The sequence below is a fragment of the Epinephelus fuscoguttatus genome, linkage group LG5 (genome assembly GCF_011397635.1).
Source record: "Epinephelus fuscoguttatus linkage group LG5, E.fuscoguttatus.final_Chr_v1".
In the NCBI taxonomy this organism is placed as follows: domain Eukaryota; kingdom Metazoa; phylum Chordata; class Actinopteri; order Perciformes; family Serranidae; genus Epinephelus; species Epinephelus fuscoguttatus.
In genome coordinates, this window is record NC_064756.1 from 862,732 (window position 1) to 987,164 (window position 124,433).

At 44.6% G+C, this 124,433-nt stretch overlaps 5 protein-coding genes across 14 annotated transcripts; all 5 read left to right on the forward strand.

The window, feature by feature from the left end:
* Nucleotides 1-345: 345 nt before the first annotated feature.
* eif4h (eukaryotic translation initiation factor 4h) lies at nt 346-20,624 on the forward strand. Of its 4 annotated transcripts, XM_049575547.1 has the most exons (8): nt 346-501; nt 8,924-9,117; nt 12,261-12,325; nt 14,063-14,159; nt 15,161-15,268; nt 15,913-16,083; nt 17,312-17,427; nt 19,936-20,624. In XM_049575547.1, exons 1-8 carry the CDS (start codon nt 437-439, stop codon nt 19,939-19,941), a joined length of 822 nt encoding a protein of 273 aa, XP_049431504.1. In that variant the 5' UTR covers nt 346-436; the 3' UTR covers nt 19,942-20,624. The 4 variants fall into 4 exon arrangements, with proteins under 4 accessions (XP_049431504.1, XP_049431503.1, XP_049431505.1 ...); XM_049575546.1 differs by having other exon boundaries at nt 17,312-19,989; XM_049575548.1 differs by having other exon boundaries at nt 15,161-15,241; nt 17,312-19,989.
* Nucleotides 20,625-25,542: 4,918 nt separating this feature from the next.
* On the forward strand, nt 25,543-36,106 carry rffl (ring finger and FYVE-like domain containing E3 ubiquitin protein ligase). 2 transcript variants are annotated; one of them, XM_049575544.1, is made up of 8 exons: nt 25,543-25,817; nt 28,436-28,620; nt 28,713-28,910; nt 29,111-29,341; nt 29,484-29,688; nt 29,855-29,878; nt 30,038-30,237; nt 30,480-36,106. In XM_049575544.1, exons 2-7 carry the CDS (start codon nt 28,438-28,440, stop codon nt 30,229-30,231), a joined length of 1,035 nt encoding a protein of 344 aa, XP_049431501.1. In that variant the 5' UTR covers nt 25,543-25,817; nt 28,436-28,437; the 3' UTR covers nt 30,232-30,237; nt 30,480-36,106. The 2 variants fall into 2 exon arrangements, with proteins under 2 accessions (XP_049431501.1, XP_049431502.1); XM_049575545.1 differs by lacking the exon at nt 30,480-36,106 and having other exon boundaries at nt 29,484-29,729; nt 30,038-30,174.
* Nucleotides 36,107-38,978: 2,872 nt separating this feature from the next.
* wdr62 (WD repeat domain 62) lies at nt 38,979-60,872 on the forward strand. Of its 3 annotated transcripts, none has more exons than XM_049577581.1 (30): nt 38,979-39,273; nt 41,489-41,580; nt 41,666-41,728; nt 41,842-41,899; nt 42,022-42,189; nt 42,308-42,445; nt 42,526-42,708; nt 44,379-44,539; nt 44,619-44,790; nt 44,962-45,093; nt 45,207-45,370; nt 45,515-45,606; nt 46,531-46,656; nt 48,491-48,561; nt 48,687-48,808; nt 48,887-48,962; nt 49,100-49,211; nt 51,388-51,451; nt 53,742-53,855; nt 53,936-54,111; nt 54,207-54,259; nt 54,370-54,591; nt 54,970-55,061; nt 55,132-55,283; nt 56,398-56,511; nt 56,600-56,750; nt 59,119-59,197; nt 59,318-59,375; nt 59,586-59,686; nt 60,436-60,872. In XM_049577581.1, the coding sequence occupies exons 1-30, from the start codon at nt 39,184-39,186 to the stop codon at nt 60,574-60,576; spliced, it is 3,537 nt and encodes a 1,178-aa protein (XP_049433538.1). In that variant the 5' UTR covers nt 38,979-39,183; the 3' UTR covers nt 60,577-60,872. The 3 variants fall into 3 exon arrangements, with proteins under 3 accessions (XP_049433538.1, XP_049433539.1, XP_049433540.1); XM_049577582.1 differs by having other exon boundaries at nt 54,373-54,591; XM_049577583.1 differs by having other exon boundaries at nt 53,936-54,048.
* Nucleotides 60,873-61,585: 713 nt separating this feature from the next.
* LOC125889529 (protein Atg16l2) lies at nt 61,586-87,645 on the forward strand. 4 transcript variants are annotated; one of them, XR_007449460.1, is made up of 18 exons: nt 61,586-62,080; nt 64,007-64,064; nt 64,192-64,267; nt 64,360-64,433; nt 66,077-66,328; nt 67,290-67,355; nt 67,751-67,840; nt 67,969-68,022; nt 68,111-68,216; nt 76,890-76,995; nt 77,094-77,164; nt 77,239-77,310; nt 77,427-77,547; nt 77,670-77,775; nt 78,991-79,143; nt 79,235-79,282; nt 79,358-81,836; nt 83,830-83,876. XR_007449460.1 is itself a non-coding variant. In XM_049577599.1 (18 exons), the coding sequence occupies exons 1-18, from the start codon at nt 61,906-61,908 to the stop codon at nt 83,921-83,923; spliced, it is 1,824 nt and encodes a 607-aa protein (XP_049433556.1). In that variant the 5' UTR covers nt 61,586-61,905; the 3' UTR covers nt 83,924-87,645. The 4 variants fall into 4 exon arrangements, 2 of the variants coding, with proteins under 2 accessions (XP_049433556.1, XP_049433558.1); XR_007449459.1 differs by having other exon boundaries at nt 79,363-81,836; XM_049577599.1 differs by having other exon boundaries at nt 81,735-81,836; nt 83,830-87,645.
* Nucleotides 87,646-91,021: 3,376 nt separating this feature from the next.
* Nucleotides 91,022-117,966, forward strand: arrb1 (arrestin, beta 1). The gene is made up of 16 exons (XM_049577608.1): nt 91,022-91,358; nt 101,795-101,825; nt 103,536-103,596; nt 103,776-103,820; nt 108,438-108,634; nt 109,706-109,765; nt 109,888-109,955; nt 110,165-110,300; nt 111,873-111,957; nt 112,046-112,118; nt 113,675-113,812; nt 114,753-114,836; nt 115,625-115,648; nt 115,824-115,894; nt 117,112-117,160; nt 117,855-117,966. Exons 1-16 carry the CDS (start codon nt 91,339-91,341, stop codon nt 117,964-117,966), a joined length of 1,254 nt encoding a protein of 417 aa, XP_049433565.1. The 5' UTR covers nt 91,022-91,338.
* The last annotated feature ends 6,467 nt before the right edge of the window (nt 117,967-124,433 follow it).

A 124,433-nucleotide genomic window follows, 5' to 3' on the forward strand; every position in this document is an offset into this window, starting at 1 on the left:
TTACCTATTATGTTGAAATGTTTACATTTGTTATAAATTTACACAAATGTCTGAAAATATGTTTTTACTTTGTCATTATGGGATATTTTATGTAGATTTCTTTAAAGAAAACTAAACTAATCAGTTTTAGAATAAGTCTGTAACATAACCAAATGTGGATAAAGTGAAGGGGTGTGAATACTTTCTGGTGGCACTGTATAAATGTTTTTCTTTGTCTTCCATCACTGGCTCTTTTCACACAGATAATACTGAGACACATCAGTCACCATCAGCTTCAGTAAAAGCAGCTGTAAACAGTGTGGATCAAAGTTTTCTGATGAAATGAATAAAAAATAAAATGGCGGTGTGTCGGTGTTCCCGGTCAGGCGCTCTGTGGACTGCTAAACCCGCTCGGTGTGACGTGTAGGACCTCCTCCTCCGACACACAGCAGCAGTAATGGCGGACTACGACACCTACGATGATCGGGACCGGCCCTACGGCAGCTTCGGCGGCAGCAGAGGGTGAGTGTCCGCCCCGCACCGCGGCATTGCCCGGTGGCTCAAACACAAACCGCGGCCGGACCGTCGCCGTGTTTCCCGCTGCTGTCCGCCCCGAGCCTCGGCGCAGGGTGACCAGGCCGCGGAGCTCGTCCCGCCCGGCGCTTGCTGAGCGGGACGGAGAGGAGCGAGCGAAGGCCCGGGACAGCAGCTGGGAAACACCGCGGTCCCGGAGCTAACAGGCTAACTGTTAGCAGGAGGCTAGCGCCACTGTCCGATCCATGTGGTGGGGCTCAGCCCGGAGCTCCGCGGTGAAATAACGGTTATCTGTGACGATGAGACGGCCCCGGGGAGAGGGGAGAGGCCGGTGGAGCGGGACAGGAGGCCGCAGCAGGTGGAGGTGGTGGCGGAGCTGCAGCTGCAGGCTGCCCGCATGGCTGCATCATGTGTCCGCAGCTGCAGATCCATCCACGTAGTTAGCAAACATGACGCTGGATGTCGATCAGGACTATTGGTTATTGATCAGTAATGGTGTGTGTGTGGCTGATACCAGATCAGGCTGCTCTGCTGTTTTACCTGTTTTCAGCTGAAGCAGAATGTGATGTGTTTTTTCAGGATGTCTGCAGCTGCTGTGGGAACTCTGGTTTCACCCACACTCACTTTAATTATTCACAAACACACACGAGTTGTGATCAATAACCTGAAACAGATTCACTGACCTGCAGGGATCAAACTATCAGTGTTGTATCAACGATCGATCATTGAATGATCTGATTTGTTAAACAGCAGGAAGCTGTAAAACTTGTTTATGGTGATGTCATCAGATTTGTCCAAAACCCAAACATCCAGTCTGTTGATTAACAACAGGAAAGATCACGATCATCAATATGTTATTGTTTCTAGTCTGTATTTGGCCCTGTATGAAGTAAACACATTAATTAAATAGATTAATCTCTGTTTATCAGGTGACATGAAAATATATCGAGGGTGTCACAGAGTTTAATAATTATGAGACATTATAGTATTAAAATGTCTGTCATAAGGAAACACAAATAAGTGTTAAACATGAAATAAAACCTGAAGTCTGAGGCCGAACTGTACGAGTGTTCCCAACGATATCTGTAAATATATGACGTCCAGTTTATTCAATGTTCCAAACTGGTCGTCAGCCGCCGTCATCACAGACAATGTTTTATTAATATACAGCCTTGTTTTTAAAAACAAATGATGTGTTAATTTGTAATCTGTAAACATGCAACACTTTCCACAAATACCAAAAAAAACAAACAATACAGCAAGTACACAAAATAATTACAAAAATAAATAAAATTATTTAGTGTGTGTAAAATATAAACACACAAGTGCAAGGAAAATCTACTCACTTTTTATTATCAATTTATTCAGTTTTATTGAATATTATAATCCATAATATTCCTCATTGTTATTAGTTGTCCGTATTCTTGACACTTTTATTGATATTTTCATGTTATGCTCATGTTTTATTTCTATATTCTATTTAACAAAAGAGTATGGAGATAAATTTGTCTCAGTGTGAACTGTGTGAGATCAACAGTCCTTCCACAAATACCAAAAGAAAAATATTTTTAAATATTTTGCAAGTATAAAACAAATCTGTAAATACACAAACACATCCCAAAAATAAAAAAAGAAAATTATAAAGTGTGCGTAAAATGAAAATCTGCAGCCGTAGAACTGAGATTGAAAAATAAAAGCTGTATTTACAGAGACCTAAGTTGTAAATGTCAGGAAAATATTCACAAACATTTTCATTTGTTTGTAAATTAATTAAATGTATTTACACATAAATTTTCATTCATTCATTCATTCATCTTCTAACCGCTTCATCCTCTTGAGGGTCGCGGGGGGGTGGAGCCTATCCCAGCTGACACTGGGTGAGAGGCAGGGTTCACCCTGGACAGGTCACCAGACTATCACAGGGCTGACACATAGAGACAGACAACCATTCACACTCACATTCACACCTACGGACAATTTAGAGTCACCAATTAACCTGCATGTCTTTGGACTGTGGGAGGAAGCCGGAGCACCTGGAGGAAACCCACGCTGACACAGGGAGAACATGTGGGAGCACCTGGAGGAAACCCACGCTGACACAGGGAGAACATGTCAGAGCACCTGGAGGAAACCCACGCTGACACGGGGAGAACATGTCAGAACACCTGGAGGAAACCCACGCTGACACGGGGAGAACATGTCAGAGCACCTGGAGGAAACCCACGCTGACACAGGGAGAACATGTGGGAGCACCTGGAGGAAACCCACGCTGACACAGGGAGAACATGTCAGAGCACCTGGAGGAAACCCACGCTGACACGGGGAGAACATGTCAGAACACCTGGAGGAAACCCACGCTGACACGGGGAGAACATGTCAGAGCACCTGGAGGAAACCCACGCTGACACGGGGAGAACATGTCAGAGCACCTGGAGGAAACCCACACTGACACAGGGAGAACATGTCAGAACACCTGGAGGAAACCCACGCTGACACGGGGAGAACATGTCAGAACACCTGGAGGAAACCCACGCTGACATGGGGAGAACATGTCAGAGCACCTGGAGGAAACCCACGCTGACACAGGGAGAACATGTGGGAGCACCTGGAGGAAACCCACGCTGACACGGGGAGAACATGTCAGAGCACCTGGAGGAAACCCACGCTGACACGGGGAGAACATGTCAGAGCACCTGGAGGAAACCCACGCTGACACGGGGAGAACATGTCAGAGCACCTGGAGGAAACCCACACTGACACAGGGAGAACATGCAAACTCCGCACAGAAGGGCTCCCACACCCGGGATCGAACCGGGAACCCTCTTGCTGTGAGGCGAGAGTGCTAACCACCACACCACCGTGCCGCCCCACATAAATTTTAATTTGTGTAATTAGTGTCTATCTGTTTTATATTTGCAAACATTTTTTTGAGGTTTATATTTCTATGATTCAAACAGAGCTGCGATTAAATCCAGTGGTGGAAAGTAAAAAACATTTACTCAACTAATTAAGTATGAATCTGAGGTACTTTTACTTTACTTGAGTATTTTAATCTCATGCCACTTTCTACTTTTACTCCACTGCAGTTATTTGACAGAAAACACTTTTACAAACATCTGCAAATACAGAAAAGCACAGAAAAGCATCTGAAACAATTAGTTGATTGATTTGGAAACTAAACTTAAAATAGCTTATTAAATTAAATTTAATTAATTAAATTAGATTTTGATTTATTAAGTTGATCAAAACATTTTCACATTGAGTACTTTTGCTTTTAATACTTGAATACATTCTCCTGATTTGTTCTTTGCTGCAGTCACATTTTCAAAGCAGGTCTTTCACTGGAGTATTTTCACAGTGTGGTATTAGTACTTTTACTGCAGTGAAGGATCCGAATACTTCCTGCAGCACCGACTGAATAATATTCTGAACAGAGACGATTCTTTTCATTATTGATCGATCTGTTGATTATTGAACGGTTTGGTTTCTCAGCTGTTAAAGATTAATGAAGGTGATGTCTGCACATATCTTGTTTTGTCTGACCCATCAGTCCAAAGATACTTTTACGTTCATCCATGACGAGTCAGAGGCCTGAACTGGAGAAGATTTGGCTTTTTGTTTTTGTCATTTCAGATATTGAAACTTATTTGCACACAACCAAAGCAGATGTTTCAGCTCAGGTCACAACATGGCCGACAGAGCGCTGCCTCCAACTGAACGTCTCTGAAACAGTCGGCATGTTTTTCAGACCTGTTACTGATCCTCATGAACCTGTGACAAGTGAACAACTGCAGCTCAGGAGTAAAATCACACGTCTTTCTAACCTTTAGTTTAAGTCACATTTAAAAAGAAACTGTAAAAAGGTCGATTCAGTCCTGCAAAATGTTTAGAAATCACACGTCTACAGAGGCCGCCAATATGGAACGCCGAATGGACCCAAACGTCTAATTTGTCATCCGTCTTAAAACATCAAATTTGTACCTCAGAAGACGACAGAAAATGGCGCGTTAAAACGTCAATTTTTAAAGTCTTAAGATGTTTGGTCCGTTGCTATTGGTTGGCATCAACATATCCACCCCCTTTTGATGTAAGGCTTCCATGCTCCGCCCCCTTTTGATGTGAGCTCCACCCCCTTTTGATGTAAGGCTTCCATGCTCCACCCCCTTTTGATGTGAGCTCCACCTCCTTTTGATGTGAGGCTTCCATGCTCCACCCCCTTTTGATGTGAGCTCCACCTCCTTTTGATGTAAGGCTTCCATGCTCCACCCCCTTTTGATGTGAGCTCCACCCCCTTTTGATGTGAGGCTTCCATGCTCCACCCCCTTTTGATGTAAGGCTTCCATGCTCCACCCCCTTTTGATGTGAGCTCCACCTCCTTTTGATGTGAGGCTTCCATGCTCCACCCCCTTTTGATGTGAGCTCCACCTCCTTTTGATGTAAGGCTTCCATGCTCCACCCCCTTTTGATGTGAGCTCCACCCCCTTTTAATGTGAGGCTTCCATGCTCCACCCCCTTTTGATGTGAGCTCCACCTCCTTTTGATGTGAGGCTTCCATGCTCCACCCCCTTTTGATGTAAGGCTTCCATACTCCACACCCTTTTGATGTGAGCTCCACCTCCTTTTGATGTGAGGCTTCCATGCTCCACCCCCTTTTGATGTAAGGCTTCCATGCTCCACCCCCTTTTGATGTGAGCTCCACCCCCTTTTGATGTGAGGCTTCCATGCTCCACCCCCTTTTGATATGAGGCTTCCATGCTCCACCCCCTTTTGATGTGAGCTCCACCTCCTTTTGATGTGAGGCTTCCATGCTCCACCCCCTTTTGATGTGAGCTCCACCTCCTTTTGATGTGAGGCTTCCATGCTCCACCTCCTTTTGATGTGAGGCTTCCATACTCCACCCCCTTTTGATGTAAGGCTTCCATACTCCACCCCCTTTTGATGTAAGGCTTCCATACTCCACCCCCTTTTGATGTGAGGCTTCCATACTCCACCCCCTTTTGATGTGAGCTCCACCCCCTTTTGATGTGAGGCTTCCATGCTCCACCCCCTTTTGATGTGAGCTCCACCTCCTTTTGATGTGAGGCTTCCATGCTCCACCTCCTTTTGATGTGAGGCTTCCATACTCCACCCCCTTTTGATGTAAGGCTTCCATACTCCACCCCCTTTTGATGTGAGGCTTCCATACTCCACCCCCTTTTGATGTGAGGCTTCCATACTCCACCCCCTTTTGATGTGAGCTCCACCCCCTTTTGATGTAAGGCTTCCATGCTCCACCCCCTTTTGATGTGAGCTCCACCTCCTTTTGATGTGAGGCTTCCATGCTCCACCCCCTTTTGATGTGAGCTCCACCTCCTTTTGATGTGAGGCTTCCATGCTCCACCCCCTTTTGACGTAAGGCTTCCATGCTCCACCCCCTTTTGACGTAAGGCTTCCATGCTCCACCCCCTTTTGACGTAAGGCTTCCATGCTCCACCCCCTTTTGATGTGAGCTCCACACCCTTTTGACGTAAGGCTTCATGCTCCACCTCCTTTTGACGTAGCGGCTGCGTTGGGCTGCACGTATGCCTTCGTTGTGGTCATGTGGTCTCTAGGTAGAGGGTACGTTTTGCCTATGTACCTGTGACGTGTCTTATGATCAGTATTTGGGACAGTCCATTTCTATGAAGGGGGTGTGCTGGTAATTTTGAACTCTGGTGGCTGAGGAGAGCGAGGAATGGCGTTCAGAAACTTTGCGTCCAGTTTTAAAATTAGGAGAAGAGAATGGGAGGATGATGCTGGCAGAGTGAACTGTCACTGTAGCCTAAACGCTGATAAGTAGGCCTAATATTATTTCTTATCAACCTCAGTTCAAAGGCTGCAAGGTAGGTTGAGAGGGAATTGTTTTCTCCGTTGCAAAGATTCTTGTATTTAGGCCCTCAGAAATAGACGAGGTGTTAGCACCTAGGGAAGAGCAAACGATCAAAATTCATTATCATCAAAAAAATTAACGATCAGTTATTGATTAATTGATAAGCAAGTATTTCAAAAGAGAGAAAACAGAAGAGTTCAGTGCAGACTGTCATTGCAAGACAGCGCAGCTGTTCCAGTTTTGAGCTTCAACCCCCCCCCAGGCCAAAGAGGAAGAATGACGCACATGCACAGTTCACCCCTGCGTGTTTACAACCGTTGCCAGCCAGAGTTACAGGCTTCAGTTTTCAGCAAAACCTCCGTCTGTCAATGGCGTAGTGTTTTCAGAGGCCTCAAGGGAAGCTGCCCAGGCTTTGGAGAGCGATGAGAGCCTCCGTCTGTTTCTGATTTTCTGCCTGGTATAGGTCCGGCGGGGGGTCTCAGCATTGTAGGGGAAACACTGCGACTATCGAGCACAATTATTTGTGATCGATCAAAATCCTTAACAATCGATCATTGATGATCGAAAATTGATGCCCATCTCTAGTAGCACCCAATTAAATTGACGTGTTAACACGACATTTTCTGTAGTCTAAAGAAGTACAAATTTGACGTCTTAAGACGGACGTTGAATTAGAAGTTTTGGTCCATTTGGTGTTCCATACGCCAACATGTTTCTACACTCATCTGAATTACTGTGTAACGAGCTGGTCACAGGCCGACAGCTGCCTGACCACAGCGGGCTGAAACCACTGGAGTCATTACAGTCAGGCACAACTCTAAAAACCAAAGCTCCTCCATCACGTTAAAGATGATCAGATTTTAAGTTGAGACGACTTCATGCTAGGGCTGCTCGATTAATCAAATTAGAATCTAGATTACGATTTGGGCTTCCAATGATTATGAAAACAAAATAATCGGCATAAAACGATTATGCACTTCTTGTCAGTTTAGTCGGAAGCAGCGCATGCGCAATACTTCCCCCTCCCCTCCTCTCCTCTGTTCACTCCAAGAGCCAGTGACGTAGGTGAACTACGAATAACATGAGGGACAGGTGATCGCCGAAGATTTCAACAACAGCGTGCTAAAATGGCAGAGCAAGAGAGGTTGGTTTGTGTGTGTGTGTGTGTGTGTGTGTGTGTGTGTATGCATGCGCGCATCGGGGCCGAACTCCGCCATGTGCAATACAGAGAGCAGAGGAGAATTGTAAACGCGTGACCATGTAGAGACGGAAATGACATGCCGTCGTGTAAACAATAAAGTCATCACGTGCGCGGCACAGGAGTGTAAATCACCAGCTTCATCACGATACGATATTATATTGATTTGTTTGGATGACCATAGGATGTTTGCCAATATCACAAAGTCTGTCACGATACGATTTTGATACGATTCGATTCAGGAGCCTGCGATCGATGTGACGTGATATCATATGCCCATCTAACACAATCATTTACATCAGCTCACAAAAACAACTAGAACATGATTTGACCATTTTATTTCTGAGCTCTGTTTGTTGTTTGAGTGGAGGCGCACTTGTAAATGTGTGTCTTTAAGATGACGATATGCATCGATATCATCGGATCGTTAATCAATGAATCGATGCATCGTTACACCCCTTGTAAATAACAAATTCAAGCACTTGAATAGGCCGTTTATTCTTTATTCCACTGAGTTAGACACATTTTGTTGGTCAGTCGTTAAAGCGGGAGCAAGTTTTACACACATCACACGTGTGCATCCCAATGACGATGCTTTAAAGATTTATCGTTAAGGCCGAGTTCCGTCTTTCTGCTTCGTAAAATATTTTAGATCAAACACATTTGTTTTCCTCACACTGACTTCACAGTCTCAAACAAACTCACACAATGTTTGGTGTCAAAAGATAAAACTCTCCACGTCCACACGCTCAAATGAAGTCAAACTGTATAAACGTGTCCTCGTCCTGTTCTCGTGACTTTTAAAGAAATATAATTCCATGTTCTCAGGGACAGAAGAAGAAACAAAGCAGTTAATCAGTTTCCACATTACAAATGAGTCTCCACAGTAAAAAGAGGAACGAGGAGGGATGGGAGTTAGAGCCCAGATTAATGAATGAAGTTCATCTATGGATGAGTGAACTGTGAACAAGTTAATGACTGTGATGACGCTGCACTGTCACGCTTATCTGACTTATTCCAGTTTATTTTTCATTGAACTCATTTTAATTCATATTTGAATATTTCTTGCTCCTCTTATCCTGAGAGACAGGACAGCGGCGCAAGCAAAGCGTCTGTCGGTATCCATGGTTACACCTGCTTCCTTCCTCCTGTAGCGTGGCGAGGGCGTCCCATGCTTTGCCTTCTCTTCCAGACACTTAATCAGGAGTGCCCTCCGCAGCTGCCAGTTTAACTTGACTTGGAGTGACACTCGGTAGTGAAGTGGTGGTGGGCAGGGACTGGTTTGGGATTGGGCCCTGGAGTCTGAGGTGTTATCTACCCTGTGTATCAGTGTCCCATGATCCTCTCTGTCTCCTCCCCCTCAGGCCCCGTGGAGGTGGCGGCGGCGGCTCCGGAGGCCCCCGGAGGCAGAAAGAGCTGCCGACAGAGCCGCCGTTCACGGCGTATGTGGGAAACCTGCCGTTCAACACGGTGCAGGGCGACATCGACATCATCTTCAAAGAGCTCAACATCCGCAGCATCCGATTGGTCCGAGACAAAGACACAGACAAGTTCAAAGGTCAGCAGCCCATTGGAGGATGTCCCACTGTGTGTCCTCACTGTGTCTCCTCACTGTGTGTCCTCACAGTGTGTCCTCACAGTGTCCCCACACTTTGTCTCCTCACTGTGTGTCCTCACTGTGTGTCCTCACAGTGTGTCCTCACAGTGTCCCCACACTTTGTCTCCTCACTGTGTCTCCTCACTGTGTCTCCTCACTGTGTGTCCTCACAGTGTCCCCACACTTTGTCTCCTCACTGTGTGTCCTCACAGTGTCCCCACACTTTGTCTCCTCACTGTGTGTCCTCACAGTGTCCCCACACTTTGTCTCCTCACTGTGTGTCCTCACAGTGTCCCCACACTTTGTCTCCTCACTGTGTGTCCTCACTGTGTCTCCTCACTGTGTCTCCTCACTGTGTGTCCTCACAGTGTCCCCACACTTTGTCTCCTCACTGTGTGTCCTCACTGTGTGTCCTCACTGTGTCTCCTCACTGTGTCTCCTCACTGTGTGTCCTCACTGTGTCTCCTCACTGTGTGTCCTCACTGTGTCTCCTCACTGTGTCTCCTCACTGTGTCTCCTCACTGTGTCTCCTCACTGTGTGTCCTCACTGTGTCTCCTCACTGTGTCTCCTCACTGTGTGTCCTCACTGTGTCTCTTCACTGTGTGTCCTCACTGTGTGTCCTCACTGTGTCTCCTCACTGTGTGTCCTCACAGTGTCCCCTCACTGTGTCTCCTCACTGTGTCTCCTCACTGTGTGTCCTCACTGTGTGTCCTCACTGTGTCTCCTCACTGTGTCTCCTCACTGTGTCTCTTCACTGTGTGTCCTCACTGTGTCTCTTCACTGTGTGTCCTCACTGCGTCTCCTCACTGTGTGTCCTCACAGTGTCTCTTCACTGTGTGTCCTCACTGTGTCTCTTCACTGTGTGTCCTCACTGCGTCTCCTCACTGTCTCTCCTCACTGTGTCCCCTCACTGTGTCTCTTCACTGTGTGTCCTCACTGCGTCTCCTCACTGTGTGTCCTCACTGCGTCTCCTCACTGTGTCTCCTCACTGTGTCTCTTCACTGTGTCTCCTCACTGTGTCTCCTCACTGTGTGTCCTCACTGTGTCTCCTCACTGTGTCTCTTCACTGCGTCCCCTCACTGTGTCCCCTCACTGTGTCTCCTCACTGTGTCTCCTCACTGTGTCCCCTCACTGTGTCTCCTCACTGTGTCTCCTCACTGTGTCTCCTCACTGTGTCTCTTCACTGTGTCTCCTCATTGTGTCTCCTCACTGTGTGTCCTCACTGTGTCTCCTCACTGTGTCTCTTCACTGTGTCCCCTCACTGTGTCCCCTCACTGTGTCTCCTCACTGTGTCTCCTCACTGTGTGCCCTCACAGTGTCTCTTCACTGTGTGTCCTCACTGTGTGTCCTCACTGCGTCTCCTCACTGTGTGTCCTCACTGTGTCTCCTCACTGTGTCTCCTCACTGTGTGCCCTCACAGTGTCTCTTCACTGTGTGTCCTCACTGTGTGTCCTCACTGCGTCTCCTCACTGTGTGTCCTCACTGTGTCTCCTCACTGTGTCCCCTCACTGTGTGCCCTCACAGTGTCTCTTCACTGTGTGCCCTCACAGTGTCTCTTCACTGTGTGTCCTCACTGTGTGTCCTCACTGCGTCTCCTCACTGTGTGTCCTCACTGTGTCTCCTCACTGTGTCTCCTCACTGTGTGTCCTCACTGTGTCTCTTCACTGTGTGTCCTCACTGTGTCTCTTCACTGTGTGTCCTCACTGTGTCTCTTCACTGTGTGTCCTCACTGTGTCTCTTCACTGTGTGTCCTCACTGTGTCTCTTCACTGTGTGTCTTCCCTGCGTCTCCTCACTGTGTGTCCTCATTGTGTCTCCTCACAGTGTCTCTTCACTGTGTGTCCTCACTGTGTGTCCTCACTGTGTGTCCTCACTGCGTCTCCTCACTGTGTCTCCTCATTATGTCTCTTCACTGTGTGTCCTCACTGCGTCTCCTCACTGTGTCTCCTCACTGTGTCTCTTCACTGTGTGTCCTCACAGTGTCTCTTCACTGTGTCTCCTCACTGTGTCTCCTCACTGTGTGTCTTCCCTGTGTCTCTTCCCTGTGTCTCCTCACTGTGTGTCTTCACTGTGTCTCCTCACTGTGTGTCTTCACTGTGTCTCCTCACTGTGTGTCTTCCCTGTTTCTCTTCCCTGTGTCTCCTCACTGTGTCTCTTCACTGTGTGTCTTCACTGTGTCTCCTCACTGTGTCTCTTCACTGTGTGTCTTCCCTGTGTCTCTTCACTGTGTCTCCTCACTGTGTCTCTTCACTGTGTGTCTTCACTGTGTCTCCTCACTGTGTGTCCTCACCGTGTCTCCTCACTGCGTCTTCTCACTGTGTGTCCTCACTGTGTCTCCTCACTGTGTGTCCTCACTGTGTGTCCTCACTGTGTGTCCTCACTGTGTCTCCTCACTGTGTCTCCTCACTGTGTGTCCTCACTGTGTCTCCTCACTGTGTCTCTTCACTGTGTCTCCTCACTGTGTGTCCTCACTGTGTCTCCTCACTGTGTCTCCTCACTGTGTCTCTTCACTGTGTCTCCTCATTGTGTCTCCTCACTGTGTCTCTTCACTGTGTGTCCTCATTGTGTCTCCTCACTGTGTGTCTTCCCTGTGTCTCTTCACTGTGTGTCCTCACTGTGTCTCTTCACTGTGTGTCCTCACTGTGTCTCTTCACTGTGTGTCCTCACTGCGTCTCCTCACTGTGTCTCCTCACTGTGTGTCCTCACTGTGTCTCCTTACTGTGTCTCCTCACTGTGTCTCTTCACTGTGTCTCCTCATTGTGTCTCTTCACTGTGTCTCTTCACTGTGTCTCCTCACTGTGTCTCCTCACTGTGTCTCCTCACTGTGTCTCTTCACTGTGTGTCCTCATTGTGTCTCCTCACTGTGTGTCCTCACTGTGTCTCTTCACTGTGTCTCCTCATTGTGTCTCCTCACTGTGTCTCCTCACTGTGTCTCCTCACTGTGTCTCCTCACTGTGTCTCTTCACTGTGTGTCCTCATTGTGTCTCCTCACTGTGTGTCCTCACTGTGTCTCCTCACTGTGTCTCCTCACTGTGTCTCTTCACTGTGTCTCCTCACTGTGTCTCCTCACTGTGTCTCCTCACTGTCCTCTCTGTCTCTTTCAGGGTTTTGTTATGTGGAGTTTGAAGATTTGGAGTCTCTAAAAGAAGCGTTGACGTATGACGGAGCTGTGAGTATCTGAGTCTTCACTACTTGTGTGACGGCGGTAGCTGTGGTTGGTGACATTCCATTTTTGGGTTGTCACTCAGTCCGTACGTACGTCTTATTCTCATGTGCGTGGTCTCTAAGTGAAGTTCTTCAAATTTGGCACAGCTGTCATTTTGAGTAAAGGATGAACTGATTAGAATTTGGTGGTCAAAGATCACTGTGATGTTTTGTTTGTCTAAGTCTTGTGAACGCAATATCTAAAAAAAAATCCATGAGGGAATTTCTCCAATTTGCATATACAAATATGAGACAAATATGCAAACTGTTTCCTTTGAGTTAACAATGAACTAGGGCTGTCAAAAGTGTTGATACTCTGAAAAGTATTGATGCTCAAACGCTGTATCCGGATACAATACTAATTTACAAAAGTATCGATACTAACAGTGCACGCCACCTCAGCGCCTGTCGGGTGCAGTGACGGGTCCGACGAACATGCGCTGTGCATGGCACAGATCCCTCGCTGCAACCCGGCTTGTTGTCGTCGCTGTGCATGCATGCACACATTTGTGTTGCTGTAATATGGCCAGCGCGGCTGCAGGAGGATCAGAGCAGCCAGTTTTGGTCAAAAATGATAAAGGAAAAAGCGCTCTTTGGAAATATTTAGTGAAGTGAACACAGCACGCTGCAGACGGCAGGTACAGCCCCTCCCCTCACTAGCAGCTGAGCAGCTGGTGTCGCCAGCATCAAACTAAAATATAACTTCTAACGTTAATGTGGGAGCTAAGCAGAAAACTTTATCAATCGTGCCCGTCTGTAACATTAATAGACAGTGTTAGTTTAACAGGACAACATAATTATGTGTGTCTGAAAGTTATGTTAACTGTAAAGTCACAGATTGAAGCTGAAAAAAACGTTTGGTTTCTCCCGTAACGCCTGGTTCTCTGACCACATAGTGAGGTAGAACCAGGAGCATCCTGAGCCTAAACTACCAACTCTGTTTGATCAGCAACGAAAATATGGTGCCAATTCACCAGAAGCACAGAAAATAAACAGAGCTGTAGATAAATACATTTGTATGGACAGATCTTGCTTCCTGTTGTTATTTATTTTGGGGGGATTTTTTGTTGTTATCATTGATGTTACTGTTCTGATCTTTATTTAAAAAATGACATGCCTCTTAATTTTTTGCTGCTGTATCGAAAATGGTATCAAGTATTGAATATTTTCCTGGGTATCGATATCGAGTTTGAAATTTTAGTATCGTGACAGCCCTACAATGAACTGATTAGAAATGGTGGTCAAAAGTCACTGTGATCCTGTTTTGTTTAATTTTGTGAACACGATCACTCAAGAATGCCACCAGGCAAGTTGTGACCTTGCATCTGTCTTATGTACATGAATGCAATATCAAGAACATCATTAGCACAATTCCTATTGTCATGAACGCGGTATCTACAGAACAAGTGAAGTTCTTCTAATTTGGCACAAATGTTCACTTTGAGCAAAGGATGAACTGATTAGAATTTGGTGGTCAAAGGTCACTTTGACCTTGTGTTTGTCTCATTCTCATGAACGCATTATCTCAAGACCTTCAGGGAATTTCCTCCTCTTTGGCACAAAAGTTCACTTTGAGCAAAGGAGGAACTGATTAGATCGTGGTGGTCAAAGGTCACTGTGACCTTGTTTTGTCTAATTTTGTGAACATGATTTCTCAAGAACATCATGACTGTGAGTGCCGTGTGACCTCTGCCCCCTGCAGCTTTTAGATCAGAGGTCACTGAGGGTGGACATCGCAGAGGGACGGAGACAAGAGCGAGGAGGAGGAGGCTTCGGCTTCAGGAAAGATGATGCCAGAGGTAGGAACACCAAAAACACAGCGACAGGATGTAGGTCACTAACCTGGTGCCTGTGTCAGAGAGCAGTTTCAACAAACTAGTCTTACCCTGAACTCTGAGTCCAAACCCTGAACTCTGAGTCTGACCATGTGTGTGTGTGTGTTTTAGTGTAACTGACGTTCTGTTGTTTCTCCTCCAAGTCTGAACGCTCCACACGGTTTACATCATACATTTGATTTAAATAAAGTTTGATTGACTGGATCTATAAATGTAGCTGTTGGTATTTGACTTGGAGGAGGAGGAGGACTCTTATCTTTCACTTTCCATCCTGTCATGTCCTCATCCTCACCTGCACCTCCCTCTGTCTGTAGCTGCTCCTCACACGCAGACAGGTAACACTCACCTCCTTCTCTCTAACGTCTGCTCTCTGATTGGCTGATGGACCACTAACAAGCTCCGCCTCTTCAGTGCTGTTCTTCCAGCTCCTTCCAGAAGGAGACGCCGCCTCGCCCTCCTCTGTTTCCTCCTCTCTCCTCTGTTCCTCCCCCTATTCCTCTTTTTCTCCTCCCCTCTCTCTCTCTCTCTGCTTTTCCTCTCTTCTTCTTCTCCTTCTTCTGTCTTCTTTTTTCCTCCCTTCTCCTCTTCTTCCTTTACCTCCTCTCCTCCTTTTCCTTCTCCTCTCTTTTTCTCCTCCCATATCTTTCCTCCTCTATCCTCTCTCTATTCCCTCTCCTTCCTCCTCTCCCCTCTTTCCTCCTCCACCTACTCCCCTTTCTTCCCCCATCCCCTCTCCTTCCTCCTCCTTTCCTCTGCTCCTCCTCATTTCTCTTTTTCTCCTACCCTCTCTCTTCTCTGCTTTTCTTCTCTTCCTCTCCTCCTCCTCCTCTTTCCTTCTCCTCCTCTCTTTTTCTCCTCCCCTCTCCCTCCTCCTCCCTCTGTCCTTCTTCACCTCCTCTTCCTGTCCTCTTCTCCTCCCCCCTCCCCCCTCTCTGTCGGTGTTAAACTCCCCCTGTCCTCTGCAGGACGAGGAGGTCCTCGAGGAGCGTCCAGAGGAGGACGGGACAGCCGTGAGGACTTCGAACATCAAGGAGGAGGAGGAGGAGGTGCGGTCAGAGAGTTCAGCAGCTCAGGTTGGACAGCGGCAGATCCCAGCCGACCAATCAGACGGCAGGACAGTGTCCCAGAGTCTAATGTTAATAATGGTCCTGCAGGTGGCGCCATTTGTTAAACAATCACCTGAACCAGCTCAGTTAAAGTACAGTGATTGGTTGTCGTTAAACTGCGGCACCACCTGCAGGTGAACCTTCTTCAGGAGTACGACGTCCTTTAAATCTGGTGATGTGTTTCAGTGTTGTGTTCAGGGCCATCGAAATATTTCAGTAAATATCGCATCAGTTTGTAGGACGGTCAAAATATTTAAAATGTCTATGTTACGTATCGATCCAGGACGTCCAATCACAGCGAGGCGTCCAGGTAAGAGCTTAGACGGCTCGTTAGCCTCCACCTCGTTAGCTAAAACAAACCAGACTGACACTAAAGCACAATAGAAACTCATGCTTAGCTAATGTTAGGCGCTGTTGACCTTTGACCCCATAGCCTGGCTCCACCTCCCGAAGCTGCTGGACCACAACCTGTTTGTTTGTTCCCATCATGCCGTTCACCTCAGCCATCTCATACTCACAGGTCACCTTACAGGTTCCAGGCGCTACAGGACACCTGACAGCAACTGTCTGTCGACTCACCTGTCGGTCTGTCCGCCCGTCTGTCTGTGCAGGTTATAGAGATGACGACTACATTGGAGGGCGGAGTCGAGGCGGTGGTGGTGGCAGCGGTCGCCCTGGTGAAAGAAGGGGAGGAGGTGGAGGACCCGGAGGTGCAGGACAGGGTCGATACAGAGAGGGAGCCCCCCGTGGAGGAACGACAGACTTCAGGGAACCGTCTGAAGGTGAAGCAACTTCCTGTCCGTCAGTCAGAGTTTGAGGCGTTAATTTATACATTCATGACGTTATTCTGTTGTATAATTCATGTTTGTTTAGTCGTCGTGTAAATCTAAAATCAGCACTATCATTACATACTATTCATGTGATTCTTGATTTAGTGATTTTGTCACGTGATTGTTAGATCAGTGATTTAGTCAGGTGGTTTTTTAAGTCTGCGATTTGGCCTGGTGATTCCTAAATCAGTTATTCATGTGGCTTTTAAATAGACGATTCTTAGATCAGTGATTTAGTCACACGATTCATAGATCAGTGATTTAGTCACATGGATCTTAGATCAGTGATTTAGTCACACGATTCATAGATCAGTGATTTAGTCACACGATTCATAGATCAGTGATTTAGTCACATGGATCTTAGATCAGTGATTTAGTCACACAATCCTTAGATCAGTGATTTAGTCACACGATTCATAGATCAGTGATTTAGTCACATGGATCTTAGATCAGTGATTTAGTCACACAATCCTTAGATCAGTGATTTAGTCACACAATCCTTAGATCAGTGATTTAGTCACACAATCCTTAGATCAGTGATTTAGTCATACGATTCTTAGATCGGTGATTTAGTCATACGATTCTTAGATCGGTGATTTAGTCACACGATTCTTAGATCGGTGATTTAGTCACACGATTCTTAGATCAGTGATTTAGTCACATGGTTCTTAGATCGGTGATTTAGTCACATGATTCTTAGATCAGTGTTTTCGTCACATGATTCTTAGGTTGGTGATTTAGCCACGTGATTCTTAGATCAGTGATTTAGTCACATGGATCTCAAATCAGTGATTTGGCCAGGTGATTGTTAAATCACAAAGGCAATTGCTAATTTGATGTTTAGGGTGAGAGATTGTTAAATTAGGGAATAAATCACGCAATTCTTTAATAATTGATAACAATAATTTAATAATTGATTCACCTGATTTTTTAATCTGATTTAGTCCAGTTAATTTTTAAATTAGTGATTTCGTCAGGTGAACATGAATTTAGTCTGGCGATTCTCAAACAAATTGGTGATTTTGTTGGGTGAATCTTAAAACAGTGATTTGTGACTCTTGATTTTTATTAGTTAATTTTTGTAAGTCAGCTCAGTTGTTGACAGTTGGGGCTCTTTGGCTAACATGACGACTTTAATCCTTTCAGTGGGTAAAAACTTCTTTTGTTTGTTTGTTTACAGAGGAGCGTGCACAGCGGCCTCGGCTGCAGCTGAAGCCTCGGACCGTAACTGAGCCGCTCAACCAGGTCGCCAACCCAAACTCTGCCATCTTCGGCGGAGCCAGGCCGCGAGAGGAGGTGATCCCCAGAGACAAACCTTAAGAGACTGAAGGCCATGAGGGCCAGAGGGAGGGGGGAGGGGGGGAGGGAGGAGGGGGAGGGATTAGGGAGGAGAGAGGGGGGGCGGGGGGCGGGGGGGTGAACAGATAGAGAACTTTAACAAAGATAAAGAAACGCCAACGGGATGAGTTTAAACGCCACAGTTAGCATTCCTTCCTGACAGACAGCGAGTGGACGCCGCCCTCCTCTTCTTCCCCTTCTTCTTCTTCTTGTTCTTCTTGTTCTTTTTCTTCTTCCTCTTCTTCCTCCTCTTCTTCTTCTTCCTGTTTGAGTTCAGTTTGAGCAGAATATTTATTCTTAGTCGGAATAAAGACGAACACACTCTGACACTGACGAATAATAACCCTGTAAACACAAACACAACGAGCAGCTTGTGAATGCATGTCCGATCTTTGGGTTTCTCTGCCCCCCCCCCCCCAAACATGTCAGCTTACTGTGATGTCATAGCTGCGTTGTCCTGTTGCCCCGCCCTCTGCTCCTCTGCCGCCAGGTCAAAGATCGCACGCCATTTACCCCAAGAGAAAGGCCCAGAGCTTAAAACCTGTCAAGTCATTTTGTTTGTGTTTTGTAGTCATCCAGCTGAAGCCACGCCCCCTCACCCTGATTGGTTAAATTGGACAAACTTTTTTTTTCGTTCTGTCTTTGTCATCGCTTGTTGCTTTGGTGACTCATCAGTCAGATTTTACAGCTTTTGATCAAAAGTCACGTTTCATATTTTTGCCCCGCTTTTTGCCCCGCTTTGTGTTTGTTGGTTTTATTCTGCATGTCCTTGTGTGTGGGCGGGGTTTCATCTGCGTTAGGACAGATTTACAGCTCTCTACAAGCTCCGCCCCCCACCAATACCTGCAGCACCTGATGGAAAAGTTTTTAAAGATAAAAAACGCTGATGTTGAGATTTCTGTTCCCATGATGCACTGCTGCTCGACGCCTCCGTAGGTGAAAACTGCGTTCACTGCGTTCAGGTCACGTGAAGAAAAAGGGAGAAAGTGATTTCCTAACAGAATACTGACTCTGCTGGAAACGATTTATTGTCGATAATCAAACATTTACCAAAAACACAAACAACAGAATCTGTTTTCATCGTTTCTGCTCCTGGAAACAGAAGCAAACTACAATCAGGGAATTGTGTCCCACAACCTGAACGCAACACGAGAGGGGCGTGGCCTACAGTTAAGGCTCCTCTGATTGGTTGTCTTGGGCCAAAGCAGAGTATGTTAGATGTTTCCTGATGATGCGATGGCGCATTTGTCGTTTTCCCACCCAATCAGATTAAAACATAAGACAATATCTGATTGGTCCGTTGATCCACACTGAAAACTTCACCTGAACTAGAGCTCCTTCTTTTCTTTTTCTCTTTCATCTCTGACTTCATTGTCTGTCTTACTCTATAAACTACTTTTTTAAAAAATGTTTCTACGATGAAGACAAATGTTTGATGACCGAACAGAAATTAAAAAATCTAAGAAAGAAAAATTAGCAAAGGAAAAAGAAAATAGGGGATAAAATGGTACTTTTCCTTTTCATCCGTTTCCTTTTTCTTCCTTCTTCTTTAAACTCCTGATTTTATCTGTACGATGAAGACAAGTGTTTGACGACTGAACAGAAATGTTGAGAAAAAAAATTGGGTTTATGGAAGCAAAGAAGAAATGATAAGAAAACAAGGGAAAAAGAAAACAGTAAAAAATGTTATCTTCCATCCCCAATATTATTTTGTTTCTTCTTCTTTCAATTAATGTTTTTGTCTTTTTTACGATAAAGGTAAGTGTTTGACGACCAAACAGAAATTCAAAATAATTTAGGAAAGAAAATCATGCATGGAAGGAAAGAAGAGTAAATACTAATTTAACAAGAAAAAAAGAAAAATCAGGCAAAAATGGTTCTTTTTCTCTTCATTGTAGAGACAAAAACAAGAGTTTAAAGAAGAAGAAAGAAGATGAAATCAGGGATGAAGACAAGTGTTTGATGACCGAACAGAAATTCATAAAACATTTAGGAAAGAAAATCAAGGTTCAAGGGAGGAAAGAAGAAACAGGGACAAAGAAAACAGGGAACCAGCATTTCTTTCTTACATTTTTTGTTTTTTATTCTGAAATAACTTTTCGATCTCTTTTCTTTGCCCTTTTTTTCCATTCTTATATTTCTGATCTCACTAACAGATGGTGGCGCTAACACTTTAGAAACACATTTTAAAGACAACACATGAAAGAGGTGAAGAAACCAGAAATAAAGAAAAGAAAGAAAAACATTTCATTTTCTTTTCTGTGTTTCCCCATCCCGATAGAAAAACAGTGTTCATGGAAGGAAGGAATGAAAGAACGTGGCAGAACAAGTCATAAAATATTAAACGACAAGTCATAGAAATGTTTTCTTTTTCCCTGTTATCCTTAATTTTATTTTTCCCTCCCTTTTGTTCCCTTTTTTCTTCATCTCCCCCCCTTGTTCCTCTTCCTCTGTCTTTGATTGCAGCACTGACTCATTTAACTCAGCAGCCCCATACACCCCCTGCCCCCCTCCCCGACCAGAAGGTGGCGCTAACACGTCGTCACCAGCAGGACAGAAGAAGTTTAAAGGTGTTTCGTGCTGTTGTTGTTGTTTCAGTGTACGTCTCTTGAAGCCGACCGCCACCGATAAAGTTTTGTAAAAAAAAAATAAAAATAAAAAATTGATAAAGTCCAAACGATTAGATCGAGCTTCGGTTTGTAGTTAAAACTTTTTTTTTTTTTTTTTTTTTTTTTTGCATTCCTTAATTTTCCTGTCTCGAAGCTGCTGCCACAGATGGAGGCGGAGACAGCAGACGTGGTCCAGGTGAATGTTTTCAGGTGCGTGTGGATCAGGCTGGATATCAGGTGAACAGGATTTAACCCTTCACTCGGTGGTCGGTTTCCGTCTGCGTCGCTTTGACAAAGTTTGTGTCGCTGATGAAACACTTTGTTTGTTCTCCCTGACATTTGCTTTACTGTATCATAGAATAAAAAACGGCTGTTTAACTTTTTCTTTTTGTTCATTTTTTTTTTCCTACACTGTTTATGGCAATAAAACTCTCATCACCGTACTTCAACTAGAATGTGTTTAATTTCAGGGTGGTGGGGGGGTCGAGTCAAGTCGGTTTGATTTTTATTTTTTCTTCCAAATGAAAAAATAAAGAATAAAGCTCGTTCTGTTTCTGCCTCTTTGTCTGTGTTGAACAAACTTTATGTCTCCTTCAGTATTTAACGTCACTGAATAACTCTGAGAAATGTTCGCTGACAGAACCACAACAAAGAGCTTTTTGTTTAGTTCTTTAAATCACATTTATTCCCTTCTGACAATCACATCTCCGTCCTCAAAGCTTCCCCCGATTCATGTTCTCATAACAAACAGAACCCCCAGATTATTACAGAACAGATTATATTATTATTTTTATTATTATTATTATTACATTATTAGTAGCAGATATCTTGAAAATGTTTGAACAATGGTTAACGTGTTTAAGTTTATGCACAAGAAAGGCAGGAGCTTAAAGCACTATCTTGACAGGAAACGCAGTGATGACATGATTAAAGACAACCACTTGTCGTGACACTATCCCGACAGGAAATGCAGCAACAACGTGATTAAAGACAACCACTTGTCGTGGCACTATCCCGACAGGAAACGCAGCGACAACGTGATTAAAGACAACCACTTGTCGTGGCACTATCCCGACAGGAAATGCAGCGACAACGTGATTAAAAACAACCACTTTCCGTGATACTCGCAAAAGGAAACGCAGCGACAACGTGATTAAAAACAACCACTTTCCATGATACTCGCAAAAGGAAACGCAGCGACAACGTGATTAAAAACAACCACTTTTCGTGACACTCGCAAAAGGAAACGCAGCGACAAGGTGATTAAAAACAACCACTTTTCGTGACACTATCGCGACAGGAAACGCAGCGACAACGTGATTAAAGACAACAATTTTAAGTGACACTATCGCGACAGGAAACGCAGAGACAACGTGATTAAAAACAACCACTTTTCGTGACACTATCGCAACAGGAAACGCAGCGACAACGTGATTAAAGACAACAATTTTAAGTGACACTATCGCGACAGGAAACGCAGCGACAACGTGATTAAAAACAACTACTTTTTGTGACACTATCCCGACAGGAAACGCAGCGACAATGTGATTAAAGACAACCACATGGCGTGGCGCTATCCCGACAGGAAACACAGCGACAACGTGATTAAAGACAACAATTTTAAGTGACACTATCGCGACAGGAAACGCAGCGACAATGTGATTAAAGACAACCACGTGGCGTGACACTATCCCGACAGGAAACGCAGCGACAACGTGATTAAAAACAACCACTTTTCGTGACACTATCGCGACAGGAAACGCAGCGACAATGTGATTAAAGACAACCACGTGGCGTGGCACTATCCCGACAGGAAACACAGCGACAACGTGATTAAAGACAACAATTTTAAGTGACACTATCGCGACAGGAAACGCAGCGACAACGTGATTAAAAACAACCACTTTTCGTGACACTATCGCGACAGGAAACGCAGCGACAACGTGATTAAAAACAACCACTTTTCGTGACACTATCGCGACAGGAAACGCAGAGACAACGTGATTAAAAACAACCACTTTTCGTGACACTATCGCGACAGGAAACGCAGCGACAACGTGATTAAAGACAACAATTTTAAGTGACACTATCGCGACAGGAAACGCAGCGACAACGTGATTAAAAACAACCACTTTTCGTGACACTATCGCGACAGGAAACGCAGCGACAACGTGATTAAAAACAACCACTTTTCGTGACACTATCGCGACAGGAAACGCAGCGACAACGTGATTAAAAACAACCACTTTTCGTGACACTATCGCGACAGGAAACGCAGCGACAATGTGATTAAAGACAACAATTTTAAGTGACACTATCGCGACAGGAAACGCAGCGACAACGTGATTAAAAACAACCACTTTTTAGTGACACTATCGCGACAGGAAACGATGGCGACAATGTGATTAAAAACAACCACTTTTCGTGACACTATCGCAACAGGAAACGCAGCGACAACGTGATTAAAAACAACCACTTTTCGTGACACTATCGCGACAGGAAACGCAGCGACAACGTGATTAAAGACAACAATTTTAAGTGACACTATCGCGACAGGAAACGCAGCGACAATGTGATTAAAGACAACCACGTGGCGTGACACTATCCCGACAGGAAACGCAGCGACAACGTGATTAAAAACAACAACAAAACTAGACACTATCGCGACAGGAAACGCAGCGACAACGTGATTAAAGACAACAATTTTAAGTGACACTATCCCGACAGGAAACACAGCGACAACGTGACTAAAAACAACCACTTTTCGTGACACTATCGCGACAGGAAACGCAGCGACAATGTGATTAAAGACAACCACGTGGCGTGGCACTATCCCGACAGGAAACACAGCGACAACGTGATTAAAGACAACAATTTTAAGTGACACTATCGCGACAGGAAACGCAGAGACAACGTGATTAAAAACAACCACTTTTCGTGACACTATCGCGACAGGAAACGCAGCGACAACGTGATTAAAAACAACCACTTTTCGTGACACTATCGCGACAGGAAACGCAGCGACAATGTGATTAAAGACAACCACGTGGCGTGGCACTATCCCGACAGGAAACGCAGCGACAACGTGACAAAAAACAACCATTTTAAGTGGCGCTATCCCATTATCCTGAACATCTGAGCTGCTGGTGATAATCAACCTCATTGATCGGACTTTTGTTGTTGAAGAAGCTCTGACTGTGAACAAAGTTTATAATTTTAGTTTTGACACTATCGCGACAGGAAACGAGAGACGCGTGATTAAAAACAACCACTTTTCGTGACACTATCGCGACGGGCAGCGACAGCGTGATTAAAAACAACCACTTTGTGACACTATCGCGACAGAGCTGGCGACAACGTGATTAAAAACAACCACTTTTCGTGACACTATCGCGACAGGAAACGCAGCAACAATGTGATTAAAGACAACCACGTGGCGTGGCACTATCCCGACAGGAAACGCAGCGACAATGTGATTAAAGACAACCACGTGGCGTGGCACTATCCCGACAGGAAACGCAGCGACAACGTGACTAAAAACAACCACTTTTCGTGACACTATCGCGACAGGAAACGCAGCGACAACGTGACTAAAAACAACCACTTTTCGTGACACTATCCCGACAGGAAACGCAGCGACAATGTGATTAAAGACAACCACGTGGCGTGGCACTATCCCGACAGGAAACGCAGCGACAACGTGATTAAAAACAACCACTTTTCGTGACACTATCGCGACAGGAAATGCAGCGACAACGTGATTAAAAACAACCACTTTTCGTGACACTATCGCGTTTGAGGACGCTGGGACAGTCTGTGATTAAAGACAACCACGTGGCGTGACACTATCCCGACAGGAATCGCGGCGACGCGTGATTAAAAACAACCACTTTTCGTGACACTATCGCGACAGGACGCAGCGACAATGTGATTGACAACCACGTGGCGTGGCACTATCCCGACAGGAAACACAGCGACAACGTGATTAAAGACAACAATTTTAAGTGACACTATCGCGACAGGAAACGCAGAGACAACGTGATTAAAAACAACCACTTTTCGTGACACTATCGCAACAGGAAACGCAGCGACAACGTGATTAAAAACAACCACTTTTCGTGACACTATCGCGACAGGAAACGTAGCGACAATGTGATTAAAGACAACCACATGGTGTGGCACTATCCCGACAGGAAACACAGCGACAACGTGACTAAAAACAACCATTTTAAGTGGCGCTATCCCGACAGGAAACGCAGCGACAACGTGACGAAAAACAACCATTTTAAGTGGCGTTATCCCATTATCCTGAACATCTGAGCTGCTGGTGATAATCAACCTCATTGATCGGACTTTTGTTGTTGAAGAAGCTCTGACTGTGAACAAAGTTTATAATTTTAGTTTTAAAGAATTCAAATAAGTTTTCAAGGTAAAATATGAAATATGAAGTGTTCAGATATATTTCACACTTTATTTACTCTCCTGTGAGTCCTCATGATGACGTCACATTTTGTGTCTTCTGCTCCCAAAACTTTATTCTGCTTCACTCATACCCGTTGTCCATCATTTGTGCACACTTTCTGTCCCATCCAGTGGCAGTGAGACCACATTACACTGACCATGTAAAAACAAGATGGCCGCTAGCTCAACCAGTCTGCAACTGATCCCGAGACAAAAGTGGACAAAGCCCAAAACCTGATTATACTTTATGGTTCAAAAGTTTTATGGGTAATATTTATTATCGTATCTTGTGAAGACATTAGAACTTTATTATCGTCTGGTCTGAGGACGTTGGGACTTTATTGTCGTCTGGTTTGAGGACGTTGGGACTTTATTGTCGTCTGGTTTGAGGACGTTGGGACTTTATTGTCATCTGGTTTGAGGACGTTGGGACTTTTTCCCATCATATAAAATGCAGTTTGTCCACACTGTAACCTTTGACCCCACGTGTCCTCACATGAGGACTGTAGAGTCTTTCCAATAAAAACGAATATATTCATGAGTCGCTGAGGGGTGAACGGGGACAACTTTCTTGGACATGTGTTCTGGGCAAAAACAATAAACCATTGTCCAATACTGAGTTGTGTTTGAGTGCAGTGACCCATTTATTTGCTCTCTTTTTATGCTGACCTTAGCACAGGTAAAACTCAGGTAAGTTTCATTCATCAATTTGTTTGTTGAGACGCCGCCACTCTGATGCTGACACGGTCAAAAACTGAATGCTTCCCCTTCCACACCTGCTGCTCATCACCTGCAGCCTTTTCTGAGCTAATGCTCCACCCAGTGTTCAAACAGGAAACTACATACAACAATGCAGATGGTCACCTGTGATGTAAACATAAAAAATAAACAAAAAGTACGTTTTTATTTGTAAAAACTACTTCCTGTTTCCTGTTTCCTGTTCAGAGATGTTTATTTTATAGGTTTCATAGGTGACAAACAAAAACTGAGGCGCGCGCGCGCGCGCGCGTGTGTGTGTGTGTGTGTGTGTGGTTGAACTCTTCCTGGTTCAGTTCTCTGTTATTATCTCACTCTTCACTTGTTGTAGTTGTAGTTGTTGTTGTTGTTGTTGTTGTTTATTCCTCCAGTCTGACGTCACAGCAGCCCGCAGATCGTCACCATGTTGACAAACTAACAGCTGGAGCTTTGAAGCAGCTCGTGAGCGTCAGTTTAGCAGCAGCTCGGTCACAACTCGGTCAGTTAGCTTCCTGCTAGCTGTAGCAGCCCCGTCGCTTCCAGGTAAGACGCTTCAGTGAGTCCATAATCCTGCTGGTTAGCTCCTGTTCACACTGTAACCCGGGTTAGTTTAACCCGCTCTGTCTGACGTCATCTCTCTCCCTTTGTGTTTGTTTGACTCGTTAGTTTCTGTAAACTTCACTAACTAGCGTCATGTTAGCCTAGCCGTTAGCCTGTTAGCAGCCGGGGTACTTTCCAGACTCCGTTTACAGTCTGTTGAATTTAACGGAGCCCGACTCACCGGTAACGGATCATCCTGTTAAATCGTTATCTTGTGTTTTGTCCCGTTAAATCAAGAGACATTGAATCATTCGGCTCAGCGTTAGCGCCACAGTTACCTCCATGAAACCGAAACTTCACTTTGTTGTTTGTCTTGAAGTTTGTTTCTATGAGTTTCGTATGGCAACAACGCAGATCTGTCTCACACATCTCTGGACCGGACTATTTGTTAAATAAGAGTTTAACATCACGAAATATGACGCCGGATTTATCAGAAGATTTTCCTCCTGTGCACTGGTTCATTGTGTTGAGTCAGTTACGCCAGTGATGTCTGAAAACTGGAAAGAAACACAAACAAGCTGGTTTTTACTATGTAGTTTGGCTAAAGCTCGTCTGCGTGCGCTCAGTAGTGGTGGAAAAATAATCCAGTCACGTTTTTAGTGGTTGAAGTACTTTAGAGTCAAAATTCTGCGCAATAACGTGGTTAAACATTTTCACATAAAGTCCCGGTAGGTTGACAACGGGTCCTTCGTGTCATGGGGCAAACCTCCATTAACATGTTGCTAAATTTAACGCACCGCTTAAAGTTTGCCTTTGCTGCCCAGTGTATGTATTTTACTAAGTGATTGTTCAGGATGTCAGATTTTACTTCGTGAAATATGACGCCGAACTTATCAGAAAACCTTCCTAAATACGAGTCTGTCTAAAAAGTATTAAAGGATACACGTGTCTGAGGAGGAACACAGAATTAGCAGATATTAATATGTGGTCTGGTCTCAGCTCAGAGGACAGTGGTGGGAAAGTATTCAGATTCCTTACTTAAAGGAGGGTAATTGAACTACAAATCCCAGACCTGGATCAGGGCATCAGTGAACTCCTGGACAGTCTGTGGTAGGACTTGGAGGCATCGGATGCACCAGTACATCAATACAACGTCCCATAGCTGCTGCTGGTTTAGGTCAGGGGAACGAGGCAGCCAGGCAGTGGCATCAATGCCTTCATCATCCAGGAACTGTCTACACTCTGGACACACAGAGGACCAGGAGGAACCCAGGACCCTCTGCACCAGGAGGATCCCAGGGCCCTCTGCACCAGGAGGAACCCAGGGCCCTCTGCACCAGGAGGAACCCAGGGCCCTCTGCACCAGGAGGAACCCAGGGCCCCCTGCACCAGGAGGAACCCAGGGCCCTCTGCACCAGGAGGAACCCAGGGCCCCCTGCACCAGGAGGAACCCAGGGCCCCCTGCACCAGGAGGAACCCAGGGCCCCCTGCACCAGGAGGAACCCAGGGCCCTCTGCACCAGGAGGAACCCAGGGCCCTCTGCACCAGGAGGAACCCAGGGCCCTCTGCACCAGGAGGAACCCAGGGCCCTCTGCACCAGGAGGAACCCAGGGCCCTCTGCACCAGGAGGAACCCAGGGCCCTCTGCACCAGGAGGAACCCAGGGCCCTCTGCACCAGGAGGAACCCAGGGCCCCCTGCACCAGGAGGAACCCAGGGCCCACTGCACCAGGAGGAACCCAGGGCCCTCGGCACCAGGAGGATCCCAGGGCCCTCTGCACCAGGAGGAACCCAGGGCCCTCTGCACCAGGAAGAACCCAGGGCCCTCTGCACCAGGAGGAACCCAGGGCCCACTGCACCAGGAGGAACCCAGGGCCCTCTGCACCAGGAGGAACCCAGGGCCCACTGCACCAGGAGGAACCCAGGGCCCACTGCACCAGGAGGAACCCAGGGCCCTCTGCACCAGGAGGAACCCAGGGCATGACATGCAGTCTGTTTCTGACAGTGTGGTCAGAAACATGCACACCAGTAGCCTGCTGGAGGTCATGTTGTAGGGCTCTGGCAGTGCTCCTCCTGTTCCTCCTCACACAAAGGAGCAGATAGCGGTCCTGCTGCTGGGTTGATGCCCTTCTACGGCCCTGTGCAGCTCTCCTGGTGTAACGGCCAGTACGGTATCAACCTGATTGGGCTGCAGGTACGGCCTCATGCTACCAGTAGTGCCAAGGACACTAGCAGAAGACCAAACTAGAGAAGAATCAGTGAGGAAGGATAAGGAGAGAGCAACTGTCTGTGGAGCAGCTGAAACTGATTCACAATCACTGGATTGATCTCCCTGAAGTTTAACTGACTCCCTGTTAGACTGTGACCTTTAATTGTTCCATTCAGTTCTTTGAACAGTGTTGTTGTTGTTATTGTTGTTTGTATAATGATTTGTCTTGTGTCTTTTGTCTCCTCCATTTGTATTCTATCTGTTTATGTATTCGGGACTACAGATGCAAATTAGCAGCTTTGCTACAATCCGGCATGTTTACAGAGATGTCTGATCAGTGTTCATTAATGTGCACTGTCCCCATCCAGATAAACTAAACTAAACTACAGTGTGTGTCTCTGTGTGTATACGCAGGTATGTTTGCGTCCTGCTGTAACTGGTTGTGCATGGACGCTGGTGATGACACTGAGCAGTCTGCTGGAGCCGAGCGACGTCATCAGTCCTACACTAACTCGGGCTTCAACAGTCAGCCGTCTCCTCCTGCACCTGAACACACCTGTAAGGCATGTGGGGGGCACTTGGACACACCTGCAAAGAAGGTAACCCCGCCCACCTGCTGCAGTCTGTTGGGTCAGAGTCAGTCCACAGTGATGTGTTACAGGGTCTTTCTGTCTGTCCGTCTGTCTGTCAGCATGTGTGCGTGGACTGTAAGAAGGACTACTGCAGCCGCTGCTCCGCACAGCTGGAGCCCCGCCCCCGTCTCTGTCACACCTGTCAGCGTTTCTACGGCAACCTGCTGGAGCGGGCGGAGCTCATGAAGCTGAAAGTGAAGGAGCTCCGGGACTACCTGCACCTGCACGAGGTCTCCACCCACCTGTGCAGAGAGAAGGTGGGAAATGATGTCATAGTTAGTGAATAGATTCATGAGCTATGGTCAAACGCATGTGGCGTGAGGTCACAGTGAACTTTGACCTTCAACCACCAGGCTGTCTCCTGGCGAGCGTAAACAGTTTACTTAAAAACAAATGTCTCCTACCTGTCACTTTTAAGCCCCGCCCCCCAGTTAAACCATTGTTTCCTGTTCTTCAGGAGGAACTGGTGGAGCTGGTCCTCAGTCAGCAGTCTTCACCATCCAGTGACTCCGCCCCTGAGACCTTGACCCCCGACCCTGTGTCCATGACCTTTGACTCACCTGACTTGACCCCTCACAGCTCGACTCCTGCCCCCCCTACCCCGACCCCTGAACCCCCGGCTGCACAGCCTGAAGCCCCACCCACAGAGACCGCCCCCACTGAGCCCGATGTTCAGGACGAAGACCAGGTAAGACCAGACCAGGGATCCTGGACCTGGAACTGATCCTGTAAATGTACAGTACCTTTACAGTCATGGTCTCTTGAGTCGGGACCTTGTCCTTGTGTCTGGGTTCCTGAGACTGATTCAGTCTCTTGTCCTTCTGGTTCAGACCTGGGACCTGGAGGAGGCCCCGGTTTCGGGTCGCAGGGCATCTCTGTCTGACCTGAGCTGTGTGGAAGACATTGAGGCTCTCAGCGTCCGGCAGCTGAAGGAAATCCTCGCCAGGAACTTTGTCAACTACAAAGGCTGCTGTGAGAAGTGGGAGCTGATGGAGAGGGTGACCCGGCTGTACCAGGACCAGCAGAACCTACTGGGTGAGTTGAGGGTCAGTCCCAGGACCAGCAGAACCTACTGGGTGAGTTTAGGGTCAGTCCCAGGACCAGCAGAACATATTATTGGGCATAAAAAGTTGAACATTGAGCAGAAAGTTTGTTTTATCGAAATCAAATGAAAACATGTCACTTCCTGTTTGTCCTCCAGCTGCCAACACTGTGAACGCTGCAGGTGAGTTTCCTGTTTCCTGTTTTTAGTCTTTTCTGACATTCTGAAGTCCAAACGGTTCATTGATGAAACATGTTTTAGATTAATTAGACATAAAGTTAGTTCTTTATGAGCTGTTGTTTCTCACAGTGCCTCCCCGTACGTCTCTGTGTCTCCTTCCAGAGTCTGGCGGCGGCGGTGGCCGTCCTGCAGGTTTGGAGGAGAACCTCTGTAAGATATGTATGGACTCGCCGATCGACTGCGTCCTGTTGGAGTGTGGTCACATGATCACCTGCACCAAGTGCGGCAAGAGGATGAGCGAATGTCCCATCTGCCGCCAGTACGTCGTCCGAGCTGTCCACGTCTTCCGGTCCTGAACCTGGGTAAACCACACCACCGCCACACACCTGTGTCTGATTCCAGTCCAACCAAAACAACTCACTTCCTGTTTTAAATGTTCTTTTGGAGATCAGCTCGTTTTCTTCTGAACTATTCACAGTAAACGAAGTGTTGACTAGGGGGCACGAACTTTTGAATGACACTGTAAATATCAGCGGCTTACAGCTGTGTTAATGCTCTGAATGTCACAGCCATGACTCTTCTTCTTCTTCTTCTTCTTCTGCAGGACCGACTGTCTCCAAAGCAATAAAGTGCAAACTGAAGGGACCTTCTCCACAGATGTGTTTATTTTTCTAGTGTAAATAAGATGAAGAATGTAAGAAGTGACCTTCTGTGAGCGTCGGCCTGCAGAGCTGCTGTTTGAACACAAACACTGAACGTACAGACCGACTCCACATCTCTGAATCATCCACCAGGAATCCTCTGTGCCTTCAGCAGCTCGTCCCCTGGACGCCGCCTCAGCGGTGAAACACTGAAGGGGCGGGGGGCGGGAACCTACCAAAGAGAAACGTTACCTCGACAGGTGAGGCGGGTCCAAGATCATTACATCACCACGTTGCCTTAAACTCAGTGTAAAGCCCACAGACTGTGTTCTGGTCACAGTCGGCTCTGTTTACAGTCCGCAGTGAGCTCACACTGTAAAAATATCTCAGTGATGTCATAACCTGTGCAGCCGTCTGCGTCCCAGCGGCGTCGCTGTATTAAATCTAAACTAAAGCTGCTTTAGACCAGCAGCCAATCAGAAACAGGACATCAGCATGGTCATTAAACTGCCTTCAGATCAGATTATCAGCAGGATAATAACACACACACACACACACACACACACACACACACACACACACTGAGCCCCGCCCCCAGCCTCAGGTGATTGGTGCTCCACCTGTCAGTCACGCCTTTACCTTAAGATGCCTGATGGATCTGAACGCTGCTGTTTCCCCTCAGATCCTCTGCGTTACACCGACATCCATTAAAAACTCTTCAAATACTGGAGCGACACATTTTACATTTTCCAAACTGTTTCAGATTGTTTCTGTCGTCTCTGCTCCGACTGTGTCCTCAGGAGACGCACACCGTCTCATCAGTCACTGATTCCAGAAAGAAACACAATTTTTAACGAATTTTAATATTTAAAAAAAGCTCAGACAGTCTTCAGATACATTCTCAGATGGATATGAATGGAAACCAAGCGGCCGCCTCAAACAGCAGAATAACCAAACGCCTCTGTCTAACACAAAACGACTCGACGTTTCTTCTTCTTTCTTTTGACCACTTAAGCCCCAAAACCAGCAGCTGAGACGTTGACTGCTGGTTCTGATGTCAAGGACAAAAAGTTTAACACAGTTTGGAAAATGTTGAGTGATAATGTGAAGTACTTTGATTTAGGGATGCACGATAAAATCAGTACGTCATCGGTGACGGCTTTAAAATGAACTACAAGAACCAGGGCTGAGCGATATAACGACTGTGTACAATATATTGATTTGTTATCAAGCAGGGTATTAATTAAGACACTGTTTATATCGACAGAGGGTCAGGCTGCATTACATAACGCATACCAGTGAGCACACTAGTTCTAGAACACATTAAACACACATTAAACACACAGTAAACATACAGTAAACATACAGTAAACACACATTAAACACACAGTAAACATACAGTAAACATACAGTAAACACACATTAAACACACAGTAAACACACAGTAAACACACATTAAACACACAGTAAACGCACATTAAACGCACATTAAACACACATTAAATGCACATTAAACACACAGTAAACACATTAAACACACATTAAATGCACATTAAACACACAGTAAACGCACATTAAACACACATTAAACATACAGTAAACACACATTAAACACACATTAAACATACAGTAAACACACATTAAACACACATTAAATGCACAGTAAACACAGTAAACACACATTAAACACAGTAAACATACAGTAAACACACATTAAACATACAGTAAACGCACATTAAACATACAGTAAACGCACAGTACATGCACAGTAAACGCATATTAAACACACATTAAACACACATTAAACATACAGTAAACACACAGTAAATGCACAGTAAACACACATTAAACACACAGTAAACACACATTAAACATACAGTAAACGCACAGTAAACACACATTAAACATACAGTAAATGCACAGTAAACACACATTAAACATACAGTAAACGCACATTAAACACACATTAAACATGGCTTAATAGAGACAGTCTCAAACACAAATCAGCTTCACTATAACTCGCAGCATTCACAGACAAACACTTGTCTTTATCTGGACACATTTTCCCCACAAATACAACATGCTAACGTTATTAGCACAAGCCTATGGCATTTTACATTGTATAAATTAGCCTAGCAGCTAGCAGACTTTTCCTCTGCTCATATGACCCCAGGGACAACAGCAAACCTCTGCAGCTCCAGTGCTGTGTGCAGAAAGTTAACGTACAGCCCTGCAGTTTATGTGATATAATTTTTCATGAACATGTTGTGCAGCTGTTTATTTTCAAACAGGAAAATAATCCCTGTCTTTGTATTTTATTTTCATCACAATCTGTTTTTATTAAAGTAACTGAAGTCTCAGATGTGGCTCTGACCTGCAGCTAAAAACATGTAGAAAATACAGAGATATATATCATGTGTCGCTGGTCAGCCTAAAAAAATACAGAGATATGAATATTTGTCCGTAGGGCCCAGCCCTGATGAGAATCAGCCAACATTTTTCTTATTATGCACAATGAATGAATATTACATACACTGAGCAGTAGATAAAGAGAGATGACTGGCTGCTCTGTTTATACAAAAATGCATAATCTTGTGTCGGGTGTTTGTGGAGAACAGGAAATATTAAAAAGCCTTTATTATGGTGGCTAAATCATGAAAAGAGCCGACATGTTTGGACCACTGCAGACCTTCATCAGGAGTTTACAAACTGTTTTGGATCGCCTTCCTGCTGATACTTTGAAAAGTATTTCATGTCTCCATCTGCTGGTGGGCCGTCACAATAAGGATCTGCATGTATAATATTTAATTCCAATACAGAAGAAACTTGATCACTAACATTAGGTGGGGAAAAAAGGATTTATCACTTATCACTTAAAAGTCAAATTAGTTGTTATATGTTGGATATCAGCAAAAAACTCCAGTATCGTGCATCCTTACTTTGATTTACACGCCTGTCGTTTCCTGATGAATCTCAAAACGCTTTCCTGATTTAGTCATAATGGTGGTATCACATTTAGACACTCAGATTAATCCATACTAAATAACAAAAATCAGCTCAATGTGAAAAATGTGAAATGTGACTACACACAAACACAGTTTAACCTGTGGAGAATAAAATGTCTGATAGTATTTTTTTTTCCTACAGTTCGCTCAATGGCTGCGGCTGACAGGTCGATTCGTTATCAGTAAATCTGAAGTTTATTTTTTCAGTCAAGTAATTTGGTCTGAAAAAAGAATCTGAGGTGACGCCGTCAAAGTTTAAATTCAAAACCCTGAAAATATTGAGTTTATTACTGGAGAACAAAATCAGCAAGCATGCACAGTTTTGATCCAAAAGTTATTTATCAGAATTAATTTCCTGTTGATCGATTAACTGACTTATCATTTTGAGTTCTAACTGGCACCAGATTACTTCCTGAAAGTCACTGAGAACTTATTTATAAATTACAGGCACACGTATAAAGGATTTAAACTGCCGCTGAGCATCTTAAATTTACAGAGTTTAAGGGTTTAAATCCCATCTCACATATCAAAGATGACATCCTGACACATACCATATTCTAGAGTCAGCTGTCTGCTGGCGCTAACCTCCCCTTGTACGTCAAACTGACTGCCACCAGGGGGCAGCAGAGACAGGAAGTGCTCACCATCATGTACGGCACTGGACCCAAACCTGCTGGACAAGGATCAATGACATGGCAAGGACCAAACAGCCTCAACAACCATACATAGATGTTTTTACTTTGTGCTAAGCTAGGCTAGCATTTTCCCACTGCTCACAGTCTTGATTAGCTAAGCTAACCCGGGACCAGCTTGACTGTAGCTTCCTGTGAGGTAATTTCTTCTCTATTTTCTCTGGGAATTTAAGGTGTTTAGGGACCATGAGGGATTTTATATTTGTAGTTTAAAAGGTAAAAAGGCACTGTTTATCAGAAATGATTCAGGTGTTAGTAGACTCAGCAATGCAACTAAATTTAGGGCAATAAAGTACAAAGGGAGACAAGTTGCATAAAAGCAATGGGTCTGTCACTGCACTGGATCTCTATCTTCTCACCTGAGTCTCGAAAAGACAAAGAACAAGATGTTTTAGTAAACGTTGGATTGTTTTTTTAAAGTAGATTTAATAGAAACAACAGCGGCCCCAGGATACTTCCCTGAGGAACGCTGGATGTCATCAAAGACAAAGAACAAGATGATTAACTAAATGTGGGACTGTCCCTTTAAATCAGATTTAATAGAAACAAAAAAGGCCCCAGGACACGTCCCTGAAGGACTCTTTTATATTATTCCTATTTAAGACAACAGCTGTGTCTCAGTTCAGGGGCTGCAGCCTTCGAAGGCTACATTTGAAGACTGATTGTGTCACATCGGCGCAACCAAGGCCGTCCCATTTCCAAAGCTCCTTCAAGCGTGGCCGAGAAATGCAGCCTTTTTTCCCAGAATTTGGAGGATGCAACGGTTGAATCCTTCGTGGCCCAGCCTATCCCGAGATGCATTGTGTGCTGGTGACAATTACATATTAAGTTAAGCTAACAGTTGTTAACTAGCTAACGGTTAACGGTTGTTAACATTACTGTTAGCTAAAAGCACACAGCTTAAACAATTTGAACTTAATAAGTTAAAACGCTCCATCAGCCTGAAATATATCAGATGTCAGTGTTTCCAGTGGTGAATCATCTCCTCAAGGACTGAATGAAATAATATGTATAATAACAAGATTTAGGGCTAACTAACCTACTAGCTTATTCCTTCTTTCGTCAAGTGCAGCTGGTTGCTAGCTAACAGTAATGCCAATTGGTCGGGACGAGAACAACTGGTGATGCAACCGGGAAATCCTCCGCAGACCAGACTGTCCCATTTCGGAGACTGTTTGGTTTGGCTGATGCGGTCTTCAAAGGACATCCTTCAAAGGTTGCAGTGTCTGAACTGAGACACAGCTATAGAACGAGATGGTTTAGTAGATATTGGATTGTTCCTTTAAATCTTATTTAATAGAAACAACAGAGACCCCAGGACACCTTCCTGAGTAACTCCACATTATTAAAGACAGAAAACAAGATGATTTAAAATGTTTTTTAAATCAGATTTATTAGAAACATCAGAGGCCCCAGGACACGTCCCTGAGGAACTCCACGTTATTGAAGAACAAGTTGATTGATGAATTCTTACCAGCAGACTCTCTGTGTGTTTGTGGTTGAACAGAAGCTTCAGCAGTTGAACTCTTTGGTTTGAAGTTGACTTTGTGTCTTGTTGTTGACTCTGATTGCACTAATCTGTTGACGCTGAAACATTTTGAACTTCGTCTTTAGTTAATTTGTTTTGGTTGAAGAGGAAGTTGTTCTGGAGAGAGAATTGTCCTTCTTTGTTGTTGCTCTCCTGAGGTCATTTAGGATGATTTTTTTTTCTTTGTGAATTTTTTAGATTTTCGAATGATGGTTGGTTTATACAGCCATTCTGGGATCACATTTATTTCATATATAACCATTGCCTTCTGCTCGTACAGCGGCATCATGGCAACTCAGCTGTGGTACATGAAGCTACGCTGCACTTTGATTCCTCTGCTACAATAAAAATGAATGACGTCATAATCACTGCGCTGTCAGAGTTTTATGTGTCTGAACTGATCCTGTTCTCTTCTTCAGGTATCTGTTAGCATTGTTAGCTTCCTCCACTGAGACCAGCTGGAAGCTAACGTGCTAGCATCAGTTGTGTTTGTTTCTGTAGTGCAGTGGTGTTCAGGCTTATTACGAGTTTTAACTTTAATCACAGCTCAGATACTTTGTGAAGTGATTTTTTTTTCAGTATCACATAAACATATCCATAAACCAACGCTCTGTTCACTGATGACGGTGTAATGTACGCAGAAGTGTGGACAGGAGTAACATGACTCGGACTACAGTCAGATTCCTGTCACAAATTTGCCGACTTTAGATCCGACAAAATAAAAAAAAACTCAGCTAGAACTTTAACACCAATGACTCAGTTGGACTTGAGGCTTTTGATTTCCAAACAGTATGTTATTTAAACAGTACGTTATTTAAAAAGTGTGTCACAGATGAAGTGATTTAATTTAATTTCCTGAACCAGCTAACATCAACACAATTGATTTCCATCAAGTCGACACTATTAGATACAGAGAACAAGATTATGTACTAAATGTTGGACTGTTCCTTTAAATCAGATTTATTAGAAACAAAAACGCCCCAGGACGTGTCCCTGAAGAACTCCATGTTTTTTTTTTAAGATATTTTTTTGGGACCATTTTGCCTTTAATGGACAGGACAGGTAAGCGTGAAGGGGGGGAGAGAGAGAGGGAGTGACATGCAGCAAAGGGCCACAGGCTGGATTCGAACCCGATGCGGCAACAGCCTTGTACATGGGGCGCCTGCTCTACCACTAAGCCACCGACGCCCCGAAGAACTCCATGTTATTGAATGATTCTCCATGTTGAACCAATCAGACAGCAGCAGACTGTAAAACGTGCAGGTCGAAGGTTACAGATGGAGACGCAACAAATAAATGTAAGTTTTTAAAATGCCTCATGATTTTTGTAAATTTCATATATTATTATTTGGTTGTGAAAATGTTTTTAAAGCAAGCGAAGAGCGTCATTATGACTTATTAAGGACTTGACACTCTTGACTTGGGACTTGAGTAAAAACGTACTTGTGACTTAGAAGACAATGACTTGGTCTCACCTCTGAACGTACCTGGTGACCTTGGAGTGTTTGCACGTAGCCGCCCAGAGCTCATTCATTCATTCATTCATTCATCTTCTAACCGCTTCATCCTCTTGAGGGTCGCGCGGGGGTGGAGCCTATCCCAGCTGACACTGGGTGAGAGGCAGGGTTCACCCTGGACAGGTCACCAGACTATCACAGGGCTGACACATAGAGACAGACAACCATTCACACTCACATTCACACCTACGGACAATTTAGAGTCACCAATTAACCTGCATGTCTTTGGACTGTGGGAGGAAGCTGGAGCACCTGGAGGAAACCCACGCTGACACAGGGAGAACATGTCAGAGCACCTGGAGGAAACCCACGCTGACACAGGGAGAACATGTCAGAGCACCTGGAGGAAACCCACGCTGACACGGGGAGAACATGACAGAGCACCTGGAGGAAACCCACGCTGACACAGGGAGAACATGTCAGAGCTCCTGGAGGAAACCCACGCTGACACGGGGAGAACATGACAGAGCACCTGGAGGAAACCCACGCTGACACAGGGAGAACATGACAGAGCACCTGGAGGAAACCCACGCTGACACAGGGAGAACATGACAGAGCACCTGGGGGAAACCCACGCTGACACAGGGAGAACATGTCAGAGCACCTGGGGGAAACCCACGCTGACACAGGGAGAACATGCAAACTCCGCACAGAGGGGCTCCCACACCCGGGATCGAACCGGCAACCCTCTTGCTGTGAGGCGAGAGTGCTAACCACCACACACCGTGCCGCCCCCGCCCAGAGCTGTTTGTATTAAACATGCAAATACTTAATATTTAGTGCAGCAGATTTAGTATCTGTCCTAACGTCCACGGTCTCTGCTCAGGAAACTAGACATGATTTTAAAGCCTTCAGTTCATCAAAGAAGACGAGGTGTAAAGCAGGATACAATAAAAGTACATAAGTAAAGTACCTTAAAACTGTTCCTGTCTGTCTGTGTCAGGATAATATCTCTGTCCTGTGACTGCAATTCATCAGTTAACAGTTTAAAATTATTTCCTAGAAGCTGATATTAATGGAGCCACTTCTTTTATTTTTTTTCTAATTTCTTTTCCAGTTGTATCTGTCTTGACTTTTTTCATTGTTTTTATATGGTGTCACTATGATATTACTATGTAACAAATAATAATAATGATATTTATGTTCTTAAAAAGATTTTTTTTTTAAATACAGCATCTATGGTAAATACAGTATTTGAGTAAATGTACTTAGTTACAGTCCATCATTGATTATTGATAATATTTTACATGAGACATTTGTCTGTTATTATTATTATAAATAAAGCTTATATAGTTAATAAGATGAATATTAACTATGTAAGGTTTATTCTTTTAAAGAAATGATATCATTGTTTATTATTATTATTATTATTATTACACAAATACCTTATTTGCCATAAATGATGTATTTTTTTATATTTTTAAGAAATTAATATAAATTATTATGATATTTTTTTAGTTACATTATTGATGTTATATTTTTTATTTTACTAATATCAATAATACAAATACCGTTTGAAACACTGGGTCACAGAGAGTCACTGATACGGAAACTGATTGGTTGGTTAGCGGACAGTGGGCGGGTTATTTTTTCTTCTCGTCTGCTCATTGGTTGTTTTGGGGCAGAGGGCGGGCCCTCGGCTGTTCATTGGTTGGTTGATGAGTAGTAGGCGGGGCTGAGTTTGAACCAGAATCCCGCCGTATATAAGTCAGGTGTCAGGTTTCCTTTAGTTAGTTAACTTAGCATGAAGCTAAGCTAATCGTCCATCATCATCATCATCATCAACAACAACAACAACAGCGGCGGGGAGTTGTTGACCTCAGTGACGGGCTCCTTGTTCACTTCTGCGGGCTCTGATGCGCCCACACCGCGGTGTGTAGCCTGTATCTCTCCGGTGTTACGGTGAAAGTGAGGCGGGTGTCAGCATGGCGGAGGGAGCTGACGCCGCGAAGAGGAAGCCAGCGGCGGGGACGAAGAGCCGACAGAGCCAGCCGAAGAGGAGCTGCAGCAGCCGGGTAACGACAGTCTGAGCTAACCGTGAGCTAACAGTTAGCTTCACGGAGCCGTTAGCTAAAGTTTCGAGACAAGTTTAAAGACGAACTGAGACCAAAGTGTGAGAATGTAAAAACTCAAAGAGTTAATAAAACTCAGCTGTGCAGATGTTTCCATTTTTAAATAAAAACCGTTATGACGTTAGTTTGTGAGCTAACTTTTTATAGCAACGTGCTAACGGTACTGTTGGGACACTGAGGCAGGAGGCCACCGGTGTGTCACCGAAAACTGTTACCGAGCAATTTAATGACACGTTTAAAATCACATCTTCAGTAAAAATATAAAGACACAATAAATGTTTCTGCTCTTTTCTCATCAGTGTGAAGGATCCACAATGATGAGAAAAGCTCGTAGATACACTAAGTTACATCACTTTGTGTTTATTAAATACACGATTATTTAATAAACACTTTAAAATCCTTTTTGTTGATTAATGAAAATGTTATAATGCTGCTCACTCACACTTTGTGAATCAGACATACTTCAGTGATAGTTTGATGATGTAAAGAGTACTGAATCATATGTATGGAAAAAATAAAGTACCCAGAATCTCCCAAAGGTGCTCCGTACCTGTGGTGCTCAAACTTGTCTCCGACGCTCACCTGTATTTATATCTGTGCACAATAACGTGTCATCAGTCTCAGAAAAACATGAGACAATAAAGATAAGACAAAATCAGACAGGTAGCTTCATGACTTTGTCTCCTGACAGTTTGTCTTTGTCTCTCAGAGGGAGCTCATCATCTTGGTGTTTTGCTTCGTACAGTAACTGAATGCACCGTCCTGCTCACGGCTTTCTGCTTTTAAACGAATCATCCCTCACACTGGACACAATCTCATCTACCCGAGTTTGCCTCTTTATTAGGAAATGTGTGCACAACATACTGATACAGTAAATTCACTCATAACTTTGTACAGGCCCAGTCAAATATGGTAATAATAGTAATGTGTGGTTATCACAAAATCCCACGGCACACTGTTTGAGAACCACTGATCTATTGGACTGAGATCTGGTGACTGTGGAGGCTGTTGGAGTACAGTGAACTCATCGTCATGTTTGTAATGTGTCGTATATTCTAACTCTGTACACGTTTTTATATTTCTGTCTTACACACAACACTGTTGTAGCCCAAGGCACATTAAACACGTTTCATATTTTTAATATTTAACACACTACTGTTAACATTGTGGCACATTACACATACATTCACGGGCCACTTTACTAGGTACACCTGTCCAACTGCTCGTTTATACAGATATCTAATCAGCCAATCAGGTGTCAGCAGCTCATTAACATTTAGTCATGTAGACATGATGAAGACGAGCTGCTGAAGTTCAAACAGAGCATCAGAATGATGAAGAAAGGTGATTGAAGTGACTTTGAACGTGGCATGGTTGTTGGTGCCAGACGGGCTGCTCTGAGTATTTACTGGGATGTTCAGCACAACCATCTCTAGGGTTTACAGAGGATGGTCCCAAAAAGAGAAAATATCCAGTGAGCCAAAATGCCTTGTTGATGCCAGAGGTCAGAGGAGAATGGCCAGACTGGTTCAAGATGATAGAAAGGCAACAGGAAGTCAAATAAGCACTGGTTCCAACCAAGGTGTGCAGAAGAGCATCTCTGAAGCAACAACACCTTGTCCAACCTTGAAGCAGATGGGCTACAGCAGCAGAAGACCACACCAGGTGCCACTCCTGTCAGCTAACAACAGGAAACTGAGGCTACAATTCACACGGGTTTTCTCACCAAAACTGGACAATAGAAGATTGGAAAAACCACATTCAGATGGAAGCATGGATCCATCCTGCCTTGTATCAACGCTTCAGGCTGCTGCTGCTGGTGGTGGTGTAATGGTGTGGGGGAGATTTTCTTAGTACCAACTGAGCATGGTTTAAACACCACAGCCTACCTGAGTATTGTTGCTGAGCGTGTCCATCCCTTTATGACCACAGTGTACCCATCTTCTGATGGCTACTTCCAGCAGGATAACGCACCATGTCACAAAGCTCACATCATCTCAAACATGACAATGAGTTCACTGTACTCCAAACAGAAGACTGGACTCTGAACGTCGACGTTTGATGATGTCACCTGTTTGTTGTTGACAGATCTGTCTGATAAATGAACCGTGTCAGTTCAGCGTCTGTTACAGTGTCAGGTCTGTGTCTGATGTTTCAGGTGAGTCTGGAGAAGGTTCTGGGGATCAGCACAGCCAGCAGCAGCGGCCTGACCTCTGACCCCAGGTCTGGGCTCATCGCATATCCTGCAGGGTAAGCCCCGCCCCCTCTGACTCACCTGGACGGAACATAAAGAACGTAACGGTGCTATGACCTGAATGGACTGTTTGTGTCTCAGGTGTGTCATCGTCCTGCTTCACCCGAAGACCAACAAACAGAGACACATCGTCAACACGTCCAGGTGAGTCTGTCAGTAAGGAGACACTGCAGAGGACAGTAAGGAGACACAGTAGACGTACTGGTGTTACTGGGACATGCAGACTGGTCCTCAAACGGTGTCTGTCTGTCTTCCAGGAAGCCCTTCAGCGCTCTGTCCTTCTCTCATGACGGGAAACACCTGGTCACTGGTGAGGTAAGAGACACCTGTGTCTGTTGTGTCTGTGTGGACACCAGGTGATGGACAGGTGAAGGACAGGTGTGTGTGTGTGTGTGTGTGTGTGTGTGTGTGTGTGTGTGTGTGTGTTTGTGTTTCAGAGTGGTCACATGCCCTGTGTGCGGGTGTGGGAGGTGGACGGGGGTCAGGTGGCCGAGGTTCAGTCTCATAAATACGGCGTTTCCTGCGTGGCGTTCTCTGCCAACAGCAGCTACATCGTCTCCGTGGGATACCAACACGACATGACCGTCAGCGTGTGGGACTGGAGGGTGAGGACGCACAGATTTAAAGTGCCTGAACTTGTCCACGTGTCCTCTGGGTAAATAACTAAAACGTCCTGATGGCGTTTTGTCCGTCTTGTCTCTGTGTCTCCGTGTCTTTGAGCAGAAAGGTTCCATCATCGCGTTCAACAAAGTGTCCAGCAGAGTCTTGGCTGTCTCCCTCTCTCAGGACAACAGCTACTTCGTCACCGCAGGAAACAGACATGTCAAGTTCTGGTACCTGGACGCCTCCAAAGAACGACGGGTACCACCCTGACCTCCTATCAGCCAATCACAGCTCAGTTTACTGTTGTCTGAGTTTAATCATTTTCTCCCTGTGTCCAGGTGAACAGCACGGTGCCACTGATTGGACGGTCAGCATTATTAGGCGACTTTAAAGACAACTTGTTCAGCGGGGTGGCGTGTGGGCGTGGCCCCATGGCGTCTAACACCTACTGCATCACCAGCTCAGGTGTGCTGTGTCGGTTCAACAGCCGCCGGGAGCTGGAGGCCTGGGTCGACCTCAAGGTACGTGAGGAACGTACACCTGCACCATGTGAAATACACCTGTACCAAACACACACCTGTACCAAATATACTTCTTTACCAAACACACACCTGTATCAAATGTACACCTGTACAGTTTAAAACACACCTGCACGATCAAAATGCACCCCTGAATAATTAAAATGCACCTGTACGATTTAAAATGCGCCTGCACGATAAAAATGCACCTGTATGATAGAAAATAGATTTGTACTTTTGAAAATACACCTGTATGATTTAAAAATATACCTGTATTTAAATTGTATTGGTACGATTTTTAAGTACTAACGTAAGAAAACAAAAACACCTGCACAGTTAAAGATCACCAGTCCGATATAAATCACATGTAAGGTTAAAGATGCACCTGTATGATTAAAATAGACAGGCAATAAATGAAACATCTGTGACATGTGAAATACATGTATGATTTAAAGCACAACTGTGTGACTAAAATTCAGGTGTAGGGTTAAAAAACACACCAAAAACTGTAAGGTAAGGTAAATACACACGATGTACAGTGAATACAGGATTTTAATTTTCCCTGTTGCTTTTCAAAATAAGAACTGTGTTATTTAATGATGATAATAATAATAATAATAATAATAATAAATTTTTTAATTTGTAACGCACTTTACATAAAACCAAATCTCAAAGCTACAGAGGGCAGTGTAGATGCTATGCTAAGAATTAAAAACAGACAACATGATAAAATACATCAGAAGGCTTTAGTAAGTCTTAAGTTGTGTTTAAAAGCGTCCACAGTCTGCGGTGCTCTCAGGTGGTCAGGGAGAGCATTCCACAGCCTGGGAGCAGCCGAGCAGAAGGCCTGGTCTACCATGGTGTGGAGTCTGGTCCTGGGGAGGGTTGAGGAGGTTGGCAGTGCGGCAGGTGCGTGAGGAAGTCTGAGGAGTGAGGAGCTCTTTAAGGTGGAGTGGAGCATGTCCATGAATGCACTGATGTGTGAGGAGGGAGACCTTGTATTGAATTCTGAGTTCAATGGGCAGCCAGTGGAGTGATTTGAGGATGGGTGTGATATGGTCATGCTTGCGTGCCCTCATCAGGATCCTAGCAGCGCTGTTCTGGACGTATTGAAGCCTCTGATGTTTTTACTAGGGATCCTGATGAGGAGTGCATTACAGTGGTCCGGCCTGGAGGAGACAAAGGCGTGGACGAGCTTTTCAGCATCTGCCAGGTTGAGTGATGGACGGAGTTTTGCAATGATCCTGAGGTGGTAAAAGGAAGTCTTGCACAGGTGTTTGATTTGGATTTTGAATGTAAGGTGGGGGTCCATTTTAATGCCGAGGTTGGTGAGTGATGTAGACGCGGATGTTCTCACCGGAGAAAGAGATGCTGGGGAGGTGGATGATCTGACCTGGTGTAGGGTGCCATCAAGGATGGCTTCGGTCTTGGAGCTGTTAAGTTGTAAGAAATTTAGCTTCATCCACGCCTTTATCTCCTCGAGGCAGGAAGTGAGTGAGGCAGATGGCAGGAGTGCAGAAGGGGTGGGATCTGTCCGGAGGTAGAGTTGTGTGTCGTCAGCATAACAATGGAATGATATGCCATGCCTGCTGGTAACATGGCCAATATATGTTGATCTGTTGATCTAAAACTAACACACCAAATGTTGTTGTTGTTGTTGTTGTTGTTGTCAGACGTCCTCAGCGAGCTGTCTGGCGGTCAGTGAGGACTTGATGTTCTGTGGTTGTGCTGACGGAGCCGTCAGAGTGTTCAGTCCGTCTAAGATGTTGTACATCACCACGCTGTACTGCCCGCACCGCCTGGGCGTCGACCTCACCCAGAGTGTACAGCACAGGTACAGTCCTGCAAACACACTGCTGACAGAACACCTGCTGAGTAATCTGATTACTTACTGTGTCTGTTTCCACCTGCAGTCCAGGTGCTCAGTACCCCAACACGCTGGCTCTGACCTTTGACCCCATCGCCAGACACCTGACCTGTGTGTACAATGACCACAGTTTGTACGTGTGGGACGTCGGAGACGTGAGGAACGCCGGGAAGCTGTACTCTGCTCTGTACCACAGCAGCTGTGTGTGGAGCGTTGAAGTAAGTCCATAATACAAATACTACCAGGAATACTTCTTATACTGCCAGATATATTTTTGATACTACATATTGGTTTATATACTGGAGTATATATAGTAGTGTATATAAAGTGGTGTGTCTGTCTGTGTGTGTGTGTGTGTGTGTGTGTGTGTGTGTGTGTGTTGTGTTCAGGTGTATCCCGAGCTGTCAGATGTCTCTCAGGCCTGTCTGCCTCCATCCTCCTTCCTCACCTGTTCATCTGATAACACCATCAGGATGTGGAACACTGACCCCCCCACTGCACACAGGAACCTCTACAGCAATGTAACACCAGCATGAGTACACAAGAGTACAAGTACGCCAGTAGAGGACAGACAGTGTGTTTTAATGATGTGTGTGTGTGTGTGTGTGTGTGTGTGTGTGTGTGTGTGTTTCAGGACCTGTTGAGGATTCTGTATGTGGAGGAGGACGTGCAGGCCGAGGGGGAGAGGGGGGAGAGGGGGAAGGCAGCAGGGGCTGATGGGAAGTCAGGGATCAGAGTGCTGGGTGTCAGTCCTGATGGACAACACCTGGCAGCTGGAGACCGCTGTGGAAATGTGCGGTAAGAGACACACGGCGCTAGATGACACTGAAACACAACACAGCTCCTCACAAAGTGTCTCACTTGTGTCTCTGTCTCGCCATCTGTCTGTTTGTCATTTGTCCATCCGTCCGTCCCTCTATCTGTCCATCCCTCTGTGTTAAGGATCTTTGGTTTGGAGTTTCTGGATGAGCTGGTGAAGATTGAGGCTCATGACTCTGAGGTGTTGTGTCTTGAGTTCTCCCCGGCATCCACAGGTGAGACAACAGGTCAGAGGTCATCAGCTGGACGCGTCTTTTGTTTTTCCAAGCCACTGTAGATGAAGCCATGTCCATTTCTGCGTGATGAAAGCAGGCTGTTAGACGTAAGGGCCCAGTTGTTGGCTCCCTGCTGACTGCTTACCAGTGTTGTTTAAAGAGATCACTGCTAACTAGCTAGCGCACCCATGGATTTAGCACGTGGCCCCTTTGATTCAGTCCACGCAGAAAGTTAGGTGATCTGGCGAGGAGTCGGAGTCGATCCAAACACTGAAGGTTCGTCTTCGCCAAATTTGACAGAAGCGTGGAAAATACTGACTTGGATAGATAAAGAACAGATTTTCAACCAGCTGTGTGTCATCATAGGGTCGGCAGGCAAAAGTCAAATGGACCTCCAGTGCAAGCTTTTTAATAATGACATAAATACTCTGAATACCACCAGGAACACCATTATATAAATACTGCCAGGAACACTTAACTCATTATATAAATACTGCAAATACTTCTCATTCTACCTTAAATACTTCTTCTGATATTACCAGAAATGCTTTGAATATCAACAGAAATTCTTCTAATACTAGCAGAAATACATCCAGTATTGCCGGAAATACTATTAATACTGCTGAAAAAGGGAAGGCAGGTGGCATTTCTGTGCGCTTTGACACTGTGATGCCACAGAGCTGGTTGAAAATTATCGGCCTTCGATATCTGGCAGTTTTGGTGTTGCACAAGTGGGCATGGTTTCATCTAAAGTGGGCTGGAACAACAACAGACGGTACCTGGACTGAACTCTGACCTCTGACCACAGCCTGTAAATCAGGAGTTGTAAGTGGGCTCAGTCCACTCTTAATGACATCCTGCTCAGTTTGAGGTTTATATGAGTCAGACATGAAATATTTGTTTACCTGGTTTGTGTTCTTTCAGGTGTGAAGCTGTTGGCATCAGCCAGCAAGGATCGACTAATCCACGTCTTCAACCTGGAGAAGAACTACAGTCTGGAACAGACTCTGAACGACCACTCAGCCTCCATCACTGCTGTCAAGTTCACCGGTAAACACACCAGAGCTGTTTGTTCATAACATAAGTCTGAGATCAATATGTGACGATGTCATCTGTGCATTTGTCACCATCTGTCACAGAAGTAGCTGACGCTTCTTTGTTTTTTACTTCATAAAGAAACAACACATGAATAATTGTAGTTGGTGATCAGCAGTAAATTGAATTAAATAAATTAGAAGCTGATATCAAACATTCTTATTATTTCTACACACAGGTTTAAAATATTCTATTAAAAATGCCTCTGCACCGGCGATAGCCGTGGCTCGAGTTATTTGGGTTGTCAGTCCGTCTGTCTGTTCATCCCCTTCTTGAGAACACGATATCTCAAGAACTCTTCAAGGGTATTTCTGCAGATTTCGCACAAATGTCCTCTTGGACTCAACGGTGAACTTAGATTTTGGTGGTCATAGGTTAAAGGTCAAAGTCACTGTGACCTTGTCCATCTCAATTTCTTCAAATTTGGCACAAATGTCCTCTTGGACTGAAGAATAAACTGATAATAATTTTGTGGTTGAAGGTCAAAGGTAAAGGTCATTGTGACCTGGTTCATCACATTGTCATTAATGTGATCCATCAATCAATTTTATTTAGAGAGAGAGAGACAGACAGACAGACAGACAGACGCTTACAACAACATTAATGAAAGTAATAATATTGTAATTCTGGCTGTTGTGGTACAATATGTTGAAAGTATATATTAATATCTGATAGTGTAGTGATAGAGCCTGACCATTTAGAGCTTTATAAGTTAACAGTAGGATTTTAAATTCAATTCTGGATTTTACAGGGAGCCAGTGCAGAGAAGCTAAAACAGGAGAGATATGATCTCGTTTCTTAGTTCCTGTTAGTACACGTGCTGCTGCATTCTGAATTAGCTGGAGAGTTTTTAAGGACTTACTAGAGCTACCTGATAATAGAGAGTTACAGTAATCCAGCCTTGAGGTAACAAAAGCGTGGACCAATTTTTCTGCATCTTTTCGGGTCAGGATAGGCCTAATTTTCACAATATTACGCAGATGAAAAAATGCAGTCCGTGAGGTTTGTTTTAAATGAGAATTAAAAGACAAATCTTGATCAAATATCACTCCGAGGTTTCTTACGGTAGTGCTAGAGGCCAGAGCAATGCCATCTAGAGAAACTATGTCATCAGATAAAGAGTCTCTGAGTTGTTTGGGGCCAAGAACAATAACTTCAGTTTTGTCTGAATTTAACATCAGGAAATTGGTGCTCATCCAAGTTTTTATGTCTTTAAGGCAGTTATGGAGTTTAGTTAATTGATTACTTTCTTCTGGCTTCATCGATAAATACAACTGAGTATCATCCGCATAACAATGGAAATTTATAGAGTGATCACTCAAGAAGTTCCTGGGAGAATTTCCTCAAATTTGGCACAAACCTTTACTTGGACTCGAGGATGAACTGATAACAGTTTGGTGGTCAGAGGTCACTGTGACCTTGTGTCCATCTCATTCTTTAAACGTGATATCTCAAGAAGACCCTGAGGGAAATTGGTTAAATTTGGCACAAACATCCACTTGGATTAACAGTAAGCTTATTAGAAGTCTTATCTTATGAGTCTTAAATAAAGGTGATGAAGAGGAATTTGGGGGTCAAAGGGCACTGTGACCTCTCAAAACATATTTTTGGCCGTAATTCAAGAATTCATACACTGATTACGACAATCTCACACACAAGTCTAACAGCATAAATATAATTCTGGTTTTAAATTTGAAACTCAAATTACTGGTTGGATAACAGACACACGTCATTCTGACAGGGTCTCACCGTCACTTCCTGTAAAGTCTTACCTGTGTGTGTGTTCCAGGTGAGAGTCCAGAGGTCCGAATGGTGAGCTGTGGAGCCGACAAAAGCATCTACTTCCAGACAGCTGAGCAGGTCTGAACACGCTAATATGTACAGTCATATGGACGGCGTTCTGTCGGGGCGTCTCGGGTTGTTTTATTCATTCAGCTACAAACTGCTGATGGTAAAACTCCTCTGTGTTATGATGTCACGTCCAGACGGCGGAGGGTCTGGAGTTCTCCAGGAGTCACCACGTGGTGGAGAAGACGATGCTGTACGACATGGACCTGGACTCATCAAGGACGCACGTCGCCATCGCCTGTCAGGACCGAAATGTCAGGTAAGACATCAGTAAGAAAACAAGACGGAGTAACATCGTGTAACGATGGGCTGAGGACTGAAGCGGATTTGTTTTCAGGGTTTACAGCGTGGAAATGGGGAAACTGAAGAAGTGTTTGAAAGGCTCGTCCAATGACAAAGGAGCTCTGCTGAAGGTCAGGACACGTATTGATTATTGATGTTTATCAACCAGCCTATCAGATGAGTTCTGGTCTCATGTTGCAGAGTTATAACATATGACCCTCTGCCGATGCGTCTTCATTCTGTCATGTGATTGGCCGATGCTCTGCAGCTTCAGATGGATCCGTCAGGGTCGTTCTTCGCCACGAGCTGCTCTGATAAAAGCATCACCATCTTTGACTACGAGTCAGGAGAGTGTGTCTCCACACTGTCTGGACACTCTGGTGAGTAAATCCAACAACATGTTTGTTTTTAAAGCAGCAGACACTGTGTGATGTCCACGGCTGGAGGACGTGTGTTTTCACGTTGTCCGTTTGTCCCTCCATCTCATTCTTGTCAACACGATATCTCAAGAAGGCCCTGAGGGAGTTTCCTCAAATTTGGCGCAAGTGTCCTGTCAGAGTCAAGAACAAACTGATTATAATTTGGTGGTCAGAGGTCAAGGTCATTGTGACCTTGTGTTGGTCTCAGTTGTGTGAATGCAATATTTTAGGACAGACTTGAGGAAACTTCCTCAAATTTTGCAGTGTCCCCTTGGATTCAAGGATTGACTGATTAGAATTTGGTGGTCAGCGGTCACTGTGACCATGTACCCATCTCATTGTTTGAACGTGATATCTCAAAAAGACCTAATGGAAAATTCCTTAAATTTGGCATATTGGTGGTCAAAGGTCACCATCTTTGTGACCTGGTTCATCTCATTCTCGTTAATGCAATGTCTCAAAAAGGTCCCGAGGGAATTTCCTCAAATTTGGCACCAATGTCCGATCTGACTCTATGATAATCTGATCAGATTTTTGGGTCAAAGGTCAAGAATGGCGTCAAGATGGCGCCACGGAAGGCTTCTTCTGTGTTTTGGTGCGTATGGTTTTGCTTTGTTTATAAACCCTGTTTTTTGCGCCAGTTCCCGATTCTCTTTCACCAGAGAAGAGCTTATGAACATCAAGGGAACAACTCCAGCGTTTTCCCCCCACTTTTCTCAAGCTTTCAGTGGATTTATTGGGCTTCTTGGCCCTCACCTTTGCTCGTGCAGTGAAACGCCGGAGGAGGGGAAAACGTGCCGGTGTGCTCGTGTGTCTCTGCCATCGTGGACACCACACATCGCTGCCAGGTATATTTCTTTCCAACGTGCGTTCGCTTGCTAACAAACGGGATGAACTTCAGCTACTGATGGTGAAAAACAGAGACCTCTCTACATCTGCAGTTTTGTGCTTCACGGAGACGTGGCTGTGTGGATCGATACCGGACTCTGTGCTGCAGCTGGCAGGCTTCCAACTCTTAAGAGCGGACCGTAACACGGAACTCTCCGGCTAAACTAAAGGTGGAGGTATCTGTTTTTACACTAACAGCGGCTGGTGTAATGACGTGACAGTGATCCAGCAGCACTGCTCTCCTGATCTGGAATCTTTTTTCATCAACTGCAGACCTTTTCACTCCCCCCGTGAGTTTGCTCCATTCATTCTGGTCGGTGTTTACATCCCATCGCAGGCCAACGTGCAGGAGGCACAGCGCACGCTCGCTGACCAGATTCTGTGTGTGGAGCGGATTTACCCAGACTCCTTAGTTATTGTCCCTGGCGACTTTAACAAAGGTAACCTCACACATGAACTCCCCAAATACAAACAGTTTATAAAACGTCTGACCAGCGAGAAGAATATCCTGGATCACTGTTACACAACTGTTAACAAAGCCTGTCACGCCGTCCCCCACGCCACACTGGGCCACTCTGACCACGCCACCGTCCACCTGATTCCCTCATACAGGCAGAAGTTAAAGCTCTGTAAACCTGTTGTGAGGTCATCTAAGAAGTGGAGCAGTGATGCTGTGGAGGATCTTCAGGCGTGTTTGGGCACCACTGACTGGGATGTTTTCAGGACCGCCACCAGTTGTCTGGATGAGTACACAGAGGCTGTGACATCATACATCAGCTTCTGTGAGGACTGCTGTATACCATCACGCATCATGGTGAGGTATAACAATGACAAACCCTGGTTTAGTCCTAAACTCAGACAGCTGAGGTGGCTGAAGGAAGAGGCGTTCAGGAGTCGGGACAAGGAGAGGTTTAAAGAGTCAAAGCACAGGTTTGGTGTATTATGCAATATCTCAAGAAGGTCATAAAAGATGTCCTTGAAGGAGTTTCCTCAAACGTGGCACAGACGTCCACTTAGAGTCAAGAACAAACTGATTTTAATTTGGAAGTTAAAAGTCAAGGTCACTGTGACCTTGCGGTTGTCTCATGTCTGTGAACACAATATTTCAGTCCCTCAAATTTGGCACAAACATCCACTAGGACTCAACGATAAACTGATAAGGATTTGGTCAAAGATTCTCTCAGGTCCTTCTCTTTCCTCTTCAGATGTTGATTCACCTATTTGTTTGTTTGTTTTTTTGTGTCCTCAGAGATCGTCACCTGCATGAGGTTCACTCAGGACTGCAGACACCTCATCACCGTGTCCGGAGACAGGTAAACTGTACAGGTGTCAGAATTGCAGCTCTTCTTCAGATCAGTCCGTGTTTTACTGCTGCAGAGATAAAGATGGTGTCGTCATCAAACTGTGCAGCACAAAGTGTCACATGACCACAGGAAACAGGAAAAATACTGTGATCGTCACTGTTCCTGAAGAGGTAGAAAACCTACAACTCCCAGAATGCACTGTGTGACACCGAACCAATAAACACACCTATTTTCCCGAATGTGATATTTTAAGGACACCTCAAAAACACCTTTGAGGAAATTTCTTCATATTTAGCACAAATGTCCACTTGGAGTCAAGAATGAACCAATTAAATTGTGGTGGTCAAAGCTCAAGGTCGCTGTGACCTTGCATCCATCTCATGCTCGTCAACTCAATATCTCAAGAACAGCTTGAAGAAATTTCTTCAAATTTGGCACAAATGTCCACCTCAAAGAATAAACATAAGAAATTGATGGTTGAAGGTCAAAGTAAGTAGTTTTTTATGCCTCAGACAATATGTTTTTGGGTTGTCCGTACTTAAGTACATGTACGTATGTATGTACATCCATCCTATTCTTGTGAACACAATATCTCAATTAGGGATGCACCGAATTGAAAATTTGTGGCCGAAGCCGAATAATATTAAACGCTTGGCCGAATACCGAATATCATTGTTTAGTTTTTCATTAGTTTTTGCAGATGAACCTTCCAGATTAGTGTTGTCACGGTACCAAAATTGGGACCCACGGTACGATACCAGTGAAAGTATCACGGTTCTGAGTAGTATCACGATACCACAGCAAAAATGAGGCAGATGTGCCTTTTGTCATTTATAAAAAGATAAATCACTTTTCTATAATACATCAATGATATTTCAATGGAATAAATTACTTATTGACTTATTCATACTTCAAAAACAGCATCAATAAGTGATGAACATAGGGGGGATCAAAATAAAATAAATAAATAAAATAAGAATCAACCAGCCACCCTCCTCCCCTGACAAGTAAAGAACAGTCCATAAAGTGCGGTGAGGTTTGTGGACCGTGAACGGCTCGTTTCTCCTCTGACACGTCACATACCTGTGTTCGGCTGGCCCGGCTGTTCAGGTACTTCTGGGCAGTCATGACGCCAAGAAGAGGATATTATTGGAGCCAACTTATCCGTCGCCGGTAAGCCGATGGCCGCCGTATTTGACAGGAATACATTAACATTACTGTCTGTGTCTGTGACCCCCGTTCAACCCACAATCGGTGGGATTCGCCTTTCGTTTCTGCTGCTGGTTGAAATCTGTAGGCTGCTCGCACAGCGTGCTGAATGATTTAAGCCTATTTTGCTCGCTCAAAACTATTTTTAGTCGCAAATGCTAGTGCCGTGACGGGTGGATTGCCACACTGCCGACATTTTAATCCGCCGGTCACGGCACGCTGTTTGATTGCATTATCAAAACACGCCGCTATTATTCGGCCTTGCTTTTAACTTATTCCACCGAATACCAAATGTGTGTTTTTTTGCAATATTCGGCCGAATATATTCGGTTACCGAATATTCGGTGCATCCCTAATCTCAAGAACACCTTGAGGGAATTTCTTCTAATTTAGCCCAAACGTTCACCTGGACTTGACAATGAACTGACTAGATTTTTCTTGACAAAGATCAAAGTCAATATGACCATGCTGTCTAGCGATAAGATATCTCGAGAACACTTACAGGGAATTTCTTTAAGTTTGGCACAAATGTCTCCTTGGAATTTAATTCAGCGATAAATTGACAAAGATTTTGGTAGTCAAAGGTCAACGTCACTGTGACCTTGGCCTGTCTTAGTTTTATTAATGAGATTTCTTGAACACCTGATGGATTTTTTTTATTTCTTTCAAATTTGGCACAAATGGCACTTGGAATCAGGGATGAACTGATTTGATTTTGGTTGTCAAGGGTCAAAGCTCAAGGTTGCTGTGACCTTGTATCCATCTCATTCTTGTGAAAGCAATATCTTAAGAACAGCTTGAGGGAATTTCTTCAGATTTGGCACAAACGTCCACTTGGACTGACGAATAAAGTGATTAGAAATTTCAACGGTCAGTGTGACATTACAAAACATGTTTTTGTCCTCAACGGAAGAATTTATACTCTAATAAATTACATTCTATAATTCTGACAAACGTGACAAATGTCTAACAGGATAAAATAATAGAGGTCAAAAGGTCAAAGGTCAGCTTGACTGTGACATTGTGTCTATAATTAATATTATAATAATTGTAGTTAATGGTGTGTGTGTGTGTGTGTGTGTGTGTGTAGTTGTGTGTTTGTGTGGAGGTTGGACTCTCAGATGACCAGCACCATGAGGAAGAGGCGGGGCCTCAGACTGACCACCGCACCTGAAACCTGCAGCCTCAGACCGCAGAACATCAGGTGAGTGCGAGGAGGAGCTAGAGGAGGAGGAGCTAGAGGAGGAGGAGCTGGAGGAGGAGCTGATGTGTCTGTTGTTTCAGGAGGGAGACCTTCATCACTGGACCCTCGTCTCAGCTGCCTGAGGAGGAGGAGGAGGAGGAGGAGGAGGAGGAGGGGGTCCAGGGGAGTCCAGACAGACTAGACTCTGCTCTATGTGAGGAGGAGGAGGAGGAGGAGGGGGACCTGGGGAGTCCAGACAGACTGGACTCTGCTCTATGTGAGGAGGAGGAGGAGGAGGAGGAGGAGGAGGTCTGGGGTCAGATTACATGTCTGTGATGTTCTTGTGGTTGAGTCCTGTTGTTGTTGTTTCAGATGCTCCGCCTCTTCAGAGCAACGGGAAACTTCCCATGTGGTTCAGAAAGCTGGTCAGTTCCATCTGATCATTCCTGATCAGTATTCAGATAATCAATCAGCCTACACATTGATTTTAATGTAGTGTGTGTGTGTGTGTGTGTGTGTGTGTGTGTGTGTTCAGCAGGGTCAGGGCGGAGCCTCTTCTGCCATCCAATCAGGAACTGAGCCTCGCCAGGTGCGGAGTCGGTGGGCGGAGCACCCAAGCCCCCTGATCATCTGCTCCAACTTCTCCCCGAGTCCCACCAAGAGTCAGGAGGAAGAGGAGGAGGAGGAGCAGAGGGAGGAGGAGGAGGAAGACTTCCACCCTCAGAGGCTGGAGAATCTGCTGGGAGAGGAGGAGCAGGTACAAAGCTAGTGGGCGGAGCAGCTGAACCCTCTGACCATCTGCTCCTAGAGTCCTACTAAGAGTCAGGAGGAGGAGAAGGAGGAGGAGGAGGAGGAAGATGAGGAGGAGCAGAGAGAGGACGAAGAGGAGGAGGAGGAAGAAGTGATGTTTGGGATTATAAAGAGATTGAACAAATTAGAGGAAGCTGCTTCTGGGAAGTTCAGCTCAGTTATTTTGATGACGGAAAATTGTTCCAGGTTTCCAGGCTGTGGTTATGTTCTTGCTGACTCTTGCAGTCGGCCTCCAGTGGTCATTAGAGGAAGTGCAATTTTTGGCAGGTTGCTGATTGGCTGTGAGCAGACACTTGACGTCTCTCTGACTGTGTGTGATGTTCAGGTGCTGCAGAATCCAGGTGAGAACAGGAGCAGCTACATCATCTACCCCAGCACCACCGACACCAACAGCACCACCGACACCTCGGCTGACAGGTGAGCGTCACACTCAGGAAGCTCAAACAAACAAACAAACATCTTCGTCATGGACTCTGTGTGTTTTCAGGGAGTTTGATGTGGAGCTCGTGGCCGAGCGCTCTCTGACCCAGCTGGAGGTCAAAGGTCAGAGGGTGGAGCCAGTGTGGAGCACTCAGCTGGGTCCAGACTCCGCCTGCTCTGAAGACTCAGCAGGAAGTCTGGAGCAGCAGCACGACACCGGTGAGAGCCGTAGCGTGAAACTGGACGTACGCTATTTTCACGCCTCTATGACGGCAACAGCTGAGGATGGAGGAGATAGGTTTCAGGTTGTCCGTCTGTCCGTCCGTCTGATTCTCACGAAAGTGATATCTCAACAATGCCTTTAGGGAATTTCTTAAAACTTGGCACAAACGTCCACAAAGCGATTAGATTTTGGTGGTCAGAGGTCACTGTGACCTTGTGTCTGTCTCTTTTTCATGATCGTGGTATCAATAACGTCTTGAGGGAACGTCCTCAAATCTGACACAGACATTCACTTGGTATCACCGATGAATTGATAAGATTGTAGCAGTTAAATTTCAAGGTAACTGTGACCTTGCAGATGTCTCATTCTCGTGAACTTGATATTTCAAGAACACCTTGAGGGGAATTTTTTCTAATTTGGCACAAACGTCCACCTGGAATCACAGATGAACTGATTTAATTTTGGTGGTCAAATGTCAATGCTCACTGTGACTCTGCATCTGTCTCTGTTTTGTGAATGTGATATCTTAAGAACACCTTGACAGACACTTAGAGTAACAAATGAACGGATTAGTTTTTGGTGGTCAAAGGTCAACGCTCACTGTGACCTAGCATCTGTCTTATTCTCGTGAACTTGATTTTTCAAGAACATCTTGAGGGAATTTTTGGCACAAATGTCCACTTGGACTCAAGAATGAACTCATTAGATTTTTGTGATTAAAAGTCAAGGTAACTGTGACCTTAGTTCTGTCACATTCATGTGAATTTGATTCACTCAAAAACACCTTGAAGGAATTTTTTCAAATTTGGCACAAATGTCCACTTGAATCACTGATTAGAGTTTGGTGGTCAAAGGTCAACGCTCACTGTGACCTTGTGTCCATCTCTTTTTCATGAACACAACATTGAAAAGACACTTTGAGTAATTTTTTTTTGTGACCTCACAAAACATGTGTTTGACTATACCTAACATCATTACTGTGGGACAGAGGGGTCAGATGGTGAACTGGTGACACTAATCTTTGGTGCCGACCTTGACGCCATGCTGAGTTCGGTTTTGGTGATGTCACTGTTGTGAGATCAGACTTGTGATGCTCGTCTTTCCTGTCAGACACAGACTCTCTGAGTCAGGCCAGCTCTGTGGGCAGTTTGGGTCTGGAGGATGACGAGGACAGAAACTCTGTGAAGAACCACTTTGACACTCTGGCGTCCAGTCTGACTGACGGTACCAAACGCTCTCCATCATCATCATCATCATCATCATCAGTGTTCCGGTGCTGTCTCCTCACACTGTGGCGTTTGTGACCTTTCAGAGAAGTTCGAGGCCGACCTGAGGACGCTGCAGCCATCAGAGGACAAACACTACCTGAACCCTCGACTCAGCATCTCCACCCGCTTCCTGTCTCGCTTCCAGGACAGAATCAGGCCAGTCTACCCACAATCCTCAGGGACTCTGACAGACAGGTATGACACAACTGTTTTCTTGAGAGGCCCTGCCCACACACATGCGTACAGGTGCACGATCACATTCCAACACTCCCAGTATCTGTCACTTCATTCTCCACTCAAACAACTCCTCCAATAAATCCTGAGGAACCGCCAAAAAACTCGCCTTCGTACATCAACAACTGCAGACTCTGTCTTACCTTTGTTGTTTATGTGGTTGCGAAAAGCTGCCTGAAATTATTCATCCAAAGCGACCGCCTCTTCGAGTCTGATCCATCGGTAAACGCTGTCTCTGAAGTGCAGCGGGACACCTCCATAAATGTGTTCCTCACACTCCACCATCCAGAGGCTGCGTTAGCCACTGCACGCCAAGCTAACACTAAAAATCAACCAATACTGGACACACTGAGCTCGGCACAACTACCATCAGAAAATAACATAGTCAGTCACCTACTTCTGTGCAAAGATCTGCGTCCATACAGTACTGTCGAAAACCAAGGCTTTTGTTACATGCTAAAAACACGTGAACCCGTTTATTCACCGACACAGCCGTACCCAAGCTCTACTGTGACCCAGGTATCATGATATCAAATTTAGGGCTGTAGTCTCCTGGTCGACTAGTCGATTATTTGGTCGCTATGCTCTCGTCCGACCAAATTCTCATTGGTCCAATAATCGCCGTGTTACTTTCATGAGGAGAAAAGTGCCACATCAACAGCTTTCCAGGATTAATCCATTATTTCCTGCGGCGGGGGGACAGGCTAAGTTACCTGTGAAAATGGGGGTGTTTTCAAAACACCCCCATTGTTGACAGAAAGTTGAACTCGCCCACCCTCACGCTCAGTGTCACAGTGACGCAGACCTCCTGTCTGTCTCTGTAAGCTGACACCATTTCCCTCAGTGGAAACAAAGCTTGTATTTACTTTAATTTCACAGATAAGAAACAATAAATTGTGAAGACAATAAAGCCTCCACTAAAATAGCATTTTAAGTCTTGTGTGTGATTTATCCTGGCTTCATATGAGCAGAGGAAATGTCCGCTCGTTGCTAGACTAATGTATACAATGTAAAATGCCATAGGCTGGCGCTACTAACGTTAGCATGTTGTTGTTTGGAAAACGTGTTTAGTATCAGACAGTTGTTTTGTCAGTGAGTCTTGTGAGTTGTAATGGAGCCGAATTATGTGCTGTTACCTTTGTTACATGTTGCTGTTGTCCCTGGTTTTATATGAGAAGAGGAAAAGATCGCTAGACGCTAGGCTAATTTATACAATGTAAAATGCCATAGGCTTGTGCTAATAACGTTAGCATGTTGTATTTGTGGGGAAAATGTGTCCAGATAAAGACAAGTGTTTGTCTGTGAATGCTGCGAGTTATAGTGAAGCTGATTTGTGTTTGAGACTGTCTCTATTAAGCCATGTTTAATGTGTGTTTAATATGTGTTTAATGTGTTTAATATGTGTTTACTGTGTTTAATATGTGTTTACTGTGTGTTTAATGTGTGTTTACTGTGTGTTTACTGTGTGTTTTGAATCAACTATATAAATAAAGTTTGATTTGAACTAAACTTTACAGCTCTTAACACAGTCCTCCACCGCCGACTAGTGTTTTGGAGGTGTAACTGCAGAGTGACACAGACACACCACCACACAAGTAAAAATAACGTGCAGATTTTTTTTTTCCCCACGACTAATCGATTAGTTGAAGATTATGTGCGACCAAGATTTTTTTTTTTGGTTGACTACAGCCCTAGTCGTATCGTGAAAAAATCACATTGCGACCCAAGCAACTTCTCCCCTCCCCCCCCCCCAAGACATTTTTGGAGCATTTTAGCCTTTAATGTACAGGACAGACGAGCGTGAAAAGAGAGAGAGGGAGTGACATGCAGCAAAGGGCCACAGCCTGGAGTCGAACCCGGGCCGCTGTGGCAACAGCCTTGTACATGGGACGCCTGCTCTACCACTAAGCCACCGACACCCAGCGACCAAAGTATCTTGATATCGAATTGTGACCAGAATATCGTGATATCATATCATATCATCATATCATATCGTCATACCGTAACGTGATATCGAATTGTGACCTAAGTATCACAAAGGAACATTCCCTCAAAAAGTAAAAACATTTTTTCAGGCGGAGATGAAATCTTTAATATATTCTGTTTTATTCTTAATGTATCTGACACAGCGCTGAAGCTTCCACCTCCTCAGTGTCACCTTTTATCTCAGACCAGATTGTCCACACAGACCTCGTTGCTGCAGATAAATACTCCTTTAATTTTTTGGACATAATTTCGGAGCAGAGACCTGAATCAGAAGCCTGGTGAAGACGAGGTTTGAACTGTTGGTCGTCACAGTGATAACACTCTGTTCCTGCTTCGATTTCAGGGCGTGGCCCAGCCAGGCTCCGCCTCCTGTGTCAATCCCAGCGAGCATCTCAGAGGAGAGTAACGTCAGCAGCACGTCGGTACAAACACACCTGACTCTGAACGCATCACCTGACAGCCTGACACGTTATACACAACAACATGGTGACTGTTAGTGAAGTGTGGTGACGGAAAGTCGCTGACTAAACGTTTGTTTCCAGGTGAGCTCTGAGTTGAGTTGTGACGTCGCCTCGTCCCAGGATGAAAACAGCAGTGGTGGTGAGTCATGTCTCAAATTTTAACACACACGTGGTTACGTTTAGCCAACACACACACACACACACACACACACACACACACACACACACACACACACACACACACACGTGGTTACATTTAGCCCACACACACAGATCCGTCCTGCAGCGCCACCCGCAGGTGTTCAGACTCTAACAGGAGATAAATGATCAGGATGTTTTGTTGTTGCAGGTTCAGGTGATGGGAAAGAGACGCTCGGTCTGCAGCACTGTCAGCAGGTCGCCAACGAGCTGAGAGAGGCGGCGAGACGAGCCGTAGATCTCTACCAACAGGTGAACTTCCTGTCTGTCTGAACGAGGGTCTGCTGTTGATCTCGGGTGGTGTTTCAGAGCGGCCTCAGAGTTTGAATTAAATCTTGAATTGTGATATTTCAAAGACTTTGTAAATTTCAAGATATTTATCGCTTCGAAGGCTTTTCGAGTAAAAAAAACCCATTATTTACGAAAACAAAATGTTTCCAGGAAAATTTTTAACAAGGTAAAAAAAAATTAAGTTACACTAAGTAACACTGATGAAGAAAAGTTGGTGTTGAGAGACGATTAAAAGAAAGTTTCAACGTTTTGAGATAAATTTGTAAATTCTAGAAACCTGTGATGTTATAAAAAAAAAGATGTGTGTTTTGAGAAAAAAAAAGTGAAATGTTTTGGGATTTTTTTATTTTTGATATTTTGAGGAAAAAGTTTTAGAATTTCAAGATGAGATGTAGTAGGAATAATTTCCTAAATTTTTTAACAGATTGATGAAAAATTTTGAAAGATTTCAAGAGTTTGTTTAAAAAAATGCGTGCGGGGAAATTCAAGCGTCAACACAATAATTAAAACCGATGCATCAACAAGTGACTTTCAAAAACTAAAATGTAAACGATAAACTTAAATGAAAGGTCCTGAATAAGAGATAAACCAACACAAATAATAATGCTTTTTTTTTAAAAAATTACGTTTGATTCAAATTAAATAGAACGTAAACGCAGTTGTAATTTCAGCTTTTTAAATCTAAATATGATTCTGTGTCCCTCCTGCAGCTCAGCGTGTCGGCCGGTGCTTCGGAGCAGCATCTTCAGATGTCGTCCATCCTGCAGGGAGCGTTTGATGTTGTTCACTCCGAGCTGCAGGCGGTGCTGCCGGGAGGAGACGGGTGGGGCAGCAGCGCCCCCTCTGGTTGACTGGAGGATGAGGTGTCTGCTGAGGGAATACCCTGATCTGCCGGTCCAGTTTGCCCAGAACAAACTGAACCGGATCTGAACCAGGACCAGTCACTCCGCTGCTGTCGGTACGGAGGCTGAAAGGGGACAAATTTCACTTCACCATCAGCCCCAGTGACTTTATCAACATCAGTATTAAATTTAATGCACCTTATGTTTGTTTATGTGGCAGCAAAATGTGTTTTTGACCACGATCACTGTTTGTACATAAAGTGTAATTTTATGTTTCTATATAATAAATGTTTGTGTTTTACAGAGCTTAATATTTTTTATTTCTATTTATTTTTTCAGCTGAAAATAGAACCGAGTGATTTAATTCCACTCAAAAACAACCTAAATTCAACACTGTCAGGAAGTCAAATATCTCAAGTACAGAACGTGATGAGAAAAGCTGGAAGATTACTAGAAATAAAAGAAAAAAAACAATCTTTTTCAGGAAAAAAGTTGGTATATCCCACAAAACACAAGGAATAAAAGAGGGAATATTACAAGAAAAACAGTCAAAATATTTTGAGAACAATAGTCTGAACGTTATCAGGATAAAAGTTGAAGAAATTTCAAAAAGTCCAAATATTTTTAAGGAAGTCAGAATATTACGAAGATAAAGAGTTAACATTTTGAGATTTAAAAAAAATCAGATTCAGTTAACAGACAATTCATTTTTTCTGAGGAGACGAATACTAAAGAGAAAATATTTACCTCCTGATTTTGACTCTAAACATTTATATTTGAGTTCAGAGCTTCTTGTTTCTGCGACACGCTGAGTTATAACAAGAGACATTTTGTGTTTCTGAGATGTTTTTAAATGACGGCAGCACGGACTGTAAAAATCACAGTATGTTTGTTTTATTAATAATAAGAAAATATGTCACAACTACAGTCTTTACAGTGACGTCATGTTTCAGGACTCCTGTCCAACGTCACATAAAGAGAAACATTTTAACAGGTGAGTCCTGGTGGGGGGCGTGTCCGGTGGGGGGCGTGTCCTGTGGGGGGCGTGTCCTGTGGGGGGCGTTTGTTCTTTGTGTCTCGAGTCAAAACAGGAAGAGCAGAGGGCGGGCGGTGATTGGCTGAGAGGACCGGCAGCAGGCTCCTCGGCCCCGCCCCCTTCACGGTGACGAATCTTTTGAGGAAAAAAAGTTCAAAACAACGGAACAAACAAGAACACCACAGAAGAAGAACCGACAACATCCGGAGCTTCATCACGGAGCCGTCTGTGACTCCGGGCCGGCCTGGGAGCGTCTGTCCGCGGGGACACAGCGTGAGGCAGCCCGGGTTGTGAGCAGCATCATGGCCGCTGTCACCGTCATCACGGATCCAGCCGCGGTGTCGCAGCGCGGCGGTCGGGTCGCGGCTCCGGGACGCGGCGGCAGATCGGCGGAGACCTGGAAGAGACACATCATGGGTCAGCTGAAGAGCCGAGACCTGAGCCAGCACGACAAGTTCCAGGACCTGATCCGCTTCTGTACGACCGACAAGTACCGATTTATGTGTCTTTGAAGCGGCTGCAGAGGGTTAGTGTTGCTGCACCAGACTCCATTTAGAAATCTGTCGACTTCAGAGCTGTGCAGCCTCAGTGCTGACGAAGGCTCAACCATCCAACTAAAATCTGCTGTTTTCTAAATGGAGTTTGGTCCAGAGGGACCTGTCCTGAGTCAGAGCTGGTAAACAGACCGACATGTCCCAGAGTTGTTTCAGGGAGCTAAAGACAGGAGTTAAATCTGTTTATTGAATCAAACTCGCGAGGTTAAAGTGTTTAAAAGTCCCGTCTGACGTCACAGCTGTGAGAGACACACTCAGATGATGAGACAGAGTCTGTCCCGAGCTGAGACACAGCTGACGAGTCTCTTGTTCCTTTATTGTGTCGGACAGGAAGGTGTCAGAGCAACTGAACCACATGTTGTTCCACTTCCTCCGCTCACTGACTCATCTGTGACAGGTCGTCATGCTCACAGTGTTCATGATGAACACATTAGATTCATTCTGTTGTTGTCAGTGTGGAAAATGTCCCTGATGTTCCCACAGACGCAGGACACAGAAATAAAATCCACAAAGAAGCTAAAATAATCTTTCTCACTTTGGTTTTATTTATGTCTGTGTGACAAAACCGTGGACAGAAAGAATTACAGCTCTGTATTTTCTGTTTTATTATTTAATGTCATGTAATGCCAAATGTCACCGTATTTCTCGGAAACAGTCGCAATACTTTGAGAAAAGAACAGGAATAACGTGAGGAAAAAAGTTTGAATATCACATGAAAAATAGAAAAGTTTTTGGAAAAGGAATTTAAATGAATATTTAAAGAAGAAAGAAGGACTATACGGCAGAAGTCAAATATCAGCAGGAAAAAATCGGAATACTTTGAGAAAAGAATGGGAATATCACGAGGAGTGAGTTTTTGTATTTGAGGTTTCTTTCATTAGCGCTGTAGCTAAGCTGACATGTAAAATAAGGACCCTGCTGGTTGTTTAGCTCCTCCCCTCTCCAGGTGTTTAGCCCCTCCCCTCTCCAGGTGTTTAGCCCTTCCCCTCTCCAGGTGTTTAGCCCCTCCCCTCTCCAGGTGTTTAGCCCTTCCCCTCTCCAGGTGTTTAGCCCCTCCCCTCTCCAGGTGTTTAGCCCTTCCCCTCTCCAGGTGTTTAGCTCCTCCCCTCTCCAGGTGTTTAGCCCCTCCCCTCTCCAGGTGTTTAGCCCTTCCCCTCTCCAGGTGTTTAGCCCCTCCCCTCTCCAGGTGTTTAGCCCTTCCCCTCTCCAGGTGTTTAGCCCCTCCCCTCTCCAGGTGTTTAGCCCTTCCCCTGTCCAGGTGTTTAGCCCTTCCCCTCTCCAGGTGTTTAGCCCTTCCCCTGTCCAGGTGTTTAGCCCCTCCCCTCTCCAGGTGTTTAGCCCTTCCCCTCTCCAGGTGTTTAGCCCCTCCCCTCTCCAGGTGTTTAGCCCCTCCCCTCTCCAGGTGTTTAGCCCTTCCCCTCTCCTTGTGTTTAGCCCCTCCCCTCTCCAGGTGTTTAGCCCTTCCCCTCTCCAGGTGTTTAGCCCCTCCCCTCTCCAGGTGTTTAGCCCTTCCCCTCTCCAGGTGTTTAGCCCCTCCCCTCTCCAGGTGTTTAGCCCTTCCCCTGTCCAGGTGTTTAGCCCTTCCCCTCTCCAGGTGTTTAGCTCCTCCCCTCTCCCGGTGTTTAGCTCTTCCCCTGTCCAGGTGTTTAGCTCCTCCCCTGTCCCGGTGTTTAGCTCCTCCCCTCTCCAGGTGTTTAGCCCCTCCCCTCTCCAGGTGTTTAGCCCTTCCCCTCTCCAGGTGTTTAGCCCCTCCCCTCTCCAGGTGTTTAGCCCCTCCCCTCTCCAGGTGTTTAGCTCCTCCCCTCTCCAGGTGTTGTTACCTGTGACTGTTTCCTCCTGACTCTTTCAGACACGCAGCTGTTGGAGAAAACCAGTCTGGCCAAAGGAATGCTGAGCTGCTCCGTCAGGTAACTCACCTGCTGTCACACCTGGAGACACCTGACCTCTGACACAGACAGATCCACTGTGTGTGGGTGTGATGATGACGATGATGATGATGATGATGATGAGGGTGTGTTTGTTTTGTGCACCCAGACGTCCCTCCCCTGGTAGCGGCTCCATCTCCGCTCTGCTTCACCAGAACAACCAGCTGAAGAAGACGACAGGAGAGGTAACACACACACACACACACACACACACACACACACACACACACACAGTCGTATCAGAGTCACGTGGACATGTTTCTACTTCCTGTTTCAGCTGGCCTATCAGGTGGTGGAGCTGCAGCAGCAGATTAAAATCAAAGAATGTGTTCTGGAGCAGCAACATGCCAGGTGAGTCACCGTGGATCCTCGCAGCTGATTGGTCCAAACTCAGCAGGTGAACGTGTGAAGTGTTCCTTTTACTCGGCTCCACATCAGACTCTGACGGAACAGATTTCATTCATGGAAAATTACCCTAAAATATTCCAGCTCTTCTCAGTGACAGTCGCACACAGAGTTTGAAGCCAAAGTTCACAGCAGCATCCCAAATATTCCTAAATTGTTTTACACATAATTTTTCTTTTGTTTCTCAAAAAGTTACAACCTCCTTTTCTCACATAATTCCTCAGTATTCCAACTTTTTTTTAAAAAAAAAACAATATTCTGATGATTTTAAGTATCCGTTTATATTCCCAAATATTCCAACCACTTTTTCTGTCAAAAATGTTTTCTTCTCTAAATATTCCAAGTTTTTAATTATAAGACTTTTTTCCATGAAATATTCTGGACGTTTCTGTGAAAATGTCTCAGCTTTTTGTTTTTATTTTTCTAAAACATATGTTGGGGTTTTATTTCTGAAATATTCAGACTGTTCCTTCTGGAAATATTCCAGTTTTTTTATGACTATTTTTTAAAATATTTCAACTCTTGTTTCAAATTATTCCCAAATATTCCAACCCATTTTTTCAGAATACCTCTTTATTTAAATGTTCCGACCTTTTTTTCTGAAAACATTCCAAACTTTTGTTCTTAAAATGTTTGTACTTTTCATTTTACACTTAACATTCATTCCAGTCTCTTTGCCAAATATTCCAACTTCTTTTTGAAAAATATAATTTTTTCTCCCCCCAAAAAAGAAAGACTTTGTTTCCCGAAATATTCTATGTTTTCTGGAAATATTCAGTATTATTACTTACTTTTTATTAAAATATTTCAACTCTTGTTTCAAAGTATTCCTAAATATTCCAACATTTTTGTTTATAATATTCCATACCTTCTCTTCAGATCTTTTCTGTCAAAATAGTCCCAAATATTCCGACCCTCTCTCAAGGTATTGTCTTATTTCCACAGTACAATCCTAAATATTAAGACTTTTTTTTCTCAATAATTTTTCTGACTTTCTTCCTCCAGATTTTGCATCTTCAGAATTTTTTCAAATATTTTGACCTTTTCTTTTTCTTCTTTTTTTCCACCAAATATTTCAATCTTTTCTCAAAATATTCCCACTTTTTGAAATTAAGATAATAAGACTTTGGTTTCCCTGAAATATTCCAGCCATTTTTCTTTTTTCTAAAGATATTTAGACCTTTTATTCCAGAAATATTCCGACTGGTTTTTTTTATAAAAAATATTTTAAGCTCGTTTCTGTGTATTTCAACTTTTGTTTCAAAGTATTCCCACATATTCCAATCTGTTTCTGGAAATATTCCAACTTCTTAAGACGATTTCATCAAATATTCAGATGATTATCGTTACAAAATATTTCAATGTGGTCCTCAGAATATTCCGACTTGTTTTTGTAGAAACAGCTGTTTAATCGGAATATTGGGAGCGTTCTCTCTGACAGGGAGTCTTTTCTTCACGTCCTGATTTTTTCCCTGTGCTAGATTCTGAAACATGTTTTAAACGTTGTGTTTCATGAGCAGAGACAGTGTGAGTGTCATTAATGTGAACTGGCCCTTTAACACTGTTGATGATTACATCACTGTAATCAGACTGTTGGCGGAGGAGCGTCGGCTGGCAGGTGCGTTGGATGCCCGTCAGGAGCTGCAGGTGCGGGTGGAGCAGGTTCAGGAGGAGAACGGGGCGTTGAAGACGGCGTACGACGCCTTGCTGCAGCGACAGAGAGGGGCGGAGCAGAGACTCCGAGAGGAGAAGGTCAGAGGGGGACACCTGCTGGAGGACATGATCCACCTGAAACAACAAGCTGCTGCCCGCATGAACAGCCGCAACGAACGCAGGTCCAGGTACCTGAACGCACCTCACACACCTGAACGCACCTCACACACCTGAGAACACCTCACACACCTGAGGACACCTCACACACCTGAACGCACCTCACACACCTCACACACCTGAACGCACCTCACACACCTGAACGCACCTCACACACCTGAGAACACCTCACACACCTGAGAACACCTCACACACCTGAGAGCACCTCACACACCTGAACGCACCTCACACACCTCACACACCTGAACGCACCTCACACACCTGAACGCACCTCACACTCCTGAACGCACCTCACACACTTGAGGACATCTCACACACCTGAATGCACCTCACACAGCTGAGAACACCTCACACACCTGAGAACACCTCACACACCTGAACGCACCTCACACACCTGAGAACACCTCACACACCTGAACGCACCTTACACACCTGAGAGCACCTCACACACCTGAGAGCACCTCACGCACCTGAGAACACCTCACGCACCTGAGAACACCTCACACACCTGAACGCACCTCACACACCTGAGAACACCTCACACACCTGAGAACACCTCACACAGCTGAACGCACCTTACACACCTGAGAGCACCTCACGCACCTGAGAACACCTCACACACCTGAGAACACCTTACACACCTGAACGCACCTCACACAGCTGAACGCACCTTACACACCTGAGAACACCTCACACACCTGAGAACACCTTACACACCTGAGAACACCTCACACACCTGAACGCACCTCACACACCTGAACGCACCTCACACACCTGAGAACACCTTACACACCTGAACGCACCTCACACACCTGAGAACACCTCACACACCTGAACGCACCATGTCATTCTTTTAAAGTGTAACATGATGTTTATGTTTGTTTGTTTACTGTTTGTCTGTTTTTCATGTGTATGATGAGACGAGGACAAACTTGCACTCTGACAGTAAAGTTGTGTTCTCTTCTGTTTCAGAGCTCGAGAAGCGAACCTGCAGAAGGAGCTGCAGAATGCTGCGAGGTCAAAGGTCACGGTGGACAGGTCAGACTCACCTCTACCTGCCCAAAATCTCAAACATCTGCTGTTTACAACAAACTGAAAACATGTTTTAGAAAACAGAATTTTTAAATTTTTTTTTATTGAATATTAGACGGGGAAAAAGACAGGTGGAATATTTTTAGGAAAAAGTTGAAATCTTTTGACGGGAAAACTTCTGAATATTTCACAAGAAAAAGGTCAGGATATCGTAAAGTAAATAATATATAAATAATAATAATAGGAGTTAAGAGAAGAGGCAGGATGAGAATTTGTCACAATATTTCAGCAGCTTCACTGAATTGAAATGTAAAGTTTTTTTATCACAGATTTTTCTGACCCGTGTGTCGCCTCGTACTCGAGTCGTTTGTCAACCAAAAGACTTTTGTTTTGTGTTTCAGTTGTTTGAGCGCTCCGACCTCCAGATCCACGTCTCCAAAGACTGAAAACCACCACGAGTCCACAGACAGAGGACACACCCGACTCTTCAGGTCCGTCTGGCCTCACACACCTTTTCTTTTATCAGATGTTACAACAGACTTATTTATTAATTAATTATTGTTATTATTGTGGTTTTTGATGCGTCTGAGAATCAGCTCGCCGCCTTTGTCTGTCTCAGGTCGGCGTCGGCGACGTCTCCGAGGATCCTGACCTCCATCAGAGAGCTGTTTGAGTGAGTCTCAGCTTCTGTTGGTCGTCCTGTCGCCAACTATCTGTTTATTTTACAGTGTGTGAAAGTCATGTGACATGTGTGATGTCAGCAGGAAGAGGCGGGGCCACTCTGTCTGCAGTCTGGAGGAGGATCTGATGTGTCCCGTGGGAATCTGTCTGTCGGCCAGAGTCCCCGCCAGAGCGCTGCAAGTACTGGTAATACTACACACACCTAGTACACACCTAGTACACACCCAGTACAACACCTAGTACAACACCTAGTACACACCAAGTACAACACCTAGTACAACACCTAGTACACACCTAGTACAACACCTAGTACACACCAAGTACAACACCTAGTACAACACCTAGTACACACCAAGTACAACACCAAGTACACACCAAGTACAACACCTAGTACAACACCTAGTACACACCAAGTACAACACCTAGTACACACCTAGTACACACCCAATACACACCCAGTACAACACCAAGTACAACACCTAGTACAACACCTAGTACACACCAAGTACAACACCTAGTACAACACCTAGTACACACCAAGTACAACACCAAGTACACACCAAGTACAACACCTAGTACAACACCTAGTACACACCAAGTACAACACCTAGTACACACCTAGTACACACCCAATACACACCCAGTACAACACCAAGTACACACCTAGTACACACCTAGTACACACCCAATACACACCCAGTACAACACCTAGTACGCACCAAGTACAACACCTAGTACACACCAAGTACAACACCTAGTACAACACCTAGTACACACCAAGTACAACACCTAGTACACACCTAGTACACACCCAATACACACCCAGTACAACACCAAGTACACACCTAGTACACACCCAGTACACACCCAATACACACCCAGTACAACACCTAGTACACACCAAGTACAACACCAAGTACACACCAAGTACACACCTAGTACACACCAAGTACAACACCTAGTACAACACCAAGTACAACACCTAGTACAACACCTAGTACACACCAAGTACAACACCTAGTACAACACCAAGTACACACCAAGTACAACACCAAGTACAACACCAAGTACAACACCTAGTACAACACCTAGTACACACCAAGTACAACACCTAGTACAACACCTAGTACAACACCTAGTACACACCTAGTACAACACCTAGTACACACCAAGTACAACACCTAGTACAACACCTAGTACACACCAAGTACAACACCAAGTACACACCAAGTACAACACCTAGTACAACACCTAGTACACACCAAGTACAACACCTAGTACACACCTAGTACACACCCAATACACACCCAGTACAACACCAAGTACAACACCTAGTACAACACCTAGTACACACCAAGTACAACACCTAGTACACACCAAGTACAACACCAAGTACACACCAAGTACAACACCTAGTACAACACCTAGTACACACCAAGTACAACACCAAGTACACACCTAGTACACACCTAGTACACACCCAATACACACCCAGTACAACACCTAGTACGCACCAAGTACAACACCTAGTACACACCAAGTACAACACCTAGTACAACACCTAGTACACACCAAGTACAACACCAAGTACACACCTAGTACACACCCAATACACACCCAGTACAACACCAAGTACACACCTAGTACACACCCAGTACACACCCAATACACACCCAGTACAACACCTAGTACACACCAAGTACAACACCAAGTACACACCTAGTACACACCAAGTACAACACCTAGTACAACACCAAGTACAACACCTAGTACAACACCTAGTACACACCAAGTACACACCAAGTACAACACCAAGTACAACACCAAGTACAACACCTAGTACAACACCTAGTACACACCAAGTACAACACCTAGTACAACACCTAGTACAACACCTAGTACACACCTAGTACAACACCTAGTACACACCAAGTACAACACCTAGTACAACACCTAGTACACACCAAGTACAACACCAAGTACAACACCTAGTACAACACCTAGTACACACCAAGTACAACACCTAGTACACACCTAGTACACACCCAATACACACCCAGTACAACACCAAGTACAACACCTAGTACAACACCTAGTACACACCAAGTACAACACCTAGTACAACACCTAGTACACACCAAGTACAACACCAAGTACACACCAAGTACAACACCTAGTACAACACCTAGTACACCCCAAGTACAACACCTAGTACACACCTAGTACACACCCAATACACACCCAGTACAACACCAAGTACACACCTAGTACACACCTAGTACACACCCAATACACACCCAGTACAACACCTAGTACACACCAAGTACAACACCCAGTACACACCAAGTACAACACCTAGTACAACACCTAGTACACACCAAGTACAACACCTAGTACACACCTAGTACACACCCAATACACACCCAGTACAACACCAAGTACACACCTAGTACACACCTAGTACACACCCAATACACACCCAGTACAACACCAAGTACACACCTAGTACACACCTAGTACACACCCAATACACACCCAGTACAACACCTAGTACACACCAAGTACAACACCAAGTACACACCAAGTACACACCTAGTACACACCAAGTACAACACCTAGTACACACCAAGTACAACACCTAGTACAACACCTAGTACACACCAAGTACAACACCTAGTACACACCAAGTACAACACCTAGTACAACACCTAGTACACACCAAGTACAACACCTAGTACACACCAAGTACACACCAAGTACAACACCAAGTACAACACCTATTACACACCAAGTACAACACCTAGTACACACCTATTACACACCAAGTACAACACCAAGTACACACCTAGTACACACCTAGTACAACACCTAGTACACACCAAGTACAACACCTATTACATACCAAGTACAACACCAAGTACACACCTAGTACAACACCTAGTACACACCAAGTACAACACCAAGTACACACCTAGTACACACCTAGTACAACACCTAGTACACACCAAGTACACACCCAGTACACACCTAGTACACACCCAGTACACACCCAGTACACACCTAGTACACACCCAGTACACACCTAGTACACACCCAGTACAACACCTAGTACACACCAAGTACACACCCAGTACACACCTAGTACACACCCAGTACAACACCAAGTACACACCAAGTACACACCTAGTACACACCCAGTACACACCTAGTACACACCAAGTACAAAACCAAGTACACACCAGGTACACCCCAATACACACCCAGTACAACACCTAGTACACACCAAGTACAACACCCAGTACACACCAAGTACAACACCTAGTACAACACCTAGTACACACCAAGTACAACACCTAGTACACACCTAGTACACACCCAATACACACCCAGTACACACCTAGTACACACCAAGTACACACCCAGTACACACCCAATACACACCCAGTACAACACCTAGTACACACCAAGTACAACACCCAGTACACACCAAGTACAACACCTAGTACACACCCAATACACACCCAGTACACACCTAGTACACACCAAGTACACACCCAATACACACCCAGTACACACCCAATACACACCCAGTACAACACCTAGTACACACCAAGTACAACACCCAGTACACACCAAGTACAACACCTAGTACAACACCTAGTACACACCAAGTACAACACCTAGTACACACCTAGTACACACCCAATACACACCCAGTACAACACCAAGTACACACCTAGTACACACCTAGTACACACCCAATACACACCCAGTACAACACCTAGTACACACCAAGTACAACACCAAGTACACACCAAGTACACACCTAGTACACACCAAGTACAACACCTAGTACACACCAAGTACAACACCTAGTACAACACCTAGTACACACCAAGTACAACACCTAGTACACACCAAGTACAACACCTAGTACACACCAAGTACAACACCTAGTACACACCAAGTACAACACCTAGTACACACCAAGTACACACCAAGTACAACACCAAGTACAACACCTATTACACACCAAGTACAACACCTAGTACACACCTATTACACACCAAGTACAACACCAAGTACACACCTAGTACACACCTAGTACAACACCTAGTACACACCAAGTACAACACCTATTACATACCAAGTACAACACCAAGTACACACCTAGTACAACACCTAGTACACACCAAGTACAACACCAAGTACACACCTAGTACACACCTAGTACAACACCTAGTACACACCAAGTACACACCCAGTACACACCTAGTACACACCCAGTACACACCTAGTACACACCCAGTACAACACCTAGTACACACCAAGTACACACCCAGTACACACCTAGTACACACCCAGTACAACACCTAGTACACACCAAGTACACACCTAGTACACACCCAGTACACACCTAGTACACACCCAGTACACACCCAGTACACACCTAGTACACACCCAGTACACACCTAGTACACACCCAGTACACACCCAGTACACACCTAGTACACACCCAGTACACACCTAGTACACACCCAGTACAACACCTAGTACACACCAAGTACACACCCAGTACACACCTAGTACACACCCAGTACAACACCAAGTACACACCAAGTACACACCTAGTACACACCCAGTACACACCTAGTACACACCAAGTACACACCCAATACACACCCAGTACACACCCAATACACACCCAGTACAACACCTAGTACACACCAAGTACAACACCCAGTACACACCAAGTACAACACCTAGTACAACACCTAGTACACACCAAGTACAACACCTAGTACACACCTAGTACACACCCAATACACACCCAGTACACACCTAGTACACACCAAGTACACACCCAATACACACCCAGTACACACCCAATACACACCCAGTACAACACCTAGTACACACCAAGTACAACACCCAGTACACACCAAGTACAACACCTAGTACACACCCAATACACACCCAGTACACACCTAGTACACACCTAGTACAACACCTAGTACACACCAAGTACAACACCCAGTACACACCAAGTACAACACCTAGTACAACACCTAGTACACACCAAGTACAACACCTAGTACACACCTAGTACACACCCAATACACACCCAGTACAACACCAAGTACACACCTAGTACACACCTAGTACACACCCAATACACACCCAGTACAACACCTAGTACACACCAAGTACAACACCAAGTACACACCAAGTACACACCTAGTACACACCAAGTACAACACCTAGTACACACCAAGTACAACACCTAGTACAACACCTAGTACACACCAAGTACAACACCTAGTACACACCAAGTACAACACCTAGTACACACCAAGTACAACACCTAGTACAACACCTAGTACACACCAAGTACAACACCTAGTACACACCAAGTACACACCAAGTACAACACCAAGTACAACACCTATTACACACCAAGTACAACACCTAGTACACACCTATTACACACCAAGTACAACACCAAGTACACACCTAGTACACACCTAGTACAACACCTAGTACACACCAAGTACAACACCTATTACATACCAAGTACAACACCAAGTACACACCTAGTACAACACCTAGTACACACCAAGTACAACACCAAGTACACACCTAGTACACACCTAGTACAACACCTAGTACACACCAAGTACACACCCAGTACACACCTAGTACACACCCAGTACACACCCAGTACACACCTAGTACACACCCAGTACACACCTAGTACACACCCAGTACAACACCTAGTACACACCAAGTACACACCCAGTACACACCTAGTACACACCCAGTACAACACCTAGTACACACCAAGTACACACCTAGTACACACCCAGTACACACCTAGTACACACCAAGTACACACCCAATACACACCCAGTACACACCTAGTACACACCAAGTACACACTCAGTACACACCCAGTACACACCCAGTACACACCTAGTACACACCTAGTACACACAAAGTACACACCTAGTACACACCTAGTACAACACCTAGTACACACCAAGTACAACACCAAGTACACACCTAGTACACACCTAGTACAACACCAAGTACAACACCTAGTACACACCAAGTACACACCCAGTACACACCTAGTATACACCTAGTACACACCTAGTACACACCAAGTACACACCCAATACACACCCAGTACACACCTAGTACACACCAAGTACACACCCAATACACACCCAGTACACACCTAGTATACACCTAGTATACACCCAGTACAACACCAAGTACACACCTAGTACACACCAAGTACAACACCAAGTACACACCCAATACACACCCAGTACAACACCTAGTACACACCTAGTACACACCCAGTACACACCCAGTACATACCTAGTACACACCTAGTACACACCCAGTACACACCTAGTACACACCCAGTACACACCTAGTACACACCTAGTACACACCTAGTACAACACCTAGTACACACCCAGTACACACCCAGTACACACCCAGTACATACCTAGTACACACCCAGTACACACCTAGTACACACCCAGTACAACACCTAGTACACACCCAGTACACACCTAGTACACACCCAGTACACACCTAGTACACACTCAGTACAACACCTAGTACACACCAAATACACACCCAGTACAACACCTAGTACACACCAAGTACACACCAAGTACACACCCAGTACAACACCTAGTACACACCAAGTACACACCTAGTACACACCCAGTACACACCTAGTACACACCAAGTACACACCTAGTACACACCAAGTACACACTCAGTACACACCCAGTACACACCCAGTACACACCAAGTACAACACCAAGTACACACCCAGTACACACCTAGTACACACCCAGTACACACCTAGTACACACCAAGTACACACTCAGTACACACCCAGTACACACCTAGTACACACCCAGTACACACCTAGTACACACTCAGTACACACCAAGTACAACACCAAGTACACACCCAGTACACACCTAGTACACACCTAGTACAACACCAAGTACACACCTAGTACACACCTAGTACACACCCAGTACACACCTAGTACACACCTAGTACACACCCAGTACACACCCAGTACACACCTAGTACACACTCAGTACACACCAAGTACAACACCAAGTACACACCCAGTACACACCCAGTACACACCTAGTACACACTCAGTAAACACCTAGTACACACCTAGTACACACCCAGTACACACCTAGTACACACCTAGTACACACCCAGTACACACCAAGTACAACACCAAGTACACACCCAGTACACACCTAGTACACACCTAGTACACACCCAGTACACACCTAGTACACACTCAGTAAACACCTAGTACACACCCAGTACACACTCAGTACACACCTGCTCTGATTGTTTGAACTACAGCTCCCATCATGCTTTGGGGATCATCATTATATTTACATGTCTCCTTTTTAACTGAAATATCACAGGAGTTTTTCCGAGTATAAACTTTTCTCCCATAATCGTCCCAGTTTTTCTGATCTTGTCTCGAAGTATTCACAGTACAAATATTCATGTTTCCTCAGAATATTCTCAAAGATTTCTCCCTAAAATATTCCAAAATCTTTTCATTCATAATGTTCTGGATTTTGTCTTTAATTTTTTTGGCCTTTTCTGCAGAATGTTTTCTGCAATATTTCCTTGGAATATTCTGGCCTCTATTTTATAAAAAATAACTTCTTGTGTGGACGTGTGAGGAACGTCGTGTGAAACAAACAAATAATATTTTTCATCCATTAGTTTTTTTAGTTTGTGTCTTTTTGATCTCAGACTGAATTAACTGAAAGAAAACAGTTGATAAAATAAAATAAAATGAGTTATTGTGCTCATGTAGATGGAACTCAACAGTCTCTGACACTCTGTCGCCCCCCTGTGGACAAAAGACACACTGCACCAACACACACACACACACACACACACACACACACACACACACATACACACATAGGGAGTTCCTTTGTGTTTGACAAAGACTTCCTCTGTGTGCGTCTCATTACCCATCATGCCTCAGTGTCCTGTACCTGGTTTGTCTCCGTCAGCATCACTGAGTCCTGGTTCTGCTCAGATCCTCCTTTGTTTTCTGACGGACTCCAGGTTCTGCTTTTATCAGAACTCATTGTGTCTCTGCTGAAATGAAACTGCACAGAAAGTGTCCACACGCGTGTTATTTAGTGTCGCACTGAGACTGATCGGTCAGCTGTGTGAGACTGACGCTGTGTTTTAAAGTGTTCATACAGGAGAAGCCGTCATTAGACCTCAGACGGGCCTCCAACAGTGCTCGTTAAATATGGAGAAAATACAAAATCATGCAAATAAATAAAATAGATTCTACGACATGAAATGATGCAGAAGTTAAAATAAAGCATGTTAAATATGAAGTACAGTAATAAATGTTTGTGGTCGACAGTAACTGGAAAAAGGATTGAGGTCAATGTATCTGGAATGATTTTCTTTTTCTTAACATATTTCATCTTTGAGATATTCTGACTGTTTTTTCTGAAAACTTCTTCATTAAAATAATATTCAAAACATTATTTTTCCTTGAAATATTTTAAGTATTTTTTTGTACTGTCTCTACATAGTAGTTATTCTGTGTGTGTGTGTGTGTGTGTGTGTGTGTGTGTGTGTGTGTTAATGAACAAACCTTTTTAATGACCATAGTAAAATATTTGGAGGGATGAAGGTATGACGTTGTGTAAAATGGAAACCCTCAGGTAACGCAGTCAGAGTCGTACTGACGTACAGGAAGCTAAATTAAACGCCCTCGTGTTGGTTCTGACGGTTTCCTGTCGTCTCTGTCAGGACGCTCATGAGCAAGGCATCAACGCTGTGAGGTTCAGCTGCAGCTCTGACCTGCTGGCCACCGGAGGAACTGACCGGGTCATCAAACTGTGGGAGGTCCGAGCAGGTACGCACTTCCTGTTATTATTATTATTATTATTATTATTATTATTATTATTATTATTATGTTTTCCATGTTCGTGACCTCACTGATGATGTCACCAGGTTCACTGACTCACAGAGCGACCCTTGACGGCAGCACCGAGGGAATCACCTGCGTGGAGTTCGACCCCACGGTGAGTACATGACTCACCTGACGGAGTTAAAGGAGCCGTTCGCTGTTTCTCACTCTCACCTGTGCACTCGTCAGGGTCAGAGGATCCTCGCCGCCTCGTATGACAAGTCGGCCCTGCTGTGGCGCCTGGACGACTCCGTTCCCAAGGTAACCAACGTTTACCCCTTCACAGCGCCTCCTGCTGGTCAGGCTGAGAGCTGAAGAGCCTCTGTTGTCGAGACTCTGAAGAGACCTGTCTCACCTGTCTGTCTCACCTGTCTCAGCTGACTCTAACAGGTCACAGCAGGAAGGTGACGGCGGCGAGGTTCAGCGGGTGTCTCCATCAGGTGGTGACGGGCAGCGCGGACAGAACCATCAGACTGTGGGACCTGCAGAGAGCAGCCTGTGAGTCTGATCAATAACTGATCACTGATCAGTGCCTAGTGAACGATTGATGACCGATGAAGGTGTAGTGATGAAGGTGTAGTGATGAAGGTGTAGTGATGAAGGTGGGTTCGTCTCTGCAGGTGTGCAGGAAATTGAAGTGTCGTCGTACTGCAGCGACCTCGTCTGTTCAGAGAACTTTATCATCAGTGGACACTACGACTCCAAGATCAGAGTCTGGGACACGAGGTGACACCTCACTCATACCTTCACTTATTCACACATTTCACTGATTCATTCTCTCATTCATTCATTCATTCCCCTGATGCATTTCACTCATTCATCGCTTCACTTATTCATTGCTTTACTTTTTCAAACACTTCATGAACTCATACCTTCACTTATTCACCACTTCACTCCTCAGTATCACTTCTGTTAGAGGAAACAATAGAAACGGCTCTGATTTTAAACCCTGTGACACCTCTCATCAACCTCTCCGGCTGTCGCCACGGCGACTCCCCGTCTCTCTCCGTTACCTAGCAACAGCTCAGCCCACAGAGAGCCCCCCCACCCCTCCTCCTGCAGAGTCTGAACCAGCTGATGATTGACAGCTCTGTCCTCCAATCACACGCCAGCATCAACCCTCACTGCACCTGATTAGACGATGACATCACTCACTGAGCTCTCATTGGTCAGGATTTATGACGATCATCTTTTTATGTGTTTTGCGGCCTGATGACAGAGGATGTTATGAAATCTGGATGATTTAAGTGATGTCGTTGTTTTTTAAAACTAGAATAAAAAACTAAAATTAAAAAAAACATCAATAACAAAAAACTAAAATAGAGTTTAACCCTGATCCACTCACACCGAGCACACAGGAAATAAAATCATAAATATTAGTGTCATAAAACCAGAGAAAAGATATAAAACTGCTCAACAGAACAACAAAAACTTAAATTAAATGAAACGATTTTCTGCAACATTTTAAAATAATAAACATTTTCTCTGAAACTCCACCGAGGCTTCATTTTATGTTTTTGATCCGACTGTACTGAGATTTCATCTTTTGTTTCAGAGCTGTTAATCATGTTCACGAGAACATTTCACTGTATTGACCTGACAGTGAAACTACAAGTGATCAGGATCAATGATGACATAACACTTTCAACTCTTCACTTGTTCACTACGTCACCGCATTTCAGTTTCACTCCTTCACCACATCACTGCATCACACTTTCACTCCATCACCATGTCACTGCATCACCATTTCACTTTTCACCACATCACTGCTTCACTGCTTCACCGCTTCACTCCCTCACCACATCACTGTGTCACTGCTCCACTTTGTCACTACGCCACTGCATCACTGCTTCATTTCTTCACCACGTCACTGCATCACCATTTCACTCCTACATGTCTTCACCACTGCACCTCCTCACCACCTCGCTCCTTCACTCTCAGGACGATCAGCTGCGTCCAGGAGCTTCCCGCTCAGGGCAAAGTCACCTCGCTGGACATCAGCTCTGACCATCGTCAGCTGCTCAGCTGTTGCCGTGACGACTGCCTCCAGCTGGCCGACCTGAGGAGGCGGAGCAATGACCGCATGTGTTTCAGGTAGAAACAAACAAGGCCCTGTGATGGAGTCGAAGTGTTTGTTTGTTTGTTTCACTGACGCTGTTTGTTTGTTTGTGTGTGTGTGTGTCAGAGCGGAGGGGTTTAAATGTGGCAGCGACAGCACCAAGGCTGTGATCAGGTGAGTTGACCTGCTCGTCCGTCACCAGGTGAGAAACAAAAACATCACAGTGACAAATCATCCTGTCGTGATCAGCTCAGGTCAGATCCTGAACCGGCAGACGAAGGGTGTCACCGCCGCATCTGGGACACCTCGAGACTTCCTGCCAGAGAGATGAGCATATTAGAATCTTTCAGCCGTCTTCGGCACAACTCCCTGACGACTGCGACTCCCTGACGACTGCGACTCCCTGACGGAAGCGACTCCCTGATGGCCGCAACTCCCTGACGACTGCAACTCCCTGACGGCCACGACTCCCTGACGACTGCAACTCCCTGACGGCCGCGACTCCCTGACGACTGCAACTCCCTGACGGCCACGACTCCCTGACGACTGCAACTCCCTGACGGAAGCGACTCCCTGACGACTGCAACTCCCTGACGGAAGCGACTCCCTGACGACTGCAACTCCCTGACGGAAGCGACTCCCTGACGACTGCAACTCCCTGATGGCCGCGACTCCCTGACGACTGCGACTCCCTGACGGAAGCGACTCCCTGACGGCCGCAACTCCCTGATGACTGCAACTCCCTGACGGAAGCGACTCCCTGATGGCCGCGACTCCCTGACGACTGCGACTCCCTGACGACTGCAACTCCCTGACGGAAGCGACTCCCTGATGGCCGCGACTCCCTGACGGAAGCGACTCCCTGACGACTGCGACTCCCTGACGGAAGCGACTCCCTGACGGAAGCGACTCCCTGATGACTGCAACTCCCTGACGACTGCGACTCCCTGATGGCCGCGACTCCCTGACGACTGCAACTCCCTGACGGAAGCGACTCCCTGACGGCCGCGACTGCCTGATAGCTTTGAACTACTAGATTTCTATAAAACTTAAAACTACTGAATAAATAATAATAATAACAATAATAACTTTATTTATATAGCACCTTTAAAAACAAAAGTTTACAAAGTGCTTTGACAAACAAAGCAAACGCAGGATATCTATAGGAAGAGAGTCAAAACACTGAGGGCAAATATGGAGTTTAAATTTTCAGTTTTGTTGCTGGTTGATTAAAACACGATCAAATCCAGCTGCAGCAGATATAAACACTTGATTACTGACGCAACCTGGTTTCTTGTGTTTATGTAAATGTTGTCAGTGAGTGGTGAACCAATGAGAGCAGGGCGCTGTTATTTATCACCACTGTCAGTGCATCATTTATTCATCATCAGGTTTATTGTATTCAGTGATGATCTGATGGAGATCAACGGGTTTCTGATCCAACATTCCAGCAGGAGATGAAAACAGACAGAGAGAGGAACGAGGTGCTGCGTAGCTTATTTTCTGCAGTTTCCATGACAACAACAGGACCAGGATGCTTCGTGTCTGTTCAGCTCTCTGACAGAAACACTAAATATATAAATGTGACTCTACACACAGTCAGACAGTCAGGGCTCCCTGCTGGCTTCTCTCTGAGGCTCCTCACAGAAGCCTGTCATCATCAATCTGCTCAGTCAGATCCAAGAGGTGAAACATCATGCGTTAAAATCACAGGACACGAAGCTAATTCAGTTTAAGTTTCAGGTTACACCAACATATGTCCTGCAGAGAACCTCATGAGAAAACAAAGACGATGTTCTGAGACAGTTTGTCCTCTTATCAGTCTTTCAGGCTGCGTTCACACCTGCTCTGTTCGCTTCAGTTCAGTCAAACTCCTGTGTGTTTGCCCCCTCAGTGCGGTTCATTGTGCAGGTGTGAACACAGCAAAACAACCGGACCGAGACCTTCTTGAAGAGGTGGTCTCAGTCCGGTTCCAAAGGAACTCTGGTGCGGTTGGTTTGTGGTGAGAAGGTGTTGCGACCTGGATGTGAAGCAACTGCAGTCACATGACACATTGTTTGGGTTAAACATGAGCATGTTACAGTCCTGGAGGATTATTAATGTGCACCTCCTCCTGTACTGCCTTAATATGCACATTCAGCACATCCAATGCATCAAAACATTGTTTTCTAGTTGGAGCCGCGTTTGCCTCGTTTTCAAACTGTATGCTTTGACTAAAATGAACAATGACAGCAATATAGTCCACGATGAGCAGCGCTAAAATCAACCTGCGTAGTTGTCCCTCCATTGTGACATTAGAAAGTGTCACATTTATCTTGCAAGTGTACTCTTCTTCAACGTTTGCTTTACTTCCTGGATTTTTCCCACATGGAAATTCTGACCAATCAAGAGCAGCTTTCTCACACAAGGCATTTGATCTGGTCCTCTTGTAAATGCTGCCGTGAGAACACCAACCAACTCTAGGCAATTATACAACTTTGGAACAACATGAGTCCCTGATTCAGACCAGAGGAGACCACTCTAGGGCTGACAGCAGCCTGAGAAAGATCCTGTGATTAAACAGCAGCTCCATGGTTATGTTGTACAAATGTGTAAATGTAGTTGTAAAAATGTATTTTCCCTTCAGTCCAGACGGTTGCTTCCTCGCCGCCGGATCAGCTGACGGTGCTGTTTACATCTGGAATGTCTCCACCGGCAACCTGGAGACCCGCCTACCTGACAAACACAGGTAACCAACCAGAGGTATTGATCAGCTGAACAAAAAAACAAATCAGCAAAGACAGATTTTATTCAGTTTTCTTAATCTCTGTAAGGTTAAATAGGACGCATCCCTGAGGAGCTCATCGTTATTTAAGACGGAGAACAAAATTTACTAAATGTTTTACTGAATGTATGAATGTTAAAGAGTGTCTTTAAATCTGTAAAAGGTTTAATGGGAAAACTTAAAGGTCTGAGGATGATTCCCTGAGGGACTCCCCGTGTTATTGAAGACAGACAAAAAGACGATTTACTACATATTTATCTAATTTAACCCTGTAGAGTCCAAGTAATTTTGGTTATTTCTTAAACTTTCAATGCTTAAATTTCCGTCTGTTTAACACCCACCCTGTAAACTAGTGTTTCCAAACTGGTGGGTCGTGGCCCCAAAGTGGGTCGCAGGTCCACTCTGAATGACCACAAGTGACTTGCGAGTGTGTCAAGTTTGTAAAAAACAAAAAGGACTATTTTGAAGTACAGTGAATATTTGGCACAGAGCTTTTATTTTGTAGTGCTGTTTCCTGTTGTAGAGTGAGTGACTAACAAACAGCTTCTTAACATAGACAGAAAACCAGTTCGACAACGTGGCCAAACACAAGTATTACACCAGATATTTTTGACTTTGAGGACCTTGAACTAGACTAAGGACAAATCTGGACCCTGTGGCTGGACCAGTTGGGAACCGCTGCTCTGACTTGTTGTTACTCCACAGACATGGTTTACTTTTTTCGGCACCAACTGAGCTACAAGTCTTTTTTCACATTTTGTAAAATGAATAAACTGCAAAGCTGTCAGGAACCCAAAATACAAGAGAAGGAGGCAGCTTAACAAATGTACAAATCTAGTACATAAACAGGGCTCTCATTTTAGTGTAGAGCGTCAGACTGAATTTACCAACGCACCATGTCAGGTCACTCACTCTCCGGGACCGCCAGTGTTACTTGAATAAGTAAACACTGACCAACGGGACCAGACTGGCCGACCCGTATGCTCTCACTCAGTGGATGGATGATGTCACAGGAAGCCAATCTTACAAAGGAGGACCACACTTGTTTGTTTTGCTATGGAAGCTAACGTTAGCTAATGTGCTAAAAAGTTAGCGTTGCAGAGAAATCCAATCTTCCTCTTAATCCCTCCCCAGTTTCTGATGAGGTGGACATGATAACCCTTAATACACATAACCTTATTCATCCCTACAACAGGAAATACTTTTTCCCTAACCTGATATGAAGTGTGCGCTGCACATGTGAGCATTTTTGATGATGGCCTCCGTCCAGTCCTTTGGTCTTATCACATTTAACCATAGTTGTCTTTGTTTGTGTTGACGGGCAGTGGCGGCTGGTTTTGAGCCATGACTCCTTCTATTCTGGCTCCCAATAACACAACAAGACAAACACATTTTAACACTCCTATGGAGCCTACAGCCCTGTGGGGGAGAGGCAGCTGCACCTCCAGCTGATAACATGATGTCACTGTGACGTTGGCTCCTCTGTTAGGTTTCATAGAAAATAAAGGGGGCCCCAGGATGCTTCCCTGAGGGACTCCACATGTTGGAGATTTACCCATGGTAAATGTTGTACTGTTCCCTTAAAGCTGCAGTAGGGTTGTTTAGCCATGTAGGCAGCTGTAGCCAATGCTGGAATAGTTATTTCACCTGGTGCACTGTTCGCCAGTGCCGCTTGCTCTCCCCTTCTGCCGGCGGCACAGGAACGCGCATATGCAGTAGAACAGCCAATAGGAACGCAGTGGTCTGAGCTGACCTTTGATTGGTTGATGCACATCGGCACAATACTGATTCTTTAGAGGCTGAACACAGAGCCATGGTGAGATGCAGAAACCCATTGTTTGTCTCAGACCACTTGATTCACATTATGCTGAGAGGACATTATAAAATCTTTACTTAATTATACCAAAACAATGTTGCCTACTGGAGCTTTAATGTCCCCTCTCCTTCTTTTTTTTAGTTCGTCCATCAGTGCTGTGTCCTGGTCTCTGTCTGGTGAATACGTCATCAGTGTGGACAAGAGTAGACGGGCCGTCCTCTGGAGTGACATCTGAAACAGCCAATCCACAGAGAGGTCTCGTTGTCACAGCATCGCCCTACACAACACGCCTCACCTTAAAGAACAAACTGATCTGGGGGCTGTTAAAGGGAACATCTGTGCCTTTATTTTTTATTTTATTTTTTATTAAGCTGTTTGTTGATTGGGCAAAAGGGATGTGAAACTTTTTTCGATGCCTTTTTTGCATTTTCTTACGTAACGGGAGCAACAGTTTAACATGAAGCTTTTGTTAACCGTAAAAACTGAACAAAGGGAAACTTGCAACCAAAACACAATAATATTTCTGTAATGTTTGAAGCAGCGGACACACTGTGCAGAAATTTGTAGACCTTCATTTGAGGAGTTCAGGTTCATCAGGTCGTACTGCAGTAAATAAGCCAGGTTCTCTGGATGCAGTGCAGTCAAAGTGCTCTCACTCTGAAGTCATCGAATACTGGCGCTTGGGCAGTGACGAAAAAAGCTGTTGGCATGATATGCGGCCGGACAGCGCTCCATGGTGTCAAGGGAATTGTGGCGGGACAAAAACAAAAGTTAAGGTGGCAAAAGTCCCAATAGGGTGGGAGGGGTCCAACAACCACAGACTTTCACCCAGGAGGCCGGTGTTTACTTCCTGTAAGATTGTAAATCCAGACCTTGTTCTTTTTTCCTAAACCCAACCACGTGTGTGTGTGAAGGAAGGAAAAGGCAATCTGCAATGTTGCACCGACGTAGTGCTTTTATTTTGAAAGAGACTGTATCAAACTGTACATTTCCTGTGAAAACAGAAGTGTATTTTGAAAACAGACAATGCATGTAACAGGCTGAAGAACGTCAACGACCAACACACCCAGGGTACCTTGGACGTCATATGTGGACGTGGAAAGTCCATGACCAAACGTGGACATGTGATGAGGTCGGAGTGAGGACGAGTTGGTGCAGCAGATTTTACTGCCCTGGTTCCTTCGTTCCTGGATCAAAGTTCCTAAAAGGCTTCGGAGTCGTAGCATCAATCCGCCGCCTGTTTTCTGACGTTTTTTGTCAGTTTATCTCACCATGATGATGAACTCTTTGATCAGCTGGTGATGTCTGAACAGCAGCGTCACAGTTTCCAAATCAAACCTTTTTGTTTTTTCTTGTCCAATGCTGAATAGATTTCAGTCTGGTTCTGGTCCTGAAGCCTGACTGCTCAGCAGCTCAGCAGCTCGGCAGCTCTTGGTGGTGGATTTACATATTAAAGGCGTCTGCAGTAATCCTCTGTTTGGCCTCTCGGCTTTGAAGAGTGGAGTCAGCAGCTTCAAAGGGAGAAGTCGATGTCCGCGGGCTGTGGTGGAGTCTGAACACATCCACATGAAATAGAGTGATTTACATCTTGTCTGATCTGTGTCACTGTTCATGTTCAACTGCCTCAGTGAGTCAAAGGCCTCCAACCAGAACACAGACTGTACATTGGTCGGTTTTATTTCAGCTGATTCATTATATGGCGGATCGTATGAACGCTTTTCCAAAGGATACTTTCTCACGTTTTTGTATTTAAAACAGCTAATAAGCTTCGATAGCTTCTTCCACTTTAGACCCTCCACCTCTGTCCAATCAGAAATCAGCTCCGTCACATAATTCATGTCTTCATGAGCTCAGACGCTGATTGATGAATTCATGCCAAACCTGAATGTCACCGTTTCTAAGTGCTGGTCTGGATGAATCTCAGGTGGAGTCAGATCTGCTCCTGGTCCCTGCTGACAGGTCAGTGCAGGTCCTGGTTGAGTCTAGTTCCTGGTTCAGTCCAGGTCCTGGTTCACAGCTCAGACTGGAGTCACTGATGTTTTTTGTCATAACTAAAAGTCTGCTGCCTGTTCAGAGCAACGAGGGAAAATAAAAACAAACTTTGTGTCTTTTTTGATCTGAACCAGAAAATCTTTGTCCTGATTTGTTATAAAAATCTTTTTTCAGCAGCTTTTATTTGTTTCCTCGTAACAAACTGATTGATTGATCGGCTCCTGACAGTAAAAACAAGTTTTAACACCAACTTCCTGTTCATGTTCTTTTTGATAGCATTTAGTTTTCTGTTATTTATTCAGTGACTTTTATTTTGAACCTTCAGGGTTTTTTTTAAAGGGATTTATTTTTTTGTTTTAAATGAGGGGATGTTTGTGTCTGCGCCCTGAGCTTAGACACAAACTGCTGATTCACATTCTCAGTCTACCTGCTGCTGCGCTCAAATCAGCCTGTCAGTCCAAACTGAGGGCATCATGACAAAATAGAGACAGATCAGACTGTCCAGTGAACATTATGGGATGTAACACAGTCATGTTGCTGTGACACAGTTGTGTTAAAACTGTCTTTATGTTTTATAATGATTTTATTGTATTTATTAGAGATTTTTAAAGCTAATAAGCTGCGCTAACTTTCCTCCGTGTTGGACCATCCATTTAGAGTTTAAATGTCAGGTCTCTTCACAGTTTATCTTTTTACTGATCTTTTAATGTCTAAATTGAAAGAATTCAAATGCTGAGGTGGTAAGAAGTTCCCACTTTTATTGTGGTGATCTGCGATCTATGACGTGATGTCATAGCCTCTTCAGGAGAAACAAAACCAAACAGAGAACTCGACGATGATGAAGGTTCATGAAAAACAGCTCAGATTCAGTCGGCTCAGCATGAACTCCCTGCTGGAGCTGAAAACTTTCTTTTGCTGCTGTTACACTGATTAGGCTCCGCCCCCGGCACCTCATCACCTACGTCCTGCTGTCCTAGTCTATGTTCTGTTCTCATGTCCTGCATTCTGCTGTCATCTCCTACGTCCTGTCATCTCCTACATCTTGTCGTCATTGCCTATGTCCTGTTCTCGTCACTCACGTCCTGTCACCTCCTGTGTCACGCTGTCGTCGCCTACATCCCAGCGTCATCTCCTACGTTTTGTCATTGTCACCTACGTCCTGTTGTCCTCTCCCACATCCTTTTGTTATCTCCCATGCCATTGTTGCCTGCGTTCTGTTGTTGTTTCTTGTGTCCAGTTGTTGTCACCCATGCCCTTTTGTCATCTCCTGCGTCCTGTCGTCATTGCCTGTCCTCTTGTCGTCAGCTGAATCCTGTGTTTTCTACGTCCTGTTATCATCACCTACATCCTGTCATCTCCTACATCATGCTGTCATTGCTTACGTCCTGTCATCCTCATCTACAGTACATCCTGTCGTCTGCACCTACACGAGTTGGATCTCGCAACACGTGACACCGACAGGTTTGTAGATGCTTTCCTGTCCCTCTTTTTTTCCAGCCGACTGTTTGTAGAGCCCTCGGAACAAATGTCAGTTTTGGTCTTCCTGTCAATGATCCGACAGTCTGAACCTTAAAAAAAACATTGCCACACTCCGATCGAACCAACCAACCGTTCAGTCTGATCCCGACCTCCTGTCTGTGTCCTCTCACTGTGATTTTGGTTCCGGTCAAACTGAACAAAGCGTTCCTTCGTCTGCACAGTGACCAGCTGCTGCCGCCATCGACATGAAAACACAGAATATCAAATGTTCCTCTCAAATATTTATAATGTGTGAATTAAATTATTAGGGAGAATCAGCAGTTTGTGTCTGAACAGCTTGGCTGTAACGTGATGTAATAATGACTTCATATTAACCCTGTGACGTGTGGGCGGTGATCAAACGTGTATTAACGTGATGTTTACATTCTGCTGCTGTCAAAAGACCGACAAACTTTATCTCTAATAAACTCTGGTGTCTGACCTTCATCCTGTCGGCTCCTCTTCTTCATTTCTTTCTGTCGATGTCTCGTCACAGAGTTTTAAAAATACGATGAGACGCCGGTGATGATGATGATGATGATGATGATGGAGCTTCAGGCAGTTTCACACTGAGGTTTTTAATGAGGAAACAGGAAACAGCTGCTGCCTCCGACCCGACTGACCCCACTGACCTCCCGCTGATCTGGACTGAATAATTACTGCAGAAGTAATAATAATTTGTCTGATCCTAACAACACTGTGAGTCCTGAGAGGAGAGGGTTTTTATTTTGTCGCTGCAGCGCCACCATGAGGACGTTTGTTCTGTTCTTCATGCTGTATGATTTCAGAGGATCGACCTTCATCGTGAAGAACATTTATTTGGGTTATTTAGTAAAGTCAGACCGAGGAGCGACCGTCGTCTTTATGTCGTATTCTGCTGCAGATCTCAGTGCTGATTGGCTATCACGTGAATCAATTGATGAAGTTCAGATTTTTCAACTCATGAATAAGCGCACGACGCAAAATCACGCCACTCAGTTTATTTGCGTCACTTAATTCAAGTATTTGCATTTGAAGTCATTGTTGTCGCGTCCATCACAGCACCAACGTCTAATCACTTCTTTCTTGTGCGAATTGGGGTTTTTTTTCACACCCAGTGTGAACACATTAGAATGTGTTTTCATGGACTTTTTCAGCTCCTTTTTTTTTACCCAACCATCGCCCTCTTGATGGCGCCATTTTTCTCTATACTTTCTTTTTTTTATTCTTTCGCTTTTTTTATTTAAGTGTAGCTCAGAGTCAGCAGATAATTATCACATACAACACAACCGATACACAAACAAACAGCATCACTCCATCATCACAACAACAGAAACAAACAAAAACAAAACAAAAGTACAGACAAAAAAAAAATGTACCTCACACAACACAACAAACAATAGAAATTTCATACTGGCATAACGCTATTTAGAACAGGCACAGTGGTGTAGTGGTTAGCACTGTCGCCTCACAGTGTTCTCCCCGTGTCAGTGTGGGTTTCCTCCAGGTGCTCTGACATGTTCTCCCTGTGTCAGCGTGGGTTTCCTCCAGGTGCTCTGACATGTTCTCCCCGTGTCAGCGTGGGTTTCCTCCAGGTGCTCTGACATGTTCTCCCTGTGTCAGTGTGGGTTTCCTCCAGGTGCTCCGACATGTTCTCCCCGTGTCAGCGTGGGTTTCCTCCAGGTGCTCTGACATGTTCTCCCTGTGTCAGCGTGGGTTTCCTCCAGGTGCTCCCACATCTTCTCCATGTGTCAGCGTGGGTTTCCTCCAGGTGCTCCCACATGTTCTCCCTGTGTCAGCGTGGGTTTCCTCCAGGTGCTCTGACATGTTCTCCCTGTGTCAGTGTGGGTTTCCTCCAGGTGCTCTGTCATGTTCTCCCTGTGTCAGTGTGGGTTTCCTCCAGGTGCTCTGACATGTTCTCCCTGTGTCAGTGTGGGTTTCCTCCAGGTGCTCTGACATGTTCTCCCTGTGTCAGTGTGGGTTTCCTCCAGGTGCTCCCACATCTTCTCCATGTGTCAGTGTGGGTTTCCTCCAGGTGCTCTGACATGTTCTCCCTGTGTCAGTGTGGGTTTCCTCCAGGTGCTCCCACATCTTCTCCATGTGTCAGCGTGGGTTTCCTCCAGGTGCTCTGACATGTTCTCCCTGTGTCACCGTGGGTTTCCTCCAGGTGCTCCGACATGTTCTCCCTGTGTCAGCGTGGGTTTCCTCCAGGTGCTCTGACATGTTCTCCCTGTGTCAGCGTGGGTTTCCTCCAGGTGCTCTGACATGTTCTCCCTGTGTCAGCGTGGGTTTCCTCCAGGTGCTCCCACATCTTCTCCATGTGTCAGTGTGGGTTTCCTCCAGGTGCTCTGACATGTTCTCCCTGTGTCAGCGTGGGTTTCCTCCAGGTGCTCCGACATGTTCTCCCTGTGTCAGCGTGGGTTTCCTCCAGGTGCTCTGACATGTTCTCCCTGTGTCAGTGTGGGTTTCCTCCAGGTGCTCTGACATGTTCTCCCTGTGTCAGTGTGGGTTTCCTCCAGGTGCTCTGACATGTTCTCCCTGTGTCAGCGTGGGTTTCCTCCAGGTGCTCTGTCATGTTCTCCCTGTGTCAGTGTGGGTTTCCTCCAGGTGCTCTGACATGTTCTCCCTGTGTCAGCGTGGGTTTCCTCCAGGTGCTCCCACATCTTCTCCATGTGTCAGCGTGGGTTTCCTCCAGGTGCTCCCACATCTTCTCCCTGTGTCAGCGTGGGTTTCCTCCAGGTGCTCTGACATGTTCTCCCTGTGTCAGTGTGGGTTTCCTCCAGGTGCTCTGACATGTTCTCCCTGTGTCAGCGTGGGTTTCCTCCAGGTGCTCCCACATGTTCTCCCTGTGTCAGTGTGGGTTTCCTCCAGGTGCTCCCACATCTTCTCCCTGTGTCAGCGTGGGTTTCCTCCAGGTGCTCCGACATGTTCTCCTTGTGTCAGCGTGGGTTTCCTCCAGGTGCTCTGACATGTTCTCCCTGTGTCAGTGTGGGTTTCCTCCAGGTGCTCTGACATGTTCTCCCTGTGTCAGTGTGGGTTTCCTCCAGGTGCTCTGACATGTTCTCCCTGTGTCAGCGTGGGTTTCCTCCAGGTGCTCTGACATGTTCTCCCCGTGTCAGTGTGGGTTTCCTCCAGGTGCTCTGACATGTTCTCCCTGTGTCAGCGTGGGTTTCCTCCAGGTGCTCTGACATGTTCTCCCTGTGTCAGCGTGGGTTTCCTCCAGGTGCTCTGACATGTTCTCCCTGTGTCAGCGTGGGTTTCCTCCAGGTGCTCCCACATGTTCTCCCTGTGTCAGCGTGGGTTTCCTCCAGGTGCTCCCACATCTTCTCCATGTGTCAGCGTGGGTTTCCTCCAGGTGCTCCCACATGTTCTCCCTGTGTCAGTGTGGGTTTCCTCCAGGTGCTCTGACATGTTCTCCCTGTGTCAGCGTGGGTTTCCTCCTGATGAGGACTGCTGGTCCACTGATGGACCCTGATGAAGGACAGTCTCAAACGGGGTGCTAATATAAACGGCTCCTTATTTTCACCTTATTAAAGGAAACAATGATTATATTCATGTTAAATGCGACACTCTGGAGATTTAACATCTCCTCTCTTGGACAGATGCCTTTTTGTTGTGATGCCTGAATAAATAAATCTTTAATTAAAAACTGAAACTTTGGCACATTTGAGCCTCCGTACAGACGCTGTGTTTGTCTCTGTGACGCAGTTTGACTCTGTGAAGTTCACAGCTGTGATGTGACTGAATGTTTCTGTGTGACTGGAGGATGGAGGAGGTCACAGTCCGGCTGGTGTTAATGTCACCGACAGAAATAAAATCTGTCCTCCAGCTGTTTTTATGTTTTAACACATTTCACTGTCCATGAGTCTGACAGAGAGGGAGGAGCAGGAGGAGGAGCAGGAGCAGAGTAGTGAATTCAGTCAGAGCTCAGACGGTGTTTTTTCCTCCCGCTGAGGAGAATCTGACGGCATGACGGCGACTTCCTGAGAGACACAGAGAGAGAGAGAGAGAGAGAGAGAGAGAGAGAGGGAGAGAGATCCTACCCTCAGTTTCCACGGTGACGGCATCCCTCCACCCTCCTCCTCCTCCTCCTCCTCCTCCTCCTGCTCCTCCATCATCATCTCTCCGTCCGGCTGCTGTCGGCTCGTCGGCGTCGTCAGGATGGGAGATAAAGGAACCAGGTAAGATTTAATGTTTGTGGCTCCTTCACATCCTCACAGAACCTTTAAATACAGAGTGTGTGTGTGTGTGTGTGTGTGTGTGTGTGTGTGTGTGTCCTGGCAGGAGAACCACACACTGTGTTGTTGTAACATTACATAACGTTCTGTCAGAACCTCCAGCGCTGTGACGTCTGTGTGAGCCGAGGCTCTTCTCTTTCTAAAGGTTATTCCTTTTTTTCTGGGCCTTTATTTTGACAGGACAGACGGACAGGAAATACAGAGACACAGAAGTGTAATCAGTTACTCTTTAGGGAAAGTAATCACATTACTGATCATCACTTGCTTTACTTTGGACCGTGTGTTTGTTTTTTTGTATGGAAGTTTAATAATGACACAAAGATCTAGATCAGTCCTGGTCCTGGTCTCCACGGAGACCCTGCAGAGTTCAGAGTCAGTAAAGCGTCTCTGAGTTTATGGAAACACAAAGGGGACAAAACTGTCTTTATGTTGAAATCTAATTTTTTATTTACCCTGTGTAATGGACCTACAGCAGATGGCAGTTGGAGATCAGTGTTTTCGTGATCCTGTTTTTATCGATCTAAAATAAAAACCATAAGAGCTCCAGCGTTCGTTCTACTTTCAGCAGAAAGTTAAAGCTTCTGTCTTCACTGTCATCACATCCTGACCTCACGTTACCTCGCCACACACGTGGTGCAAATGTGGTATTTCCCCCGTAACTGCTTCAAGAGATTGTTTGCAAAATCCTATACATGTTGAGTTAATATAAAACCATAATAAATAGAGTTCAGTTGAGTTTATTTGCAAATGCATGTGCAGAAAATACAGGAAAAAGAAATTAAAAGTTAAAATATGTCTCATGAAGATTCCTCCTCTGTTAAATAATTACAATCATTGATAAAGAGAAGAAAATAAAAATGAAGATTGCAGAATTGAAATAAAGTTCCAGACTAAGATGTGACACAAAATTATTAGAGATGTACAATTTACAACAATGATGTGTTAAGAGTCTTAATAATGTTGATGTTGATTGTAGAGATGGAAGCAGGTTGTTCCACAGAGATGCTCCGCTGTATGTCAGTGAATATTGATTAATGCTGAAGATAAAAGTCCTCAGAGCGTCTTGTGGAAGATGAATGAATTTCTGAGGAAGACTTTAGTTCTGGAAAACTGAGATGAACATAGTTACACATGAACAGATCCTTCTAGGGCCGACGCCACCGTGATGTCACGATGACATCATGTTATCAGCTGGAGGTGCAGCTGCCTCTCCCCCACAGGGCTGTAGGCTCCATAGGAGTGTTAAAATGTGTTTGTCTTGTTGTGTTATTGGGAGCCAGAATAGAAGGAGTCATGGCTCAAAACCAGCCGCCACTGCCCGTCAACAAAAACAAAGACAACTATGGTTAAATGTGATAAGACCAAAGGACTGGACGGAGGCCATCATCAAAAATGCTCACATGTGCAGCGCACACTTCATATCAGGTTAGGGAAAAAGTATTTCCTGTTGTAGGGATGAATAAGGTTATGTGTATTAAGGGTTATCATGTCCACCTCATCAGAAACTGGGGAGGGATTAAGAGGAAGATTGGATTTCTCTGCAACGCTAACTTTTTAGCACATTAGCTAACGTTAGCTTCCATAGCAAAACAAACAAGTGTGGTCCTCCTTTGTAAGATTGGCTTCCTGTGACATCATCCATCCACTGAGTGAGAGCATACGGGTCGGCCAGTCTGGTCCCGTTGGTCAGTGTTTACTTATTCAAGTAACACTGGCGGTCCCGGAGAGTGAGTGACCTGACATGGTGCGTTGGTAAATTCAGTCTGACGCTCTACACTAAAATGAGAGCGCTGTTGGTGGAAGAAACGCAGCGTTATATTTCTACATGAATGAACCAACGGTTAAGTTAATCACACATTCACTCCGCTCGGCGCTCTGCTGCTCCGTCTCCACAGACAGAGTGTCCAGAGTGCGCTCTGCCACTCTGAGAGTGCGCTGCTCTGGATAACCCAACGCTACATTCAGACAGCGCTCCCAATTTATCAACGCTCCAGTTTGTGTCAGAGTGCGCTCCCACACTCACAATGAGTGTTTCTGAACGCACCACTCACATCATCTTCCTCCATCGTCTAACACAAGACAACACAACTTGTTAGCTAGCGCTAGCTAACGTCTGTGGAGGACTGTTTTGCCTCCAGCTAAGCCCCGCCCACCAACAAACATCACACTGTTTACTAACAGTTAAAGGGTGTATGCAGTCTGGTTTGTCTTCACATCAAACATTTAAAAAAGTTGATATTCTCTAAAGACAGAAGCAGATGATGCTTCTTTTTTTTTTTTGCAAAGCTAAACTTTACACTGTAGTGATGCACAGTGTAGTGTACACTATCGTGTAGCAGCAGTAACACCAGCTGTATGTAACCAGCATCAGTGTGATGATGATGATGATGATGACTCTGTGTAGTTGTAGTTCCCAGTCTGACCTGATCAAACTGAGGACGGAGCTGCAGTGTGTCTTTAAGAGAAGTGTGAATGTTGTGAGGTTGTTGTGCTCTGCTCTGTGTGTATGTGTGTGTTTGCAGGCTGAATGATCCCAGTGTGTGTCGTCAGGAGAATATTAATGAGCTGAGTGCGATCTGTCAGACATACAGAGCAGCTCCTGACAGTCTGATGTCCTCACAACACACACCGTCCAACAACTTCACTCACACTGACAACACGTCACTGCAGCTCATTTATACAAACCTCAGTTTGTTCCTTTCTACTGTGAAGAGCCTCCGTCTTCAGATGATCTCAAATATTCCCTCGAACAGAAAAATAGACTTTTAAAATGCAGCTGGAAAAACAAACCGTGATGTCACATGAACAACCCTCAGGTTTCATTTCTGTGTTTGTGCTCAGAAACGTCACTTCCTCTTTGGTTTGAATGACATTTAACAAAAATTCAGTCAACACTTTCAGGTGTGACGTGATGATGTCGTGGTGTTGAGGAGTGATGTGATGATGTCGTGGTGTTGAGGAGTGATGTGATGATGTCGTGGTGTTCAAGTGTGACGTGATGATGTCGTGGTGTTCAGGTGCGATGTGATGATGTCATGGTGTTGAGGAGTGATGTGATGATGTCATGGTGTTGAGGAGTGATGTGATGATGTCATGGTGTTGAGGAGTGATGTGATGATGTCGTGGTGTTCAGGTGCGATGTGATGATGTCATGGTGTTGAGGAGTGATGTGATGATGTCGTGGTGTTCAGGTGCGATGTGATGATGTCGTGGTGTTCAGGAGTGATGTGATGATGTCGTGGTGTTCAAGTGTGACGTGATGATGTCGTGGTGTTCAGGTGCGATGTGATGATGTCATGGTGTTCAGGTGCGATGTGATGATGTCGTGGTGTTCAGGAGTGATGTGATAATGTCATGGTGTTCAGGTGCGATGTGATGATGTCATGGTGTTCAGGAGTGATGTGATGATGTCGTGGTGTTCAAGTGTGACGTGATGATGTCATGGTGTTCAGGTGTGATGTAATAACTCAGGTGTGAGCTCCTGGTGTCAGGGGAGTCTTCAGGCGGCACTGACACAATCGTCAGGTATTGATCAGTCAGTTAGTGTTTCCTGTCTGTGAGCGTCCTGATCGATCAGACACTTCATTCAGTGAGAGAAGAAGAAGAGGTCGAGGAGCTGCAGTCTGTTTGTGTCATTAAAGAGCTCGTCAGTGATCAGAGAGGAAACCTCGTTAATCCTCGTGTTTGACATGCTGATACATGGAGTGACAGGAAGTCGTCACGTTTCAACACTGAACCTCATCAGTCGTGACTTTTCTTTGGGTTTTCCGTCTCTCATCCTCCTGTCATTTCTCTACACACTTTTGTCCTCTGAACCTTCAGCTGACATTTTTATTGGAGTCCATCTCTAATCGTGTCGTTTTCTTCTTCTCTTCCTCTGTGTGTTGTTGGCGTCAGGCCGATCGCACTAAGTGCCAGACGGAGAAGCTTTCAGAAACTTTACTATCATTTCTGATTGAATGTTTTCAGGGCGGAGCTTCTCAAAGATGTTTCAACACTAAACAACAGCTTTGTAATGTAGGGGACAGCAGAGGAAGACGCCCGTTTGAAGGACGACGTCACTTTACTGTAAAACTACAAAGTATGTGGACATGACTTCAGGAGGTGCAGGATGATGATGATTCATGAACCAACACATGGGTGGGAGAGAGAAGTTGGCAGAGAAGCCAAATTTGTTGTTACAGCGCAAAAAATAAAATCTTTTAAGAGACAAGAAGCTTTTAAAGCTCCAGATGAGCTCACTGATTAAATAACACTACAATCCAAACTTGAACCCGTTCATGGCTTCCAACCACTCAAACCACTACGAGTCACATTCACCTGTTCACACACCAGTGGTCATGGGTGCAGATCCCAGGGGGGATGGGGGGGACATGTCCCCCCCAAATTCTGAAAAGCACAAATTGTCCCCCCCAATTCTAAATAGCTTAAATGATTGAAATTGAGCAAATGTATACAGTAGTCCTATATACTGGGAGAAAGGGAAGATGATGAGGAGAAATGGGAATCCGTGAGAGGCGAGAGATGAGAACGTGAGTGGACATAACATGCCTGAGACCCTGAAACTAGAAGTAGCATTAACTAACAGCGAAGCAGTGAAAAGGAGGGTGATGGCTGGCTCCATGTACTACTGGCTGTTTAAGAGAAATAAACAGTAAAGGTAAGCATATGATTCTCTTTGTACTGCTTTTTGAATGACTTCGTGATGGTGATGAGCCTCTATGAAATCGTGAAATATGCTGGCAATCTCAAGCGCTCTGTGGGCATGATTTGCACGCGTGCAATTAAAAAAAAATTACAACTGATTGTGTCCCCCCCAAACTTGTCATCAGATCTGCACCCATGCTGGTGGTCGAGGCTGCCATACTTGGAGCCACCTGCTCCTCAGTTTAACACACACTGATGAACAGCTGTCAGGAGCACTTTGGGGTTCAGGATCTTGCTCATTATTAATGTAATGAAGTGTTTATCAAAGCTAAAAGAATTCATTCAGCTCCTGTCAGTGACTTCACCACGAATCTTTACTTTTGTATTTATTTAAACATCACCAGTAGATCTACTTTTTAAATATGGCTTCATCACACTGTGACCTCCAGCATGACCTGGGGCGTGTGCAGAGTCAGCTCCTCCCAGTCTGAGGTCATGGTTCTCTGCTGGAGAACGGTGGATTGATCCCTCTGGGCTTGGAGAGAGTTACTGCCTCAAGAGAAGGAGTTCAAGTATCTTAGGGTCTTGTTCACAGTGAGGGTAGAATGAAGCGTGAGATGGATCGGTGGTTTGTCAGTCCGTTGTAGTCAAGAGGGAGCTGAGCCAGAAGGCGAAGCTTTTGATTTCCTGGTCCATCTGCGTCCCAACCCTCACCTATGGTCGTGAGCTCTGGGTAGTGACTGAAAGAATGAGGTCACAGATACAAGCGTCTGAAATGAGTTTCCTCTGTAGGGTGTCTGGGCTCAGCCTTAGAGATAGGGGGAGGAGTCAGACATCTGGAGGGAGCTCGGAGTAGAGCCGCTGCTCCTTCATGTTGAGGTGGTTCAACATCTGATCAGGATCCTCCTGGTCCAGCTGGTAGGAGGCCCCGGGGCAGACCCAGAACACACTGGAGGGATTATAGATCTCATCTGGTCTGGGAACACCTCGGGGTCCTCCAGGAGGAGCTGAGGAGAGGGACGTCTGGGTGTTTTGCTCAGTCTGCTGCTCCCGAGACCAGACCCTGGATAACAGGATGAAAATGGATGGAAGGATTTCTAAATACTTTAATCGCCTTTCAATTTCACTGATACAATAATAAAATCTTTATCTGCTTAATATTTTAAATATTTAAAATAAATTGTTGTTTCTAAAAGATGCCATTCAATTTATTGTTATTGTTTGTGATGCAGAGCTCCAACTTTAAAATGATCAATAAATGTAGTGGTTATTGTTTCCATTAATAACTGATCAATTGTTTTTGTCATGACGTCTCAGACGTCCACAGAGATTTGGTTCGTTGTGACAGGATAACATCTGCTGGAGGTTCTGATCAATAAACGTATTGATTGAGTGATAAAAGTCTTAAAGTGATGGAATAACTCTGCAGCGCTCACACTGAAGTCGAGGTTAGATCTGGGACACGAGACTCTAAAGCCCCCCCTCCGGTAAAGTTTAAGACGAGGTTGCAGAGACGATGGCGAGCAGGTAATCGCATGCTGAGCGAGCTCCCAGGAGTCCTGGCGGTTTCCAGTAAAGCGGCGTTGTGATGCTGCTGATTGAAGAAGGTCCACTCAGGAGGAAGCTGATAGCTAATGGAGCCGCAGCAGCTAATTTATGACAACATTAACACGGGGGCATTGCGTCTGACAGCATTAGAGACAGGAAGCTGGTGCTGATGGTGATGAGGAGGATGAGGATGAGGATGTTTGACAGCAGCACTCCCAGCAGAGAACAAATTGATCTGAGAGTGGCTGCTCTTTGTTTCTCTGTATTTGGGAGAAAAATGAGGACATTTCTTAAAAGCTTGGACATTCTGAGAAAGACGAGTGGGGACATTTTGAAAAGTGGCAACACTTACTGTGAAAACTGAGGACATTTTTTTTAAGTCAGGACATTTATCAGATGAGATTGTGGACCTTTATTGGTGAAGACATTTTTGAATTTGAGGAGATTTGACATTAACAATATTATTTAAAATTATGAACATTTATGGAAAAGTAAAACATGTTTTAAGTAAAGACATTTTTCCAAATTTGAGGACATTTTGAAGAAATCTCACATTTTTGGAAAGGGTGTATTTTTTGGTTTTAAACAGAGAAACTTAATGAAAAATGTTGGACAATTTTGGGAAGTTAAGACATTTGTCAAATAAGAGGAGTTTAAAAAAATGTTGACATTTGGGAAAAGTGAGGACAGTGAGACAAAATGAGGGCCTTTATTGGTAAAGACTTTTTGAAACTTGAGGACAATAACAATTTTTTATCAAAAATTATGAACAGTTTTTCCAAATATGAGGACATGGGACATTTTTGGGAAATCTCAGTGTTTTGTGGAAAATGAGGCCTTTTTAAAGTTCTGTCTTTTTTTTTTTTGAAAAGTGGAGACATACGGTGACAATTGAGGACATTTTTGTAAAATGATATTTTTGGAAAGTTAGAGGACATTTGTCAAATAAGAGGACATTTCTAAAAATTTTGGACATTTAGGAAAAGTGAGGACTTTTTAGGTGGACACATTTTAGGAACAACTACACTCTTGAGAAAATGTGGACATTTGTTGCTTCAGACTTTTTGTAATTTGGGGACATTTGCAAAATGTCTATTAAATTACAAACGTTTACGTAAAATTAAAATGGTAGTCTAAAGTGAGGACATTTTGAATGACTTTTGTGAAAAGAGAAGAAACTTAAAGTGAAAATTGTGGACATTTGTTGGTAAAACATTTTGGAATTTGAGGACATTTTTGACAATTATATAAAAAAGTATGAACATTCTTGGAAAATTGAAACTTTTTTTTCAAAGTAAAGACATTTTACTGAACATGGGTTTTTTATTTCTTTAAACATAACATATATAAACAGACAGTATTACTTTTAGTTACATGACATCCAAAGGCCCGTGATAAGTACTTCAGCCAAAATAGACAGTCAACCATTATACTGATATCAGTGTAGCCAGTTAGATCATCACAGTGTCACAGCAGTGTTACAAGCAAGAAAGCGGTCCCATGACCTCTTAAAGTTCTCAGTATCATCATTGATCTAAACCAACATGTGTTCATATGACACGACGTCTAGCACTGATTCCTTCCATTTTTTAATATATGGAGAGAATGTATTTTTCCACAATCTGAGGATCATTCGGTCAGCTGTGACCACCACTACCTTTATCACTGCAAAGTCGTATTTTGATATATTGGGTATCTCTGTTTGGTCCTCCAGTAGGCATAATCTTGGCGATATAGGTATTGTTGAACCCACCCACTCCCCTGTGTATTTTAGTACCTTTCCCCAGAATGGGTTAACAAGTTTACATTCCCACATTGCATGTAAAAATATTCCTGTTCGTGTCTGGCATTTCCAACATAGGTTATTAACCATTAAACCCATTCTGTGGAGCTTAGACGGGGTAAAATAAAACCTATGTATTATCCTATACTGAGTAAATTTCCCCCTAGCCTTCTTTATATATTTCCCAGTATTTGATGATATTTTTAGCCAGACCTCATCACTCAGGTCACACCCAAGGTCATTCTGCCAGATGGTCCTAAGATTTTTACAAATATCTTTTTGTAATCCACTAAAGATTTTGTAAAACACAGCTGCCCTGTGTGCTATACAAGGCAGCTCCAGAAATTCCATCACTGGACTCTTGTCCTGAATAAACTGGCCCTTAGTTATACAGTCTCTAATCTGTAAGTACTTCCAAAAATTATCTTTACTTTCTAAGTTATATTTTTGCTTAAGTTCAGAAAAAGAAATAAACACTCCGTCCAAATATAGGTCACCTATCTTGTGTATCCCTTTTATAAGCCATTCATGCCAATAGACAGTCCTTTTTCTGATCTGTATGGCAGGGTTGTGTCATATAGAGGCATATGATTGTCTCAAGTGCGACACACCACACATCCTGCGTACTTCTCTCCAGACTGTCTTAGAATGAGCCAGTACTGGGTTTGAAAAGCAATCCTGTCCATTAGTAGTTGAACCATGTGAAAGAATTTCACTGCTTCCTCATCCCCTATTACATGCGTCTCCTGAATAAATGCTATATTTGTGTTTTTGGCTTTCAAATATGCCAAACCTTCCTCCTTTTAATTTGGTTTCCACATCCATTTATATTCCATATTATATTAATGTACCTGTTAGCCATACTTTTCAAGCTTGTAAGAGTACTGTGGTTGTGACTGCCATTTATTCCTCATAGCGTTAATTTTATTAACAAAACAAATATTCTTCAAGTTATCCAAAACATTATCAGTCCTACTCATATATACTGTCTTAGTGTAAAAATCAAACATAAACAAAAAACACAAAACACAAAAATCCTCAAGCAGAGCAACACAGAACATGGTGCTGCTAAGCCATCACCTCCCGTCCTGACTGAACATGGACTCAACTAAACAAACTTCACTCGGTCCGTGAGGTGCATTGGCGGTTACCTAGGCAACACAACTCTCTTGGCCCCCAACAAACCCATCAGAAACGTTACCTTACTTCCAAAGATTCACATACACCTCGCCATTTTTCAGTATCGAGTCCCATGGTCCTCTATTTAGCATCCTGCATGAACCTCTCCACCTCCTTGCTGTCTCGGAATGTTTTCTTTTGTCCTTTCCATGTAAAGATAAGTGTTGCAGGGTACACCAGCCGGTGCCTCACGTTAAGCTCGTGCAAACGTCTCTTCATGGGAATAAACGCCTTTCTTTACTCTGCCAGCTCTCTCGTCAGATCCTCAAAGAAAGACAGCTTACAGCCCTCCCACTTGATTCAGCGTTTCTCCTTAGCCACCTGTAGCACCTTGTCTCGGGCTGATGAACGTATGAAGCGCATCATTATGGTCCTCAGCAGTTGATCTGGGTTTGGCATGGGGGCGAGAGAGCGATGGGCACGTTCAATCTCAAATTCATTACCGGTGAGACGGAGCACCTCAGAAATAATCCTCTCCACATACTGTATCACTTTGCCTGTCTCCTCTTGGCCTTCTTTCAGTCCCACCATCCTGACATTATTCCTCCTGCTCCGGTTTTCGAGGTCCTCCACCCGTGCCCACAGCGTTTCCAGTCTCTTGTCACATTTATCCACATTTTTCTCCATCTCTGCATTTGTGTCCTCTATGTCCGATATCCATTGTTCTACCTCTCCAAGTCTTATCTGGATGTTCTCCACCGAGTCTTTGAGCTCCTTCGTTGTCTCCTTAATTGAGACCATATCCACTGCCACCACCTGTAGAGTGGCGTTCATCTTTCGTATTTCCTCAAACATGTTTCCATCGTCATTCTTCCTTCCAGCGATAGTATCGTCGGTTTTGGGTTTACTTGGCGGAGGGCTTCTTTCTGACGTCTTTTGAAAAAGTTTGCTCCGCTATTGTTTGCCATTTCTCCGTGAGGCTGCAAGTTGTTGATCGGATACTGATACTAACGCCACTTTAGTAGAGGACACTGATATTCTGCCAAAAAGCAAAGTGTATGTTTCCAAATTTATGTAATTAACAGATGGTTGTCAGAAGCTCTCCTAGTGTGCTGCCATCTTTCTCGGCGGTCCCACGTGACTCTGAAAATATGACATTTTTGAAAATGATGACACCTCTGTTGAAAAACAAAAATAAAACAAATATCAGCAACATGTGACGAAGACCAAACCCAGAAACAGTTTCATTGACCTGCTTTTTTCTGTCTGTTTTTATTTGCAGAGTTTTTAAGAAAGCCAGTCCCAATGGAAAGGTGAGTTCTCTTCTTGTGTGTGTTCCACCTCTTCAAAAATCTGAAGGGAAACCATTGAATTTAAATTCTTATAAAAGTATCTGAACACCCAAAAAAGATTAACAGACACCCCCAAAATATATGTGAACATACAGTACAGGCCAAAAGTTTGGACACACCTTCTCATTCAATGCGTTTTCTTTATTTTCATGACTATTTACATTGTAGATTCTCACTGAAGGCATCAAAACTATGAATGAACACATGTGGAGTTATGTACTTTACAAAAAAAGGTGAAATAACTGAAAACATGTTTTATATTCTAGTTTCTTCAAAATAGCCACCCTTTGCTCTGATTACTGCTTTGCACACTCTTGGCATTCTCTCCATGAGCTTCAAGAGGTAGTCACCTGAAATGGTTTTCCAACAGTCTTGAAGGAGTTCCCAGAGGTGTTTAGCACTTGTTGGCCCCTTTGCCTTCACTCTGCGGTCCAGCTCACCCCAAACCATCTCGACTGGGTTCAGGTCCAGTGACTGTGGAGGCCAGGTCATCTGCCGCAGCACTCCATCACTCTCCTTCTTGGTCAAATAGCCCTTACACAGCCTGGAGGTGTGTTTGGGGTCATTGTCCTGTTGAAAAATAAATGATGGTCCAACTAAACGCAAACCGGATGGGATGGCATGTCGCTGCAGGATGCTGTGGTAGCCATGCTGGTTCAGTGTGCCTTCAATTTTGAATAAATCCCCAACAGTGTCACCAGCAAAACACCCCACACCATCACACCTCCTCCTCCATGCTTCACAGTGGGAACCAGGCATGTGGAATCCATCCGTTCACCTTTTCTGCGTCTCACAAAGACACGGCGGTTGGAACCAAAGATCTCAAATTTGGACTCATCAGACCAAAGCACAGATTTCCACTGGTCTAATGTCCATTCCTTGTGTTTCTTGGCCCAAACAAATCTCTTCTGCTTGTTGCCTCTCCTTAGCAGTGGTTTCCTAGCAGCTATTTGACCATGAAGGCCTGATTCGCGCAGTCTCCTCTTAACAGTTGTTCTAGAGATGGGTCTGCTGCTAGAACTCTGTGTGGCATTCATCTGGTCTCTGATCTGAGCTGCTGTTAACTTGCCATTTCTGAGGCTGGTGACTCGGATGAACTTATCCTCAGAAGCAGAGGTGACTCTTGGTCTTCCTTTCCTGGGTCGGTCCTCATGTGTGCCAGTTTCGTTGTAGCGCTTGATGGTTTTTGCGACTCCACTTGGGGACACATTTAAAGTTTTTGCAATTTTCCGGACTGACTGACCTTCATTTCTTAAAGTAATGATGGCCACTCTTTTTTCTTTAGTTAGCTGATTGGTTCTTGCCATAATATGAATTTTAACAGTTGTCCAATAGGGCTGTCGGCTGTGTATTAACCTGACTTCTGCACAACACAACTGATGGTCCCAACCCCATTGATAAAGCAAGAAATTCCACTAATTAACCCTGATAAGGCACACCTGTGAAGTGGAAACCATTTCAGGTGACTACCTCTTGAAGCTCATGGAGAGAATGCCAAGTTGAATGAGAAGGTGTGTCCAAACTTTTGGCCTGTACTGTATGTGAATATGTGTGAAAGAGTCTGGACCTTAAAGTTGCTTTGAGCAGATTGACTGTTGTTTCTGATTGGCTGTTGGATGTACTGATAGTTGATTCTGATTGGCTGATCTCACCGCTGCGGTCCTCCCTCAGCTCACCGTCTATCTGGGAAAGAGAGACTTTGTGGACCACGTGGACCTGGTGGAGCCTGTCGGTGAGATCAGTTCTTTACTCAGATTTATTTTTTTTATTTGTTTTTATCAAACTGTCGAGTAAATTCCCTGAGCTGAGGTGTCCCTCTGCTGTTGGCTACTCTTTGATATCAGCTGATCTGAGTTTATGGTTACGTCGTCCGTCCTCTTGCTGCTTGTTGACTTTGTTTTTTTCCTGCAGACGGTGTTGTCCTGATCGACCCGGAGTACCTGAAGGAGAGAAAAGGTGAGACAACCTCCAGGAGGTTAAATATTCTCAGTTGAAGCACTTTAAAACATGTCATGGGCAGTGACTTGTGGCGTCAGACAACAAACACACTGTCACCACGGAGGCCGGTGTTCACTTCCTGTAAGACTGTAAAGCCAAACCCTGTTCTTTTTCCTTAAACCCAACCACGTGTGTGAGTTGGCTAAACGTAACCATGTGTGTGAGTTGTTGAAGGAAAACATGTAACACATGATGTAGTGCTTTTATTTTGAAAGAGACTGTATCAAAATGAGTGAAAATAGAAGTGTATGTTGAAAACAGACAATGCATGTAACAGGCTGAAGTTGACACGGCGTCCCAGAACGTCAACAACCAACACACCCAGGGTACCTTGGACGTCATATGTGGACGTGGAAAGTCCATGACCAAACGTGGACACGTGACGAGGTCACAGTGAGGATGATGTTGTAATATTTTACCAACAGATGCTTCAGCTGGGGAATATATGTCACTTTTTGTTTGCCTAAAAGTTGCCAGATTTAAGTATGGAGTCTGTAAATACTCTCCAAGTTTTAATCCTAGAGAATGACTCCTGTGCAGTTTCGCTAAAACAGATAAATTCCTGGCAAAAACACAGAGGACATGACATCTGTGTTTTTGTTTCCTCAATGGTAGCTGGAGCCAAGACTCCTCTACGTCCTCCCTCTCCTGTGGTGTCCCTCAGGGTTCTTTACTCAGTCCAATCATTTTCTCCATTTATATGCTCCATAAGGTCATATTGTCCAAAAACATAATTTCTCTTTTCACCATTATGCTGATGACACCCCGATCTATCTATAATTACCCTTACAGCATCATAGTTACAACAAATTTGTGAGCTGCAGGAGGAAGGTATTTGAGATCGCACCGGGTTGATTCAAAGCAATGAAAAAACCTTTGTCACTGGTTGCATATGTCTACAGAGACACTTCTCCCAAGCAGTAATTTCTCCACCTCAGACTGTTTAATTTAAATACTTTTTAAAGTCTGAAGATGTAAAATTATCTATTAACCCAATGGACCCGAACAACGCATAGTGCCACACATATCACGTGAAACAGCGAAAGTGTAGCTTTCCGACAAGAGCTTTCATACAGCTTTGCACACACATTACTGTTGCATGGATTACTCATGAATGCAGGCTCGCACAGAAATGCCACGCATATCACATTGTTGGGAAGAGGAGGAGCTAAATATGATCATTGGCAATAATTCATAATTATTAATATTAATTATGGATTATTAAAATATTTGATTAATTAATTAATAACTAATTAATTATTACATAAGCATAATAATCAAATTAGCTTACAGCGGGGCACCACCGGGAAAACCTGGACCAATGATCAGACGTAAATTCAGTCTCAAGAGTGTTCACTTAGGAAGCTAATTCTAGGGAGATATCAGCAACTATAAGATGAACAGGAAGGAGTGGAGCTCAGGCACTGACTTTGTCAACCAGCTTCATCACAGTATACAATGAAAAACCAAAGCAACTTCTCTTTGCAGTATAACAGGGTTTATTCACACTGATGACATTAATTTACAACCAACATCAACATTGCTCTATAAACCCTATCAACTATAAAACATTACCGAATCAACCAGCAAGCATCAAGAAGGGTGTGTGTGTGTGTGTGTGTGTGGGAGAAAGTGGGTGAGTGAGCGAGGATGTGTGTGTGTGTATGTGTATGTATGTGTGTGTGTGAGAGAGGGTGTGGAAGAGAGTGGGTGAGTGAGCGAGAATGTGTGAGTGTGTGTGTGTGTGTGTGTGTGTGTGTGCGTGTGTGTGTGTCTGAGCGAGTGGGCGTGTGAGAGAGAGAGGCGTGTGAGCGTAGCAAGATGGCGGCTGTGACGCTGCGAGCTACGTCACGCAGTGGCGGCTCGCCAAGAAAGCACGCGGCTCAAAAAGGAGGGGAGCCGGTAGAGAGGGAAGTTCGAATTGCTCGGCTCCAAGTGTAGGTTAGTGGAAGAGAGGAAGAGAGAAAGGGAAGCACTCAGCAGTGTGGTCACGCAGGCGGTATTGAGATGCAGTAACCCGTCTGTGTTGCGCAGAGACGCGCTCGGCTCAGCTGGTGAGCGGCGTGAATCTGGACATTGAACCAACACAGCCGAAGTACTGATCGATCCCGCGTGCGGCGACATTAATAGCGGTCCGACGAGGTCGGATCACTACGTATTACAAGCAGACACAAACGGGCAGGAGAATAACAGACAGCAGCAACACAGGCAATATTTTTACAATATCAATGCAGCAAAAATCGGACGCGGCGGTCCGTATCAACAAGCCCTTACAAACTTAAAAAGAAAACACACACTAACTACTATCTGCCCAGAGCTAAAGCCTCTTACTGTTGCAGAAGGTGGAGTGATGTGTCGGTCGTTCCTCGCGCGTCCTTTGTTACGGCAGAGGTGAAGTGGTTAGCGGCTCACAGTGGCTAACGGGTCCTCGGCGAGGGGGCAAGTCTCTGGCGAGGCGAGTTAATTCCGGCTCGTAGCGGGGAATCACTCGGGGAAAGAAGGGGGTCCTTGTCCTTCTTCTTGAAGCAGGCAGTCCTTGTTATCTACCAAACTTCACATCTGCGGGCATCCGGGTGAGAGGGTCAATCCGTGGTCTCGTACCGGGCTATTCTGTGTTCCTCGGCACACAGAGTGAGGGAGAGGAGAGGAGATCAGCTCGACCAGCGAGGGAAATCCGTAGGCCTAAAACGCGTCTAACTGTGCACAGTAATAACTCTTTCTAAAGCGTTCGCCACGTGGGACGAGTTGCTAAGCTTTAGGAACAGTTGCGGGTACTTCTATTAGCTATGAGGATCACAGCCAGAAGCGTTTCCCTCAGGTACGCTTTGTGATGATATACCCCGGCGTGACGTCATCGGTGCGGGGTTGGCCGTGGCGGATTTCACCCAATGGGAGCTGTGTATTTCAAGGGACCTCTGCTGGTCAGCTGGGGTGCTGTGTTGGGGTTTAATCAGCTGATTCACACAGAGAAAGGGGGTTGACTGATTCCTTTGTTCTTTTGGGCGCCAACATGTGGCCTCAGGCTTTGATTGTTACATGTAGGCCCAAAAGTTTATGGATAAAGTGTAGGCCTTTGTTAGAAATCCTTGTACGGCACAACAACATGAAAGCGCAGGAGCAGAGCTTTCCACTGATACCACACACATCATTGTACTGTCATCTCATCACGCTATAAATGCAGATTAATTGTCTACAAAATAAAAACCTGACGAATTTCTTTACAATCCATTATACAGATCTTGTTATCAGTCACTTCATGTAGTGAGGAATATCGTATCTTACCACGTCTTAGGCTTGCGTGTGTTTCTCCCTGTCTATCCACATTTGTAGTCCGGCTTTCAAGATGCAAATATCTCCATATTGTCCAGTTGTCACTCCATCAAACTTTGTATGACGAGACCAGCCACTTCACCTTTGCGCACCCAGACAACTGCAGCCTAATTATGCATGCATGACAGGGCCGTAGTCACCATATACACTGAGGGGGACATGTGTCCCCCCAATGCCCAAAATGCCCCCCAATATATAACTGAAACTGAAAAACAAATATTCTCTTGGAAGACATCATTGCACTTGGTTGACTATTTTTCTATGATCTTAGATGTAAATATTGCATGTTTCTTTCAGATAAAACACATTTTTGACTTGTGAATGAGTCAATGGAATTTCTTGCAATAATGAAAAAATACTGGCAATCATGTCCGCCTGGCACAAACCACATGTTTTGGACAACTGTGAAGAGACAGAATGTCCCAGCATCATGGTTCTTATATTGCCAGATTCCAGAGAGTCTCCCCTCTTCATATATGGCAGAATATGTCTTCTTCCAACTTGCTATGGTGAGATACATGTAAAAATGTAAGAATTTAGTCACACGGATTTGTTTTTTTCATTGATATGAAAATTAATATAAAATACAGGCACATAGGAGGACATGAAATGATGGATGAATCTGGTTAGCTCAGATTGTCCTGATAAAAAAAACAAGATATAGCATGTGTATGTAGCCTTTACAATGACTGTGATATGAGCTTAAAAGTAAAGGCAGTAAAAATACCCCCAAAACGCCAAGGGCCCATAGGGTTAATTCACAACCAAAAGCAAACATTACACAGTTAAATGTTTTGAAGCACAAACATGTGTTTATCTTTTTCCTCATCCAGTTAAACGCCTCAAATGTATCTTCTGACAGTTCAGAGGATTCAAAATAATTAATAAATAATTCTCTGAGCAGGGGGCTCAGAGAATTATTTTGTTAAAGAAACGGTCCAACATTTAATCCTCTTTAAAAAACCTTGTCTTCTCCATCTTTAATGAGTCATGGAGTTCCTCAGGGAACCGTCCTGGAGCCTCTGTTCTTTCCGTTAAAACATAGATTTAACGGAACATTTTAACATTAATAAATCTTGTTTTCTGTTACATTCCTGTGTGTCCACTACAGAGAAAGATCAGGATGTGTTAGCCTAGCTTAGCACAAAAGAAACTCTCAGCCTAACCCATTTATTTTTTAATTTAAATAATATTTGGTATTGTTTGTAAATCTGGACGTGATTTCGTGTTTCTTGTTCCCATCAGTGTTTGTGACTCTGACCTGTGCGTTCCGTTATGGTCGTGAGGACCTGGATGTCCTTGGGTTGACATTTCGGAAAGACTTGTTTGTGGCGAACGTCCAGGCGTTTCCTCCACTGCCCGAAGAGAAGAAGAGCCTGACTCGTCTTCAGGAGCGCCTGATTAAAAAACTGGGAGAACACGCCCACCCGTTCACCTTTGAGGTACCGAGACATGTTGACCTACTGAGCTGTGTGTTTATTCATGAGTCATCTTCTTCATTAAGCTTCATGAGAGACATGTTGCCCTGAATTTATTCTGTCAGGCAGCGGTTGTCTCAGTGACCAGGTCAGTTTCAGGTCGGTAAAAATAGTTTCCGAGATTTCTTATTTTTTATAATTCAAGTTTTTATTCGTTTGGCATACATATAGAAACAGCAAGAAGGTTTCAGACTTTTCATGCCTGTGCGGTGGCCACAGCCAACTGGTCCGTCAATCCATCTCATGAACATACAACCACAGGGTGGTTGTATGTTCATGAGATGGACATACAACCACAGGGTGGACTGGTGGGCGGAGTCATACAACCACAGGGTGGACTGTGGGCGGAGTCATACAACCACAGGGTGGACTGGTGGGAGGAGTCATACAACCACAGGGTGGACTGGTGGGCGGAGTCATACAACCACAGGTGGACTGGTGGGCGGAGTCATACAACCACAGGGTGGACTGGTGGGCGGGGTCATACAACCACAGGGTGGACTGGTGGGCGGAGTCATACAACCACAGGGTGGGCTGGTGGGCGGAGCCATACGACCACAGGGGGGGGGCTGGTGGGCGGAGTCATACAACCACAGGGTGGACTGGTGGGCGGAGTCATACAACCACAGGGTGGACTGGTGGGCGGAGCCATACGACCACAGGGTGGACTGGTGGGCGGGGTCATACAACCACAGGGTGGACTGGTGGGCGGAGTCATACAACCACAGGGGGGGGGGGCTGGTGGGCGGAGTCATACAACCACAGGGTGGACTGGTGGGCGGAGTCATACAACCACAGGGGGGGGGCTGGTGGGCGGAGTCATACGACCACAGGGTGGACTGGTGGGCGGAGTCATACAACCACAGGGGGGGGGCTGGTGGGCGGAGTCATACAACCACAGGGTGGACTGGTGGGCGGAGCCATACGACCACAGGGAGGACTGGTGGGCGGGGTCATACAACCGCAGGGTGGACTGGTGGGCGGAGTCATACAACCACAGGGTGGTGTTTCAAGTTTTCCTTCCTGTGTTTTCAGATTCCTCTGAACCTGCCATGCTCTGTCACCCTGCAGCCGGGCCCCGAGGACACTGGGAAGGTAAAGACGTGTTTGTTCACACAGTCTGCAGCTCCTGGCAAACACCTCATCCAACCTTCATGTCTGAAAATCAAATGAAAGAAATCACCTTCATTATTCCTCCTGCCATTCTGTGTCTTCAGGCCTGTGGAGTCGACTTCGAGGTGAAAGCTTTTTGCGCAGAAAATGTTGAAGAAAAGATCCACAAAAGGTAAAAGTGAGTGCTGACAGAAGAAAGAAATGAATTATGAATGAAAGTGAAATCGGTGCATCAGCAGTTTCCTGCAGAGAGGAGCGCTGCTCACAGGGGATAAAACCACAACCATCCAGAGTCACATCCACACTGAGTCCACATACCTTTCACTGAGTCAGTAAACACCCACAGTCAGGTGTAGCATCAGTGTTGTGTTGTTGTTGCAGGAACTCGGTGCGTCTGGTGATCCGTAAGGTTCAATATGCTCCAGAGAAACCTGGTCCTCAGCCGACTGCGGAGACCACCAGACAGTTCCTGATGTCAGACAAACCTCTGCACCTGGAGGCCTCTCTGGACAAAGAGGTAACACACACACACACACACACACACACACACACACACACACACACACACACAGTGCAGAAGTGGGAAACAGAAGCTACAGAAGCTTACCTTTCTTTTTTAAAGGAAAGATACAACATCCAATCTGTTTCCCTGAAACTGTGGGCCGGTGGCATAATGTCACCAAGTAATGAAACTATGTTACAGTACTTAAGTATTTTTGGGGGTATCTCTGCTTTATTCAGATGAATGAAAGAATGGGAGGGAAGAAAAAATTGGATTTTGTTCTTTAAGTCCTTTAAATAAATATAAATAAAAGGTCACACAGACCTCCATGTCATAGCCAACGGTATCCTGACTGCTGTCAGGTACTGGGCTGGGATGAAATCCTCAGAGCGACTGTCAGACCTTACACTGGTGCAGTGGGCCCTGGGTTCCTCCTGGTGCAGAGGGCCCTGGGTTCCTCCTGGTGCAGTGGGCCCTGGGTTCCTCCTGGTGCAGAGGGCCCTGGGTTCCTCCTGGTGCACAGGGCCCTGGGTTCCTCCTGGTGCCGAGGGCCCTGGGTTCCTCCTGGTGCAGAGGGCCCTGGGTTCCTCCTGGTGCAGAGGGCCCTGGGTTCCTCCTGGTGCAGTGGGCCCTGGGTTCCTCCTGGTGCAGAGGGCCCTGGGTTCCTCCTGGTGCAGAGGGCCCTGGGTTCCTCCTGGTGCAGAGGGCCCTGGGTTCCTCCTGGTGCAGAGGGCCCTGGGTTCCTCCTGGTGCAGTGGGCCCTGGGTTCCTCCTGCTGCAGGACCCGGCCTCATGTGTCCAGAGTGTGTAGACAGTTCCTGAATGATGAAGGCAGTGATGTCATTGACTGGCCCTCTCGTTCCCCTGACCTAAATCCAGCTGAGCACCTATGGGACGTCTGGGAGGATGATTTTGGTTTCCACCGACCGTTTTTACGCCATTTTGTTCTCAACTAATTATACAACATACATCAGCAAAGATTTTTCACTGGAATCACTCGTTCATAAAGATCTGATGTGTTCACTTCATTGTTTGAGCAGTGTACGTCATCTCTCATTCATATTCGTTACCATTAAGCTGTTACACTTTGATACTGTGTGCATTTGTTGTTTTGCACCTCACTTACTGATATTCTGTTTTCATTTTCACTGTTTCCTACTTTGCTCATCATCTTATCTGAGCTGAGACGGTGCAGAGGGAGATCAGTGTGGAATGCACTTGAAAACACAATTAGTGACGATATCAAATGTCTCATATTGATTCTTGTATTTAATCGAATTTCGCAGCACTCAGCGGGCGCACACTTTACATCCACTATTGTCCCTCTGTGGTACTAAGGCACTAATGAGCTGTCAAGATAAATGCCAGAACTTGATTTTTACAGCGCCACCATGAGGTCAGTGACAGTAAGTAATATGCCTGTGTCGTGAGGGGAATTTGAAACACACCTGCTGGTTTTGGTGCCTTCTGGTCTGACAGGTTTGACAAAGAAAAACCAAGAAGATGAAAAAGAACGAGAACATTTAGATTTCAGATCTGCTGCGTAGTGATGATTATGATAATTCTGATAATATGTTTCTCTGTCAGATTTATTACCACGGTGAACCGATCAGCGTCAATGTCCACGTCACCAACAACACCAACAAGACTGTGAAGAAGATGAAGATCTCAGGTACCCAAACACACCTGTACTCTCTATCTCTGTTGATCTGGGTATCAGTTTGTGTTATTGATCGATCGATTGGTTTGTGTTTCCACAGTGCGACAGTACGCTGACATCTGCCTGTTCAACACGGCTCAGTACAAATGTCCGGTGGCCACCGAGGAGTCAGAGTCAGTTTCATTTCTCTCTGCTGTTATTTAAAGTTCAGTCAGAAACCTCCCCTCAGGTCCAATCAGCAGCTGCTCTGGAGCTTTCTGCTGGTTTTCTTCAGTGGATTCAGTTTACCCAGCTGTCATGATAGATCTTTAAACCTTTAAAAACAGACGTCCCACAGATGGCCAAAGGATGTCATTGTTTTTATGATTCTGTTTAAATTGATTTAAATGTAAGAACCAGAACATCGACAGGGTTCATTATTTTAGCAGCAGGAAGCTAAAGTCATGTTCATACCAAACACGTTGCCAATTTTCACATTGCCCTTATTGTGAACATGTGATAGTTCTTGCAACCACCAATTTTCCAAAATAAAACTTTTAATACATTTCCATGAGTTATCTGAACAGTATACATAATTCAGTTTTTGAGATCTGGTTATATTTATGAGCAGAGAGTTAAAAAGAGACAATGTGTAAAGTAAGGCAAGGCAAGGCAATGACTTGTAAGGTAAGGTAAGTTGAGGTATGATAATGTTAGGTAATGTAAGGTCATGTGATGTAAGGTAATGTATGGTAAAGTAAGGTATGGTATGGCAGAGTGAGGTTAGGTAAGGTAAAGTAGAGAATGGTAAGGGAAGGGAAGGTACAGTAAGGTATGGTAAAGTAAGATAAGGAAAGGTAAGGTATGGTAAGGTAAGATTAGGTAAAGTATGGTATGGTAAGGTAAGGAAAGGTAAGAAAAAGTAAGGTAAGGAAAGGAAAGGTAGGAAAAGGTAAGGTAAGGTAAGTTAAGGTAAGGTCATGATATGATGACTGGGACCACCAACCTGCACCAAAAGTTTGGTGGTTGCTGGAACGCCAGTTTGAACGCTAGAATATTTTGTATTGACTCACTATATATGAGCAAATAAGTTGCATCATAGGTGCATGAAACCGCTGAATTGATTAATGAACTTCCGCCAGTATATCCTCTGTGTCATATGTCCCTGGAGGATCTCAATGCTGATTGGGTTTCGTGGCGCAAATTAGTTGCTTAAGTTCAGATTTTTAACTCTCTCAAACAAGAGTATGATGCAAAATTGCGCTGCTTGCTTCATTCACAGTGCTTAATTTGAATATTTTGAATTCATCTGACCTTACCTTACCTTACCTTACCTTACCTTACCTTACCTGCCGTGCTAATGTGATAATTCACTGTCATTATGCCAGTATTCCCTGGTAATGGTGGGAGAGTGTTGTTTGCATAATCAGATCTGAAAGAAACAAAACATCACAGGAACATTTGTTCTTCTTGCAGCAGGAAGTTCAGGCTTCTGTCGTCCATGTTGTACTCATGTAATGACAATTTTGTATTTTCTATGACATAATTTCAAAACAATTATTCTGGTTTATTAACTCACATAATCTTTTAGCTCGTGCTGTACAACTTTTAGGGGACTGAAGCATTTGAAGATAGTTCAGGAAGTGACATCACCATAACCAAACATATGACTGTACTCTCTGTTGGAGTACTTTGTGAGTCAGTGAATCAAGTCAGAAGGTGATATCTGGGTTCATATTTCTGTCTTCAGTGACGTCGTTGCTCCCAGTTCGACCTTCTGCAAAGTGTTCACTCTCACGCCGTTTCTAGCCAACAACCGCGAGAAACGAGGCCTCGCTCTGGACGGGAAACTGAAGCACGAGGACACGAACCTGGCCTCCAGCACACTGTGAGTCCAACAGCACTCGTGATACCTTCCAGACCTGTAGGACAGAGGAGAATTCTCATCTGATGTTTTTCACCTTCGTTCGGACGGCTCGTTATTTTGAAACACCAACAGTCTGGAAAGTGTCAGTTTGACAGCTCGGCTCGTACTCTCTGCCTTCATTGGTTGTGTTTAATCATGAAGAGAGACACTGGTTAGGGTAAGAATATTAGGATAAGTCAATCAGAGTCAGAGTTAGGCGGGTCACGCCACCGTAAGACATCATAGAGTCAGATATTCAATCGAACAAAACGTCCCCCCTGGTTGGGCTTAGGTAGTGTTTCATGCAGCAGTGATTTATAGTGGCAGTGAAGATGTTATAAAGCTACCCATGTTTTCTCCACGGACACACGGCTGTTCGTCAGGTCGGAGTTCTGATGTTTGGAGCAGCAGGGTGGTGTCGCTGGGAGGTTATCGGACGTCAGTAATGAGGTATATACAGAGATGCTCCCAGTCAGTCTGGGAAAAAGGGTGTGAAACATTCGGCAGCGCCTGTCGGTCATGAATCTTTCTATCTGCAGGGAGAGTCTGAGTTTTGTGCCGTTTTCCAGACTGTTGGGGTTTCGGAATAATCAACAACATCACAGCATCGACAGAGCTGAATGTCTGAGGAGAGTTCAGGGGACTGACTGGTTTATTGCAGATCTTTGGCAAAACTTTGGAAATGAAGAACTCAGGCTGGTTGATAACGTCATCTTCGCCTTCAATCATAAACCAAAAGTTTTACTCAGTTTCCTCCTCACCTCTTTCCTAACGACTACTCTCCTGGTTTTATGCATCCATATAATTAATCCCAGACTCCAATTCTCCCTGTGAAAACTCTTAGTAAGGTGCCGTGTGCCGTCACCACACAAGGAAGACGAGTGAATCAACCTGAGTCCTGTATGTTTCCTGTGTCTATCAGGTTAAGAGAAGGAGCCAATAAGGAGATCCTCGGCATCATCGTGTCGTACAAAGTCAAAGTGAAGCTGGTGGTGTCTCGAGGCGGGTCAGTGCACTTTTTCTTTAACTTATTGCCACATATAATCAGCTGAGAGGAGCTTTAAGGTCAAACTGAAATCTATAATTAGCCAAAAATTATTATGAGTATATCTGCTGGTTTTATATTAAACTGGAGCTGAGGGTCTCTTTGTCTCTTGTATGAGTCATTATAACAACAAAAAAAATACTTTGTACGTTATTCTGTCACCACACGTTACTCTCTGACTTTATCATTCTGACTTGATGTTTATACGTCATACTTTGTTTATCTCTGACTCTGTACGTTTTTCCATGACGTCAGACGTTACTCTGTGAGAAACAATACAGTAATGTGATCATAGTTTATATTTTCTTACACAAAAGGACAAGAAGTTGAATTTCGTTTTGAAGCTCAGTTTCAGTGTGAATCCGTACTTCTGTTCCATCCTTCCGATCATCCATCATCGTCCGCAGACAGTTTCTGTTTTTACTGTTGTTTCTGGAGATAAAGTTCAGGAACAAAACCACGCCTCAATACGATGATTTCCTTCCTGTCCTAATGAAGTCTACAGAAAAGTAATGTAGCATATTTCTTGCTGTAGTTTTTTGTTTTCACTGTTTCAAAATGATGTGGTGAAATTCACCCAGAGACTTGTGGATTCACTGATGATAATGTCAGTAAGAGCAGATGGTGTTCAGAGGGTGAACAGAAGGATGCTCAGATCACACAGCTGGTCTTTAACAGCTCTGTGACACAGAATGAAACACTGTGCTGCTGCTTTGAAGCTGATGGTGTTAAATGTTTATCGATTTCAGGCTCCTGGGAGATCTGGCAGCGAGGTAACCTTTCATGTTTTGTCACGTCACTGAGATCATGGATGAACACACTGATACAAACCACACTGAGATTCACAAAGGTCACCTGAACATCTCACTGATGATGCTCACATAGATAAATGTCTTTAATAAAGCTACTGTGTGTTTTCTGTTTTACATCTGATGATTTGTTTTTCAGCGACGTCTCTGTTGAGCTGCCTTTCACATTAATGCACCCGAAGCCGCTGGAAGAATCCATCTACAGAGACGGTGAGCCGTTTTTACAACCCACTCGTTTCTCTGCAGCCTCTGATCTTCTGTCTCTGAATGATAAACTTCACAGAATTATTGTCATTTTTTAAATTTAAGATCTTTTCACAGTTACTGATGGTTATCAGCCCAGTCACAGGGAGAAACGTTGGCATCGTACGGTTTTACAAACCAGCAACACCCATACATTTGCACATCATGTAGCGGATATGTTGAAGCTTAACTTTTCAACAATGCTGTGATTAACGTCTGGTGAGGTTTAGGTACAAACCACTTGGTTATGGTCAGAAAAGATCATGTTTTGGCTTTAGATACCACTTTAGGTGGCACTGGCCTGGCAGCAAACGCAGTGATGTCTCGGTAAACATCAACCAGTCATGTTGTTGGTGTTAAACAGTGTCTGCAGCTCGGCAGGCATCTCTCCAAGGTGTCACACCATCCACCTTCCCTCCACCTGCTGATGACACAGTCAGCTCAGATACTACGTCACTTTAGAAATGTTGATATGACGCGTATGTAACATGCAAATCTAATGTATGTGTGCTTTGCAGAAACCTACCAACATTTTTACCATGACTGGGCGGATGGCGCCAGCGATTCGTGCACACATGTTGTAGAAAGCATGACTTTTAAAACGGCTAATTGGTTTCGGAGGATGGATCAATATCAACTTCCTGTCTGGTGATAGGATCAGATGATGAGATGGATTGCGTGTCTGCCCGTTTGTTTCCACAGAAATGACGTGAAAGTGGTCGCTGCTGCAGGAAAATAAAAACAGTTTGGGAAATAATCAGCAGTTTGTAGAGGATGTAACACACATTCATTAGAGGTGAAACAGACTTCTTTATTTCTCTTGTTTTGGTGCAACAAAAATTCCTGTGAGAGGAAAAGTCAAAATAAAAGCAAATACGACAAAAGTCAAGAAACATAAATGACTTAAAGGGAAAGTGAGAAGAAGAAAACAAGAACAAATATCATTCATAACTACTTCATGTCTAAAAGGGAGTCGGAAGAAGTGAGTAGCCTTTATTAATATTTGATCAATAAACTCAGCACTAGACGTGAATATTCCAACTTTATGTCCAACCAAACGATAATATGAAAACATGTATGTGGGCTGAGATGACAGAGCCGTACAGATCGGTATAAAGAATATTTGTTATGATAATCTGAAACCTGAGCAGTAATGTAACGTGTCTGTTTCTCTGTCTCTGCAGCTCCTGATGAAGCTCCGATCGACACAAACCTGATTGAGTTTGACACAAAGTAAGCAGCTGTCTCTGTCCGTCTCTCCCTCCTCCTCAGCCCTGTGATGTGATTGGCTCTGCTCTGGTTTACGGCCGGTCGATAACCCTGACAGCAGAGAGGGTTTTCCTCTCGGCCTGCTGAAGCATTAACTGTGATGGACTCGTCTCCGGAGTCTCAGCCTTAATGCGTCTTAATGTGAGCTGCTGCAGGAAATGGGCTGTAAACTGGAAACTCATCCTGCCGTCAGCAGAGCCTCCGAAAAACGACAGACAGTAACTCTGTGTTTACAGCTCATTATTTCACACTCACACAACCACAGGGAAACAACAGAGAGGAGTTTATTATTACTGCACAGATCATCTCCCCGTCGGCTCATTATCTGTTTCATATGAAAAAGATTGTACAGCTCAAATAAAGACTGAAGGAGTCCTGTTTGTCCCATTCAACACAACTTTATTTATTTCAGTGCATCATGTGAACACAGTATCAGGACAGGATGATACCCGACAGGCTGCACGTTATGGAAGGCAATTTAAGGCAATATTAAAAAAAGATAATTACATGAATAGATAAATAAATATGTGGTGATATAAATGTAGAATGATAAGACTTTTTTTTATGTTTCTTTGTATTGTTATAAATGAACTTCCACCTCTCCTCTCCTCCCCTCCTTCCCTTCCTCCTTCAATCCCTCCTCCCTTCTTTTCCTCAGCGACGATGACATCATCTTCGAAGACTTTGCCCGCCAGCGGCTGATTGGGGCGAAGGACGACAAAGAGGAAGAGGAGGAGCCGGTGGACTCGCCCAAACTGGATGACAGATAAAGGCTCGGAGTGCCGCCGCCACCACCGCTGCTGTTGTTGTCTCGCTGCTGTTCGTAGTGTGGAGCTGACAGAGGTCACCTTTAGGTCAAACCACAGTCTGGACACCTTCAAACACTCGGTGGTGCCGTGTTTGTGTTCTCGTTCATGTTCGTCCTCTCTGCATCCTGCTGGGGTGTAAAAAGCTAGAATACCGCAGCCTAGACGTCGGTCGTGTTTTCAGACGGAGCAGCTCTCTACTCCTTCGCCAGCTGGCCGGAGACCTGGACGGCGGCGTTGTATCGACGGCTGGTAGCATGCCTCTAATGTCACTTAGTTGTACGTGTTTCCATTAGGGACGAACAGGAATACTGTTGTGTTGAGATTAGTTTCAATGTGTCGTATCAGAGGGTCTTCATAAACAACAACAACACTGCCAACTCGGGTCGATCCGGACACTTCACCGCTCGGCGTGGACATCAGCTGACGGAGGTCTTTGTTCACAGGTGGTCTGCGCGCAGACGAAGCTGCAGGACGTCCTGACAGAGAGCGCCACCAATCAGCTGAGAGGAACCGGTGGCCTCGTTTGCATGAAATACATCAGTACTTTATTTGATTTATTAACATCATGAATAATCAACCTTTGTAGAGGACGGCCCGGATTTTAACCTGTTTGTTTACATGTTGATGTTTTTTTTAAATCTTCATCAGTGTTTATCGTTCTTCCTTCACCTGCTGGTTCCACCTCATCTCACATAAAATCAACTTTCAGAGATGACAAACTTTTCTAACAGTCACCAGATAAATCATCTGACCCGTTCTCATCCCAACTCTTCAAATATGGCCGCTTTGTCAGTGGAGCTAAACGTCAATATACAACACTCTGGGTCCCTCCTGTGTCGTATTCAGATGTTCATATACAGTCAGGTTCAGAAAAAAACATCATGGTTTGGCTTCAAATAGATCAATCAATCAATTTTATTTATAAAGCCCAATATCACAAATCACAATTTGCCTCACAGGGCTTTACAGCATACGACATCCCTCTGTCCTTATGACCCTCACAGCTGATCAGGAAAAACTCCCCAAAAAACCCTTTAACGGGGAAAAACGGTAGAAACCTCAGGAAGAGCAACTGAGGAGGGATCCCTCTTCCAGGACGGACAGACGTGCAATAGATGTCGTACAGAACAGATCAACATGATAAATTAACAGTAATCCACATGACACAATGAGACACAGAGAGAGAGAGAGAGAGAGAGAGAGAGAGAGAGAGATGCAGGTAATGACAGTATCTTACAACAACATTAATGAAAGTAATAATATTATAGTTATAGTTCTGGCTACTGCGGTACAATATGTTGAAAGTATGTATTAATACCTGGCAGTATACATGTGTGACAACAATCATATGTGTATAATAACAGTAGAAGTATGACTAATGACTAATGATGGCAGCAGCAGCAGGAGGCATCTGGCAGGACCACGGCAGCAGCACAACCACACACGTCACGCTGTCCAGGCACCGCTGTGATATGAGTTAATCTGAGAGACAGTGGAGCACAAAGGCTCCGGAGAAGAAGCCGAGTTAGTGACATCCAGAATGGCCGGGTTAGCAAGATGCAGTAATAGGATACGAGAGAGAGAGAGAGAGAGAGAGAGAGAGAAGGAGAGAAGGTGCCCGGTGTATTATAGGGGGGTCCTCCGGCAGACTAGGCCTAAGTCAGCCTAACTAGGGGCTGGTACAGGGCAAGCCTGAGCCAGCCCTAACTATAAGCTTTATCAAAGAGGAAAGTCTTAAGTCTAGTCTTAAATGTGAAGATGGTGTCTGCCTCCCGGACCGTAACAGGAAGATGATTCCACAGGAGAGGAGCCTGATAGCTGAGTTTTTAAGGACTTACTAGAGCTGCCTGATAATAGAGAGTTACAGTAATCCAGGCTTGAGGTAACAAAAGCGTGGACCAATTTTTCTGCATCTTTTCGGGTCAGGATAGGCCTAATTTTCACAATATTACGCAGATGAAAAAATGCAGTCCGTGAGGTTTGTTTTAAATGAGAATTAAAAGACAAATCTTGATCAAATATTACTCCGAGGTTTCTTACGGTAGTGGCAGGGGCCAGAGCAATGCCATCTAGAGAAACTATGTCATCAGATAAAGAGTCTCTGAGTTGTTTGGGGCCAAGAACAATAACTTCAGTTTTGTCTGAATTTAACATCAGGAAATTGGTGCTCATCCAAGTTTTTATGTCTTTAAGGCAGTTATGGAGTTTAGTTAATTGATTACTTTCTTCTGGCTTCATCGATAAATACAACTGAGTATCATCCGCATAACAATGGAAATTTATAGAGTGATTTCTAATGATGTTACCTAAAGGAAGCATATATAGAGTAAATAGGATTGGTCCGAGCACAGAACCTTGCGGAACTCCAAGACAAACTTTAGTACGTAAGGATGATTCATTATGAACGTGAACAAACTGAAAACGATCAGATAAATAAGATTTAAACCAGCTCAGTGCAGAACCTTTTAGGCCAATTAAGTGATCCAGTCTCTGCAGTAGAATTTGATGGTCAATTGTGTCAAACGCCGCACTAAGATCTAATAAAACAAGTACAGAGACGAGTCCTTTGTCTGAAGCAATCAGAAGGTCATTTGTAATTTTAACTAGTGCTGTCTCAGTGCTATGATGCACTCTAAATCCTGACTGAAATTCCTCAAATAAATTATTATCATGGACAAAATCACACAGCTGGTCTGCGACTACTTTCTCAAGGATCTTTGACATAAAGGGAAGATTAGATATTGGTCTATAGTTGGCTAACACCTCTGGATCCAGGGTGGGCTTTTTTAGTAGAGGTTTAATTACAGCTACCTTAAAAGACTGTGGTACATAGCCTGTTAATAAGGATGTATTGATCATATCTAATATATGAGTGTTAACTAAAGGTAAGACCTCCTTAAGTAGCCTAGTTGGGATGGGGTCTAAAAGACACGTTGATGATTTAGATGAAGTCAATTCTTGCAGAGAAATTGGGGAGAAGCAATCTAAATATATTTTAGGTCTTACAGCTGTGTTTGAGGTTAGATAGGTACTATCTGAGGACAGGAGGTCATGAATTTTGCCTCTAATAGTTAGAATTTTGTCATTAAAAAAGCTCATAAAATCATTACTGCTAAGGGCTAAAGGAATACAAGGCTCAATAGAGCTGTGACTCTCAGTCAGCCTGGCTACAGTGCTGAAAAGAAACCTGGGGTTGTTCTTATTGTCTTCTATTAATGCTGAGTAATAGTTTGCTCTGGCATTGCGGAGGCCCCTCTTATAAGTTTTGAGACTGTCTGTCCAGATTAAACGAGATTCTTCCAGTTTGGTTAATCGCCAATTCCTTTCAAATTTTCGCGATATTTGTTTTAACCTACAGGTTTGAGAGTTATACCAAGGAGCGAACTTTCTTTGCTTTGTTAACTTCTTTTTAAGAGGAGCTACAGAGTCAAGTGTTGTTCGCAGCGAGCCTACAGCGCTATCGACTAGATTCGACAATTCGGGAGAGATTAAAGTCGGTACAGGAAAATACATACAGTTGTTACTGACATAATTTCACCTCACTGACATCATTGGCGCAGCATGCTACACTTTAGCCCAGTCTCCACCAAACCCTTTCGGTCCAGCAGCCTTCAGACACGGTACCTAGACCCTGGGTCTGTTCAGACAGTCCTCTTAAATGTGGGCGGGGTTGTTGTCACTCACTGCTCCGTCCAGCACTCGCTGTATTTCCTCATCAGCGGTGACACAGATGGAAGTCTGCACCTGGTTTATCGTCCACAGAACGAGGCTGCACGCCCACATTTTCACAACAAAATAGAACAGGCTGCAGTGAGAGTCTCTCTCCATGGGATATTTCAAAATAGCAGCTTTGTGCATTTAGTCCTTCTCAGGCAAGCTCAGGGGTTTAGTGTTGCTGTAGCCCACAGGAAGTGAGGATTAGAATATATGACCTTCACATAATCCGCTCCAAATGAATCTATATTTTTAAAGTCATTACTAAAAGTGTGTGTCATATAAAAACTAAAGTGATGGTCAAAGTTGTCACAGTGAAATTTGTCCAAAAATTGTATTACAATGTTGGTAAATATGAATAAAATATCTCAAAAATGTCAATGAAATGTCCAAAAAATAATATTTTATTATTATTATTATTATTATTATTATTTAATAAAATTTCCCGAAAAAAAAAGTTTAAATTTTGATTGTGTGTATGTCATCATGCTGTCTAAGAATCACACACTGTAGTGACATGATGCCGCTGTTGTTTGGTTCTGTGTAAACATTTAAACACAGCGTGAAGATGGGACATCCTAACAGCTCTGTGGCGCCACCTCTATGTAAAAGAAGGCAAGACATAGCCGTGCCGTCGTGAAAGGTGGCTCTGTATATCTGATGCCAACTACACTGACAAAGCGGCAGTATTTATGAGTTAGGAGTGAGAATGAGCTCCATTATCTTTATTATAATGAATTATATTTATGATAATTGTAACAGCTGCGTGTGTTTGACTTCTTTACGACAGTAGGTCTGTGATGTGCAGGCATCCCTGAACGCATCATGAGCATCACAACATGAAAAGTAAAGGGTTAAATTTCTGTCTGTCACAAAAATAAAGACAAAAGAAGGAAGTGTGTTTAAAAACTGATGAACAGGAAATGATCAGCTGATGTGATGTAAACAGGATGTGTTCATGTGAAAAAACAACAACAAACAGTCTGGTCCTTAAATGAACGTGTTATTCATGTGACGCATCAGGAGACTGGATCAGATTAAAGGGAAATTTCGGTTTATTTCAACCTGTATCCTATCGTCCTAAATTTTTTTCAAGTGACTAGTGACATAAAAATAATAGTTAGCATGTTAGCCGTTAGCCTAGATACAGCCGGGGCGCATAGTAGCGTCAGACCTGTTAAAACGTAAGTGAACGGGCAACCTTCAAGTGCAAAGTTAGTCCACTAAACAAGCTTTTTTTCCACAAAGACCGCCTCATATCATTAGGATAAATGTCAGAGAACATATAGAAAACGACATGTAAACGTGTTGTCTTACCTTACCGGTGTGCTGCCATGTTTGTTTACCATCTAGCTCTGCTTTCCAAAGCACAGCCGAAATATATCTCGCCAGCTCTCGATAAAGCCCAGCTGGATACTACTCCAGGTGGAGGTGTCTCGTCCTCGGTCACATCCAGACCTTGAAAATAAGGCTGCAACCGGTCCCATTCCTTGCAACAGAGACATTCCTCTTCTGTGGGCACTGGGGCACAGCATTCACAGGTACACCACCAATCTCCAGAGCTACGCAGCCTTGCAGCAGCCACTCCTCCTCTCTCGTCCTCTACCTGTTGCACCTCTCTCTCTCTCCTCCTCCGTTCTTCAATTTCACGAAGCTCTTCGTCAGTGTATTCTGGCTCAAATAAATAAGGGCGGTCATCAAACTCTGCAAAATCAAATTCCTCCTCCATAAAGTCGAAGTCTGGCAAAAAGTCAGCCATTATTCTATAAATCTTTCATAAAATAAATGAATGAACTTTTCAGGCTACTGTCCGGTTCTGCCTTCCAGCTGTTGCTGCTTGTTCTCGCGATATTTCGGCCGCGCTTTGGAAAGCAGAGCTAGATGGTAAACAAACATGGCAGCGCATCGGTAAGGTAAGACAACACGTTTACATGTCGTTTTCTATATGTTCTCTGACATTTATCCTAATGATATGAGGCGGTCTTTGTGGAAAAAAAGCTTGTTTAGTGGACTAACTTTGTACTTGAAAGTTGCCCGTTCACTTACGTTTTAACAGGTCTGACGCTACTATGCGCCCCGGCTGTATCTAGGCTAACGGCTAACATGCTAACTATTATTTTTATGTCACTAGTCACTTGAAACAAATTTAGGACGATAGGAGACAGGTTGAAATAAACTGAAATTTCCCTTTAATACAGTCATTCCTGAGCTTTTATTTTGAAAAACACATTTTTAATTTGAACATTTTAAGTAAAACAGTCACTGAAACGTGTGTGTGTGTGTGTGTGTGTGTGTGTGTGTGTGTGTGTGAAAGAGAGACTGAACCATGACATCATCACAGGTAAAGATCAAAAACACCCAAAACATCTTTATTATTTCTAACATGATTTGATTTGACTTTTATTTTGACAGGGCCTGGAGGAAATCTGTATATTCTGATGCATCTTTAATAAAAGGACATTTGTGGCCTGTGTGTGTTCGAGCGTCGTCATGTGTGTGTGACGGGTGTGACGATAAACTCATTGCTGGATTCTGAGGTAATGAGACATCAGATGATATCAGTCTGTGATATTAATGAACATAAAGTATTTTAAAGAACTGGTTCGGGACAGTTTACGTGTCTGTTGGCGCCCTCTAGTGGACAGACCCTGTAAATGACTTCAGACACACCTCTGATAATGTCTGGATGATGATAATCTGAACTTCACCTATGC

Bases quoted from the DNA above. Each gene is read 5' to 3' on its own strand.
- eif4h (XM_049575546.1), top strand. From the start codon at position 437: ATGGCGGACTACGACACCTACGATGATCGGGACCGGCCCTACGGCAGC. The intron at 502-8,923 runs GTGAGTGTCCGC...CCTCCCCCTCAG, and splicing joins AGCTTCGGCGGCAGCAGAGG to GCCCCGTGGAGGTGGCGGCG. The intron at 16,084-17,311 runs GTGAAGCAACTT...GTTTGTTTACAG, and splicing joins CTTCAGGGAACCGTCTGAAG to AGGAGCGTGCACAGCGGCCT.
- rffl (XM_049575544.1), top strand. From the start codon at position 28,438: ATGTTTGCGTCCTGCTGTAACTGGTTGTGCATGGACGCTGGTGATGAC. The intron at 28,621-28,712 runs GTAACCCCGCCC...TCTGTCTGTCAG, and splicing joins TGGACACACCTGCAAAGAAG to CATGTGTGCGTGGACTGTAA. The intron at 29,689-29,854 runs GTGAGTTGAGGG...TTTGTCCTCCAG, and splicing joins GGACCAGCAGAACCTACTGG to CTGCCAACACTGTGAACGCT.
- wdr62 (XM_049577581.1), top strand. From the start codon at position 39,184: ATGGCGGAGGGAGCTGACGCCGCGAAGAGGAAGCCAGCGGCGGGGACG. The intron at 44,791-44,961 runs GTAAGTCCATAA...TGTTGTGTTCAG, and splicing joins GCTGTGTGTGGAGCGTTGAA to GTGTATCCCGAGCTGTCAGA. The intron at 55,284-56,397 runs GTGAGAGCCGTA...CTTTCCTGTCAG, and splicing joins GGAGCAGCAGCACGACACCG to ACACAGACTCTCTGAGTCAG.
- LOC125889529 (XM_049577599.1), top strand. From the start codon at position 61,906: ATGGCCGCTGTCACCGTCATCACGGATCCAGCCGCGGTGTCGCAGCGC. The intron at 68,023-68,110 runs GTGAGTCTCAGC...GTGTGATGTCAG, and splicing joins TCCATCAGAGAGCTGTTTGA to CAGGAAGAGGCGGGGCCACT. The intron at 79,144-79,234 runs GTAGAAACAAAC...TGTGTGTGTCAG, and splicing joins AATGACCGCATGTGTTTCAG to AGCGGAGGGGTTTAAATGTG.
- arrb1 (XM_049577608.1), top strand. From the start codon at position 91,339: ATGGGAGATAAAGGAACCAG. The intron at 115,649-115,823 runs GTAACCTTTCAT...TTTGTTTTTCAG, and splicing joins CTGGGAGATCTGGCAGCGAG to CGACGTCTCTGTTGAGCTGC. The intron at 117,161-117,854 runs GTAAGCAGCTGT...TCTTTTCCTCAG, and splicing joins CTGATTGAGTTTGACACAAA to CGACGATGACATCATCTTCG.